Source organism: Hirundo rustica, chromosome 3, assembly GCF_015227805.2.
Source record: "Hirundo rustica isolate bHirRus1 chromosome 3, bHirRus1.pri.v3, whole genome shotgun sequence".
Taxonomy (NCBI): domain Eukaryota; kingdom Metazoa; phylum Chordata; class Aves; order Passeriformes; family Hirundinidae; genus Hirundo; species Hirundo rustica.
In genome coordinates, this window is record NC_053452.1 from 11,415,167 (window position 1) to 11,557,045 (window position 141,879).

At 41.5% G+C, this 141,879-nt stretch overlaps 5 protein-coding genes across 25 annotated transcripts; 2 read left to right on the top strand and 3 right to left on the bottom strand.

Moving 5' to 3' along the window:
* Positions 1-3,617: 3,617 nt before the first annotated feature.
* On the bottom strand, positions 3,618-13,728 carry CFAP36 (cilia and flagella associated protein 36). Its single transcript, XM_040057503.2, has 10 exons — positions 13,584-13,728; positions 10,022-10,086; positions 9,038-9,139; positions 8,523-8,637; positions 7,514-7,601; positions 6,832-6,883; positions 5,835-5,961; positions 5,428-5,597; positions 4,856-5,011; positions 3,618-4,142 (listed from the first exon to the last, which is right to left on the bottom strand). The coding sequence occupies exons 1-10, from the start codon at positions 13,696-13,698 to the stop codon at positions 4,056-4,058; spliced, it is 1,077 nt and encodes a 358-aa protein (XP_039913437.1). The 5' UTR covers positions 13,699-13,728; the 3' UTR covers positions 3,618-4,055.
* Positions 13,729-31,726: 17,998 nt separating this feature from the next.
* CCDC88A (coiled-coil domain containing 88A) lies at positions 31,727-98,641 on the top strand. Of its 19 annotated transcripts, none has more exons than XM_040057675.2 (36): positions 31,727-31,783; positions 32,354-32,735; positions 32,857-32,957; positions 47,277-47,385; positions 50,944-51,013; positions 54,579-54,637; positions 55,241-55,324; positions 55,887-56,027; positions 57,153-57,322; positions 60,150-60,231; positions 60,808-60,966; positions 62,333-62,479; positions 63,013-63,157; positions 63,771-63,955; positions 65,290-65,427; positions 67,531-68,601; positions 69,042-69,169; positions 72,009-72,150; positions 72,720-72,896; positions 73,410-73,571; positions 76,419-76,696; positions 76,893-77,036; positions 77,551-77,737; positions 78,101-78,246; positions 78,892-78,984; positions 79,180-79,394; positions 84,095-84,178; positions 85,220-85,423; positions 85,698-85,769; positions 86,326-86,412; positions 86,543-86,599; positions 86,744-86,824; positions 88,198-88,463; positions 89,670-90,159; positions 93,887-93,986; positions 94,526-98,641. In XM_040057675.2, the coding sequence occupies exons 2-35, from the start codon at positions 32,673-32,675 to the stop codon at positions 93,949-93,951; spliced, it is 5,802 nt and encodes a 1,933-aa protein (XP_039913609.1). In that variant the 5' UTR covers positions 31,727-31,783; positions 32,354-32,672; the 3' UTR covers positions 93,952-93,986; positions 94,526-98,641. The 19 variants fall into 19 exon arrangements, with proteins under 19 accessions (XP_039913609.1, XP_039913610.1, XP_039913594.2 ...); XM_040057676.1 differs by having other exon boundaries at positions 97,662-98,641; XM_040057660.2 differs by having other exon boundaries at positions 88,201-88,463.
* On the bottom strand, positions 98,579-99,795 carry LOC120749834 (prolyl-tRNA synthetase associated domain-containing protein 1-like). The gene is made up of 2 exons (XM_040057682.1): positions 99,698-99,795; positions 98,579-99,116 (listed from the first exon to the last, which is right to left on the bottom strand). Exons 1-2 carry the CDS (start codon positions 99,776-99,778, stop codon positions 98,679-98,681), a joined length of 519 nt encoding a protein of 172 aa, XP_039913616.1. The 5' UTR covers positions 99,779-99,795; the 3' UTR covers positions 98,579-98,678.
* Positions 99,796-101,977: 2,182 nt separating this feature from the next.
* Positions 101,978-112,050, top strand: MTIF2 (mitochondrial translational initiation factor 2). 3 transcript variants are annotated; one of them, XM_040059172.1, is made up of 15 exons: positions 101,978-102,172; positions 102,470-102,594; positions 103,428-103,659; positions 104,136-104,241; positions 105,134-105,305; positions 105,443-105,603; positions 106,028-106,204; positions 106,607-106,746; positions 107,139-107,263; positions 107,996-108,200; positions 108,784-109,036; positions 109,731-109,871; positions 110,565-110,729; positions 110,885-111,025; positions 111,404-112,050. In XM_040059172.1, the coding sequence occupies exons 3-15, from the start codon at positions 103,435-103,437 to the stop codon at positions 111,571-111,573; spliced, it is 2,181 nt and encodes a 726-aa protein (XP_039915106.1). In that variant the 5' UTR covers positions 101,978-102,172; positions 102,470-102,594; positions 103,428-103,434; the 3' UTR covers positions 111,574-112,050. The 3 variants fall into 3 exon arrangements, with proteins under 3 accessions (XP_039915106.1, XP_058275818.1, XP_039915107.1); XM_058419835.1 differs by lacking the exon at positions 102,470-102,594 and having other exon boundaries at positions 101,984-102,022; XM_040059173.2 differs by lacking the exon at positions 102,470-102,594 and having other exon boundaries at positions 101,994-102,172.
* Positions 112,051-112,241: 191 nt separating this feature from the next.
* On the bottom strand, positions 112,242-113,946 carry RPS27A (ribosomal protein S27a). Its single transcript, XM_040059175.2, has 5 exons — positions 113,814-113,946; positions 113,487-113,541; positions 113,205-113,290; positions 112,770-112,901; positions 112,242-112,424 (listed from the first exon to the last, which is right to left on the bottom strand). Exons 1-5 carry the CDS (start codon positions 113,859-113,861, stop codon positions 112,275-112,277), a joined length of 471 nt encoding a protein of 156 aa, XP_039915109.1. The 5' UTR covers positions 113,862-113,946; the 3' UTR covers positions 112,242-112,274.
* Between the last annotated feature and the right edge of the window lie 27,933 nt (positions 113,947-141,879).

A 141,879-nucleotide genomic window follows, 5' to 3' on the forward strand; every position in this document is an offset into this window, starting at 1 on the left:
GATAATCTTGAACTGTTGGCTGGTTCCTCCTGAAAGATCTTGTAATCCTGTCATTATTAGATTAATCTGTCCTAATCAGGCAGTGGGGAAAATGGAATTTCTTTCACTCCTGTAGCTGAAGCAGCTGTTATTGCCTGAGCATTGCACTCCCAGTTTCAGTGCTGCTGTTCCTCAGAAGCATGAAATTCCAGGGAGTTTCTGTGCTGGAGTAACAACCTGAGAAGCGAACAAGGGACATGGACTGCAAGGAAGACATTATAAAGTCCTGTTGATGTTCAGTGATTAGATCAGCCCTAATCCTATTATTCTGTTCCAAACATGTCTGGTTGTGTCACTCTCTCAGGCTGAGAAGTTGTTCTTTGCTCACAGAAAATCATATCCATAAGGAAGTTATTAATTCCTGTTGCATGTAAATGAGATACCAAGTTTTGTACAAAGTCACATGTCCAATTGGTCCTTTGGTACAAAATGAGTAAATTGTGGATAAAAGGTACAGATCAGTGTCTCCCATATTCTGGCAAATAGCATGAGGTGAGTGTTTCCTGCCTAAATTAGGGCTGTTAAATCCACAGATAGTCTTGTGTCCTTTCCAAACGAGGGAAAGAGTGAGGAAAAGATATTGCTGGTTTCTGCTGTTTTTCTGTAACCTTATTACAGAATGCTTCTTATAATCTTTGTTATTAAATGTTCCCAAAAATTTTAACTCCATTTCTTTGCAGCTTTGTTTTACTTGATAATAAACACTAAACTTGACTTTAAAACCAAATCTCTTCTTTATTAGGGAATGGATCATCTGCAGGTTAGATCTGCTGTCACAATTATTCTGTCAAGGCTAGAAGACTTTGGTCCATTCATGGTCCAAGAACTTGTAATGCAAGAGGCCTAGCAGAGTGACCATGTGAGTAAAAGTGGTTTGGAGTTTGTTGAATATAACAGTCTTAGGGCAACCAGGAAACAAACCAGCCAAATAAAATTTCCATTTCCTATTTAATTTTCATTTTTAAAAAGTTACAGAAACTTAGGGAATTAGTATTCTTGTAATTAATTGTGTTTTCCTTGGGTTGTTTTTTTTTTTGGTTTTTTTTTTTTTTGCAGGATGCCTCTCTCACCACTGAGCTGATGCTGCCATCCTGATTCTGAATTTGGAGGAGCTGATCAGTTAATGGACGTACTCTGCTCGATCCAGGGAATGTGCTGGCCACAGCTGAAGTAGGAAAACACAAAAGCCTACATACTTTGTAGGCTGTTTCTTCTATTACTCCTCCTATTAATTAAAAGGTGTATGTGAATGCCTGTTGCTGTGTATAATTTTGTGTTTTAATACCCTATGGTTTATACCTTTCCCCGCCCTGGGGTGGTAGTTTAGCCTGTGTTGTCTGTCTTCTCTGATACCTACCCCTATTCCCGAATGTTCCCTGTCAATCCTTCCTGATGCCAGCCCCTGTCTGGACTGCCCCTTGGGGAATCCCCTATTCCTCGAGGCTCCGTCTCCGTCTGCTTACATAAATCTCATCACATTAGCCTTCCCATTGGGTTTATGTTTTGTAAACTTTTCCTTGTGTCCCTCCCTGGTCTTCTCCCTATTGGCCCCTTGACCGCCAAACTCCATCCTGCTTCTGTCCCTTAAAATCCATGGTCCAGGTTTGTCCCCTGTCTTTACCTCTGCACTGTATTCGAGTTACGTGACATTAATAAAGGAGTCTCAGACTGCGTGTGAAGCCCACTTCACTCCTTTTTACACTGACCAGCGGCGACCGCTTAGGACTCTAGGACCCCGGGGGTTGTGTCTTTGTTGCCTCCGCAAAGTGCTTTATCACCAGGCACGAGACAACAAATGCCAGTGTTGAATGATGGTTTTGGTCTCAGGATTCAAAAATATTTTCATACCTGGATTTCTTCTACATTTGCTGTTTTCCTGTTTTCACTGCACCACTTCAGGCCAGTGCCCCAGAAGACATGTGTGAAATAGGTAAGGATGCTTTTTTTATCTTTTTCCCCTTTCAGGCCTGTGGTGTTTGGCAGAGACTTGGCAGTGCTGCTCCTGAGGATCTGCCTGTGATGCCAGCTGGGAATGTGCTTGTGGAAAAGTGCTATTGAAAGGCTGAGAAGAGGCTGAGTGTCCTGGTCTTGATGAATTCAAAACACACCTTTCTGGCCTTGTGTGAGTATGGAGTTGTGATTTCCTTCTTCCAGGCATGGTGGGCATTGTGTGGAAGGTGTTCCAGTGTACTCTTGAATCTGGAATTCGTGTTAATGAATGTGGATGAGATTGTAATGCTCTGGTGTTTGGGGGCATCTTCTTGTGTGTGACAGGAGGAGTTTCAGTTCTTTCCATGAGAGTCAGATTAGAGCCCTGGCTCCTGTTCTAGAATTTATTCTTCATAGAGTGTTCTTCACTTTATGAGGAAGATAACTGGCCTGAAAGATGAAGTTCATAACCATTACACCATCCAGGGAAACCTCTTTGAGCCAGTTATCAGTGCTCTGTCGGATAATGGAACCGGGTACAACCTGTTCAAGTCTGCTGTGTGAGTTCAGTGGTGAGTTCAGCTCCAGCTCTGACACATCCATGACACCTCAGGTCCAAAGGCAAAATGCAGCTCTCCAAGCTTGCAAAATCCTGGTTACTGAATTGTCACAAACAGCACTGGACGCTGCTGAGTCCAATGTCTGTTTCTGTAGGAAGCTTAATAATTTCTAGATTTCAGCTCTTTTATTAAGGATAAATCTGATTGCTTCATATTTGTTCTTTACAACAGGGTTTTGGCTCTGGATATAGAATCAGTTATTTTTCCAAACTAAACTCAAAAGCTTTCTGAACTTCTGCCTGTGCCTGTTTGAGGCTGAAACCCTGTTTTGTTCTTTTACAGGAAGATCTTAAGACCCTCATTGCACATATAGTTGAAAACTTCTATAATGCACTTGAATCTGTTGATAATGTTCAGACATTCAAGGGACTGAAGACAAAATATGAACAGAGAAGGAATTGACAAGGCCAGAAGCTGAACAGGTAGGCCCCAGTTCCTGTTCTCTGAGCTTGGCAGGGGCTGCTGCTTTGCAAGGCTGCTCCTTGCTTTTCTCTTTCTCAGAGGACAGCAGGATTCTAGTTTCCCCTGTACTAGTTTTAGACTGTAAAGATGTTTTAAGTATTTACGTATCAATGCTGAGCTGTAAAACTCAGCTATGAAATGACTCTGTAATTGTAGTAAGGTGTATTGTTTATAATTTTTAATAAAAATTCCATGAAACTCCAAGGGGTGGGTTTGTCTCTTTTCCTGGGAGTTGCTGTGGCATGTCATGGGAAAGGGTGACCTCGCAATGAGGCCATGCCATGGTCAAAGGGTGACCTCTCCTGGTTTCATCCTGAGTCTGTGAAAACCAAACCAGAAAAGGACTTGAAAAGATTTCTGCTACTCTGGAAATGAATTGCTGGGAACAGCCTCAGCTTTGCACTAAAGCAACTCCTTTTATTTCAAGTTGCATTTGTTGCAAACTGGGGCCTGGGAAATTGCCCCAAAAGCCTGTAAACCACTGTAACCTGGAGTTAATTTGTGAATGTCTTGACTCCCAAGGTCCACTGGCTTTCTCACAAATGAGGTGGTCGAAGGTGCACTTCCTTGTGAAACCAGACTTTATTACACTGCACAGCTGAAAAAGAGCCATTTGTTTATAATGGGCTAATAACAGGAAGCAAGTTTTGCACTGTTGAAATGAAAAAGTTAAAATGTTGAGCTTGGAGCTGTTGCCACAGGAATTCCTTTCTCAGCGCTCCATCGCTGCCTCTGCTCTCCGGGCTCAGGGCTGGAGCAGGGCTGTGCTCTGCAGTGATGGCACGGCCTCGCAGCAGGACAAAGTCAGGGAGTTTCCAGCACTCTGGAAAACGAGTGTTCATGGTGTGTTTCAGTGGCATTTGCAATAGGGAGTTAGCAGGTACTGAGCTGCTTGTCTGAAAGTTCTATAAATCCCAGTGTAAGATTGGAAATCCCTCCAATTACTGGTAATTTAGTCTAAAACACATCCTTCTGTTCTTCGGGTCAGCAATGAGTCTCTTAAAACTACCGCTTACTAATTACTTCTTCTTTTAGCTTTTCTGCAAGCATCTTCCTCTTCTGGAGCAGCCTTTGCTTCTCTTCTGACATTTCCTAAAAACAACAGTGAGTTGTGGAGTGAAAACCACACTGCAATAAGCAATGAGCAACCACCAGCCCCATCATGGACCCGAGGGGTAGATGGGGCTCCTGCCCCCACCCTGCCCTCTCCCACTGCCCTGATCCATATTTTGGGATGGATTCGTCCTGCTGAGCAATTGTCCTGAAGGTCACCAAGATTAGGGGCACCTTCTGAGCATAATAAAATGCACAGCAACTCTGAAAATTATTTGAGGCAAAAGAATGTCTTTGGATTTAAGTTCATGCCCTTAAGTACTTGCTCCGTAAAGGAGAGTACTGATTTTTGGGGTTGAAACAGAATAGTTATTACATTGTTTTGCAATGCAAGAGGGTTTTAAGGTCTTCTAGTATTTTCCTCATTTTTGAGAGCCTTTTCAAGCATTTGCAAAAAAAAAAAAAAAAAAAAAAAAAAAAATCCCTGAGACTTGAGAAACTCAAACAGGAAGTCACAGACTAGGAGCAAACAAGCATTTTATCTATTCATAAACTGAAGTTATTCAGGAGGGTTTGATGGTGCTGAAGCCAACCAATGCCAGCTTCATCACTGAAACTTCCCAAAACTTCCGCAAAACCAGTAACTTGGAAATATTTCCCCTCTCGTTCTTTTTAACCCATTCCCACTCTTCACCAGCAGCCATGGACACCTGCACTGAAAGCACCCATGGGTTTATATAAAAGTGCTTCACCTCTTTGGGAGGGGATTCCTCCCCTTTCTGGTCAATGTTTGGTGGTGGTGGTACATTATTTTTTGACTCTTTCTTCGTAGCCAGCAGCAGGTCTCGTTTTTTCTTTAGGTAATCCTCACGTTGCTTCAGCTGCTGCTTTTCGGTTTCTGATAAATCCTGGGGGGAAAAAATTGAAATTTTGAAATTAATTCTTTTCTATCAATGTCCTGTGCAAGAAGAGCACATTTACATCCCATTTGCTTCCAAAATTACCAGGCGAAAACAAATCCAAGTTGAGGCTTCAAGTCAGAGCTGTCTCCTAAGAAATTACCAAAGGACTGAATGCTGAATTCTACTCTGAAACCAGAAATCATGAACTGAACTTTGTGCTAATTAAACTGTGAAAAACATGAAAGACTGTTTACATGTTTGTTTCTAAAATAACCCAAAATAATCCAAACCCACCTGGTTATAGTAACAGAAATTCTGTATTTAAATATAATACTATTTAAAATATATACTGTACATGTAACCCTCTCTCTTTGCATTCTAGTTCTATGTTTGACTTTTTTTCTTATTTGTTTTTAACTTACAGGTCCTTTCACTCCAGCTTTTTGCACTGTGTTCTCTGAACCTTTCCCAGCAGACCTTTTCTTAGTGTCTTCTTTCCCCTTGGTACAAGAGGGCTGGAGTAAGTTTTCAGTTCCTTTTTGTACTGGGCAAACTGGTTTGGGGTCTTCTTTTGTAGATTTATGAGATCCCTCTAAGTAATTTTACATAGAAGACAATTAGAAAGAATAGAAATACATCAGATAAAAATGAACAGAACATCATGGAATAGTAAAACATCCGATGTTGGAAGGTATTCCTCCAGGGTAAATACACTTTTCTCACAGCCTTATCCAACCAAGTTCCTAAAATCCTGATACAAGTGGACTCTTGTATCATTTAAAACCATAATTGTGTTGCCCACTCAACACTGCACTCCCCCTAAAATTACCTAATGGGCATTTTGGAGTTTCTCGAGAGTCCTCAGCTCCTTCAGTGGATTCCTTAACTTTAACAGCTTCTCTTGAATCTCCTGGAAAATTGTGGGTAACATCTGGAGCTTTGAGTTTAGCACATGCCTTGAATTAGAAAACAAATAAACCCAGCTGTTACATTTCCTGGCACTGTACCTCAAGTACTGAACTGTCCACACAAAGGAATCTCCCAGAATTTCCAATTAAAACTGCATTATTTACCCTACAGACAATCCAACCCTTCTCTCAGAATTTCTCTCTAGAAATTGTCTATGCTGTTATCAACCACGTAATTCATGTCAGAACCCCACACCATTCATTAAAAATTGAAATAATTTTGTGTTAAATCATTCTTTTAACAAAAAATGTATCACTGAACACTATCACCTTCTCTGGCAGGTGAACTTCACTGGGGGCTCTGCTATCTGGCTTGTTTATCAAGAATATTGATATTCTTGTGGGTCTGTAGAGACTTGGTTAAAACCTGCCTGTTTTTCCAGTCAAGGGGAGGTTTATTGCCATGATTTCACAATTTGGCCAGTCCCCATTTACATTTGGTTTCCTTTGTCTGTGGTTTATTCTGATGGAAACCAAGGAATGGTTTCTTGGAGAGGATTTCTGGGCCCTGGTGATCAGTTCTGTCTCGTGAACACTAACTGAATAACTATACTGTCTACCAAGTGATCCTGAAGGTAATTACTGTGGGATTATGAGTGCTGTCATCTCCAAGCAGCTTACACTTTGAAGGCTCTTTGATCCTGACAATACCAGCAATTCAGCTCCTCTCTGGATCCGAAAGGTTGACACCCGTTAGCAGGATTTCAGGATTCAGGTGCTGAGTAGGGAGTGTGCTTTGTGTGGGGCACTGCATTGATGGAACACACGGCCTGTAAGGGATCCGGGCAGAGCCAGGACAGAATATCAGGGGATTTCTTAATCATCCCCAAAACTCACATACAAAGGTAAGATACTCACTTCTTCAGTCCTCTTTCTCTCTTGCTCTATTTCATACTCTTCCTTAGATTTTCTGTAACAATAAACATGAGTAAACATTCAAAACTCTAGTGGTAGTGATTTGCGGGGAACTTTAACACTGCTTAAATATTTGAGGACTATCAAAGCAATTACAAGGTAATGTGAATTTGTGAGCATCCAAAGTATTTCCATGACTTAAGTCTTAATAGAAATAAATAATTGGGATAAACACACAAGAGCCCACTGTTCTCAACTATCTTTGTGTTAAAATAATTGTGTAAGAATTTCCAGGACTTATCTATCCCTTGATTTAATTTGCTAATTTAAAGACAGGAAGGGAGGTATTTCCAGAATCCATAAGGAAAATAGCATTATTTCACATAACTTGGATGGACTCATCTGCTATTATCTGTTTATGTGTCCGTGAACTGGGAGCGGGGGAGAACCTGCAGAAGTTGTACTGGTCTCACACAGATCATAGCAACAGTTCTCACTCACTATTTGGATGTTCCTGAGCACACCCACTGCCCAGCACCAACCATTTTTTTTCAGGTGGGATGTTGACAAGAATTACCTGTTATCTGTAAGATGAAGGCAGTTCCCTGGAAAAGGCTGGAAGAGTTAGGTCCTGCAGACCTATATTTTAAAATAACATACAAAGCAGGACTGACTGATTTCTTACCTTAGAACCTCCCTGAGTACTTTCATTTCTTCCTGTTCGATTTCACTGAATACATCAGAACCCTCTGTCAAACACTCAGGCACTACACCTGGAAAAGAAAAACAAGATTTATGCATTATTCTAAGGAAAAATATTTTGTGCTCCAATTGGCAGAGAAGAAAATAATTTTTTTAAAAAAACCCCAAACACGAGAAAATCACATTCACAGAACCAAAGCCATGTAATTCTTCCTCTGAATCTGTTTCTACAGAGCTCCTAGATCCTAGAGGGAAAGGTCCTAAATCCTGGTAGGAATTCATTTCTGGCAATGAAAGTTTTGACATCAAAGGTTAAGCCAAACTCTGCATTGACCATTATGTGTCATTTCCTGTAGGCTGCAATTCAACCATGGCCACCTGAACCACTCCCAAATGTAGCTGTTATATGAAAGGTGAAATTTAAAAATTATTCCCTGAAAAACACGCATACAGTAAAGAGTAAGTAAAACTAAAGACATGGAAGGAAGGAGTGGGATTAAAATCCTTTCAGAAGCATCACCAGAGCAGCAAAGTTGGGTGTTCTTTCTCATACATGTATAAGCATGATGAAGGCCTTAACTTGTGCTTTCTGAATGGATTTTTCAGTGTGAATTGCAGAGTAAGCACAGCAGACACTACACCATCCTCGCCATGCAAAGAGCAGAATTCCAGCTATTGATATTGCTCTGTTTGAGGAACTGCTCTAAGTGCTTTAACTCAGAATTGTCACCAAAATTCTACAACAGAAAACTCAGTCAAGCACAGAGAAATTGAGACAAACAGACTGGAATTTTGTTAACTTTAAAATTGCACTGAGAGTGCAAGCCAAGGACTAAGTAATGAAATCGCTGTCTCAGTATCATCAACTGGATGTTTTCCCGTAACTTGAATTGGAGCAGAACTAGCATTCCACACTCATTTATGAATGGCTTAAAGAGTCATCAAAAGAACTCTAAACACCTGCAGTGAACCCCCCATTCATAATTTCTTACCATTTCTTTCTTTGATGATTCGAATTGCTTGCAGTTGCATTTCAATATTTTTCTGTACCATCATTTTTTTAAATAGTCTAAAATCTTCTGCTGCCAACACTGTTTGCAGAATGGCCTGTGGAAGGAAAGATATGCACAAAATTAAACCCCCACAGAAATCCTAACCATCTCAGTCTGTTGAAAATTAGCTTTTTTCAATTCTGGGAAGCATGTTTTTAATAATTATACTTCATTCTCCTATCTGTCTATTTTTCCAGATATACAAGAAGAGCTCATGGCCAGGAAAATAACGTGGTGGGTTATGCCTTCAGATCAATATGTCTGCAGTAACATTATGACAATATTATAATATTATGACAAAATTGGGTTTCCCAGGGTAAGTTTATACCTGCATTTCAGTTGAAAATTACAGTTTCACCATGAACACTTTTCCAAGTTTCATCTCCTGCCAGCTATGTTAGGGAAAACATCAAGCTAACAATGAAATCCATACATTGCTTAATGAAGGCAAATACCTGTGAGGTGTGGGTCTTTGCAAGAGGAGAAGAAAAAGCTTCTTGAAATTTCTCCTCATTAATTCCAACTTCTTTAAGGTAGTCCTCTAGTAATCTCTCCACCTGTAAGAAAGTATAAGCCTTACCTTCTAAGGTTTCTCCCTAAGAATCATAGGAATTTTTGTCATGACTGTCTATTCTTTTCTGCTCATGTTGTGCTTTATAAACTCAAAGAAAAATCATTACAATAGCATATCTGACTTTTCTGGTATTTGCTTTCATGAACTGTTCAAAATGAGCATTTTTATTGCTAAATTTGATTACTCCTTAATGTATCTTCTCCAATTTCCAGGACTCTCACTCATGTACCTTTTCCCTGGACTTTTGGCTAGTATTCCACATGGTTTTTTTGATGTAAGTAAAAGTCTTTTTGCCAGTCTGTGCCTGAAAACCTTTCGGTCAGAGCAGAAATCAATCTTGGTTTGTATTTATTCAATCAAAGCTTTTTAATATCATGTATTCCACAGGCTCATTAGAAAAAGAGTGTGTTAGAAATCTGCATGTACTGTTTTATAGGTATTTCAGCTCCAAGAATCTCCTGTAGTTTTTTTCTGATGACTGAAAGATAATTCAAAAGATTTCCCAGACTCGTTAGTGAACAAAATACAAATTGTGAGTGCTCTCAGACATCCTGCTGGTTGTCATTTTAACTTGACAGAAAATAACATTATCAAGCTTATAAATACAATCTTGAAGGCAGTGGATATATTAATTTTAATGAAAAATATGTAAAACAGCCTAAGAGCTATGACTGTCACAGTTTCTTTTCTATGTACCTGATCTTTAGGCATAAAAATGCATATGACAACTACAATTCACAGGATTTCTAAGTAACATGTGGAAAAATTCTAAATAACAATCATAACCCAATTAGAAGTTCATCTAAATATTCATTTAATAATTGTTTTGCTTAGAAATTTACCACAAACAGTGAATAATGCTCACCAGAGCTTGGTACTCCTGATAAATTTCTGTGTAAGATAACTTGCTTTCTTCTTCATCATCAAAAACTGAGAAGGGGTAAGAAGAAACATTTTACAGTCAGTGTACAAACCACCACAAATTAACTTGCGCCCTAAATAGCAGGATTAACCTTTCCAGGGTAATATATTTAATCAATGAAAATATAGGCCATGATTTATAACAGTCCTGTCTTTTTCTACACACTCAGGCTAAGCACGTGCTTTTGATAATTGAAAGTAACTAAGCAGCATAATTTAATATTGGGAAAATATATCTTCATAATAGACTTGTAAGCAAGTTGAGGATTCAGCAGATACATTCACTATAAAATAAATTTTAATATAAGAACTGCCCCATGAACCTGTGTAAGGTTGTTCTGTCGTGCCAGGTGATACATCAAGCAGGAAATTTCTCACTCTCCATGTATTTACATGGAAGATGTATTTCTTAAGTACTTAAAGCACTTTTTTAAAATGTCATTCATTTAGTGAGAAGCCAAGGTGATGCAGGAAAATAAGTCCCTACCTGCAAAAACAGATAAACCCAAAGAGGAAATGTTAAGTTATATTTTAATTATATCTATCCCGATTTAGGAAAAATGGACATTCCACCAGCCATATTAATCATGTTCATGTAAATTCATATTAAAATCCCTGACTGGAACTACTCAAGCTCATGATCTCTATGCTGCAGAATATGTGGAAGAAGCAGAAAATAAGAGGAACTGAAAACTAAGGTTTGGGAGGGGGGGTTAATTTAAATTTTTTTCATGCCAACAACGAAGAGAGGTAATGTAAAACCTGGCACTTAAAAAGGCAGAGGCTTAGAAATAAGTCTGCCTCAATCCCTTTCAAGATTAGCCACTTGGACAAGTAATTTCTCAAGAACATCCTTTGAAGTCATTTGAATAATGGGAATTCTGCTTAAATTGGTAAACCAGTGAGATTTCTTTTTCATGTACATGTGACATCTCTGATGGTGGTGATGCCTGTGGAACCAGTGCAACCTTCACGCAAATTTAGAGTGACTTCTTGAAGGCATCCAACATTTTTCCCAGCCGCGACAGCGCTGAGGCCACGTCACACCAAACCTGGACACAGTGTGAGCTGAGGTGACACTCCCTAAAGCAGCATCACTTTTCTAACACAGAAGCGCAACGACACAAATCCAATCACATAGTTCAGGTCCCCCAAAAGCAGAGGAGAATCTGCTTTTTAATCGTACTTTGGAAAACCAACACTGCTTGTGGGTTTTGCACAAGGCAATTTTTTAAATGAAGAAATTAAAATAAAAGGTTTACAAATATCTAGGATTAAATTCAAATGGTAGGGAAGGTATTATAGATATCAGTTCTGTGGCAACCACTATATTACCAAACTCAGGAGGGCGAAAACACTTGACAGCCTCTGCTGTTCCCTGGCTGGGGATCCCTCCCAGCTCTTGCAGACCCCAGCTTTCACCTTGTCTTCTCTGTCCCCGTTCTCCCCACCCTTCCTGCCCTGGGGATCCCAAGCAGGGGTGACACAGGGACATCACCCCTCAGTGACAGCCGGCCTGGCACTGACGAGGGGATGTGCCTCCTGCAGAGCAGAGGGGGAAGCTGGCACACACCGTGCTCTGTCCCCAGGCTCAGGACACAGTGGGATGAGGTTCAGTGCCAAGTAAAGCAAGCTGCAGTCAGCATCTCCTCACAGCTAAGTGGCTCTAAGGAGTACTTGGAACAGAGACCTTGGATTTTCTTGAGTCAGGGCTCCTGAATCACGTAGTCATTATTCCTTAAGGTTTTGGCACAGTCTTTGGTTGCCCAACAGGAATAAAGATCTGAAGAACCACAGTATGAAGATAAGCCAGGGAACACAGATGTCCTGGGAGACATTCATTATCTTCATGTTAATTTCATGTTAAAACTGAAAATCTTGGCTAGGACCCATCGAATGGGATGATACATACCCATCTATTTAATTTCAGTTCGATGTGAAAGGAAGTTAATCAGGTTATAAAAAACTAATCAAGTTCCCAGAAAGAGGGAGAGAGAGAAAGCAAACACACACTAACAGATAAAAAAACAGTACAATAAGTTTACAAATTGAAGAGCAAGGACTTGGCCTAAGTAACTACAGTTTTAAAATAAATTCTTCACATACCGATTACCAAAACCCAAACTGTATTTTCGAGGAATCACAAATTATTGTCAGTTAATCAGACTGTTACTAATATGCTTGTCCAGCCCAAAGATTAAATGTTTTGGGAATGCAAAGGACTCTGTCCTGACAAAGTATGTCAGTACAAAACCAGCAATGGAATCAGCACAGCAGGACGTGGCCACCACGAGCTTGCCTCACTCTAGGTGGAAATTTACAGCGGTTCAACAAATCTTCTTACTGTCAGTAAATTCCCCTCAACCTTCTAAGGAGAAGGGATCATTGCTCCTGAGAGGGATAAATCAATTCCCCCCGATAGCTAAACCCAGACCTTTTGCATGATAACCAGATGGGTTTGGCCCACCCCAGGTTTAGGCAGACTTCCCAGGAGAAAACTTCCAAACTAGGTTTCTCTAACTCCTTCTAGCTGTGAAGGCTCCAGGAGCTTTACATTCCTCTTTTTCCAGTTTTAAGAGAGAAAGGTGTACGGACTCACGACAATCGTGCCTCAAGCAAAGTTTGAGCCGGTAGAAATGATTGGGGGAGAAACTGAGAAGCATTTTTTTTCCCAAGAATCACAAACAAAAGCTGCCTTTTTTTTTTTCCAAAGGTCTTTGGCACTGCTTTCAGACTTGCCCAAATTGTTATTACTTTGGTAATGTAATGATCCAGGTGGTTTTTGGCAGCAGAAATTGTTCTGTAAGCAGCAGAAGTATTTAGCCAAATCTCTACATCAGAAAGTCTATCTCCTCCTTCCCTTACTGCAGATACAAACCTGCTTTACTCATTTTACCCAAGCTGCTGCCCAATCCGTGCCTTGATTGTCTCAGCAAGATGGAGAAAGAAATGGCCGTTTAACTGGAGTTACTTCGCAGCTAAACTCACACACAGGGTCACCTACAAAACATCCTCGGTAACCACTGATAATGCTGACTATAATTTTTGCGAGGTACTAGAACTCAGGTGTTTTCACCTCTTAACTGACAACATTCACACATTTGCAGGAATTTAACTTCGGGCCTTCTCCTCCTGTGTCCCACTGACCAAACGGCGCTTTCGGCTGTCCAGACCAGCTCCCTAAGGAAAACTCCTGGCCCTGCGAGAGCTTTGGAGGCCGTGCCGGAGTCCGAGGCGCCGCAGGGTGCAGCGCTCGCTCCGTGTCGGCCGTAAGCTCATGCCATAATCCCAGGACGAGCTAATGGATGCAAATGGCACCTCCCGACACACGGCTCCCCCGGGGAACACCGCGGGCCCCGGGGAGCGCCCGGCGGGGAGCGCGGTCGGAGGGGCCGAGTGCGCGCTCCTGCACAACGCCGGGAGCCGCAGGGACACCGCGCACCGGGGACAGGCCCCGGCGGCGGCCTCGGGGAACTCGCCCTGCCCTGCCCGGCGGCCCCGCTCACCCTCGCAGTTGTGCTCCATGAACTCCAGGATGGGGATGGACCAGGCGGGTCCCCGCAGGAAGCCGGCGATGGTGTCCACCACCCACTCCACGTCGTCCTCCTCCTCGGCCGCCATGGCCGGCGGCGCGGGCGCTATGGCAACCGGCGTCACGGGGCGGGACCCGCGGGCCGGGAGCCGCCCCCACGGCATTCCCGGGAGTCGCGGCGCGGCGGGAAGCGGGGCTGGGGAGCGCGGCCAGCGAGGGCGCCTGGCGCGGGAGCAGGGGGACGACGCTTGGCAGCAGCCCGCAGCATCTCCGGCCGCCTGACGTGCGGGTCCTGCGCAGCAACGAAAAGAGAAGAAAGTAGTACCTTCCGTGATTGTTAGTCAGCGGTCTTGGGGGAAATGGAGCACGGGAACAGGCTGCTCAGCCAGGCTTCCCCGTGCTTGGGGACAGCCGGGATGGACATGAGGGACGCTGCTCTGAGAAGCCGCCTTGCACTGGCCCTGTGCCCTCCGGAGATCCGCAGTTGTCCTAATGCCTCTCTCACCCACACTTTCACAGTACAGGCCAGGTTGGGCTTATATATTTAAATTTTATAAAAAATTATCCCAGATGATGGAAAATCGCTGTTATCCCCTATTTTATCATGTGCAGAATGCAGTGGCATTGTGGAGCAAACAATAACGTGTTCCTTGTTAGTTGTTGAAGCCGGTGCTCTTAATTCTAATGTTAATACCTCATCAGGCCTTCGTAAGAACACGGATAATTTGTAACTTAGTAACACTGCAAAAACCCTACCGTGCTAGAATTAGGAAATCGTTTACATGGCAATGGGTAAGAAGGTTTACATTAACACTTAATCATTTGGGTATTTCTTAGGGGTGGTGGTTGTGGCACATTCCTTTTCTCTCACTGTCCTCATCCCTTACGCTGCTGACAAACTGAGAAGTTTTCCCCAATGTTTAAATTTATGTTCTTCCTAATACTGGGTGATTGCTTGCCTTACTGGTAACACGTCGCTGGTAAGTAAACAAACAAAACAACCAAAACAAAACAAAAAAACAAACCACACCACCCTTTTTGAAAGATTTTAATGGCCACAAACAGTTGCAGTTCCACTTCATTACATCAGGTTCGGGCTTGGTCTTGGTAATCATCTCTCATTAATGAGATTTTACCTGCCCAAAGTTTCTGTGCTTGGTGAAAGCTAATTTATTTTCTCACTATTTTTTCTCAAAGGTAACAATTCAATGCTCTCAGAACTGCAGAGAAGTACCTGATCATGATTTAAATAAGTATCTGCACTGGAAAAACTTCAAATTTTCCTTTTGCAGGTCACTTTTTTTCACCATCAGCGCTTCCATTTCTACGGCCAGTTTTGTAGCCTGAGAGCATCAGTAGTATGACAGGATATTAATTTCCTATTTGTTGCATTAAAAGTTAAAGCATTTCATCACAGTTACAAGAAAAATTGCTGCAGTGATGAGTATGAGGAAATTCTGTCCTCCATAATCAAATCCGTTTTATCACCTCGCAGAAAACTGCCTGATGTAATCATGTTCTGTCCATAGATGTCAGGGGAAACACTGGAGTTGGTGGTTTAGTTGTTAATAGTACAAAAGATGGAGCCGGAAATGCTCCTTTGTCTGACTCACAAAAAGCATTTATTGCTTGATTTTCTGTCTTCTCCGAGCAAATTGCTACTTCAGACATTTTAACGTGTGTGTATATATATATATATATGTGTGTGTATATATATATATGTATGTGTGTATGTATGTATGTATACTCACACACTGAGAGGCAGATTTTGTCAAGCCTTTCCAGTCTCTGTGTTCCACTGAATTCTTTATGTCACTACCCAACTCTCTTCACATCCAGTGGGTTTGACTCACATGCACAATAATTAAGTTTGAAGTTCCAGAATCTTGAGAATATCTGACTTCTTTTTGCTGAATGCCATTTTAGATCTGTTGCTGAATTTATAAATTTATGTATCTATTTATAAATAAAGAGGCAAGAAGTGAGGCAGAGGAGCTTCTTAGCTATTGGCAGAGGTGGTTTTTATATCATTTCTCACTTCTTCAATGTGGATAATTTTGTAGCTTTTGAGCAATTTAAAGGGTACTGGCAAAAGTGCAATTATCAGATTATCAGTTAAACAGTATTAATTTTAATTACTCTTTTGTTTAGGCTTTAATTCTCCTATCCACCTAGTTTGTAATACTCTTACTACTGCAACAGTTATAAATATTTCTACCTTAGTAAACTTAATGCAACTTTTCCAGATTGTTTTTATAAATTTTCATTTGGGAGGGATGTTTTTTTAGAACACTGAGCTCAAGCTTCTGAAAACTTGAGGTGCAAAGGTGTTTTGTTTCAGTCCAGTAGACAGAATTAAATGTGACTTCTGTGTAAAATGTTGAAAATTAAAATCCTAATTCGTTTGGATTTATTTGAAACAGTTTATTGGGGAGATTTTCTGATTAAATATGTTCTGCTTTAGGGGCTTTACTGTACTCTAGTCAAAGCTAAACTAGGAGAGAAATTGGTTCTGAGCAATGCAGGCACATTGAAGAAGTGCTTAAAGTCAAGAAAGGAATTGTGAGTTATCTTCATTTTCCTCCCCTTTGAGATACTGAGCTCCTGCAGGAACTTCTAAAGAGCTTACTATTTAGGTACTTTTCTTTCATTTTATAAAGCTTTTCTTTTCTCTTGTGACTTGAAGGTTTTATACAAATGTACGGCTGTTTCACAGAATCCATTCTGCCCGAGAGGCCATTCCTAATATAATTATCTAATAATAAGCATATGCCACTGCTTTTCCTATAATAATGCTTCTTAGCTAAATTATCTAATCTTAAAAGCATCTCAAGTGTCCAGCATCTAATGCTTTCTCTTTACAGCTTGTGGATATAAGAGATATTAGAACGGAAAGAATAGTATTTCTTCTCTTTTTTAGAGTTTTTTTCATTTATATACTTGCCACAAACCATGCACATTTTACCTACACCTTTATCTAAAAGTCTGTCCATAAGACTGATTTCATATCTTTTCCTGAAGCAAATTTTGTTCTTTATTTAGCAACAATAGGATTTATTCCCATATATACTTTTCATGGAGATTTTCTCCACACGGATTGACCCAGTGTTTTAGTAATTGCTGCAGCGCTTTTATCATTGTTTTTACTGTGGTGTCTGCACCTCTTGAATTCTAAAAATTCTTGTAACGATTTCATTTTTTTCTGTTGAATTTCAGCTGATTGTTATTGATGGAAGATGAACTACAGCAAGGTGAAGTGTGTGGTTTGATCTGAAGCCTGTGAACTTTGCTATTGTAGTCTCTTCTGGCATGGAGTTCTGCAGCCATGAGCAGGTTAAAAAGGGAATAAGAAAAAGCCCTGTGACCTTTCTTCAGAAGCAAGTTTCACTGAACCAGGAAGGACAGCATCTGCAGAGTATGAAATGGTATCAATAAGAGTATGAGATGGTTAGAAATAGTAAAATAGTAAATTTCCAGATGCATGGGCATTTTATTCATTGCAGAATAAGAGTGGGAGAAAGCCAGGGAACATGGTTGCCACAAGTCCATGATAATAATAGTTAAAAAAGAAAATGATACAACCCTCAGTTGTGCATGGATTTTGGGGAAAGATCTTTATTTCTGAGTTGAGAAGACTTTCTACACAAGTCCAGCTTCTAACACCTTCAGCCAAGAGTCACTAAAGCTAAGCAGAAAGACTTCTACACAGTGAAACTTGTTTCACTTTCTCTTCAGTTTTTACCACTGTGAGAATTACACATTTTTAATTTTTTTGTAGAACTTCCCTGTCCTGGTTTAGGGAAAAACTTGGGAGAAAACCCCTGAATAAGATCCCTCCAGGAAGCAAACCCAAATGGCCCCTTCCTCCAACCGGCCTGGCAAAAAACTTATTTCAAGAATAGTGGAAAAAACTATTTTATTTAACAAACAAAGTGCATACAAGTATAAAGAATGAATAATATGAAACAATAAAAGCTCTCGTTCTGGAGTGAGATGGCAAATTGAGAAAGTCCTTGCCATGGGTGTAGCTCGGCTCTCTCTCTCAGCGTCTCCTCAGTCCCAGTCTCTCCGGCGCTGCTGGAAAATGCCGAGGTCCAGGCCCCGGTGGGCCGCAGGTGCAGCCCCCAGTGCTCCCCTGGGTTTTCAGTCCAGAGCAGGTTTAAACAGTCCCAAGAGAAAGGAAAATAAACAGTCCCAGGAACTTCTCTGCCCTAGCTAGCTGAAACTAACTAAAAGGGAAAAAAAACCTCTCTGTCCTGCAGTCTCTCCAAGCTTCTGCTGAACATCCCATCTGGAGAAGAATGTGTAGGAGTCAGGCAGTTTTCTCAAAACAAACTCCGCGCTTCTCCTTGCTCTTTGAACCAGTCTTAAAGGCACAGAACTCAATATACAGCGCAAACAGAACAGACAAATTGGGATACAAGCATCATAAAGTCACCCTAGGACATTCCCTTGAGAAGGACTCCTCAATATTAGGATTACTGAAGTGTTACCTGGGGCTATGTGGGAAGTGGGACTAGAAGAGATCTGAAAGCTGCCCAGCCTTGGAGTTTCCTCGACTGCATGGTACAAGAGACAATTTATTTGAGACATGAGTTTGGTTTGAGCCATTTAGTGTTACCGCAGGGCTTGGCTTTCAAGAAGGCATTTACAGGAAAAGTGCTGGTTCTGGGAGCTCTGGGGAAGAACTGGAGTTTGCATTTCTGAGTTTTATGACCCACATGTTTCAGTTGCCCCCAAGAACTTTGGCTAATTGCATTGTATTGTTGATTATAAAAGTCAAAGAAAAATCCCGAGGAAGACAATGCACTGGAGTGCCTCACAGAAACTATGCTTTCTACTGCTGAAACAGAAAAATCAATTGGATGTACAAGAAAGAAATACTTCCATAGAGATACAGATGGAAGTGCTTTGTACAGAACCTCATCTGTCCTGTTTCATGGATTTCAGATGTATAGGACTTATAGCAAGTCAGATATTGGAAGAATTACACAAATTAGGTTAGCAGAGTGCATCTGCTGGAGAGCAGCATTTTGTCCCATTTTCCAGGGTGTGTTAGTTGGCTCCCAGGTGCAGAAGGGACCCCACGCTCACAGCCCATGCTCTCGCTGTGCCAGCTCACTGATGTGATGGAGCCCTGTGTTCAGGGTGACACAGGACTGTCAGGGTGACTTGTTCTGAGATCTGAGCAGAGCCCAGGAATTCCAGACCCCTCACACAACCCCATTAACTCTCCTCACTGCTGCAACCGGCCCTCCAGCAACTTGCAGATTTGAGGGGTACTGCTCAAAAAGGGATTTTATCACCATGGCCAGCACCAGGGAGAACAGAGGTGCTGCTTCCCTCTTGCTGTACTATTTTCTTTTTATTTTCTAAGGTGCCATCTACTCAGGCTCATAGCAGAGGCTCTGTTTGGAACAGAGGAAGAGCTGGGGCATGTTGGACGTGGCCAGGAGCTGCTGAGCCGTATCACCCTGAGCATCTGGATACAGCTGCCACACTGTAGGCATGACCTCAGGAAGGCATAAAAACCAGAGCTGTGAGATGAAGAATGGAGCTTTTCACAGCCTCATGAACAGGTTAAATGATAGCAGCATAAGCAGGGCTGCTCCTATTCTTACTTGGAGGACACACTGTAGGATTCCTGTGTGTGCATGGTTTTCATTAAGCTCTGTAACTTTTAATAGTTGATTTTTATGAAAGCACCATGAGTTTTTTATTAAGTAGTTTGTATTTGTGGTCTGTAGGATTTTTAACTTGTGCTTTAATGTTATGATTAAAAAAAACCCAAAACAATTTGGCCACTATTCTTTTATAGAATTTTAATTATTAAATGACGCTGTGTGTAACTGTGAGTTATTTTGTGACTGAATCATGGATTACCTCACAGTAGAGCTCAGAGCTGGGGGCTATGCTGTCATTGCAGAGGACTTATTTCATGCCCTGCCTGTCTTGCTCATGCTTTTTAACATTGAAAAACTTGCCAAATATACCAAGTGTATGAAACTTGTCACTAGTCTTTACAAAGGTGTGAACAAGCAGGCTAGTTAGATTTTGTAGGAAACAAAGACAGGGAATGAGGTGAAATGAGTAGTACAAAAAACTGTGATTTCAAATTACTTTGACAGTGGAAGGTGGACAGCGGGAAGTTACCACTGCACAAAGCTTTTTGCCCTGGCTTTTTCTGTCCAGTCCTAGTTCTACTCTCTGGAGAGGAGTGAAAGCCACCCGTGCTTTCAGCTTAAGGGGTTAGAAGTCAGCCATGAACTTTTATTTTCAATAGCCTGCAGGGAGAAAGGCTGACTGGACAGCCTTGGGGATAAACCACTGTCCCCAAAATGAGCTTCGGGGATCTTGGTAGACCAGGATTATCACTCCTTGTTTGTTGGTGGTTAGGGCTCTTGGGGTTTTATTGTCTTGGGGCTGGGGTTTTTGGGGGTGGGGTAGTGATTGTGATGTTTTCTTAGCCAGTTCTTGGTACTGGTTCCTCAGAGCTCAGTGTGTGTTCAGAAGTGTTTGCCCTGATGTTTCTCTGCGAGGTTTTAAGGAGTTCTGCTGGTTTGCATATGCCCACGGTGGGCTGGCAAACAGGGCTCTGAGGCTCACAGGGTGAAGCTAATCCATGCTTCTGCACTCTTGGCAGAAATCCTGGCAGGACGTTAGGCCATGAGGGGAGTTGGATGGAGGACAAGGGTCGGGGGGAGGTTGGAAATTGCATTTAAGACTCTGCTGGGAGTCTTAATACTGGTAATGTGCTCACTGTGATAAAGTAGGAAAAGTGCTTGTTGGAAAAGCTGACAAGAGACCAGCCAGATCCATTTTGAAGCTAGGGATCAGAAGGCTCCTTCCTGACACTTTGCTTGGCTGGACAGGCTTAGTTCACTATTTTAGAGTAAACAACAAAGCAGCTCTGCATTGTGGTGCCAGAGTAGTAATAGAGCACTTCCTGTACTTGAAATTCAATTTTACATTCCCTGCAGAAATACACATGGTTTTCACTGAAATAAATAGGGTTTAGTATGTTTGGTATTAATATTACTGGCTTCTTGCTGTTTGTATGCATTTTTGTGCCAGAATACTTTTATATGAGAAAAATATGCCCTGAAAGCTTTTGTAGGGATGAAACACCATACTTTTTACTTGGAAAATGCCTCCAGAAGGTCTCATGTGGTGTTATGTATTAATCTGTAATAGGATGGAGTGATTCAAACTGACCTTCACAAAGTGTTTAGCTGAGTGAACACTTTCTGTGGTAGGGTTTTCATTTGTAAATCCAGGATGCCAGAGGGAATAATGGATGGGGAAAAGAAGTATTTCCAGAGTAGCAAACTCTGAAGCATCATGAAGGAATGAGATAATGGAGTTGTTGAGCAAAAGTTACAAGTGAATTAAGTGGGGTTTTCTGCCAGGCCTTCACTGTTCACAACAAAATACACAAGTGAGAAGGTCTGACACTAAGAAGTCAGAACAGGGAGCTTGGAAAGAGAAGGTGACAGTTTGTGACAGGCTGAGCGGCATTTGGTTTGGTTAGGAGCAGGTGACTGGAGATACACAGGGCAAGGGTTACTTTTTTTCAGGTGCATATCGAGTGAAGTGTAAAGCTGATGGCATACAGCCACAAAATAATCACCAACATCTCAGTTGCAGGTCTGCATCTTTGGGTGTGCACAGGAGTCAAGAGCTGGCAGATAAAAGGGCTGAGAGATTTGTTATCAGGGCCCACCTGGAGCACTTGCTGCTCCTCGGGGCTCAGCCAGTCCCTTGCATAAGGCTTTATGAGTCTAATGCCAGTTCTGTAAGAACAAAGGACATCGGGGCTCTAAGGGCGACAGCAGATCCCAGAGCAAGCTACCTGGGCTGCTGAGGAGGCAGGCTGGTGGTAAAGCGCAAGGAGGAGTGCAAACTAAAGTACAGCTCTGAGCATTGATACCAAAGGCAGTACCAGCTCGCTGCGCCTGCAAATCCCCACTTTGTACAGAAGCAGCTGTGTGATATCATGCCAGTCACTGACTGCATCCTATGGATTCAGATCGTTTCAATCAGCAGTAACTGAGCTCAGTACAATTAATTTGTTCCATTCCCCTATGTGGGCACACTCTGGAACAGAAGCAACTCTTTGATTTTCAAATCAGCAGTTCTTTTATGGGAGTTTATACACAATACTTCCAAAATTTTTCATATGCTGTTCCTCTTATGCTTTTTCCATGTCAGGAAACTTTTGTTTTAACATGCTTTCACCTTTTCTGCTCATAATGTGGCATACCATAATAAGTCGTGTTTATTTCTGAAATCTTTCTTACTTGCCATTATTTTTGAGGATTTTTTTCTCCCATTTTAATCCTTTGAATCAAAGCATTTTCATGTTGGTCTTTACTGCAAACCAACACTGTTATTTTTGTTAAGATTTGTGGACTTTTTAATTGCTTTGTGGAGGTGTAGTCTTAGGTTTAGCCAAAATTACAGAGAGATTTGGAAGCAACAAGGCCTGTTTGGGTCCACATCAGCCTAATAAAATACAGTGTCCATCTATCTTTCTGGGCCTTATTTGTAGGAAAAAGAACAAAGTTTAATTTCCCTTGTAGCTGAACCGTCTCCCTCAAGCTGTCTACTCCTACGCGCATATATATATATATATATATATGTGTGTGTGTGTGTGTGTGTGTGTGTGTGTGTGTGTGTATATATATATATATATATATATATATATATATATATATATAAAAAAAATCCTCACGGGGGCACTCTTGGTTTAAGCACAATGTAGAGGAGATGCAGTTTCATCTTGATTTTCCTTTGTAGTAGACTGACAAAAAAAGCTTAAGGAGCTCCTAGAATAACTTTCAAGTCACAGTTAAAAATAAGCTAAAATAAGTGTTACATAAGGCAAAGGAGCTTCAATTCTGTAATTCTGGTATAAAGCAAATCTAGTTATATAATCTCCACTGCCAGAATTTTGACTTTCACTTAAAACAGGGTCATAGTAGGAATAAAGGTAACAAAGTAGGTTATTATTTAGAAATTTGGGGATTAGTTGACTTATCTGTCTCATTGTTTTTCTTATTTCTTTTGCAGCCATTACTTTTTTGTGTGTGTAAAACGAGGGGAGAAATAAACTGTCACTGTGATGTTGTGGCTTTCCTGCTGTTACAGGTTATGATGTATAACCCACAGTGACGGGGAAATCTGAGATAGCTATGGGAAGAATTTTTTTGGTAATTTGGAGGAAGCTTCCTGCATGTGTTCATTTCCCAAGCCCATGATAATTGAACTGAAATTATTTCTAAATTTATATACTGTTAAGTTTCTTGACCAGTTGGGGTTCTCTTTGTTATCATTATTAAAAAGCACAATTATTAGTTGTTCAAAAAGCAGACGTAACAATATATTATCTATCATAACACTGCCGTCACAAAACAGCCCAAGAAAAATTAGTGGAAAGGGAAGAAAATTACATTGAACACTTATTTTTGCTGTTTTTGTCTTGCCACAAGAATGTTTAGTAGGTAAAACTGGACTGTTTCATGGGCTCTTGAGTGAGGAATTCCTTGGAAGAAATAAGCCTTGTATTCTTCTCAAGAAGGATTAGCAGTTCCTAAATGCCTGACTAATTTCTTCAACACAGTCCATGTCGCTGGTACAAAGGGAACTGCAGAACTCCCAATACTTCACTGTTCTCTGCTTCCACTTAACTGCATCAGGACAGAAGCAGTAAAAGAAAGAACCAGACAGGGCAGGAGATCTGAGCTCAGAGCAGTTACGGAGTCAAGTCAATCTGAATCATTTGCAACGTGTATTTCCACTCAGTGTAGAAGGATCAGCTCTGAAATGTTAAAAAAGAGCATCACAAGCTGGAAGCATGTCAGTCATCTTTTTAATGGAAGTGTGGACGAACTGGATGAAGCCTCCAGGGAGCAGAGGGGGATAATTTGAGTCAGAGGTTACTCGTGGGCTGTTTCCACTATTAGAACACCAGCCCTGCCAGCCGCTCTGTGTTCTCTGTGCTCCACCGGCACCCAGGCTGGGAGCTGCAGCTCCAGCAGGGATCTCATCAGAGGAGGAGACCTCTTCCTGCTTTGGGATAATGATTATTATTACTGCCAACACCCCTTTTGGGCGACTGTCAGCCTCAGCTATCGCACAAAATTGGCTGTCCTCGTTTGTTAATTAATTTTGTTTGTAAAATACTCCTCTGAGCGAGAGGGAATAAATGTTACCATTAAGGACTTAAATAGGCTTTCAGATGAAATACCATAACCAGCTGCAGGTCAGCAACAAACCATTCTTTGTTAAGGTGTTTTCCTTTTGCAGAGATACAGCCTGAATTAGCTGAATAATCTCATCTTTTTAAGGCAGACTGTTAAGGTGGACTAATTCTATGATCAAAAACATCCTATAGATCATAATAGCAGGAAGAAATACATTTTAAACTATTCATTGTTTTAGTAGAGCATTTTCTGTGTGAAAAGGGCTACGGTCTTCTACTTTGCATATTAAATACATCTATTATATTTTATTATTTTTTATATTTTTGACCCATTACTATTATTTAAAAGTAATAACCTTAAGAAAAATTAAACCTTCTTTGGCCCACACAAGAATTATCAAGTGCTGAAATCAAGATCGATATACATAGAAATCAGAATTCTAATCTTACCCAGGTAATTAAAGAAAACTCAAACAAATCAGACTCTTTTAGATTGGAAAAGATGTTTGAGTCCAACCATTCCCCCAGCCCTGCCAAGGCCACCAGTAAACCACTCCTCAAGTGCCACAGCTGCATGGCTTAAATCCCTCCAGGGATGGGGGCTCCACCACTCCCCTGGGCACCCTGTTTCAGCAGTAATTTCAGGTAATTGCTTATTAATTTTAGCATTAAAAATTAAGAGTGTGTTAAATTGCTTCTTAATAGATTTAGAAAAAACGCAGACAATTGACATCTCAGTATAAGCCTGAAATTAGAAGGAAATTTAGCATTTTGCTGAACCATCCTTTGAACTTTCAGCCACTGCACACTGTACCCTTAATTCAGAAATTTTTTACAGAATGGAATGTAAAAATCATAAAGAACTTCAATATTGTATGACCACCTTAGGAAAAAAAAAGAGCATTTTGTAGGTACATAAAGCTGGCAAGAAGAATCCACCGAGGGAGACATTTAGGCCCTGGAAAGGGATGGGCAGGAAATAGCTATTGATGACAGTGGTTTGTAAAAGCCTAAATAAAATGACCAAATGTATCATTATAGGTTTTAGCAGAAGAAAAATTACCTGTTGTAGAAAAATTCTTCAATAAGAAATATTAAAAGGCGGTAGATTTGGATTTTAAAAGTGGCATATGAGATGAACATAGGTTCAATACCAATTTTGTGTTCATCTCCAAATAAATTTACAATTCAACTGGTGTCACAGTGAACTGAACCCTCTGGACTTAATGCAAACAAAGGGGTCAAACAGTTAACAGTGGTGTCTGAAAGAGGTATGAGTGAGTAGGTTGTTCCCAGTTTTAGGTGACTCAGGAATCTGCTGTCTTCCAAGAAGCTTCATCAGGAATGCTATCTAATATGTATAATTACCATTTTTCTAATCCAACATTAATTACTTTTTCATGACCTATGGTTTTTTACTATTAATTAGTTCATATATTTTAATATCAGTCTTTTTAGTGCAATGTTGTAAATAACTTGTTTTCTTGTTCTATACGCTTGTCAAATGATTTTCCCAAAGGCAAAATAGGGATATCTTAGAAGCTTTTAATTGTTTCACCAGTATTTCATGGAGAGAAAAGCTGTTTTCAGACATAAATAATTTGACAAATAACCAGGGGTAAAATCAGACATGAAAATGAATAGGATAATCCCAAGGGAGGGAGCTCAGAAGAGCAGAACAGAAACTATTCTACTATAGCTGCATCCTTAGTGCTGTATATTTTTTCATAACTAAGTCCATGTACACAAATGGAAATCTCAAGGACAGAAATATTCTCCACCCAGTTCATTATTTCCTGACCTTGGGGAGATCCACCCCCAGCTGGTGAGGAATGGCTCTCTAATGAGACATGCTAACATCAAAGGTGATGCAGGGCTCTGGAACTTAATAACCTCTCCTAAGCTCAGAAATCTGGGTCTCACAGCGGCACTGCCCAAGCTGCTGGGGTCAAGTGACATCAAGACTGCAAAACGTGGGTGAAAGTAGGGAGGCGCCAGCAAGAGGCCATGGCAAAGGCCAGGGAGCCAATTACCAGGAACATGGTGTTGTGTGAAGGAAAGCAAACTTAATGTCATAATAAAGCAAAATTGAGGCAAGTAGAGTTTTCAGAGGTACAAAAGTCTTTCCCAGGGATATAAAACCTCTTCATGTTTTGTGAATGGGGAGAGTGATCTATGCTGCAGGAAAACAGCAGAGAAGAAAACCGGCTCAGTGTTTCCGTACGTCAGGGATCTGAGATGACCTAGTGCTGTTGATGCAATTCCAGGGTCTTGCTTTCCTAAGACATGGATCTGCAGATCCACGGGCAGCTGTGACTGCTAACAATGAGCAGCCTGGGCTGCACTTTGCTCCTCATCAGAGGAAATGCAGAGCGTGCTCTGTAATTCATCTTTCTGACCCAGTTCATAAGAAACACTGCTCATACTGGCAGGATCTCATCTGACAGAAGGCATGTCAGCAAGAGCTTTTGTTCAGTCTCACTCCACTGGCCACAACAGAAGTGAGTACCAAAGCTATTGTCCTGGTAACTGCTGTTCTTGCTGTAATACTCAATTCTTGCTTCTAGGAAAATAACAATCTATTTCCTTTATATGCAGCAAATAACAAAGGGAAATTCACAAACAGTGTTATTAGACAGTCTTGAAGTTCACAGATGAAAGTCAGAAACAGATAAATGTTTCATTGGCTAAACAGGAAAAAGAACTGAATCATAATACTAAGTTCAAATTGATCTTCTTTGAAAGGGAGTATTTCACTGACATCATTTTAAGAGTCTAAACCTTAAAATGGAAATCTTAGGAATGGCTATTAAATTTAAAAATGAAGATAAAAACTTCTTTTATTTCTAATTACATCACTTGGCCTGCCACAGTAACATTCTTACTGCCTGTCCAACTGATTGAAGAGTAACAAAAAGCTGTAGGCTCCTCCGTCCTCAGATGAATCCCAGTATTAAATGTGACACTTTTACCAAATGTTTCACTTTTTAAGTACTGTCCATTGAATCCTTGAAGGAAAGTGTGGGTATGTTAGGTAGGTATGGCTAGAAATTGTCAGTAGCTGTTCTTGCAATGAACATTGTGCCCGACAGGAAATTCTGATGCATTTGACAATGGTACCCATACATGGTATTCTTTGCTGTTTCTGTACTAATTTCTTGCTATTTGCTACAATTGGACACAAACTGTAAAAGGTCTGGGATCTGCAAAAATCTTAAATGAACAACACCAACTTTCCCCAGGCCCCTACTTGTTTTCTTCCTAATTTTTCACTCAAAATACCCTCATTTTGAGGTTACTTACATTTTTCTCAGGAAGTTCCCTTAAAGTTGATGGGGAATTTTGGTCATGTCAGAACAGATGCTGTAGCAGGGAAGAAGTCTTCAAGAATTGTTGTGAAATTTTCAGTTCTTTATTAATGTTACAGAGGGATTTCCCCTTCTTTCCACTCCTGTGGAACAAAAAGTAACTTTTAGTCCACTGTCTTTGCCCCACCTTTAGGAATTCATAGCCATACTTAAAAAGGCTCAACCCCACAGTGCTCTTACTCTTTATTGCTCCCTCTATTCCTATAGTTTTGGGTTGATAGGGAAATGGGATTCTCTGGGAGCAAACAGGACAAGGAAGGTGGCTGTCCTTGTCATCGACTTGCAGTTTTCACTAGACACTGTCCTTTCAAGCCAGCCCATATTCAGAACATTCCAATTTAGGCTGTGGTTTCACAACCCCACTGTGGATCCCAAGCATCCACACTTGGTCCCTGTTTTTCCTGTGTTCTGAAGTCCCTTCAGGCAAAGGCCGTTAACCCGGCAGTGCTGACTGGGAGGCAGAGCCAACGGAAAGAGCAGCGTCACCTCTTTCCCTAGCTCGTGTGCGAGAGGAAGAGAAAACCACTGTGTCTTGCATCAGCTAAAAAGGGCAGGTTGGTTGTCATCTACTCCCCAAAGTGTCCCCTCCCTTTGCTCACTGCGGGCAGGGCTGACCAGAAATGTTTTGACAAACCCTGACGAGGTAAGTGCGGCTGTACTTGGTCACACTTGTCTGCTGTCTGCAGATTCAGGGCATCAGGTTTTTTCTAGATATTCTTTTTCAATTTTTATTTTGCAATAGCAGGTACAGGAAGTGACACCACAAGCAAAAAAAGTTAAGTGAGAAGATGAAGTAACTCTGTAATTTGCAGGTCTGGGATCAAGGCACAGATCATTTATAATTTCCATGTCTTCTGTGTAGAGTCTTTGTGGTATATGGGACATGCAAAAGAAAGGAGATGGAGGTGCTTTACCTGTACAAGAACAACACTGCTCTTCAAACAACAAGGTAATCTCTAAATCTGTTTTTTCAGAAGCAGTAGGCCATACTCTGTATTAAATACTCACGGCGCTTTTCCAGAAAATGAGATGTGAAAGAACAAGATTGTTCTCTATGCATTTTTCAAATTATAAAAAGGATATTTTTTTTAGTTCCAAAATATTCCTCAGTGTACATTCTTAGAATAGTTAAAACTATTAAAACTTCAGTTTTATAATAATGTTTCTTCTCAGATTCTGGGTCAGCTAACTGCAGTTGTCAGCTTCCTCAGCTCCTGGCATTTACCACTGTAAGTACAGTCACCAAACTTTCTTTTAGGAGCCTTCCCAGGTAAAAAGTGCTAAAACAATGCAGTCAAATATATCACAAGCTACAGCATACAGTAATGTAGCCCTGTAGATTTGTGACTTCTGAGTATTTCCTAGAAAAATACTCCTGGGACTCCAGACAGCTACACTGAAAACGAATGCCTTCCATAGTCAGTTCAGGATCAGAGAAATAACTTGAAAGGTAAATATTTTAATTCATTTTAAGGGTTGTCTGTCAAACAAGGGCTCAGCAATCAAAGGCTGACAGCTTCCTGTCCTGGGGCAAGTTGTCTCACCTCGCTGAGGTGGCTGCAGTCCAGGTTCTTCTGGCTCTGACTCCACTGCAAACATCTGCCCTGGCAGCAGTTCACGCTGGTTATTGTCTGTGTGTACCTGAAAAGGAGGTAAATATCCTCACACATGGTGGGAGCTATTTAGAAGAAACTTAAGAGCTTCTTCACAGGTTTTCAGAGCTCTTAGTCTTGGGAAAAATAAAAAAGAAAACAAAAACCAACCCAAACCAAAACTGAAAACAAAACTCTGACTGCATCTGGATACCTTTTCTGGAGTTCTATTTTGTACTAATCTCCAGTTGAAATAAGAAACTGTAAATCATCTGAGGTAAAACAGCTGACAATGCATTTCATATCTAAAATGAAGCAGTCCTTCTGCAGGAACAGCGATCAACAGCCATGCTGAGCACACAGCCCAACTGCATGATGTGCATGGAAGCAAAAACATCTAAAACCATTTAATTCAATTTTTAATGCTAGGGAATCTCATTATGAAAAGGTTTGTGTGAGCCAGCTGCTGTTACTACTACATGGGCTATCAACTTCTACAGGCTGGGCTCTAATTCCTAGAAATTGCTTTATGCCAAAGTCATTACCGCCTAATTAGGGCCCGAAAGAAACAAGGGAATGAGCCAGGGAAGTTCCATGGCATTGTGGGCACAATTGCATGTTTACAGACTCCTGCCAGACACAGGGAGAGGAGTGGTTGGTTGGTCAGACTTGTACAAAAATGCTTTTGTGGCTGCCTTTAGGGGCTGGGAATTTATTGGCAGTTATTTCACCCATGGATCACCAGGTTCTTACTAAGAACCAAGACTGCAGAGTTTTCCTTTGCCCTTGCTTATTTCTTTTGTTTCACAGGAGGGCTGAGTTCACTCTAGAGATCTGGTTCGGCAGAGAAATACCTGATTTTTGCTGAAAAAATTAAACTGTGAGAATCAAAGTCATTTAACTATGCAGCATCATCTAAATAATAATAATAAAAAAATCCTTAGAATGCAAAAGACTGACTAATATTACAAGGTCCATAATTTATTTTCCTAATCTGTTACTTAGGCATTCTTCATGGGAAACAAGTCACAATTGGAATTGTTTTTTTTCCCCAATCTTGGACATTAATAAAAATGTATATCTGGTATTTGGGTTAAGAAAAACCTTACCTGTTTAGCTGTGACTTGATTTTTTTTCAAAAGCACCTAATTTCAGTCACTTCTATTGCAATGTTTTGTGGGATTTGTTTGTTTGTTTTTCTTTAAATTGGGTGTGCAAAACTAAAGGTATTTGAATAAATGCTGCTGCAATTTAATTTATACCACACAGAAGACAAGCTGGAATTAATTTGAGATTTTGTAAAATACTTTGTCAATGAACCACATAATGTATTGAGCAGATATATCCATGCATATTAATGCCGGGTTGCATACCGGAACCACAAGAAGCAGGAGAAGGCTCAGAGAAGGGACAATGGATCAGGCCAACACACTGCTTGTCTTCCTCCGATTCCCCAACAAAACCTTTCCAGAAAGTTGGATTTTACCTTAACATGGGTGTGTCTGGATTCCACCTTCTGAGGAGAAAACCCGTCCTGCTTCTGGATACCGCTTCCTGAGGGTATGAGTTTTTCCCCTCATAGGCACCTTTATTGTCAAAAACGGAAATGGAAGAACATCTCGGTCCTGCACTGAGTTTTTCTCTCATGGGCACCTTTATTCCCCAAAGGTGAATGAAAGAGCATCTTTTTCTCCCACACTTTGTCCCTCATGGATACCTTTACTCCCTAAAAGGGGAATGGAAAGCCATCTCTCTCCCACACCAAGCTTTTCCCTCATGGGTACCTTTATTCCCCAAGAGGGGAATGGAAGAGCATCTTCTTCCCACCCTTCTCCCCTCACACGCATCTTTAGTCCACATGAGGGGAACAGGAGAGCATCTCCCTCCCACCCACGCCAGGTTTTCTTCTTACAGGCCCCTTTATTCCCCCAAGGGGAATGGAAGAGCCTCTCCCTTACTTTCTCTCTCCCTCCTGGGCTTTTTTCCTCATGGGTGCCTTTATTCTCCTAAAGGAAATGGAGAATATCCCTCCTGCAGTGAGTTTTTTCTTCATGGGCACCTTCATTGCACAAGAGGTGATTGGAAGAGCCTCTTTCTCCGGCTCTTTTTCCTTCCCTCACGGGCACCTTTATTTCCCTAAAGAGGAATGGGAGAGCATCTCCTTCTCTCCCTTCCCTCATGTGTTTTTTATTCTGCTAAGGTAAATGGAGAATATTCCTCCTGAGCTAAGTTTTCCCCTCAGGGGCACCTTTATTGTCTAGGGGGGGGAATGGAAGAGCATCTGCCTCCCTCACACATTTTTACCCTCACGGGTACCTTTATTCCCCACGGGGAAAGGAAGAGCCTCTCGTTCCCGCCCTTTTTCCCTCACGGGCACCTTCGTTGCACAAGAAGCGATTGGAAGAGCCTCTCCCTCTCTCACGTGCTTTTCCCCTTACGGGCCCATTTATTCTTCAGGGCTGTTTGCCCCTCGCGGGCACCTTTATTCCTCAAAGGAGAATGAAAGAGTATCTTTCCCTCCCCCATTTTCCCCCTGACGGGCACCTTTATTTTCCTAAGGGAAATAGAGAATATCCCTCCCGCGCTGAGTTTTTCCCTTACGGGCATCTTTATTACACAAAAGAGGAATGGAAGAACATCTCCCTCACGGGCACGTCTATTCCCGCAAAAGGGTGATTGGAAGAGCCTTATCAGCCCTCAGGGGCACCTTTATTCCCGGAGCGGGGAAGGGAGTAGATTCTCTCCCCCTCACACCGAAGGCTGAGCGACGCCCGCAGCCGCATCGCGCGCGCGCGCGCCGGGCGCGAGTCCTGCAGCGGTTTCGCCGCGGCCCCGCCCCTTTCTAATCGCGCCGCCATCCCCGAGCGACGGCGGAGGGATACCCGGCTCGGGGCGGAGGGATCCGCACGCTGGGGCCGGCCGTGGGGAAGGGAGAGCGTAGGGAGGCAGGGAGGGAAGGAGGACGAGGAGGGGGCGAGCGATGCGGCACGGCCGCGCTGGCTGAGGCGAGGTGGCTCCGCAGATCGGGAGGACGGTCGTGGGGAGCGGAGCTGGTGCCGCGGAAGCGGTGGCGGAGCGGCAGGAGAGCAGCTGAGGAGGGGTCGGGGGGCGCTGCGGGGAGCGGCGAGGGGAGAGCGGAGCTTGAGGGGAGCGGCCAGCGCGGGGGAAGGGCGAGGCTGTGGGGCCGGCTGGCGTGTGCCGTCCTGCCGCTCTCTGGCGTCGTAGTTTAGTGGAAAAGGGAAGGGATAGAAAAGAGAACTGATTTAAAATAGCCCTGATCCCTCCGGGGGTCGGTTCCCTGTCGGTGCCAGTGCGGGGGGGGCAGCGGAGCTTTGGTGCAGTCGCAGCCCGGGGGGCTTGGCTGCGAGAGGGGCGGGGGTCGCTGCCCTCGCTGCTCCCCTCGCCCGGGCTTGGGGCTTTTTTTGTGGGGAATGGGCAGGATGAGCTTGAGGAGTTTCGCTGGAATTTCTCCTTCCTTTCTGAGACGCTGCCGCTGCTGAAGCAGATTTTTCCTTCCTCTCTCTCTCTCTCTCTTTTTTTTTTTTTTTTTTTTTTTTTTTTTTTTTTTTGTCTGATGCAGAATCCCAGTAGCTAGGCAGCCTCCCTCTTTTCTTTCCTTCCTTCCTTCCACCCCATCGCTATGTAGGAAGGGTGAGGCATCAATGGAAAGGCTGAAATACGCGTAGATGGACTTTCGGGTGCATTTTTTCTTGAAAGAGGAAGATAAATTCCGCTTGCCAATGCACTGACTTTTGTTGCTGTTGCATCGCTTGGTAAAAATGGGGTTCACTCACTCCAGCTGAATCCTTGGAGCATTCCAGAGAGTTGCTGCAGTGAGGGACTTATCTTTATTTTTTGCATCAGAGGAGCTGCATTGATGTTAACCATTTTTTTGTAAAATGGAGAACGAGATCTTTACACCCCTTCTGGAGCAGTTCATGTCGAGCCCTCTTGTCACCTGGGTAAGCATTCATTTTCCCCTCACACGTTCCCGGTTTTATTTGCTCATTGTTTGAGAAGAGCCTTGCGGCGGGGGAGCGAGGTGGAGTTGGTGTCACTGTGCTGCTGCTGGTTCTGTTCCAGGTGAAGACATTCGGACCGCTGGCTGGAGGAAATGGGACCAACCTGGAGGAATATGTGGCATTGGTGGATGGAGTGTATCTGAACGAAGTCATGCTGCAAATGTGAGTGTGGGCAAGCGCTGCCTTGCTGTAATTTTTTTTGGTTTGTTTCTCTTGTATTTTTTTTTTGCTGCCTTACAAAAAATCCTTTTCCCCCTCTCCCCATATTGACCTTGGTAAATTACTTTCATTCGTGCGTGACATGGTCATGTGGTGAGTTAAGAGGAGACTCGGGATCATGGCAGATCCCGACTCTGCACAGTTGAATATCCAAGCAATGTATTTGCAGGATGTATAGTGTGATACAGGCTGAATCATCATTGTAGAACTTACTGGAAAATGGGATGACTGCAAATAGTTTCCCAGATTTCCACTGAGAGGCATAAAAAAGGTTCATCCTGCTGTAAGTCGTGCTCATAGAGAAAATTTTGAATAAATGTGCTTGTCTAATAAGGTTCTAATCCATACCTTGGTGCACGTGACATGCAACTTAAGGATGGCGTGCAGCTCACACCGGGGTGTGCAATGAGTAAAAGGACTGCCCCTTAAACTCCTTCCTCTTCATTTTCCGTGCTTCCAAATTAGAGTAGACAGCAGCTGAACAGTAAAGCTGATGCTTTAAGTGTGAGTGTAGAGTGTTTTCTGGCTATAGCCGACAGAAGAAACGTTTTTGCATGGGTTTATAAACTGTTTATTGAAAACTCTGGTTGTCAGAAATAAATCCTTTACAGTGGCTCTCTGTTAATCATAGTTTTGACTGGAATGTTGCCCACTACTGTCATGCTGGGGAGTAACACTTGTCAGGTGTCTAGTGATATAATCATAAAAGTGTTACTACTGCAAAAATTTCTACATACCTTTTTTTTCTTTTTTTTTAAATATGTTTTGAGTTTCTGCAGAGAAATGCATCTATTTGCAGTATAGGTATGAAAAGCTGTGGACTTACAGCTGGCTGGGTACATCCATCAGTGCGTGAGCAGCTTGTGTTGGCAGCTGCTCCTCAGGAACACTGCTCAGAGATGGGCATCCTCTTACTCTGTTTACAGCTTTTATTCGTATTTAGTGCTTTAAAAGTTTTTACCCTTGGTGTTCAACTCGTATAACTAATATGTGTCAAAAGAGCAACAGTTTACCACATTCAAGTGTGAATTCACAGCCTTTTGAAACCAGTATTTTCTTTGTCACCTTCCTTTGTACAACTAAGACTCACTTCTAATAGTCACTCTAATGTTGAAAAACATGGAAAACTTGGTGGAATAGAACTTTTTTAACAAAAAAAAAAATTCTGAGTGGGTTCTGGCACACTTTAATAAGAATTTTAAGTGATGCATTTCACTGAAGAATACTGTTTTTATTTTATGACTCCTTTTTTTTCTTGGACTACATAAAGTAAGTAGATTTTCAGCTGTGGCCATGCATTTGATATGTAGAGCTTCTATGGGATAAAAAAGTTTGACAGCTAGAAGGCAGATTAAGCACTGGAATAAAGTGATTTTGAAGAATATAGTCTTAAATTTTTTCCAGTCAGTTTTTAATACCGAGTATAAATTGATACCTGATGCATGTGTGTAAAATGGAAAACTGTGGAGAAGGAACATTCCTATGCCTAAGGCACTGTGTGTTGAATTTGGCTGTGGTTTTGTGCATCCCTGACCCCATACCATGATTACGGTACTTAGGAGGCATTAGGTGTGTATGTGCAAAAATATACGTTGGAGATGTAAATTATAAAAAAAATAGCTTGGTATTCAGGACAGTGAAAACTCCCTCAAAACTGGAGGTGTGCCTAAAAGCATTGGCATACAAATAAAATATATTTGAGAAATGTGTCACTACACTGGAAGATCTTTCGGGAACTGAGATGTAAGCTGGTTACTGCTTAGAATTGCCTCTTAGAACTCTGTTCATATTTTGAGAAAGTTCAGTTTGTTTTGGGTTTTGTGCCAGGATTGAAATAGGGGAAAAATTGTTTCATGTTTTGCCGTGTGATCCTGTCTGCGGTGAAGTCACTGTGGAAACCAGTGTTACCTTTTAGTCCTGTTCACTTTGAATATCCACCTATTAAGCGAGTGTCTTCATTTGCAAAAATATTTCAATGATCTGGTTCTAACTAATCATCAATACAGATTATTTCCAATGTTTTCCATTTTTATTTCTCTTTTATTTTCCTTTCATTCTTTACTACCATATATTGAGGAAATGTGGCAGAAAGTTTTGTGTTGTGTGACTTCAAAACAAAAGTGTTTTTCTTCAGAATGCTGGGGTTGGGGAATTTTTTTTTGGTTGTTTTGTTTTGTTTTGGTTTTTTTTTTTAAAAGCTCAGTGACTTCACATGGGAACTCGAGGTCTGTGGTTGGGAGCTATGGCAGTGGGGGCTGTTAGAGATGCTGTGGTCCTGCTGCACATATACTTTAATATTTACTTTATTCTTGCCAAATGTTGGAAAAACAAATTCTGTGACCATAAAAGTGAGTGTTAATATTGGATTAGGCATGGTTTGTAAACAGTTACACAGTCAAAAAAGAAAGTGGCTTTGTTAGTTAGAGAAGTTTTTTTGTTCAGTTAGAAAGGAGTTAATCCCGCCCTCCATCATCTACAAGTGAGAGTTTGTCAGTCTAGCATTTGTTCCTCCTTGTACTTGTCTGGATCAGCTTTATTTTCAGCAATTGCAATGACTCAGGGGAAAGAGGTATCATCACTGGAATAGTTGCAGGGTGCTGATGGTGCTGAGATTGTGGGGTTTATCAGTATTGAGTTTATTGGTAACTCATCCATGAGAGAATTCATCACATTCTTTGTATGTTTTTTACCTTTGGATGTTTTAGGACCTGTGAAAATTGCACAGATTCTGTTCAGTGTTCAGTTACATCTGAAGGGCTCTTCCTTGCTGGAGGTGCTACAGGCCAATTAATATTATTTTTTAAATTTTATTTTTAATTAAGGAGACTCCCAATGTTTATAATATTAGCTCCTAACTTGCAAAAATGTCTCTAATTTCCTGTTTAAATTTAGGTCCCATTCTTCAGAAGTATCTGGTTACTTACCTTCTGCCGGGATCAGTCAGTATCTGATACTTGTGGATAGAAACCCATCTGTCTTTCTAAATCTGAGCCTTTATCTTTGTGCTCTTTGATACAAAAAAGGGGTCATGCTTCTTGGAAATAAATCAGAGCACGAGAGATCACTGCAGTGCTGTTCTGCCATGGCAGGGAGGTGGAGGAACGTGCCAGGAATGCTTCATACCTTCACTGCACCTCTGTATCATAATGCTTCTAACATTATATTTATAAAGTGCTCATAGGCTTGAGTGAAATCTGTTGTGCATGGTACTGAAATCAGTGAACCACTATAATTCAATGGATTAGTCACCTGTTGCACACCCAAGTACAACTGCAGTAAAATAATACTCAGTTGTCCTGGAGATATCTTTCCAGAACCTGATTAACATCACCTCAGGTTTTTTTAATAAGTCTTAGCACTGTACTGTTTATAAACTCCTCTGATCCAAAAAAATGCAGTATTTTCACAGAAATTGTCATTTTCTGAGAGGTATTCATTTCCACTTTTGATAGGTCTTGTTCTCTGGTATTTGTTAACTGAATTCCAATGGGGTTGGGTAAGAAATGATGAAAGTCTTTTAGTATGAGTTGTGGTTCCCAAACTGACAAGAGTCTTGCTAGTTCCTTTGAATAAAGAGACAGCTGCAAGTAGTTACAAGATTGGGGGCTTTCATTACATTTACCACCACCATTAATATTTGGTCAAGCAACAAAGACTTGAAAAAGTATTTTAGCTTTGATTGTTTTATTTTACTGTGCTTTGTATTTGTGGAAATAAATCTAGTTTAAAGGAACTATTGGACCCAGACGGTATTGCAGATTTGGTAATGTACAGAACCAAACTCTGGAACTTAGTTAATTTAATCCACTGTCTGGAAAACCTGGCTGCTTTCATCCCAGTGTGCCTTACTTGGTCTTAATTACATAAATTAAGTGATACTTTCCATATCAATCTTTGCATCCAGACATGTTGAGAACTGGTTCAAAGATGAGGTCTTATATTCTTCTCCTGGGTTTTTCCCCTTTTACCATTCTCCCAGAGTTTTTTGCTGACTGGATCCACTTCAGGCCTTTCACACCATGAAATTTTCCAGGTGGACTGGCTGCCTCTTTCCTCCCACCACGCTGGTGGTGTGTGCCTAGAATGTGGACAGCTTCCTTGGCTCCTGTTCTGAGCTCTCAGCCTTCAGTTGTGTGCTTTTTTCCAAGCAGTTAAGCTTGCCAGCCCATACTTCTGGCTTGCCTATATCTTCCCCTGAAAGCTGGACTCGGTCTCTGGTGCTGCAGCCAGCTGCCTGGCTGTGTGAAAGAGTGCAGCAACAGCCACTCAGCCCAATTAACTCCTTCTTGGGAAGGCCAAGGAGGGAGAGGTGGCTTCAGCTAGGCTCTGGCTGGGTGGGGAAATGGAAAAGGGTTTTGAGGAAATCAGCGAATTTGGCAGCAGAAGTAGGAACATGTATTTTAGAAAAAGGTCAGATATTAAGTCCACATCTTTATCACTTCATGGCATGGATTCACACTTCCCAGATGTGCTCTGTCAGCTTTTTCACAGGTGCAAGGTGTCGCTTGGACTTCGTGAGAGTTGTTGCTCCCAAGAGTAGTTCCACAGCAGAAGGGCTGAGATTTTTCTTCAGGAAAGCTGAATTTGTAACAGTCACTTTTTTTTTTGTAAAGAAGCAAATTCTGTTATAAGTGGTCCAGCACAATGTGCACCAGGATGTTGGAATTAAATGATTTTGATTAGAGAAGAGGAAAACGTAGTTCTTAGTGTAATGATGAATACTTTTAGACGGGACCATCAGCCTGCAGTGAGCTCTGAATTGAGCAGGTGAGGCGGACACAGGCTGATACCTGCACTTTTGAGGTATTTGATAGATAAAGGGGAAAAATGCATGGGTTGAACATGGAATGCTTGAAGTACTTGACCTTGGCTTGCTTCTGGTTTTGTTACGCTGTTGTACTCTTTTGCAAAGCTGATGTCCACCTTCCTTCATCCTGGCTACCCTTTTATTTATTTCTGAGCAGGAAACTACTCTGTAGTTCATTCTTGTTTCTTGTAAAATTTTGAAGATTAGTAATTAAATCATCTTCCTTTAAATGTACGCATCCACTTCTTTTCTCTTTCCTTCATGTGCCATCTTTGTTATTTTTCTTTGGCTCTTGTCTCCTTATGTCTTTTGGTAGACTGCTACAGACCCCATCCTTACTCTAGGCTAGTTCCTTGAGCCAGGGAATAAAAACTGAGTTAAAAACTATTTCTTAATACATGCAGAGATTTCTGTTAAGCCTGTCAACCTGTTCCATAAATAATTATCTTAAATCTAATACCAAAATAACTTGTCTCAGTTTTGAAAGCATTCTGGCAAGGAAGGAACATACATTCACTATGGCTTTGCAGTTTCTTTGTCAGAGAATTTTGCATTCTACATGCTGTTTCAAAGCACTCCATAAGAATAACAGCAGCAGTAAAATCCAGAGTTTTAAGTTGACCACAGACAACTGGCTGATCAGCTTGTACCCTTCAGTGGTAAGGCTGCACTGCTTCGGATTTCATGGTTGGTCTGGGGATCTCCCCACCATAAACCTTTGCGAAGTACTGCTGTGCCCTGATCTTTCTTTTAAAAACTAACCTAGTTAACAGATTTTGGGTGCTAAATCAAGCTCATCTTATCCAATGCCAAATTTGAGATGTACTTCTGGATCTCCCTTATTTGTTTCTTCTGTTAAGGAGGGACTTTGAAGATTTGTGTTTGTTCATACGTCCCTCTTATTTTTGTTTCCTCCTCTTTTTTCTCTAAGTTAAATAGCAATTTGTTGCCTTTGATGTCTTTCATAATGCACCACTTTTCCCTAGGTAGTGATTATTTAGGGATCAAGACATTTTTCCGAAATCTTGCTTTGTTAGAGCACATGACTTCAGTGGTCAAAGATTATTTGGGAATAAATGTATGTGAGTCTCTGTGTTTGTTTGCTTTGTTTTAGAGTCCAGTCTTTGTCCTAAAGGTGCTCCAGAGGCAGTTGTTGAGCACTGTTTGCAAAATGCATCCCTTTCGTTTGATGAAATTAATTGATGCCAAAGCTTTGAATTGAAACAAGGATAATGCTTGACCCAAGCAAGCAAAAATTGTCTGATACTGTATTTTTGGATGTGAAATTGTAAGGGATGAACTCATAAGTGGTGTCTGTTGTATTCCTGGCCATTGAGTGAATCTTTGTGTTGCACGTTTGGAGACACTCCAATAATTTTTTCCTTTCCTATAGCGAGAGAAGACAGTCCACTTAGGTTTATTACAGAATTTTATCTTGGTTTAAGCTTCAGGGAAATATTTGCTCTAGTTTTTCTCTGTGTGGTGTCTTTGTTTTTCTTAAATAAACCCCTGAGCAAAAAGTGTCTGCTGGAATTTCCTTGCAGCTTGGGAATACACTTGCTTTATATTGGGAGTATTGTGTGTGCTGGGCAAAACCAGAATACAGATACCAAGAGATGTGTGAGATAATGCAGACAAATGTCACATTGCCACTAGTCTAAAAATGGGTGTAGAGAAAGATGAAAATATGCATTTTATGAATAGTTTACTTATAGAAGGTTTGTTTCCCTTTATAACAAAGGAAATTATCTACAGTCATGGTGTTCCAACCAAAGGTATTTCATGGAGATCTGTGTGGTGCAATTTTTACAACTGAAGATCTTTCTAGTCACTAAAACTGTGATATTTGTGTAGCTTTGGTACAATCTCACTTGGCTGATCACACATCAGTATTTCCTGTAGTTCTTAATGCCGAGTACCGAGGTGTTTGCCTCTGGTCAGGCTATTGTGACTCTGAAATAAGAACTATTTTTTTTTTGAGAATTTGTAGCTTCAGCCAAGTTTAAAGTCAAGAGTAAAATGAGTGAATGCTTTTCTAAGTCTTTCAAAGTAGAAATCATTTTTGGTAGTGCTATGATTATCAGAAAAAGCAAAGTATATGTTGCTGTGGTGCCGTTAGTTAGGATAGAAGAAAAAAACTTAGAGACTCCTCTTAAAAGTTTGGGGTTTTTTTAAGCTTAAGTAAAGAAGACTGCATAAATGTATATTGCTTTTAAACGCTACATAGTATTTTTCCTTTATATTAATATTTTAAAGGTCTTAGCGTGTTAGCTCTACAAATGTCATTTGCTCGAGGCAGTAAGTGTTTATTGTCTTCTCTTCCGTACTGCTTGCTGCTTCCTGGCAGTGATGACGACTTGCTGGTCCTATTCTGCTTCTTTTATAACTTGATGTTTCTTCCAAACGAATACCTGCATGTTAGCAGAGTGATCCTCCCGAGGTGCGCAGTGAAAACGTTTCCTGACTGCAGTGCCCTGGGATGTTTGGTGCCAAGTCATGCTGCATCTTGTGATGCAGATCTGGCAATGCTTGTGTGTAAAGCTGATCTTACTCTTGTCACAGGATCACTGGGGGTGGCAGTGTTTGCAGCGTTCTCATGGTCAGTTGCTTTGAGGTGTTAATCGCAAAGTCAAGTAGTTCTCAACTGCTTTGTTAATTGGTACTAAACTGAATAGGTCTTGAAAATTTGGACTCATTTCAGAAGTAAAAAATGTTGGCTCTGAGAGGGAAAATAACATGCTGTGCTTGAAGTAAAAGTCAAAACTTCAGACTTCATGATCCCTCAATATTTTGCTTCTGTGGTATGTCCATCTTCTTGCTTTCCTGACCTTTGGCCTGTACACTCTTGCATCCTTGGACACTTTATGGGTTTGGTTTAGTTTCGAAAACTGCGTGGTGCGAGTACTACAGCAGTTTCATTCTCCCTTTTCAGATGATGTTTCCTGCTAAACCTTATGTAGTTAAAAAAATCCTCTAAAACCAACCAAGCAAACCAATAAGATGTCCCTTGGAAGAGATTTAGATTTGTTGGAGTAGAATGTGTTTGTGAGACTTTCTGGTTCTCATATGTTTTTCCTCAATAGAAAGTTTTGTTTGATGTTTATTCTATGAGTTCTCAAAGTTTTAATACCTAGGTGTGTTTATTTTGTGTGTTAAGTGTTCTGTGCTGCTCTGAATCCTATGGATTTTCATTTTGTGGGTGGCGATTGTTGATTTGGTGGCAGCCAGATTACCTTTTGCCAGCTGTGGAGCAGAGGCTGCTCCACATTCATTGATTTGTTGTGGGGAGCTCACCCAGGCGACTTGGTGAAGTCAGCAGTGGCTCACCAGGTTCAATTTTTGGCAGGAAGCTTTATTTTTTATGCATACTACCTTTTAGTGTGATAGGAAAAGAAAAGTCAAGGTCGAGGTGAAACAATAGTAATAAAGTTATTTCATACTATTTGATGATGAAGACAGTGCTTGCTCTATAAACTTGGAACTTCGGGATTTGGGGGTGTTTTTGGTCTTTCCCACAAGAGAGTGCTTAGTCAATGACGTGAACTTTTACTGCCTTCCTTGTTTTCTCATACGTTTTGCTCACCTGCGTACATCTTCCTTACTGCAGTTAGGGAAAAGAGAACAAAAATAAATCTGGGCTGTTCTGGACTTTGTTTTGGTTTTTTTATACCCTGGGCGTAAGAAATTAAAGATCAGTCAGCAGAGCTGTTGAATGTAGTATGATTTTGCCTGGCTGTTGGCACATTGCCACGTAAACCTGGGAGTGTGGGCATGTGAGGGGGGAGGTCTCTTCACGCTGAGGTGGGACCACACAGAGGTTGTGATGTGCAGCGGGTCCCCATCCCTGGAGCAGGGAGACACAGGGTTACTGGGCAGGGCACAGCTGCAGCTCTTCCAGCGCCCTGCAGCCGTGAGGAACCCAGCAGATCCTCTGCTGGGAGTGCCAGCCAGGCTGCCGGAGCACCAGGGGGCTGCCCTGGGAGCAGTTAAGCCGTGCAGATGCTGACCTGAGGCTGGCAGAGGGAAGCCGTCTGCATATGCTCAGTATCCACGGAAATGTTCTTGGCAGTGCTCCCTGTGATCCCACCAGCCACTCTGTTTGGGTTAGACCAGTTGGTCTTGGTTTGGTTTGGTTGTTTTTCATTTTTAAGTAGGGCCTCAGCCTCCTAACAGTTTATGATGTTGGACATAATCCTAGGAAGTGGGGTTTTGTGCAAGGGCCAAATGACTTTTGATGTTTAGGCCTGCTTTCTAAAGCTCACATGATCACGAGGCAGCAAACGTTGGATACAGCTGTTGAACTTCTGGCACATACACAGTCAGTCCTTGCTAAGTGCAGTTAGCAGAGTGTCCTTAAGTTGATGTATTAATGCTGATCTTGTGGCAAAGGGTATCTCAGTGTTTGGGATATCTTCAGATGTTCGAGCAGATGTCTGCAGAGCTACACAACTGTTTCAGCTGTACGTTGGTTGTTGCGCTGTCTTGAGGGTAGAAATACAGGTGTTGTACAACCTAAGGGTAGATTGTCAAATGTTTAAGCAGTTTGAAGATTATCAATTTTTCTCCAGTTTTGTTTTGACTCTTTATTGTTTTGTCAGTAAAAAGACATTGTTTTATTAAATCACCTTGTAAAACACATTTTGAGCGTGCCTACTATTTTCTTGCCAGTAGTAGATAATGAAGATGCTGCTTTATTAGTTGAAGTCTATCCCCAAATTCTGTTATCAGTAATTACTGAAATATTTGGCAGATACCAAGAGTGAACCTCAGCATTCCAGTTAAAAGGACTTTGCAGAAAAGAAACTTTATTAGGCGTGCAGCATTTATTTGTACAAGTACATGCTGTCCTGCTGTAAGCTAAACCACAGGGTAACATTTCACTGAACTCACCAAATACATTCAAACAACGGTATATTTCAAATTAGGGTGCGTTATGATACCAGACTTAATCATTAAGTACCATCAAGGAACAGATGGCAAGGGAGGCAGGGAGGACACAACTGGTTTGCAGTCTGCATAGATTTAAGCATGAGGCCATTAAGCTATCACATTCCCATTTCTGATAGATTTTTGGTCAATGAAAAATTAAAGACACATAATCCCTGATTATATGAAGTCTCAATCTGTGATTCATGACACTGGTAGTATTTCAAAATCACTGAAGTTCTCTATGTAATCAGGAGTTTTAAACTAATGCATTATTGGGATAGATGCTCCTGTCTGGTTTATTGCTATTGAAATTAATGTATCTTGTCATAAGTAGGTTGCTCTTAAATGTAAAATTGCTTAAGGGTATCTTTTACTGCTCTGCTTCCTATCGACTTCTAGACAGATTTGCCCTATTTTGCTGGGCTGTTTGCCACTGAAGCAGCTCAGTGTCCCCACCTCATAAAAGGAGCAGTTCAGATCATGGATGGCCTTTAAAATGTTTATAGTAGCCACCAGAATCACCAGGTTTTAAAAAGCTGCTTTTTAAAGCTGTGTCTTAAACTGGTTCTAAAATAGCCCTTTTAATCGTCAAAATTATTTAATTTGCATCCCGTATTTCCACCAGTTTATTTCAGTGTCATTGGACCTAATGTATTCTAATAAACATAATTGTTTTGTGTTAATAAAAATACAATCATTATAAACATTTTACTGGTCATAAAAATTGAACAGTTTCAACATGTGGGTACAAGTACTTCATTAAAATCTTGAGTAAAATAGTTTTCAAGGACTGTAAATGAGTTTAAAGAGGCTCTTAGAAGGTTTTGGCAGTTCATGTTTAAAATTTATCCATCTGTTTGAGAAATAGTTGCACATAAGACTTCATGCTTAGTAGAAAATACTAGTATGCCATGACTTGGACCAGCCTGGAAAATATAGTTCTACAAACAACATAAAATGAAAATGTCTAGCCAGCATCTTGCTATATTATTTCTTCTTCAAGAAGTAACAAAATATGACTTCAGTACTTCAGATGATGAACTATGTTGACTAAATAAATACTATTTAAAATGCTGTTTAGCTGGTTAAGAGGACTGCTGAGCATTCAGGTTGGAGTCTTTGAGAAGATGACAGCTGGTTATCAATATCGGAAGTGAAGGTGGATTTAGTTGGTTTTTTAAAATAAAGAATGTCCTATTCAAGGACCAAATTGTGGTCCTTTCATAACGGTGGTGTGAGGAGGGGTTTGTCAGGTCTGTGCTTGGCTGTTCCATACACAAACCTGACAGTTCTAACACAGTCTGAAAGGTAGAAGTAAATCAGTGACTGAAGGGTAGGGAACTCTGCTAAACACCAGCATAGAGGCCACTTGGTGGGAGAATCCCTCCATTTTCAACGTTTACTTTTCAAAAGCACAGGGGTCATTTTAGTAGGTAGCCTGTAAACAGTCTATGTTTATAATCATTTAATGGCATAATGTGGTTAGAAAATCTCAATTGCTGTAACACAGAGGTGAAGTCCTGTTTGCACTGGAAGGTGCTGAGAGCAGGATTTCACTCTGGGAAGCACTGGAAACAATTTTCTGTCCAAGTCATTCATCCTAGTCATGGCTAACATGTATTAATTGAGAGTGTCAAAGACAACTGACCTCCCATGGTTGAAGAATAATGAGCCAAGAGGATACCCATTACCAAAAAAACAGAAAAAAGAATCTACTCCAAGTAGTGAGTTATTGAGGGTACATGTTAAATTAAATTTAAAATGATTGGTAGAGATTAGTAGTGTTATTACTGATATGTTGCTACCTTGCTTTTATTAAACCTTAAAAAAAGCAGTGGGTTGAACTTCTTGTTACTACTACCTACTTTTAACTGCTGCTGAAAGGTGTTAAGGGAACTTGGGGAGTTTGGCGTTTGTCTTGGACCCTTTGCCATAATCTTTTGGAAGATTTAAAATTACTGAAATAAAATTTTCTGTGCACCAGGTTGTCCCAAGACCGGCATTCTCATTTTAATTGTGGATCATCTGCACTAGCAGAACATCTTGAAACTGGACAGTGGAGTTTTTCCAAGTGGTAAAAATTTGAGTTCCAGAGCACATCTGTGGCCCAAGTTTTCCCAGCAAAAATTCCCAATCTCAGTAAACTGCTTCCTGCAATTTAAGCCAACAACAAAAAGCCAAACCAAAACAAAAAAAACCCCCCCAAGTTTCTGTTTAAGCTACAGGAATTAACCATTTTGGCACTTAGCAGGTCAGCTTGTCATAGAGGGAGGTGAGGTGGTTTGTTGAAGCAGCCCAAACCTTTCCTGCTGGCTGGGCTGATCCACTGGTGTCATGAAGATCCAGTGTTATGCAAATATTAAAGTTTTTGCTCATTCAGGGTCAATCTCAATATCCTAATACAGCTTTGGAGATGAGAAAATGGAAAGCCTGAGCTTTTATGACGTTTATGTTTTGAGTTCTTGTGGTTGCATACTAATTTTGGTGTTGATGCTAAAATAAGAGCTGGCACAATATCCAGGAAACCCCTGTGCCCTGTTTTGAGTGCTCTAAAGGGAGAGACATCTGAAATGTGTGGCTGTAGAAATGCTGCTGAAGATGATGTAAAAGCCCAGAGATAATCCCATGGTCATTAAGATTAAAGATGAAGATTAGGGCCCAAATCGGCCTTTTGGAGATATGCATATAGAAATAGGAGACTTCAGCTGATCTCTGTAGGTCAGCAGGATTTATTGTGGATTTTCTTTTCTGATTTTAACAAATTTGAATGAATTCATTGTGGAAAGGAGTCCAGTTCTGTGCATCTGCAAAGCATGATTATTTTTAGCCAGTTGAGTTGCTTTTACAGCTACAGGTTGGCTGAACTAATAAACACAAGGTCACATCTTAGTCACATGGTTTGGCTAATATGTTCAAAAATGTATTTTAATAGTTTATAATATTTTTAGGAACATGATGATGAGCAATTAGGAACAAGGCAATTACCCCTGTCCTAATTTTCCTAGATTTGTAATAATAAATACAGAAAAAAGATACTTTGCCTGCTGCTTTTCTTTTAAAAATGTCCGTGTGTTGGAGGTGCATTTTTTATATGACCTGACTTCCTTTCCCAGCAGTGCTTTTTCTATTACTTCTACTTGTGTTTACCAACGAAGCAATGCTGATAGCAATAAACTCAAGAAAATACATAAGTATATATTTTTAAAAAACCTAATATGCTAAAAGTTAAGCAAGCTGTAAAAGGCAAATAAAGTTTGTGCAGGTAACTTACATATGAACGAAAAACATGTAATTTTTGTACAGAGAGTATGTGACTCTACCAATCAAAGGGATAGATTGCATCAGAGTAAGTCATGATACCACAATATTCAGGTAAATTTTGTTTTATAGCAAATAACTCCTCTCTCTGCATTTGCTTCTGACTCTAATATTTTGCTGGTGAGTTACTGAATTCCATTACTTTTGCACATTACCAGGATCATTCTCCATTGCCATAGTATTTTTTGAAGGTTGTTCTATGTTTTTTTTCTTCTAAAGTTTGCCAGTGGCTGTGCTGGAAAGTGTATTCTGTATTCCATTGTTTAAATAATTAATGACGATGTTGAATAAAACCAGAGTTCGCAGACACATCCCTGCAGGGAGCCCTGGTTTGACAGGGAAAAGTTGGTAGCTTGATTTTGAGTGCAGCTTCCCAGCCGGCTCTCATTTATCTGATAATAATAATATCGTTAAATAATACAATAATACTATTAAATATCAAAAGTTGTATTGTGCAGCTGGGTCAAGAATCTGCAAAAGTGAGAAACTTCACATTGACCATCCCTTAGGAATTCTTTAAACATTTCAGAGTGTTGTGAGGGGGTGCTTTGATTCTGCATGGTTTTCCATGAGAAATCCCAGTGAGTGGTTGTCGTGCTGTCCTGTGTCATGAGGTATTGAAAAAGGGTGACTCATATGCATTTCCTTAGATCCTTTCTGCTTTGTCAAGGAAAAAGTGATTGATTTCCTCCCTGAAGCCAAGATAAACCAGAGAAAAATCTGGTAGTATATGATAGTACATGACAAAAACCCTAATTAATAATCCTGTTGTTGACACATTTCAGCAATCTGTAATATATTTAAAACAGTTTAGTGTGTGTTAGCATGGTGTGTTCCATATTCATCATCATTCTAAAAGTTAAAAATTACATTTTGTTCCTTGTGCCTCATGGTAGTAGAATACCGTTATATAGCCATGAAAGCTTTCCTGTCAGACCTATTCCCTGGGAATTGTGGGTGCTCCCAGTTTCAGGCTGCATTGATGGCAAACAAGAATGTGGGGCTGGCTGGCTGTGTCAGAGACACATTTCAAGCTCTTTCCATCTTCTACAGCTCCAGATTGGTTTGTGGAGGGAAAAACAAGGCATGGTAATCAAGACAAGGAATGGCTGTGCTGGCACATTAACTATAGCATTTGTTTTATAGCGAAAGCTTTAAAGATTAATGTTCAGCATGTTTAAGGTATTTTTTTTCTTTTCTTTTTGCAGCAATCCAAAGTCTGCTAATCAGAGGATAAACAAAAAAGTAAACAATGATGCATCATTAAGGATTCAAAATTTGTCTATTTTGGTGAAACAAATAAAAACTTACTATCAGGTCAGTAATTGTTGTGTTATGTTTTGCCTGGAATTATTTCTAAATTTTCTTCTATAGTTATGACTTTAAGGGTAACAGGAGTAAGATCAACAGGAGATACTTGCATGGATGAGTGTTTAGATATCTGGTCAAATTTTTTATCACTATTAACTGGTGTAAAGGTGGATGCACTTTTGTATGAATGATGATCTGTTTATAGAACAGGTACTCTGTGTGTTCAGTTACTCCTATGGTGCATTAAGTATTGTTGGTTGGTATTTTCTGAGTTGAAGCAAGTTTTGTGCCAGTGAGAGAGGTTATTACACGTACATTTAGTCTTGTAAATGGAATTTTTGTTAGAAAAACGTGATGAAATTTACTGGGCTTAGAATTAATTTGGGAATTTGTAGTAAATGCAGTGAGGATCTAAGTCAGAGCTGTAAAAGAGCCAGTGAAGTTTGATGCAGTAGTAGGAGCTGGTCCTGTGCCTGATGGATGCTGAGCTGGATATAGGGTGTTGTACGCATAGACACGCCTCAGCTGGGCACTGCAGCTGTCACCAGTGTCCCTTCAGTGTGGCTCTTGGTGCCTTCCCACACTGCCCTGCTCCTTCCTGCCAGGAGAACCCTGGCCTGGTAGAAAGCCTCTCCCCACACCTCCTGGCCAACCTGTGCTGAAGTCTGCTGCTCCTCCTGCATCCACTGGGAGCTTCCCAAAACTCCCAGTGCAGTGCGAATTCCCGGCCGTCGCTACCCTGACCAACCACTGAAGGTCTCCCCTGCCCTTCCCTCCCATCTCCCCTTGGCAGCCCCTGCACATGGGTATATGTGCTGCCTGCTAAAGCCATATGCTTGTCCTTTTCCTAATGGAAGTCATTTTCCACCAGGCATTAGTTTTCCACAACTGGTGCAACAGAAGGCACGAACACTGACAGGCTTGATCTTTATTGGAACACAAAGCATTCCCCATCCTCCAGGTACCTCTGGATGATTCAGGATTGTGGATCTTGCTCCAAACCTTTGTCATAGAAATAAGTTTATTAGAGCTTTTTTTAAATAAAAAGTACTCTTGTTTAAGAAATGGTAAAACGAGTCACCATACCTTTAATGGTCCAAGCTATGTTAAACTGCCCTCATAACTGTTTCATACACTTTTCCCCCCTTTCCCTCCCCAGTCTTTCAGGGTTTTGGTCAGCATGCAAACATTGAAGGGCTGGTGTTTCTAGCAGGAGTAGAGGCATTTACTCTCCAAACTGGAGAGCTCCTTTGAATGTAGAATTACTTTTTGCATGTGTAGATATTCACTCCCGACAGTGCCTGCAGGGAGATTTCTGCTTTGTGGTAGTTGAAGTTTTAAAGGATGGGCTGTTTCACGGAAGGGTCAGTTGAGTTCCTGTCACCTGTGAAATTCCCCAAGGCAGGAAAGCTGGGGCTTGATGGATGCCTTGGAATCAAACTGAGAGGCCTCCCTTAGCCTGTGGGGAGGCAGGAGCCTGATGCTGGAGTGCTCCTGAAAGCTGAGTCTGCTTGGGGGTGTTCCCTGAAGGATGCCTTGGGATCCCAGGGGAGGGGACAGGAGAGAGCTCACTGGACTGAGCGAGGATTTTACTGAGTGTTGGAATCAGACACTGATGAATGTGGGAATCTGGAATTTTTAGCATTGTGTTAACCTAACTCTTAACACTTCTCATTGTGAGCTTGTCCGTGCTGGTTTGTTCCATGTGGTTTTATAACATTTATGGAAAACCTTCTCTCAGTTTAATGAAAAATCATACCAGTGCTGTGGATGTACTTGTCAAAAAACCCGCACTAGTAGAGTATAACATTCAAAATGAAGGTGTTATGTTAGATTAGTAATTTTTTTTTTTGTTCCTGCATCATGTTTGTTATTATTTGGAATTACAATTCTGGTCCTGAACCAGTAATTTCTTGGCAGTGTAAGAGCGTGGAATTGTTCTCAGCAGGTAATTCAAAATTTCTGGTGGGCTCGAGAGGTTTAATCCAGTGAGTGTCCATGACTCTCAGTGGATTTGACTAAGGATGTGAAAATCCTTTAAAAAAAATCAGTAAAATAAATGCTAATGAACTCTAAAGGTTTGTGCAAGCAAAGCCAGTGCTGAGGTTAACACCAAGTGACAGAAGAGGTGTCAGACATCTCTGGGGGATGGCAGAGGTGTTATAAGGAAACAGGTGATCGTGTCTATTCAGAACACATATTTTGGTTGCTGCTGCTCGGACTCTGTTTTGATACATGATCAGCTTTATGATAGCATCATGTAATTATTTGAGATACTACCAAAAGATCAGCCCCAAAAAACAACAAAAATCACATAAAAATAAGTGATTTTCTTTCACAGTAGCTGACGATAGTCATTGAATTAATTATATTTTATCTGTTGTATATTGATTTAAAACATCTGGTGGTGCACCTCATGTCCTGTTTTTATTTGAAAATCATCTTAATCAAAGTCTGAGAAGTACAGGTGTCACAGTTGGTTGAATTTCATGATATTTGAGGATGTCAAAGCTGTTTTCTCCTTCCTTATAATTTGTCTTAGATGTATCCAGATGTATATTTTGCGTTCTACTATTAATCAATTCAGATATAATTTTGATTTATGTATTAATTGGTGGGAACTTTCAAGTATAGTTGTAGCAAATAATTTCTACAGGTGTTTTTCAGGAAATATTGGGGTTTTTTTTCAATTGGATGAAAAGCAAGTTGTGTTAAGTTGTTGCTTACAATGTGACACCTGACGTGTGCCTTGGGCTCTTCTGGAATATGTTGCTTTTGAGTAGGAGCATTTTATATAGTAATGAATCTGTCACTGTGGAAAAACAGCCTGACTGTAGGATGGCATCTGCTAGGAAAAAACATCTGGGAACAGGAGAAAGACTACTCTGCTTCAGGAGAATTAGGCTCTGTCTAGACTGCGGATTTGACCCGATTACAGCCATTACAGGAGCTCCGTTGATGGAATCCATGGAACAGGCAGATTTGCTGCCTGGTGTGTGACACTTCCAAGCTAAAATTCCATGTGATTGTGCAGACAGGGGTTTGTACCTTTATATTCACAGCTGGCCCAGTGTCACTGCAGCAGAAACCTCTGGAATTTTCACATCCGCGTTCTGGGTGAGGCCAGGGAAAGCATGACATAAAGGAAACTGATTTTTTGCAGTAGAAATGCACCTTAGGGCCAATAAAACAAATATGTATCAATAAGTTGGTCAGGGAAACATGAACATAATAAATATAAAGGGTTTTGCTGCCTTCTGAGACTCAGTATCTCGTTGGCTTAACATCCCTAAGCCAGCTCATTGCCACAAGAGGATTTTGCTGTGTGAGATGATTGTGCAAACCAATGAAACAAAGCTTCTGTAGAAGTAACTCATATTTGTAAATTGGTTTTTTTTAATTAGAATGCAAATAAGTAAGTGTTGCACGAATTGTATGCATGAAGTCCTGAAATATATAAAGCTGTTTAATAAATATTGATTTCTCTTTAATGGCTGTTGCTATTTGATGTTTGCTTTCATTCAGTATATATGATGTAAATAATGTTTTAATTAACTTTTATAGGAGACTTTGCAACAGTTGATTATGATGTCTTTGCCAAATGTGCTAATAATTGGCAAAAATCCTTTTTCTGGTAAGTTTATTTTTGACTAAGATAAAAATGTATACTGATGTGATAATTTATATTCTTTCACTGGAAATAAAGTTCCTGTAGGGTTCAGCCTTTCAACAGAGGATTGTGTAAATGCGTTATCAAATAAGTAGTTTAATAATGATGAGTAATGATTTAATAATGATTTTCTTTATCCACACAAAGGATCCACACTTTCAAAAATGTGTTCTGTCCCAGCCTCAGCCCTGGCTCTCACTAGGATTTATACTGAGCCTGAGTGCATTTCCCAGCAAGCAGTGAACCACTGACAGCACAAAGTTAAGGTTTCATGTACTCCCAGCTACTGCACTTCCACCTCTCTTTACCTGTGTCACCGCTGAGGGAATTGGCAGTTCAGTGCATCTCACTTGATCCAGCTCCTAATCCTTGTTTCTCCTTCCCCCAAACTCTCCTGCTTCTCTTACATTCTTAACCTGAAAAATACTGCAGTTACCTTCTTGTTTTCTCCCCTGAACTGACACTGTCTTTTCCATGCTCCCACCTTCTCTGCTTCCAGCTCTGAGAGTTGCAATTTTCAGACCAAGAAAATTAGCCTGTGTGGAGCCAGCTGACTATCCACAGCCACTTGGGAATCTCTGCACCATGCTCTCAATTCCAGAAGCACGGAGCAGACACACCTGGCCTGCATGGAGCCACTATGGATTGGGCAGAATTTATTTACTTGGGTCTAATGTGCCCCAGGTGTTCTCCTGATGTTCTGACACCTCAGCAGAGAGGTCAGGAACTGCTCTAACAGGCTGTGTAGCTTCCCCTGGCTGTTTTTATTTCTTTGGGATGTCTTCACTGCCACACTTCCGTGTCTGTGGGACAGGGGGATTCCTCATGAGCCAGAAGAACCATCTGTGTTTTCTCACTTCCCAATCCCAGGGCTCATAACGTTGATATTTTCCGTATCCCATCTGCACATATCCCATCTCTGTAGGTATCCTGCTTTAATTCTTTTGGGTTTTGCTTTCTGCTTTTGAATATTGCTGCTTTTGCTTCCAAGGTCACAGCTTTTTCAGTTTTTATATGTGCACCTGCTGTCATATGCACCCAGAAGTGTGAATGTGGTCTCTTTCTTTCCAAAAGAACAGAATGCATTGTGCTTTTGTATTTTTGATTCCAGACTTTCTTAAGGTTTTCGAAAGACTCCATGGATTTGCCTAGAAACCAGATACTGGAAAAACAGATTTTAAAAACCCCAGGTCATAGTATTGTTTTGTAGTGACTTTTTTTTGCTGTTCAAGATACTGAGGGAGAATATCTAAACAATATTGCGTAATATAAGACAACATTTTATTGAAAATGCACTAGCAAACCCCACAGAGATAATACTGCATTCAGTTGCATACATGCAGTTTTATGGTTTGGTCATTTTTAAAGAGGTGTCTTTGTGTTTTGGGATCTGTGGTTTGGCAGCTCTGCTGGTGTGTGCTTTGCTCTTGTGTGAAGATTTTGTTGGATTTGTGAGAAAATTTGGACTGTCCTGTAGTATAGCCCTCACATTAAAAAAAAAAAAAAAAAAAAAAAAATCATTTTGCTTGGGCAACGTTCTTGAAGGTGTTTCAGCTGCCTGCTGGAGTTCAGTCGCAGAGTTTGGTCTGAACTAGAATACAGACCTGTTCTTTTGAGTTCTGTCCAGAGCCTTTCCCCTTTAAGAGTTAGCACTGCTCTTCCTGTGTCAGCTTGGAACAGGATCTCATCCCTACATGGATTTTTTATGCTTTTTTTGGGCAGATACAGGGAAATGAAACCTCAATGACCTTTGCAGACATTTGCTATATAAATCTGGTTGCATCAAGGCAAGCCATGGAGTAAAAGTCAATTCCCTGATAAAGACTTGGATTTGGTCCACTTAGGCGGGAGGTGTGATTTTCACAGGGATGTCTCCCAGTTTTTCCCCTTTGCACTTAAGGAATGATTAGTAGAGAAATCCCAGAAGACGCCAAATTGCAGATGGCAGGAGCAGATAAACCAGAGGCAGTTGGCTTATGGAGGAAAATCAATTGCAGGGGGAAGGCTGGAGTTGAGGTTTGGTAAAACAGGTCAGCAGGGATTTTATCAGGAAATATTTCCTGAGGTGATTGGCAGGATGGCAGTTGGAGGAGAGCTACAGCCTGTGACTGTAAATGTTAAATTAAATTACAAAGGGATAATGATGAGGCGAAGGGGAAGGAGAAAGATGGGTGCAAGTTCATGTTCCTGAGGGAGCAAGGCAGGGGAGGATGGAAGCCTGCAGAGGGTGTGGAAGTCAGGGATAACGGTGAACACAGGCAAGATCAGTGGCACAGGGTAGGGACAAAGTTGCACCAGGTTAAGGGTGTAGAAGAGAATCGTCTGCTTCTGTGTTTCTGATGGAGGAAAAGGAGGAGAAACAGAAAATGAGGGAAGCTGAGATGGTTCAGTATTTTGCCTTGTTCCTTCAGGAAATGTGGGGGAGAGACAAGGAATCAATATTCAGGCAGGCATTTGAAAGGCAGTCAGGAGATGAAGAGTAAAGAGAAGCTCAGGGATTGCTTAAAAATTAAAAAAGTGTGATCAGTTTGTTGGGAGAAGTGAATGTAGGCTATGAGCTGTTGGCATGGATTCCTCCTGTTGCAGTATTCGTATTAACCTTTATTGATAAGACAGCCAGGTGGAATTCCCCTTCTTCAGCTGAAGCAGCTTCTGGTGAAACACATTCCTTGATGGTTTTTCTGTTTCTCCATAAAAGACTTCACAGCTCAAGCCTTTGGGATACAAGAAATCTGAATGAATGGTTAAAAATCTGCCGTTTGAGTCCACGTTTTTTGTAATGTATTTATCTACTTGAGGAACCTCTTGCAAAATTGCAATATTCCATGTTCATTGAGATTATACACATTATCTAGCTCCCTCCAAAAGCAGCAGCTTGAGTCAATGCCTAAACTGTTTTGTCATCCTTGAAGCATTTGCTTCATGGCATTTATGTTCTAGATATAGAATATATTTCTATATTTAGTAGCAAGATGAGGACATTGTGAACGTAAAAAGTAAGAAACATTTTTATTAATTTGTAAAGAGTTACTTAACTTAAGCTTCTTTAGGAGATTAAGACGCTTAAGGCCAGATTTGGAAATACATGTTGATTTTTTAGATGTGCAGATGAATATCTAATACAGCTTTGTAAGGAATTTAAGTGAACTTGTCACCTAAACTCTTCCAACTTGGGAGTGGCAGATAATTTAAGCACTTTTGTAATTGAGATACCTGAGATTACCATGGAAAACTTGATTGCAGGTCTCCAAAGCAATTCTAAAATTGTCACTCTGAAGTTTTGCTTTTTGAAGGGCTGACTATTTTTTTTGCATTTGAAATTGTTACGGCTGTTGAGGTGTTTGGTAACTCTAAGTCAGCAGTTAAATGGCAGAAAGGACTGAGCTGATAGCTCATCCGGTTGTTTTCGAAACGAGGTTTACATAAATGATTCGGAAATAATGAGAAAACCTCGTGCTTCCTCAGGTACAGGGGAAGAAGCTCTAATTAAAGTTTTACAGTTACCGTTTTTTTCATGTTTTCTTCTTAGAGCCAGGTACTGAAGAAGTGAAAAAGCTCCTCCTGCTTTTGCTTGGTTGTGCAGTTCAGGTGAGTTTTAATTATGTTTGTCTCTACGAAACTTCTGGGTTACTGATGTATTTTCTTACTTTTTTAGTACTTGGGGTGGTATAAAACGTTTCTTCCTTTGGTGGTACAATTGCATTCCTTGAAAAATTTGAATATTCTGATTTTTAATGAAATGGCTACAACCCTACACCTATTATTGCACAAATACTTCCAATACCTCCATAACCTTCTAATGGGTTACTAATTTCAACAGTGTTAATTTACCTGATATTGTAAAGAAAGGAAGGAAATGGTAAAGCACTGAAAATTGGCTCACTGCACTATTTCATGCATTTAATAAACTATAAAAAATTTGAATAAGCAGCAAATTTAAGAAACCTCTTCCTTGTCCCATTTCAAGTTGTTTTTCCTTGTATCATTTCATTAGTGTTGAAAATTATATAATTACTGTAACATGGCATAAACCACAGATTTATTGGTCAACAGAATTATTGGATAATAATTTAGCCATGAGACCATTGCGGTGTCAGCTTTATATGTTCTAGCTCTTAGAAATACAAGAGGAATGAAAATAGTTGTGATCATACATATAAATGTGTATAAAATGGATGTCTCTATTTTTAGTGTCAGAAAAAAGAAGAATTTATTGAAAGAATCCAAAGTCTGGATTTTGATACCAGAGCAGCTGTTGCAGCCCATATTCAGGAGGTATTTTGGATGGGGGGGTTGCTTTTAATTTTGGGGATTTTTTGAGGTGGAATATTGTATTGCAGGAAAGGGAGTTGCACGTGTTCAATGGCAAGTAAATCACATATGTGATTTGCATATTGAGTGGTTGTAGTAAGCAAAAAAGGCTTTCTTTTTTTCACTTGATTCACAAAAAGATTTCATGATTGGGCATTTTTGGGTTATATTTTTAGAGCAATACCAGAAAGCAAGTTTGTTGCTTCAAGGATTTCTCTATTATGTACAGCAAATTTAGTTGAGTGAAATCTTTATATGCAAATTTCTCCATAAAATAAAATTCCAATCAAACGTATGTGGTAGGTAGTTTATAATGTGATTGTCACCTTGCCAGAAGGACAAGGTGCTGCTTCCAGGTAGACAAAAAACTATTCCTTTACATACAATTAAATATATTTTAAATGTTTTTTCATACCTTGGCCAGAGAATTTAACGTGTAGAGTTGTAGCTTTATTTTCTTCATGCTTCCTTTCTACACTTAAAATTTCAAGAGGATGTTTCTTCTCTTTCGCTTCACTCCGTATAGGTAACTCATAATCAGGAGAATGTGTTCGACCTGCAGTGGATGGATGTCATTGTGCTGACACAAGAGTATGTTGAGCCTCTCCTGAAAAATATGGCATTGCATTTAAAAAGACTTATAGATGAAAGAGATGAGCACTCAGAGGTATGGATGTGGGTTGGTGCTTAAGAGAAATACAAGAAATCTTTTTTTTTTTTTTTTTTTTTAGATAATGGAGATCAGGATTTTTGTAACTAAGTTTAGTTTTCTGCTGACATGTTAAAGCAAGGATACCTGACTGCGAGAACGTTGTTGTAGGGAGTTCCTTTGTGCATATTTGTTAAATAATGTAGGGAAGATAAAGTAGGAATGAAGTAGGAAAGATAATAGGTGATCTTTTCCGTGTAGCCAGTGGGAAACTTCAACATTCATCGGTAGCTAAAAACAGAGAATCCAAAGCTGTATCAGCTGCATTTACCAGGAATCAATAACCCATCAATTTACAATCACTGAAAGCTGCCTGTTCTATTCCCATGTCCTATTGTCCAGATTTGAGGGGGATAAAGCAGAATCCATACCAGGAGAGGAGGTTTTGCAGGCACAGTTGTTGTACCATGTTAGAATCAAGGAACTGAACTGTATTAATAAAAATTATGAGTTATGAACCATCTCGGTGGTCCCAGATTTGCCCCTCAGTGGAGTGGATGTCTCAGTGTTGCAATTATTCCAGATATTCCTTTGACAGTTTTTCCGGATCACAGCCTTGATAGGAATAAAACAGAGGGTAGAGGATGGGGGTGATGCCTTCTTGCAAAGCAGAGGAAAAATACTTTAAAGTATGGGATATGTTCATATTTGGCTAACACCTTCATTTATAGGAGGAAATAGGAATATTCCTGTAGCTCTGATACTTTATTCAGTTGTCAAGGATGCTGCTGCTCACTGAGGAACAAGACTTTGTTTAGAGATACATATTTATCTTTATTTTCAAGAGGTGGTGGTTTTCAAGGAATTCACACCTTTCATTACCCAGTCCGTTATGAGCGCTGGTCATTTTGTGGGCTTAAAAGTCTGAAGTGAGAAATGAAATTTAAAATAGTGGAAGGTCCTGTCCAAGAGCTGTAGCTCTTTGCTTTAGACCTTAGAGGTGCAGGTAGAGCTTTTGACTTCTACAATGGCCAAAACCTTTCCATCGTTCTTGTGCCATTGCAGTGTTTGATAGGAATGACACACCCAGAGGTGGCTCTGTGAGTGCCACTCTGGACTTTTGCCTGTGCTCTGACTCCCCAGACCATCATCGAGCTGTCGGAGGAGCGGGACTGTCTCCGTTTCCTGCCGCACGCGTCGGCAGCGCAGTCCCCGTGCGGCTCCCCCGGCATGAAGCGCACCGAGAGCCGGCAGCACCTGAGCGTGGAGCTCGCCGACGCCAAGGCCAAGATCAGGAGGCTTAGGCAGGAGCTGTGAGTACAAATTCACACTCAGATCCTTTCCAAAGTGCTGCCTTGGCACACTTAGAGTCCTCTTCAGACCAGTTCTTCGTCCTTTCAAATGCTTTTTTTTTTTAGTTTTTGCTCTCCAGAGGGGTATTTTTATAATACAAGATGATTTGTGGACCCATGGGACAAATACAACTTTTCATCTCTGTTTGTATTCGTAATGATGTTTTGACCTAAATTTTACACTCTGATGTCCCTGAAATTATGGATTAAAGGTGGAAGTCTTGCAAATCTCAGCATTTTGTTCTCAAACCAGGTGATGATTAAAAGGAGATGGTGCAGGAGGGCTTCTTTCTCAACAGCATGATTAGGTGACCTGTTTCCAACAAGAAATACTCACCTATGAGTATTTCTTAATTAATAATCAAAATTAATTAATAACATCTATGAGTAAACCTTAATTAGTGGTTTAAATTCACTGCAGATAGGACAAAAATTTCCATTAGAATGCTTTCCTGTCCCCCACCTCTTGGTTCCTGCGTAAAAGATTTCTTGTTTGCACAACATTTACTTGCTCCTGAAAACTGCTCCTGCTTCTCTAGGTTTCTGTGGGCACTTTGGTGTCACAGTCAAGGAGCAAATCTGAGCAGAGGAGTTTATATTTAAAGAGAAGCTCAATAGCAGACCTGTGGAGAATCTGCTTCTCCCTGTAGCAATGTGTCAGTTGTTTGAGGAGAGTGAAGTGTGTGTGTGTGTTCTGAATAGAAATGCTCATTCTGAAGAGATTCAGTATGTGTAGAAACAGCATAAATAAAGATTTAAGTTTTTTTTGTTAAATTCAGCAACAGACAGGTAAATTAAATCACAAGCTGAAGGTAGTGTAGGTCACAATTCCCAGAGTTTGTTGATCAGATCGTTTCTAGCTGGCTGGATTAAGGATCTTGTTGATACACTCTGAGGATCCCCTTCCCCCACTACAGCGTGGTCTTCATGAGGAACGGAGGACAAAAGATGGGGCTCTTTTTTCCTGATGTCTGTATTATTATGTGTCTCCTGCAATGAGCCCGCCCAGGATATTCTATAAACAGCTGCACCAAGAAAATTAGTGAAAAAATTGCTGTTATTAGTTTGATTGACAGTTAATAGATAGCCTAAACAGTGAACACTGGTATGTTCTGTATAATTTAGTCCAATCCTCTCCAGTCTGTATCTGAAGCGTGCAATTAGGGCAACACTGATGGCTCAGAACAGTCCACATTTTGCACTCTTATTTGAATTCAGTTGGTAAATAATTTCCTTTTACGTGTAGGAGTATCTTAAAATACCAGACTTGGATGAATTAACTTCTGTCTGCAGCATTTAGTGTTAAATGCTGCATCTATTTGATAAATTTGAAATTACATTAATTCCGGACTTGAAAATACTCAGCGTAAAAATTATTTATAATCTGGTTTTGGCAGTGAACCTTCATACCTGGTTTAATATGCAGTGTAGCTGAGATAATTTCATATAAAAGGTCTGTAAAGATTATTTTTCAGTTGGATGCAAACCAGGGAATACAAAAACTCCAAAGCTGGAAATTGCGCACCTCATTTTTTGAGTGTCGAGTTCTGTGCGTTCCTATGTAGAACAATAACAGGAATATGGATGCTGATGGAAAAGTTACAGAAATCAGGAGTAAATCTATGTTTGTTCCTGATTTCTGAGCACCTCTGGAGGGGCAAAGCTGTGACAGGGACGTTGCACTGAGCTGTGCAGAGCTGAGCCTCCTGTGCTTGTAGGCTCAGTGACCTTTTCCAAACAGTCCTTTTCCAAAAAGATCATTCATGGTGAAATTGGCTCATTTTTAAAAACAACTGCTCTAGTATTGTTTAAAACAGACCTATTTTATGTTGGTATGATTGGTTTGAGATAGCATTATATATTTTAGGCTTATTAAATTTTCTTATTTCTTCATTTTCTACTTTTGTTTCTTACTTATATTCCAGAATGTGGAATAATAAAGTAACAGATCTGAATATGCAATATATCTTTTAAGAATATTCAAGATTGGCAGGTTTTCAACAGCAAATACTGTTTGTTCTGAGGTGCAGTTGAATTTTGAACATCAGGTGTTCTTTGTCTGTGAGAGAATTAAATATTTCCTTTGCACTTTCTCATGGTTTAACAAACTGATCTTTAAGGATTGGGAAATGAGTTGGAAGTTAAGAATGAGTCCCGTAAGAATTGTAGCATTCTATGTCAAATTGTTTTTATCACAGGTTTCTGAGTAGACTAAAACAGACACTGTATTGTTTCCATAAAATTAAAATTCAGTGTGTGTTTCATGAAATTACTGAGCTTATTAAGCAGTATCCTCTTCAGTTGAGTGAGGGCACCTAAACCCCTTCATTCTTCTCTGCAAGAAAAGGAAAAATAACAGAACTATAAAAGTGCTTTTAAAATTGGCTTTACTTGATTTTGACAAGGGGTCAGTGTCTGGTTCTCCTCAAAGGAATTTGGACCCTTGAGTGTAATTTGAAAATATTCTGAGTTAACTTTTGGATATGGATCTCCTGGTACACATTCGTGGGTATTGTCTGTGATTTTTTACACAAAATCCCCTACTGCAAAAATTTCCTTATTGCACCCTGTGTTCTGCCCTGTGTGAGTAGGAAACAACAATTTAAAGCACTAAAGACTGAAACCAGAAGAATAAGTCATAATGGCAGCCCTAAATTTTACACTCTGATTTCCCTGAAATTGTGGGTTAAAGGTGGAAGCCTCACAAATCTCAGCGTTTTGTTCTCAAACCTGGTGATCATTAGCAGGTTTCATGACCATGTTTAACTGGTTTATTTTCTTCTTCAAGTGAGGAAAAGACTGAGCAGCTGCTTGACTGTAAACAAGAACTGGAACAGATGGAAGCTGAACTGAAGAGACTTCAGCAAGAGGTGGGGGTTTAATAATTTTACTATTTTAAGAAAAGTTGCCATCACCAGAACAATTTACCACTCTTTCTCAGATATTAAATATGTTTTTGTGTTTATTTTTTTATTTTACACTCTGAACCTGATGTTGTGTAATTCATTCCTTTATTTGTTATATTATGATGGAAAAAATGCCCTGACTTAGATTAGTATTTCTTCTCTGGTTTTTTTTTTTTATTTCTTCATTCAAGCAATTTGCCACCAGTGCATCCTCTGAAAGGATCTTCTTAAAATCAAAGTGCTCCAATTTTGTCTGGTTTTTCTTTATACTTTGTACGGTGATAATGAGGGGAAGGACCCTAAATACATACGTAACCATACACTATATATAATTATAGTGAGCTCTTGAAAAAGGCCGGTGCAGTTTCCTTGAGAATACATCATCTATAATCCTCTACAATAGATACGATTTCTTTTTGTCTTTCTTAGAATTAACGATACCTCTCTGCATTCCCTTAATTGAAACAGTGAAGGAGCTGTGTTATCCTTCACCGTGTTCTGTCCAGTCCTACCTGTATTCCTGTGTGTCCCTTGTCCCAGAACATGAACCTGCTGTCGGATGCCCGCTCTGCCAGGGTGTACAGGGACGAGCTGGACGCGCTCCGGGAGAAGGCGATCCGTGTGGATAAGCTGGAGAGTGAAGTCAGCCGCTACAAAGAGAGGCTCCACGACATCGAGTTCTACAAAGCCAGGGTGGAGGTGAATAAATTTGGGGGGAAATCACCCAGAGCCACCAATCTTCTCTTGGCTGGGGCTTTTTTCAGAGTGTATTTGGAGAAAAGCATTGGGACGTGTGAAATGGTTGCAGCTTCTGGGTTATGGCAGTTAGACTTTTGTGACAAATTCCAGTTTTAGGGAATTGTCTCCATGTCTAATGGCATGGAAGTCAGCAGTGGTCACCGGAACTCTAAGCTAGCAAAGTCATTGGAAGCCTCTGTGAAGGATGGATTCATAAACCTACAGAGGAGTTAATTCAAAACATGCATTAAATATAACTGTTCCTGTAGGTCTCCTGAGGGAGAGCAATTTTCTAAGTCAGGTGTTGAGGAAATGAAGGCTGGTCACAGTACAGGACAGTGTACATACAGAGTACAGGACAGTGACATAAAATACACTAAAAAAAAAAAGATGTACCAACACCAGGCAAGGAGAACTTAGAGTTCTGGCATGAATTAGTAATTTAGGAGACAAATCAACATGAAGGAATTTATCAGCATTCTGTCTGTAAATGCCAAATTTGATGGGCAAGTGCCATATGGTATAAAAATCAGTAAAAGACAGATTAGTGTACAGGATTTGACCGTGAAAGTTTCATTTTCATAGGATGTTTAAACTATTAAACCCCCTTAAACATAAAATTGTTTGTGCTTTCATAGCTTGTAAACGATCAGATATTTCAAGCATGCTTCAGTACAGACAGATGTTAATTAGTTATTTATAACTCATAATAAATTATGAGTTAACTTAGTGTAGGGAGGAGTATGAAGGATATTTGTGATTTTTTTTTCAGATTTTGCAGCTGACTGTGCTAAAGTTTGAAAAGTTTTGTCTTTGTATCGTGAGGAAAATTGCTAATTATGTATTTTACACATTACATTCATCAGATACTATTAAAGAATCATTTATGGACCAAAATTAAAGCTGCTCAGACCCTTTGAGAGCTGGTTGTATTTTAAGATTGTGGTTGCATTTTCAGCATCGTGGCCTGACTTTGGGCCCAGTGGAGTATAAACCTAGTTTTGGGCTGTACATGCAGTACCTCTTTCCAGATCACAGCCCAAATCAGAGACATTCTGATGGTTTGATTATAATTATCAACATCAAATTTGTTCTTAATGGCTTAGGGAGTATTTCATTTATGTCAAATTTTATTTTCACAGAAATTCATAAGTTGCATTTCTGTGGAATTGCTGTAAATGTGCTTTTTATAAAAAGTCTGTTACGGCTCCCAGTTCTAGTTTGGGTTTCTGAAAATGGTTGTGATGTGTATCAAAGTTTGTATGAGCAGGGGAATACAATACTTCTGTTTTGGGATTTATTTGTTGTTGTTTCCCCATTTTTGCAGGAGTTAAAGGAAGACAATCAAGTGTTGCTAGAAACCAAGACAATGTTGGAAGATCAATTAGAGGGGACCCGAGCCCGTTCAGATAAACTGCACGAGTTAGAAAAAGAGAATTTACAACTAAAAGCTAAATTGCATGATATGGAGATGGTGAGTGTCAGGGGAGGGTGGCAAAGGCAACTGATACACACTGAATTTAATTTCCATTTTTAATAAGAACCTTCAAAATAGTGGATGGAGAAGGAATGGGATGACAAATGCAGAGATTCGAGAGCAATAGGATGGATTTTTGTTTTTTGATGTGGATATAATCAGTTGTCACTTAAATATTGTGTTTACCCCATGCACTTTGTTTCCTAATGTTCTGAGAGTAGGGAGTAATTGCTTTAGTTTATGAGAAGTTCTTCTTTGTAATCTTTTTTGGTTTTTTTGTTCCCTTTTGTTCCCCAAAAAAATTTATTGGTTTTTACTGTTCCCTTCCAAGTTATCACAACTTTTCCCAGTTCCTTCCCATCTCACTGTCCAGGCAGATCAGAAAAAATACTTTGCCCTTCCCTGTGACAACATAGTAAAGAAAATGCAATATTAATAGAATATATTAAGAAGATATTAATATAATATAGATAATAAAATACTTTGCACATATTGAGGCTTTTCTTTTAACATGTGAAATAATTTTCAAGGAGCGTGATATGGACAGAAAGAAGATTGAGGAGCTCATGGAGGAAAATATGACCCTAGAAATGGCTCAGAAGCAAAGTATGGATGAATCTTTGCATCTTGGCTGGGAGCTAGAGCAGATAAACAGGACGACTGAACTTTCTGAAGGTAAACATAGTTAATACTTGCAAAGCTATTGAAGTGGAAATCTCAGAGGCTGGATAGCATTAGGAAATTAAATGTCCTTATTTCTGAAGTACAGAGCGTGTTGTCCTCTGGAGAAATGCTGATTCCTGTGTATCCATGGAGATAGAGCCTACATGAGGGGTCTGTCCTTGCAGTTCTTGTTCAGTTAAACAGTGATGTAAAGCCCATAAATAACTTGAAATTGCATTGTTTTGCCATTCAGACTTCTGTACTCTGCACACAGATCATGAGTCTTGTTGCTTTGCTGATCTCAAAGTTAAGGAGAAGAGCTGTGGTAAAAATTTTGATTCTTCCAGTATAAGATGCTTGGATATAAACTGGATTCTGTGCAAAGCACTTGTGGAATTTAGAGCTACATCCTGAGTTGTGGGAAATGAATCTGTGCTGTGATTAGGAACATTAGGAGAGTAGAACATATCTAATATTTCTGATCCTAATCATCTCTGGTCACCAAGAAGGCATTGGAAGGACCTTCAAAGGCTGTTAAATCATCTAAGTTTTAAAATGCAAAATCCCAAGAACTCTGGCTAGTAAGTCACCTTTTGTTTTAAATAATGGTGGTTTTCTCCTGCAGTGCCCCAGAAATCACTGGGCCATGAGGTGAATGAGCTGACATCCAGCAGGTTACTGAAGCTGGAAATGGAAAACCAAAGTTTGCTGAAGACGGTGGAAGAGCTGCAAAGTGCAGTGGGCTCTGTGGAAGGCAGCAGCTCAAGGATTCTGAAAATGGAAAAAGAAAACCAAAGACTTAGCAAGAAGGTAAAGGTCAGGTTGTGCTTGGATCGTGTAAGAGCTGCCTAATGTTCTTCGCTATTTTCTTCCTAAAGGGTAATTGTATGAATTTCTGTTACTTTGGGTAAGGCATTAGAAGGGTCTAAGTGCAGTTATAGTGTTCATAAGTTTATGAGAAAATATAAAACCACCTCCAAGAGGTTTTTCTGGTTTTATTATGTGGGAATGTGACCAGTTTATTCAGAAAGGTCTTAAACCAGTGAGGGGAAAACATAATAATATATTGGGGATATGATGAGTAATGAAAGTGGTTTAGAATACTGGAGAGCATTATTTTTGGTAATTATGAAGCAGAAGAAAGTTTGTGTGGAGAGTGAGTGATGAGTCTCAGCTGAAAACTTGGTCCTGTGTCCTCATTTTAGCTGAGGAAGGGAGAAGGTGGGTCAAGGAATTGATAAACACATCAAGAGGGGAGTTTGCCAGGTTTAACTGTGCTGAACTACAATACTTTACTCCTCAAATTATGTGTATCAAATAGAATAATTTATTCAGTGGTATTTATAGAGAATAATAATGGGGGGGGGAAAGCTGAGACTTATTACAGGGGAGTGAAAATGGCTAAAGTTCCTGAAATAGCTTTGACTTCAGCAGTTATTTCAGGTGAAAGACTATTCTTAGAGTGGGTAAGAGATAATTTAGAAAAAGAAAATTAAAGAAATCCCTACTGTATTCCTTGCTTCCATAGTTTTTCCAATTCCTAAGAAGCTGGTTTTTTGGAGCAGCCTCTCTGCTGTGCCCAAAAGGCATCTGGGAGGTACAAAAGAAAGGAATAGGTGTAAAAAACGCACAAACGTTGTTCAGGCCAACTTACTGCCACTTAAATGTGACAGAAAAATCATGCTTGGGTGTTTTAAATTTTAAATGGCTTTGCTCTCTGCAAGTTGGAACCATTTGACAAAACAAACCCATATATTTAATTCCCAGGGAATCATCTTAATTATCTCTTGAAATAGTTAAGTAAGATCAAACAACATTCAACCTTCGTAAGTTAAAAGGGTCTTGGAGAAGCAATATAAATCTCACTAAAATGGAATTTTGAGAGGAAAAAAGGTTGCTTGAGGAAATATCCAGACCCTGAGAAAATCTGACCCTTTTTTTACACTAAAGTACTTTATAGATACAGTGTTCTGAGCCAGGGAGAAAATGTATTCCCAGAAGAAGTTAATGTTTCAGTTAAAGATTAGAGAGCTCTGTTTTATTCTTTCCCTTAAGCTTCTTTATTCATTTCTATAAGGGAGCCTTTAACCTAGCTAAGACTGTCATTTTTAAGTACATTTTAAAACTTTTGTTTCTCTTCCCAGCTTGAAGAGCTGGAGAATGAAATTAGCCAAGAGAAACAAAGTCTTCAGAACAGTCAAAATCAGAGTAAAGATTTGATGAAAGAAAAAGCACAGCTTGAAAAGACGCTTGAAGCACTTCGAGAGAACTCCGAGCGACAAGTGAGTAGGAGAACCAAAAGTTTTAATGTTGCTTTGTGCTCCGCTGGTCTCCTTTTGTAGGATTTTACAGACATAAAGGGATTGTAAATGTAGTGGATTTGCCAAAAGGGGGTTCCTGCAGGAAAACAGCTTTGCTGAGAGCTGCAGCCAGTGAGAGACGTGACTCATTTGTGGCTGGGGCTTTCCTGGTGGGTTTAGAGCTTTGTGGCGCTTGTAATGCTCCTGCGGCTTCTGTGGGCATCTGCTGGAGTTGCTTGGAAGGTGTAGCTCAGCCAGGAGAGAGAATTGGGAACTTTGGAGGAAGGCCAGACACCTCCCAGAGGAGAACAGGTCCCAGGCAGCTGGCAGTGCATGGACTAATGTTGGAATATTGATGGGAATTCCAGCAGCCTCGGGTCCGGCTCCATAATTCTGCCCTGAACTGGGATGGGTTCCTGCTGTGACCACCTGGATTTATTTGTGACTGCCAAAATCTGGCACCTGAATCTTTGTAAAAGATGTATCTGTGCCTGGTGGACACTGGCACCTTCTGTGGTGTCTGCAGAGCAACCACTCAAAAAAAAAAAATTCTGGAAGTCTCAGATTTAGGAATTTAGTCCTTCAGAATTAGAACTGCCAGTTCTGATTCTGGCAGCTGGCTTTTATAAACTCTCTTTATGCCTCCTGATGACATGGCCATTTAGCTTAATTTAAAGTACAGTATTTTGAAATGCAGAATATTATATTTCAAAAAACGTTGAATATTTTTAAAGGCCCTGTTTAATCAGTAAATGAAATTCCAGAAGGAAGAAAAAAAAGGAGTGGGGGGGGAAAAAAAGTGTGGCCTGGAAGGTTTATTTTCATTTAAATATATATATATCTTGTTTTAAGACTGATATTTCAGTGGGACTATTTCTGCTTAAAAATAATACACTTAAGGGCTGATGGGTCTACAGCATCTTCCATCTCTTCCAAAATCCTGTGCTGATACTTACTGGAGTTGACTGTAGGAGGTTCATTTGATCTCATCCAAAATCATGGAGGCATTTGTCAGGATTTTTTGTAGGGTTGGGGTTACAGACAGCAAATTCATAGACAGTAATTCAGTGCCCTGCCAGGTGCTCCAGAGTTGTGTTTTTAAGCACCCGTTAATGAGTTTCTGGTGAATATTCCAGAGCAGTTTCCCATTGCTGGGAGCAGAGCTGTGGATCTGTAATTAATAGTTCCGTTCAGATTTCAGTGTGGAAGAACAGCCTATAATTTTCTCAGTCTGTTTTTCATTGCAAGCAGCACTGTTGCTTTTCTCCCAAACAGTTTATTGTTGAAACATCTCTTACACTGGGTTATTAGTGTACACTTAAATACTGATCCAGACAGTTTTGCTGGATTTTGCTGTCTGGTGTTACACGGCCAAACAATTCCAAATGATTTGGCCAACCTAACAAGTCAAGAAGTACTAAAAGTTAAGGTGTAAGTTCTGCCTTTATGCTTGAGGCAGATCTGGGAAAATGCTTCCCAGGAAAATAATTCCAACGTGATTTACTTACTCTGAAGCTGGTTTGGAACAGAATATCCAAAAGTTCTTTTTAACTCAAAAATCAGTGTAACTTTGGTGTGTTTCTTCTCAAGTTGTTGTTGACTGTAGTCAGGATTCCCTCATCTCCCAGCCATCACCTCTGCTTTTTCCAAATGAAATGAAGACATTTTTGTGGCTCCCACACCTCCCTCCATATCGGGTTTGGCTTAGAACTTGCTGCAGTCCTGTTCTTCTTGGACACACAGCTCTGGAAATCACAGAATCTAAGAATAAACAATCTAAACAAGGGTAAACACAAATGAAAATTAAATTTGGTAGGAAGTAGGTAAAGGTTTACTTTGATTTGTGCTTTATTAATTATAGGTTTATCTATTAATATTCAAAAGGAAGAGATTTGAGGGTTTACTTTGTTGTCAGGGTTGAAATAATGTTTGTAATTCTTCACATAAATATTAGCAGAGTAAGAGGTTTTTGTAACTTAAAATAAAAGGTAAATGTGATGTGATGAGTATCTTTTAGTTAATATATGAAAGGAATTTCTTGTTGACACATAGTTTATCACTTTACCATTTTTCTTCCCAAATTAGATTAAACTCTTAGAACAAGAAAATGAGCACTTGAATCAAACTGTGGCTTCTCTTAGGCAGCGCTCACAAATCAGTGCTGAGGCGAGAATGAAAGAAATTGAAAAGGAAAATAAAATCCTCCATGAGTCTATCAAAGAGACCAGCAGTAAGTTAAATAAGATCGAATTTGAAAAAAAACAAGTCAGGAAAGAGCTGGAACACTACAAAGAGAAAGGGGAGAGGGCAGAAGAATTAGAGAATGAGCTGCATCGTCTGGAGAAGGAAAATGAGTTACTACAGAAGAAAATCACCAACCTAAAAATCACTTGTGAGAAGATCGAGGCCTTAGAACAAGAGAACTCTGACCTGGAGACGGAGAACAGAAAGCTGAAAAAAACCTTGGATAGCCTGAAAAACCTCACTTTTCAATTAGAATCCTTAGAAAAGGAGAATTCCCAGCTTGACGAAGAAAATTTAGAGTTACGGAGGACAATTGAATCCTTGAAGTGTACAAGCATTAAAGTGGCACAGTTACAGTTAGAAAATAAGGAGCTGGAGAGTGAAAAGGAGCAGCTCAAAAAAAGCCTTGAACTGATGAAAGCCTCTTTCAAGAAGACTGAACGCTTGGAAGTCAGTTACCAAGGCCTGGACACGGAAAACCAAAGGCTACAGAAAGCTCTGGAAAACAGCAATAAGAAGATTCAGCAATTAGAAAGTGAATTACAGGATTTAGAGACTGAAAATCAGACCCTGCAAAAGAACTTGGAAGAGTTAAAAATCTCCAGTAAGCGCCTGGAGCAGTTGGAAAAGGAGAATAAGTTGTTAGAGCAAGAGACTTCTCAACTGGAAAAGGATAAGAAACAGCTGGAAAAGGAAAACAAAAGGCTTCGACAGCAAGCAGAAATTAAAGATAGTACCTTAGAAGAAAATAATGTCAAAATCGGTAATCTGGAAAGAGAAAATAAATCTCTCTTTAAAGAAATCGTTGTATATAAAGAGTCTTGTCTGCGCCTGAAAGAACTGGAGAAGGAAAACAAGGAGCTGGTGAAAAGAGCTACCATTGATAAGAAAACCCTGGTCACTTTGAGAGAGGTAAACAACAGAGGAGTTTCCACTCCCATCATGATACGTTTATAATGTACAGAAATTACAGCTGGGTTTCTGATTTGGGGTTTTATTCTGCTTTATTCTGTCTGCTATTAACACCTTTATGCGTTAGATAATCAAAATTTCTATGATCGTAGTCAAGAGAAGGAAGAATATCATATTGCTGGACTGTTCCCCCTTCACTGTCATGTTTCAGACCAAATTTAGGGGGAAATTCTGAAGGGAAAGGGAGAGAGCACAGAGAGATCCTATTTTAGTTGCAGTGTAAGGTCTGATACAGCTGAAAGCTGACAACTGGCAGAAGAGTTAAAGTTGAATTATGCCAGTCATGTAGTCATAAAACACCTTTGTCTCAGCACTCCTAGAACTAAGATTACATTATTTTATTTTGCTGAAAACGCTGACTGTAGTTTTTTCTGTGCAAGGACTTGGTGAATGAGAAATTGAAGACACAGCAGATGAACAATGATCTAGAGAAACTGGCCCACGAGCTTGAAAAAATTGGCTTGAACAAGGAGCGTCTCCTGCACGATGAGCAGAGCAGTGATGACAGGTGAGAAGGGCAGGGCCTCCATGACAAAGAGGACAAAGCAGGATCTTTTTTATTCAGTGGTTTTGCAGGCTGGTTCTGTGCATACTCTTAGATTTTTAAGGCACATTCATAGACCCAAAAAAGGAACTTAATATTTTTGGAAATTAATTAGCTGATGTGCTTTCACATTCAGCTGACTGTGACAGTGAGTTGCCACTTTTTGTTGCTAAGAGACTCAGTGAAGTATGTCAGGAGATACAGTTAATTATAATTAAAATGTTTTATGCTCTAGTCAGCAGCAGCAACAGTAGCAGTAAAAGATAATTAGCTTAAAGTAGTTTTTTCTTCCTTTTTGTCTGCCTGTCTGACACAAATGGTTTTTATCACATAGTGATTACCTTAAACTGTCTCTTTCTTTGCTTGCAACCGTTTCCTTCTAATTCTTCCACCTAAAGGAAGGTACATTCCCACTTCCCCTGGCTGGGGAGTATCCAGTGCTTGAGTGTCTCCAGAACTTGGTGGTGGCTCCATCACTCCTCCACACCTGCCACTGAAAAGCAGCTGCTGCCCTGACATCTGTTTCCTCTGCTGCATTTTCCTTCTCTGCCTTATCCTGCAGGAATTTAGGGAAAACTGGTGACAGGGGCAAAGCACACAGTGTGGGCTTCTGGCCAAGCTTTGCTTCCAGTGCAGTTCTGTCATGATCTGTTATTACAACGGGTTGTCGTGAGCCTGGAGATGGATCTGGGGCCTTCTGTGTCCGAAGGAACCCAAGTAATGCTTGGGCTTTGAATCCAGCTTTCCTTTCCCAGTGCTCTGTCACAGGGGTGGTGCCTGGTGGAGTCCTGTGGGTGAATGTGTTACCCCCTCTTGGTTTTTGCTGGTGGCTTTCACCTGCATTTCTCAGCTCCCAGAAGAGTTCAGGAGAAGTTCTCATAACTTGGACTGGTTGGATTTCTTCTGATTTAAGCTTTTCTGTGCCATATACAGCACTTGATAAGCATTTGGTCTGTCCTTAGATAAAGAGACCCAACAAAAAACCACCAGTCCTTGATCCAAGGTGAAGCTTAAACTTAAATGAAACCCAGATTGAGAAACATTTAATCAAATCCTAGGTTAGAGGAGGTTGGGCTCTGCTCCTAGCTTAAGCTTCTTCCATGTAGAGCTGGAGGATCATGAAAGAGCGATATTTGTTTTCAAAGTGAAAACTAGGATTGGTTTGAAATTTTACTTTGCCAATAAATAGCCTGCTTTTCCATTGTTCTCAACTTCTTCATTCATCCCAAAGATACCTGGATTGCTTTCCTTACATAACAATATATAGGTGAGTCATTACCAGCTCTTTCTTCAGGGCCATGAAGAGCTGGGTTGATTACAGATAAAATTACTTCTCAGTGTAGTTTTTCATCCACCTCTGTCATTCTGATGATGGAAGTTAAAAATGTACCATTTTCCTTCTCCTGATTGGAAAGAGCTGCTTATGGTTTTTGAGAAATTGTCTTGGTAGCACCTCAGTGTCTTTCTGCTGAGGTCTAAACTGGACACTTTTTATGAGTTAACTTTGAAGTGTTTTCCATTCACTCTTGCCTGCTGTCCTTGCACAAACAGATTTATGGATTTTGACTCTGAATCCAAAATAACCCATAACTTGCAGTTATATTAAAAAATTTGTACCATCTTTCATTGTTCAAAGTGTAAGTGGGTATTGGTTCTCTGCTATTATTATTTTTCCTCCTTTGTTTTCTATAGAATTGTGTCATTTTTTGGTAGCAGGAGTTACTTGTAGCCAAATCTGTGCTTCTGCTCAAGAAGGTGAAATACTGTATATCCTAATAGTCACAGGCCACCTACTATTTAGTAAATCCTTGGGAATTCGTTGTCATATCTGAAAATCTCAGATTCTTCTCCTGCTGTATGATGCTACTGGACAGCTTTCTGCTTATTAATTCTCTTCCCATTGGTCTTCTGCTCCAGTTCCTGACTGGATCTGATGCCTTTGTCCATTCAGGAGTCCCCTGCAGTTTATTTCCCTCACTAAACTGATGGGTCCTTCAGCAGCCAGGATTTGAAAGGGGGGTTCAGTGGTTGGGTTTATTTTATCCCCCTGTGGGGAGGAATAGGGTGTTCTCCGGATTCTGAGCCACACGCAGGGACTGAACTGCTTAGAAGTGATTAATGAGTGTGGGTGTCGGTATTTCCCATAAAAGATGTGCACGTCTAAAACAATACAGTTTGATCTGACCACTTTTCTCTCAATTTTACGTTTTGGGGGGTTTTAGGTGCCCTACAATATTACGAATATGGTTAAAAATGGAAGCTTTGCACATCAAGGGTGGCAACAGTCTTAAAATATCCGCAGCTGGGCTGAGTGAGCAATTTGCACATTGATGCACCATATGAGTGTGCACCTGCACAGTCCTGTGCTCCATCTCCTTCCCTGTCTTTTTCTTTGGAGCTGGCAGGAAATAGGAACTGATGAAAATCTTGCTCTCCAAATACTTCACATTCTAATTGAGTTCAGATCCCCGCTGGATTTGCTGGAGTTGAGCCAGAAGGAGTGCAGGCTGCACTCACTAATGATGCAGAGAAACCCAGCATCCCCCTGGTGTGCCTGAACAGGTCTTTTTGTGGGTCTAACATGTTTCAAGAGAAAGGAGGAATCAAAAATGGTTTTGGCAACCATCTTCTGGTTATTTTTAGTATAGGACTTGCTGTGGATGCTGAGGTGCCTTCATATTTTCGACCACAGCACTCGGGAACTTTTGAATGTGGCTGTGAGTCTGGTGTAGAACATTTTAGAACTGAAATACCTCAATACCTCAAATATTTGAAATACAAACTCTTTTTTGTTGTTGGCCAGTAGGTACAAGCTTTTGGAGTCCAAATTGGAATCCACGCTCAAGAAGTCTCTGGAAATAAAAGAAGAAAAAATTGCTGCTTTGGAGGCTCGTTTGGAAGAATCAACAAATCTAAACCAGCAACTGCGTCAGGAGCTGAAAACAGTAAGGAAAAGGGCATTTTCCTATAGTATTAAGTGAGCTGCTGTTATTTCTACACTTTTGGGGTAAGACAGCAAAAATTGGGCATCAAGCAGGACTAAGGTGTGAATACTTTTAAGACTGTGTTGAAATCACATGAAAAGTTGTTGAATTTATTCACAGGCCATGAAAACATCAGCTGGATAAATAATAACCTGGAGTTGATTTGATTTGGGATGTCATTTCCAGTTACGTTTTCTGGCCTACCTTGAGCACCCTGAGTAGATTGGATAAAAAAGGAAATTCTGTCATCTTGGTTGTAGAATTTTAGTATGAAAATTGGGGAATACAGTTAAAAGTGTTGAAATAAAATAAAAAATGTAGGTGTGCTGTTTGTTTGGGTTAAACTGTCCATATCCATAAATAATTTGTATCATTTCCCCAAACATTTACAAAAAAACCAATTTTAGAAACACAGTAATGGCACTTTCTGTTCTTTGAGAAGGGGCATGGTCAGATAATAAAGGAATGGATTTGGACATACAAAATGGAAAATTCTAAACCCTAACCTAAGTTGTCCTAAATAATTCCAGGTGAAGAAGAACTATGAAGCTCTGAAGCAAAGACAAGAGGAGGAAAGGATGGTTCAGAATTCTCCTCCAAGAAGTGGAGAAGAAAATCAGTCTGTCAATAAGTGGGAGAAGGAAAATCAGGAGACTACTAGAGAATTACTGAAAGTTAAAGATAGGTTAATCGAGGTGGAGAGGAATGTAAGATGTGTTTTAAATATGATTCTGGTGGTAATTATTTGTGGTGAGCTGTTCCAGTAATGCAAATGAGGGTGCTGTTAAGACACTTTAATTTATCACCTTGTTTCCGACCCAGGCAGATTCTGAGTTAAATACAGTGTGTGTAGCAGCTGGATTCTGCTCTGTGGGATGCCATGCAGCACTTGACAGGCATTTAAAAAGGAAATGCGAAAACCTGAATTTGCCCTTTTGAATCCACTTTTGATTTGAGCTCTCTCTCAAATCCCTGTTATATAATTCCTATTTACACCAGTCCTGGAGGTTCCTGTCCTCTTTCTCCGTAGGTGCAACATCCATTACCTGTTTTTCCAGTGATAAATCCCTCCAAAGTGTGCTTCTTCTGCAGTTTCATCCCACCTTTTAAATCTCTGCACAGTCCTGCTGCTTTCTATGGTCTAGAAAACACTTCTGTTTTATCTTGGAGTTTCTGGAGCAGCTGTGAACTGAGGTGTCTTGTGTGGTTTTAACCCCCAGAACGCAACGCTGCAGGCCGAGAAGCAGGCACTGAAAACGCAGCTCAAGCAGCTCGAGACACAGAACAACAACCTGCAGGCCCAGATCCTGGCCCTGCAGAGACAGACTGTGTCCCTGCAGGAGCAAAACACAACTCTGCAAACACAGAATGCCAAGCTGCAGGTAATGCTGCCTTAGTTTGCTTTTCAAAAACTTCAGCAGTTAAAGCTGGTTTTTTTCTGAAGGAAAGCTTAAAATACATGGTTATCGTTAGCTGTAAAATCACATTTGGCTTCCCAGAGAGTCCTGGGAAAGCAGGCGATGTGAAAATAATCTGCACTCAACAGTCAAGGAATAATTTGTTTGCTGATGAATAATTACATTTTCTGAAACTGGTTTTAATCCTTTGTCCAATGTAAAATCTTGACTTTATACTTAGAAGTATAGAAGTAGATTATTTTATCTTACCCAGTCTTCCAAGATTCCCTGGGGGGGGGGTTTTGTTGTATTTATATATTTATACATCTAAATTAGGTCAGGGAAGTAGTGTGTCCAACCATATTCTAATAAATCTTTTCCATTTTTATAAATATTTAAAAAAAAAAAAAAAAAGCCATACCTAAGAGGAAAATCAAGATACTTAAATACAGAAGATTTAAAAAAAAAAAAAAGAAAAAAAAAGAAAATGGAAAGCGGCATAAATAATGTGAAGACCTGAATTTAGATCTTGAATTTAGATGATTGAGAGGCAGTAAAAAAGGTAATGTGTGACCATGGAAATCATAAAAATGGTTGTCTCCAGAGTCTTGCAGCTCTTCTGGCCAAAATTCAGATGTTGCTCTTACAGTTTAATAGTGTTTTTGAATCTGTATCTTTTTTCTTGAAACGTATTCTTGTTAATGAATTTAATGCTCCTTGGAGTTCTGAGAATCAAAACTCCTTCAAGAGGGGATAAAAACCCACAATGCAGCAGAAATGGTAAAGAGTGTCAGAAAGGATGGAGGGCTGATGGGAATCAAGATGTCAAGGACTGTTTAAATGGAACAAATAATGCATTTGGTGGATGCCTGGAGTCTCCTCCTGGCTCTTCCTGGAAAGCAGAATGTTTTTGTGCCATGGATGCACTTTCTGCTGCCACATTAAAATGTCATTAGTGCACAGGCACTCCAGTCAAACAGGACATTGGTGCACACCCTGTGCCTCCTCTGGTTGCTAAAAACTAGTGGATATGACATGGAAACATCTCATTTAACCAGCTGAGAGGTATTTGCTGGGATTCAGAGCTCTCTGAGTACTTTGTAATTCCCTTCCTCAAAAAACCCCAGGCATATCTATGCAGTTCCTTTTTTGCCTCATGCCTGGCAGCGCAGGCTTTTCCTCTCTGGCAAGACAATTCTCCATGAGCTGCAAATCCAAGTGGAAGTTGAAATATGTTCAGGAAAATCAAAGTGATGAACTGTTGGCTAAATCCGAAGTGCAGACTGAGCTGCTCTACCTGGACTGTGTCAAAACTGTTCCTGGGCAGCTCATTCTTCTCTTCCTCCTGGTACCGATAAGGAGCAGCCTGGGAAGGGATGTCTGAAAGGGTAACTGGGAATTCTGACCTAACCAAACTCGGGATTCAGCCTGGGAAGTTTCCCAGCACACCCATGCCACCAGACATGACTTCATCTCCAGTAAAGGGTTCAGCTTTCTCATCTGTAACAAAGAACACTGCCGTTCCAGCAGAAAGGGATTTGTTCCCTTGTAGCGGCGGGAACTGGAGTGAGAAATGTATTTTTTTTTTCCTTACTAGATAACCCGAGGGTATTAGAAGGCTCAGTAGTTTGTGGTTTCCATCTCTTTAACGGGAAAGAGAAGGAAGCTGGTACAGGTCAAGTGACAAGCACCAATTGCTTAAGATATCTGAGGATTTCTCCAGAGGCACAAAAAGTGAAGTTGTTGGTTGGTTGGGGCTTTTTTAAACTGTCTAATGTTGAAGGCTTTAGTGTATTAGTACACATTAATACTGTTCTGGGACAGCTGTTGGAGAACTGGTGCTGTTCCACAAAAGAGCACAGAACAGAACATGGGTAGTGCTATTATTTATCTCCCTCTCTCTGTTAAGTGGATGCTCCTGTTGGAACTCTCATTGTGAAGGAATGTGTGGGTACCATGAAGATTTTGTGGTGACAGTTCACAATTTAAAAAAAAAAATACATCTCCATGCCAATGTGAAAGTTCCTTTTATTTTAGTCACGCCATAGATTTGGCTTTTATTAGGATCCCTGGTGATCCATTTCTCCAAGGTGTCTTGGTGCTAGAGGAAAATGGCCCTGTCAGTAAGATAACGTTTTAACACATGTTGAAAGGTAAATAATAGTTTAATCCATCCCTGTCAATTTAATTACATGCTTCAATGCTTTCTGCTAAAAAATATTCTCGGAACATTTTGAATTGGAGCTGTATCCTGGGGTATGAGAAAAGGTTGTCAGTGGAAGAACCAGAAGGTCGCGAAGGGTTAAACCCAAGAAATCTGTAAGTGGGAGGTAAAATAACCCAGACTTCGAAACATACAGGAACTCTGCACTCTAAAAGATTAAGCTTGTAATTATTTTTTCTTTTCTCAGCTGTAAATACCAGACTTCGAGATTTTTTTGTTTTGTTTTACTGTCTCTGTCCCAACAGCCAGTGGGGTTCAGACATCATTTCTTAGGAGTTTGTCCTTGTTCTTTCCAGAGAACTGAAAGCACAGCATCGCTCAATATTTGTGGCCTTCTTAAGAATACAAGGAATTTGTGTTTATTCATATGTAGGTAGATCAGATGCAGCTTCCAGGTGTAAACCAAGAGAGATAACTGGGAAAATTTGATCAGTGCTTCTGGTGGAAATAACCTGGTGCCGACCTAGGCAGAAAACAGATTTCTTCTCTTTCCTGTGGCCAGCAGCGGCCTGTTAGACGACAAGTCACCTTGGGAGAGTCTCTTTATATCATGTTTTTCAGTCCTAAGCTATCTGCATGTGTGCAATGGTGTTCCTTCCTGGCTGCAGGTGGAGAATTCCACGCTGAACTCCCAGAGCACGTCGCTGATGAACCAGAACGCGCAGCTGCTGATCCAGCAGTCGGCCCTGGAGAACGAGAACGAGGCGGTGCTGAAGGAGTGCGAGGACCTGAAGGGGCTCTACGAGGCCCTGCTCAAGGACCACGAGCGCCTGGAGCAGCTGCACGAGCGCCAGGCCGCCGAGTACGAGTCCCTCATCGCCAAGCACGGCAGCCTCAAGGCTGCTCACAAAAACCTGGAGGTGGAGCACAAGGACTTGGAGGATAGGTAAATACTCAGGAAAATAAGTCTGCTATTCAGGAGAAATCGCTCTCTAATAAAACGATAGAACGAATAAAATCACCATCACTTAATCGCTAAGATTCAAAACTTTGACAGAGGCCATTTCGTCACCAAAATTCCTTTTTTTTCTCTTATTTGTCATTTCCACAAAAAGAAGTGTAAATATTGTCTTTGTCTGCAGGTACAATCAACTGCTGAAACAGAAAGTGCAACTGGAAGAATTGGAGAAGGTTCTCAAGACAGAGCAGGACAAAATGCTGCAGCAAAGTGAGAAACATGAAACTGTGGCAGCAGAATATAAAAAACTTCGGGATGAAAGTGAAAGGTAAAGAGAATTTTGGCACCTGAGCACGAGCCAGTGCAGCCTGAAGAAGCGTTCCTTCACATTTCTTAATCCCTGATGCTGCTATTCCAAATATTCATGATCCCACAAAAACAATCATTATATCCTGAGAGGACATGTGGGACAAAGGGACATGGCAGGGCCCAGGAGGGACAAAGGAAGCCTGGAAATGGATATGTGTAATGTCCATGATTGCTAGTTTAGGCCGTTCCTATTTTGTGTTGGCAAGAAATCCTGGCTGTTTTGGAAGATTCTTTTATTCTGAAAAGTGAAATCTCAAAACTAGTTGTGATATAGAGATGCTCTTTGTATTTAAACAGAGAACAGTGCTTGGCCTAAAGGCGGAGCACATTCCTAGGAAAATTAGGCTGGGATAACTTACGTGATAGTAAGATAGTAAGGAATTTGTATGTGTATTTCATGGAGTAGTTGGAAATGTCATATTTCAGAGGGAGTGTGGGTAACGTATTAATTTCCAGCACTCTTTGCATCCCAGGCTCACTCACACGTATAGCCAGCTTGTGAGGGAGAATGAAGTGCTCCAAACTGACCACAAGAACCTGAAGACATCATTGAACAATTCCAAACTGGAACAAACACGGTTGGAAGCCGAGTTTTCCAAACTCAAAGAACAGTACCAGCAATTGGATATTACATCAACAAAGCTAAATAATCAGTGTGAGGTATGTGGGAATTATGTTGTTTGTAATGGCTGGAATCACTGGAATATTTTTATAATTGCATTTATAGGTTCATAAAATCATACGAAGTGCCTGAGTATCAGTCATTTATAGATAATGAAGTGGATACAAAGACTAATTAATTTGCCTGCTCTACAGGCAATACACAATTTCAGGCTCATATTAGGGAAAATTGTTTAAATTATTTAGAGCATCAAAGAGGCTTTTATCAGTTGATTCATGATTCAAGTTAGAGTTTGATTTGACTCTCAGAATCCCTCTGTAGATCTAAATTCTCTTGATAATCTCATTATCTGTGTGTGAAATACACTCACATATAAATGCATGGGCAATTTCATCTAACAGCTGCTCAGCCAACTTAAAGGAAACCTGGAGGAGGAAAACAGACACCTGCTGGATCAAATCCAGACCTTAATGCTGCAGAACAGAACATTACTGGAGCAGAACATGGAAAGCAAGGATCTCTTCCATGTAGAGCAAAGACAGTACATGTGAGTTGTGAAAACAAGGAAATGACTGTCACTAGGGCAATGACACCAATACCTGCATTTAAAAAAAAAATCTGTTATATATAGAATTTAACACATGTGCTGCTTCTGAAAACAGAATTTATCTGTAAAGCAGATAACTCAAAATATGGACATTATATTTGTAGTTCTAAACGATCAGTGCAACTGTGTTCATTACTGATGACGGAAGTGAGGAAAAAAAACAACATTTATTTCTCATTCTACTACTGGCAAAGTTTAGATTTGTCATCACTGTATTTGTAGATTGATACAATCATACATGAGTCTACATACATTGCAGATGAAATTTTAGATTTGTAATCTATATTTCTTTACTGGATTTGAGAGAAGAGAAAATGTGCTTATCTAAGTGGTACAGCACTTTATTTAAAAAGGAGGAATGCGTAAAGAAGGCAAACAGAATTTTATTCCATTTTATATCATGAAGTTAAGCCTAAGGCTGGTTGTTTGCTGTATCTCTTGCTTTTTCAGTAAGAAACAAGTGTTACGTAAGAATTCCTCACAAAAGGTGACAATTTTCAGATACCAGATTCCCAGAGGAACGTGCTGCTCATGCATCCTCTATATGTTTTTGAAGCATAAATTATCATTATTTTCTGTTTGCAGTGACAAACTGAATGAGTTGAGGCGGCAGAAGGAGAAACTGGAGGAGAAGATAATGGATCAGTATAAATTTTATGAGCCATCTCCACCACGAAGGTACTGATGAACATGATGTAAAATAAAGCACAGTTCTAAAGCATGGCAGACCTGTTCTGTTCCCGCTGAAAATTGAGATTCCGTTACGTTCATGGGATCAGAATCACGTCTGTGTCTTGGATAAAAATTAGGAGACTCTGGAGGCCTAAACAATTTGTTACAAATGCAGTGAATGTGCTGTGTTGTTGATGACAGACGGGGCAACTGGATCACCTTGAAGATGAGGAAGCTGATCAAGTCCAAAAAGGACGGGAACCGCGAACGCCTCAAGTCGGTGACGCTGACGCCCACGCGCTCCGAGTCCAGCGAGGGATTCCTGCAGCTGCCCCACCAGGACAGCCAGGACAGCTCCTCCGTGGGCTCCAACTCGCTGGAGGATGGGCAGACCCTGGGCACCAAAAAGAGTAGTAGTGAGTACTGCACGCCACTTCATTCCGTGAATAAACCTGGGCTAAACATTGGAAAAGATTGCGTGCTGCGGAGGATTTGTAAAGATCATTTTTAAGTCTGTAGGAATGAAGCCTGGATTAATTTATTAAGGACAGAACTTCTTGGAAACTCCCCGAACTGTTTGGGCACAACTAGTTTTGAGCATTCCGATATCTCAAAATGCAAGTGTTAAAATACACTCACAGTGCCTGGGTAGGATGAAGCAGGCACTGGTGCTGGGTCAGGTGACCAGGATTTGGGATAGAATGTCAGGTGTCACTACAAGGACCCTTTTTGTTTCTCCCTCTTATCCCAGCATGACTCCTTCCCCTTGTCTTGGAAGTGTTTTCCAAGCTGTGGCTGTGCTAACATCCTTGAGTTGCTAAAAACACCTTCTGTCTGAAGGTGTTCCTCCAGCTTCTCACAAAACCAACAACAAAATTTGCAACAGGAAGTGTTAATGTAGAAACACAACTTCTTAAAAATACGGGAATTGTTGCTGATGCTGAAATTGGAGCGAAGTGGTTGAGAGGGAGAATGAGGACTTACAGAAGTGTGACTAGATAGAATATTCCAGGCACGATTTGCTGACCTTGAAAGATTTGATAGCCATCCCATTAGGGTGCCCATGATATATAAAAGCCCATATTCTGTTTATTGTTACTTATTATCTATGGATTTTGTTCTCCACTCTTGCATAAATCAAAAACTGCCCAGTTTCTCACAACTTGAGAGATAATTACAGCCAAGTTGTCAGGATGTAATGGCTCTATTTAATATCTATGCACCAAAAGCATTTTGGCTGTGCATGTAAAAGCATCAGAATCTATGTGCTTTAACAGTCACTTCCAATCTTTGCACTACTACTTTTAAATTTAACGTATTGGGTTTCAAAAGACAGCAGGTCTGGGGTTTGTGCCAGCTGTGAATTACTACGGCCATTATGATGGGCTTGTTTTTTTTTTCTTCTGTGCTTCTTGCAGAAGCTTAATCAAAGTTAAAAACATTCAAAAAATGCTATTTCAGGAAAAGTTAAATTCAGATTTGTATTGTTTTAATAACTGAAGAAAATAGTTCAAGTTTTAGCACTTTCATTGCTAACTTACCCCTTTGGGGAGCTCAGCCTTTTTCAGTGTAAGCTTCAAAACAGGTACTTTTAAACTTTTTTAAAAAGCAGCTGTTGCTTTTACATCCAAACCGTGAGTGGTGTGGACGTGGGGAGTGACTGAAGCTGTCCTGGGTGTGTGTCAGTGGGAGCTGAGAGTGTGCACGCTGTGGTTCAGCCCATCATGCATCTGTGTCGTGTTCTGGAAGGGCTTTTCTGTGACAGTTTTCTTTGCATGATCCTCGGGACCTTGTAGTGTGCAGTTACCCTCCTGGGGAGCCACGGCTGCAGTTATGGTGGCTGAGCTTCAAAAGAGGTTTGAAGCTGTTCAGACCTCATTAATTTTCTACTCCATGGACCTTGTTCATGTTCCCCTTAATCCCAGTGTATTTATCCACAAACTGGAAGGGCTGATCTAATTCCGGATCCTAACCTTCCTCCATTACACATGTCACCATGGAAACCACAGTTTTGGAGAGAATTTGGGTGCATTTTGTGCCAACTCAGCTCTGACGGTCTCTGAAACAGAGATCTGAGACAGTTTGTGCCTCACAAAGCAGAGAGACCTATCTTAGTGCGACGAGTGCTGGTGACGGTGCACATTTTGCAGTCTATTTCTTCTGCTCCTAGAGTGACTGTAAATCCTAAATCCCGAGGTTTGGGGTCCTTTCTTTTCCGTGGGAAGCAGTATGGCAGTAGCAGCTTCTAACTGAAGGAGCTACAGGAGGGAGCAAATGTGTGAGTGCCACCTGTCTGCGCCAGCGCTCGGATGTTGGAGCTCTCTGTGCAGGCAGCTCTGGCTCTGGAGTTCCGTGCCATCCTGACCTCCAGCCTCTGGGGAAGGAGCTGGTTCCAGCAGGAGCTGCCGAGCTGAAATGTGCTGCGTGTCCTTGAGGAGGCAGGAGAAGGCAGCTCACCTTCCCTGGCATAAACCAGCGAGGTGTTCTGAGCTGGAGGACTATCTGGCATAAAGATCTCCTGCATACACGGGGCTCACACCCCCATTCCCTGTCAGAGATACTGATGTCAAAAGTATTTGCTTTGTAACATGGGTAGTTTTTCCTCTTTTGTGATGGAGATTGTGTTTTCCCAACACAGGCTGCTTTCTTATGCAAGTGTTTACAGGAGAGGTGTTATCTCCCTGGGAAAGGTGATCTTGGCACTGAAATGAATTACCCTGTTCTCAGAGAGCACCAATTGAGGTCTCTTCGGAGCCTTTGTCTGATCCCTGTGGGAGGAGCGGGGTGCCTGGAGGGCTTTTGCTGTCCCAGCACAGGTTAATCCTGCAGAAAATTTGTCCTCCTGGCAGCAGGGTTTCACCTTGGCTTTTCATGCCTGCTTGGAAGTACAGCCTCCTCCTTCCCAGTACTGCCCACAAATTATTATTGATCACCCCTAGTGATCAGGTGAGTGCCATGGATCTGACACCTGCTCTGTGCAGAGCTTTTCCTCTGGATGGGGCCATTCTCAGCTTTTCCAGAGAAAACCCAAGGCAGGCAGAGGGGATTTTTGTTTTCTGTGGAGAAATACAGGTATCCTTTGCTGACTTCCACTTAAGCCATTTCAAGGGGTTAGCAAGTTCCCAAGGAATTAGGGCGGTCAGTAAACTGTCATCTCTACTAGGAATGCCCATAGTAGACACGCCATGTCACCGAGGGAATAAAAGAGGTGTTCTTGGCTCCATTTTCTAATACCAAGGCATTTTAAAGGTCTCTGCCTCGTATTTTCTTCTGTGCATGAACAAAACAATGTCAGGATTTTAATATAGAACTCCCCAGAGGATTTCAGGCAAGCAGGAGAGTTACAAAATTGGACGTTTCCTGCTCAGTTGAGGAATTCTGCAATACTCATCATTCATTCTCAGCTCAGAAAGCAAGGTGGTGTTCATGGAATACTGAAAAGAAGAACAGTTGATTACTGCTGTAGCTCTGCCATCCCAGTATTAATTATTATTATTACTATTCCAGGACATTTCCTGAGGTGAATTCTGTGCAGATATTACTGACATGGCTTCCCCTCTGAGCATTTTGCCTTTCTGATTCAGGATTTCCAGGACATCAGTGGTTGCAGGGGAGTTTCCTGGTGGGCATAGTTGCCGAGAGCCATAAATCAGCCCTTTTAGAGGGGATCTGTGATAATGGACAGGAAGGACAGATAACTCAAATGGTTCTTGGGCATCCTCATAAGATGAAAGGAGTTTTTACTGAAGAGGAGTCATGTATTTTCCGTAAAGGATTACAGGGGGATGAGTTATTTTTTTGTAAAGGATATAGAAGCTGCAGACAATTATTTTTTTTCTGTGTAGTCTTGATGACAAAAAGTAGAAATAGGACAGAATGACCTCTGTGGTTAGATTGTTTTGTGAACCTGTTCCTGTGGGTGCAGACACGGGAAGAGCTGATGGAGAGGGAGGAATAGGGAGTATTTCACTGCCAGGGTAGCTCATGTGCACTTGTAAATGGTATATTGATATATATGCACTGCTCTGTACACAGAACTGCTGTGTGCCAGGCTGGGGGAGCAGGGCACGCTCCCAAAAGGGGCTGCAGAGACAAACCAGACCTCTGCAGAAGCCAGAGCTGGTGCCGTCTCTGCAGAAATCACCACTTTGGGGAATTCATCCCGTGGCCCCTTCTGGATCTTTCTGTGGTGGCTCCTGTGCCTGGCATCAGCTCCCAGACTTACCCAAGGCAGGTCAGCAGTTCCTAATGCAGAGTTCCTGACTCCAAGGACAAGATTAACTCGTGACTTCCCCCTCCTCTCCCTCTTTTAATACTATTTGTAATTTTAACTCTGTAATTCTCCTGGTAGACTTTAACTCGGTTTTCCTTGGGCCCTCCCAAAACATTACAGCAACACTCACATTTGGATTTTCTTTTGCTGTTTTGTTGGTTTTTTTTCCTTTGGTGTTTTTTCAGCTAAAATATGTGCACATTTGAAGCAGATTGATTTTAATATTTTACCAAAATGCTGCCCACAAATTACATTGGTCAGAAGGCTTTTGCAGGTTTTCTATGAGACAGTAGATGACCAAAGTTATTACTAAGCACAAAATGGAAGACTGATAATAGACTGTGTCCTCTTAGATGTGCAGCAAAGCTTTACAGAAGTTATTAAGCCCCCAAAATAATGATGAGAACGTATTTTAACGTAGAAATTGTACTTAGAGTTGCTTTCATTTTCAGCTTTTTTTCCTTCACATTTTTCTTTATGTTCAAAAATAATGTTATTTTTCACAGTAAGAATGACAGTGGTCAATTCCTGTAATCACCTGCAAAGAAGTTACATTTATTTTTTCAAGAGCTTCAGACTGTATTACCCTCTGCACTGTAATTTTCAGTGCATTTCTGAGTTATCTATGGAAGTTTTTCTAGTGCGATTTTCCTGTTTCAGTGTACTTTCATATTTCATTATCACCCAGAAGCAGGAGAATGATAGCTTTTAGTATAGTATACCTAGCTTAAACTCAGACATTCATTTCTGTCCTTAGTTTCAACATTTAACTTCCATCTGTTCTTCTCCCTTTTTTTCTTTCATTTCCCTGTTTCCGTTTTTCCTCATGCTATGACATAAAAGTGGGTGCACTGAAAAGACTGCCCTTTTTGAGGAACAGACCGAAGGAAAAAGACAAAATGAAGGCCTTCTACCGTCGCTCCATGTGTAAGACTTTATGACAGTTCAGCTTCTTCTCAATGGCTACACTGGCTTCCGTAACTAATTTTTCACTAACCTCTCCCTGGACTGCGCTCTATTTTTCCTCCTCTTTTGCAATGTGCAAGTCCTGCTACGGTACAAGGAGCTGGAGCTTTTTCTTTTTACTTTCCCCCCCCCCTTTTTTTTTTAAAGAAAAAAAACAACTTTGGCACTGAATACTTTATGTCTGTGCAGCTGTGCACACACACGTAGCCACACGGTCCCATGCACGTGCATATAATCTATTCAGTGCCTTGTGACTGCATATATTTGTATACATAGCTCTGTATATACACATGGCCCCATGTGTATATGAATTTACAGTGCACTGTGTTAACGGAAATAGTTCTAAATGACACATTTCATAAGCCTTTTGTTAAGAAGTCACTGTAATTTTTTTTTTTTTTTTTGTTTAAAGCAAGTGTAGGAGATTGTGCAAGGCTCTCTGGTGGTCTGTCACTCTGCGAGTGTTCATCAGTTCTCGTTGCCAGAACGCTGCATTGATTTCTTTTGTTTTGTTTTATTTTCTAATGAGGGGTGGACAGTTTTCTCGAGTTTGGGGAAGTAAAGGTGAATATCATCAGATGTGGTATTTTTCAGATCCTCTCTCTGTTGCTCTGTAAACCCCAGTGTGCCTGCAGTAACCTGCACTGTACAAGGATCCCGTGTCAGCACTGGCACTCCGTTGTATGAGCACCTGTGCCCGTTTTGTCCCTGCTCATCCCATTCTTTCACGGCAAGCAGCTGGCAGAGCCTCTAACAGCACCTGGCGCATGGCGATCGATCCCTGACAAACCTGTTTTGAGCACCTCCCTGGGCTCAGGAGCCTCAGCCCCCTCCCTCCCTCCCTCCCTCCCAGCTGGTTGCATGCGGTACCGGGGTGTGTTTTGCTCCTGCCTGCTGCGGGCACTTTAATGCTTAGAAAACTGTCCGACCTTTGCAATGCAAATTAACGACCTGAGCAGGTACATTGCCCACGCTGATCATTTGCTTTCATTTGCATCCCAGCCATGAATGACCTGGTGCAGTCCATGGTCCTGGCAGGAGGACAATGGACAGGTAGTTCTGAGCATCTGGAGGGTCCTGATGATATATCCACGGGTAAAAGGAGGAAGGAATTGGGAGCTATGGCCTTCTCTACTACAGCTATCAACTTTGCCACTGTCAACTCCTCCACAGGCTTCAGATCCAAGCAGTTGCTAAATAATAAAGGTATAGGTAGAAGCTTTTTGCACCATGATGTAACTGTGTAAATATTGGCTTAATGTTTAAAGTTTTTCAATCTTAATAATTGAGTTGCAGTGCTAAGATAATGAACTGGTTTAATAACTGCAGTTATAAAATGTTTCAAGGCTTTTCCTACATAATGTTTCCTAAGTAAGAATGGATTGCTCTGAAAAATATTTTCATTTTACCAATGATAAGTATTTTAATACTCTTTCCCCTTTATTTTATTTTACATCTTCCTTTATGTCTCTGTGTGTAGATACTACATCCTTTGAAGATGTAAGTCCACAAGGTATTAGTGATGATTCTAGTACAGGATCAAGAGTTCATGGTAAGATGTGAGCTTTAATTAAATGAATTAAGGATATATGATGTGAATGTTAATGAATCTGTGAAAATAACAGTGAATGGCATCATTGCAATGAGCATGCTTTCTCTGAATTTCATATCTCTCGAATGTACTGTATCATTTCTTCAGATTCTCCTTTCTCTCTTAAACTACTACATCAGACAGATGTTCTGTATCTCTGGTAGAAAGTATTTGTGAAGTGCATCTGAACAGGATCAAAACACTTTCCCTTTCAGTGGGAAAATGTTTTAACTTCTATTTGGAGTTAATAGTAAATAAAGGAAGTTAGCATTTCAGTATCAAAAAATCAAGTCGAAATCTGGCCTGAGTTTTCAGTGCTTATTGGTCAGTGAACCCCAAATTTACCATGTGCTGTAGTTTATAAAATCATTATGTGTTCCTTCAAGCAAAGCTTTGAAGTGAAAAATAGGCTATTAATAGAAGTGAAGTTTTAACTGTACTATAAACATTTATGATGAGTACAAGCAGCAAACATTTTTGAGGCTACTAACAGTGCATTTCCCTTGTATTGGCTTAGGAGTACAGGACTTTATCTGTGCAGATGCTCTTGCTCCTCCTGTCCGTGGCATTCCAGCCCTGTGCAGGGTTCCCTGTCAGATCTGTTGTAAGTGACCTGACCACAGCAGCCCCTGCATGCCCCTGTCTGAGCCCTGCTTCCCCACTGAGCACTCAGTTTCAATTCTAAACTACACTCTTTCTCTTTTCCTCTCCTCTGTACCTCGCTATTCCTGTAGTGCCCTTTTCCAAAGTGTCCTCTTGGACTGCCTGGAAATTCCTTCGCTTTCTGATCTGTAAGAAACCACTTTGTTCCCATGGGCATGTTCAGCCTGGGAGGTCATGCATGATCTTCTGAGCATTCTGTCAGCAGAATGTGAAGGTGCCATGTCCTCTGCTAAAATGTTGTTCATCACAGTGTCTCCTAATTTTCCATTCAGCTTCCAGACCAGCCAGCCTTGATAGTGGCAGGACATCCACTAGCAATAGCAATAACAATGCTTCTCTCCATGAAGTCAAAGGTATGCTGGGGGTGAATTCACATCCGTTCTTCATTTCCATTCTGTTCTCTGTAAGATCATCTGTAGAGGTTCAAAAACGCCCACAACCAAAAAACTCCCACTGCACAGCACAGCATGTGCTTCCTTGACTTTCACAGCCTTCATTCCCCAGATTAGAAACACTGGTATTTTACGGTTTTAATAAATATCAAAAGGGTGGTGTTAGTTTTTAAGCTACCAACTATTTTAAACCGAACCTAACCTGGATAATGTTACAAAATAAGAATTCCCCCCCAAATTACTTTAAAAGCTTTTTAAGCTGAGAAGTTGCTCCTTTTTTTTTTTTCTCCAGGCATCCTTTTGCACTGCACTGCTGCTGTGAGCTGTGTACTGTACAGCTGCACAAAATGGCACATGTGATTTATGCTAGAAACCTTTATATTTTGGTTTTAATAGATTTTTAACATCCCTGGATCTATCAGTATTCTTTAAATTTTATGTATTAAGAACCCTGATATATTTTTTGTATCTCATGGCTTTTTAGCTGGAGACTGTTGTACAGACTAGACTAGAGCGCTGCCAGCTCAAGGCTTCATTTAATATTCATGGCTTGCATCTCTTAAATGGTGTCTGTTTGTTTGGGAAATTTAGGAACAAATGCTAGCTGAATATTTCTAATACTTTTGTTTTATATCTGTTAGATTGCTTCCTTCTGTAAAAGTTCCCTTGAGGTTCTCCTCGCCCCACTGTCGATACAGGATTAGGCATTTCCACCGTAAACAGTTTATCTTGGTTCAGACTTAATTTCATTTCTTAGGAGTGACATGAAGCTGGAAATACTTGATTATCCATCAGTATTTTTAAAGCAATTCATAGTTAATGACAAATAAAATGAACTGTTGTTGTGGAATTTATTTTTCATCTAACACCCATGTGCTTCCTTCAGGTCCCAGTTGTAACAGACTAGGAGTAACAGCAGGAATTGTTGGAGAAGCAGCATTCCTGAGTAGTTCTTATAGGAGAAAATATTTTCTTTCCACTCAATCCTTTTTATTTCTTTTAATTACCCTGTGCCTCTCAGTGATGCTGAACAAAAGTGGGGATGTCTCTTTAGCCTCTTGGAATATAATATTATGTAGGTGAAGGCCCAGATTATAAGTGAAAGGTAGTTTTTATTAAAAAAAAAATAATGCCATGTTTGAAGAGCTGCAAAAGGTAAGTCAGGGGAGTGCAATTTTGCAGAGTAAAACATAACAACTGGACTTTTTTTTAGTCTTTTAAATAGAATTAATGTTAACTGAATCTGGTAACATTCCAGATTTGAATGGGGTTATACAGATGTGCAGCTTTCTGGTGTATTTCTAATGGAAATACTTACTGCCTTCCCCCCCAAGCAGGTGCAGTGAACAGCCAGAGCAGGCCCCAGAGCCACAGCAGTGGGGAGTTCAGCCTGCTCCACGAGCACGAGGCCTGGTCCAGCAGCAGCAGCAGCCCCATCCAGTACCTGAGGGGCCACACTAGGTCCAGCCCTGTGCTCCAGCACAGGACGCCCGAGACGCCGGAGAGTCGTGGCAAACACACCAAAACGGGCTCCCCTGGCAGTGAAGTTGTCACCCTGCAGCAGTTCCTGGAAGAAAGCAACAAGAGCAACTCCAGTGAGGTCAGTTTAAGAGCATTTAACTGCGCAGTGTCCCATCTGTGGGCTCAATTAACACAATTCCTTAAAGATTCCTTGGAGGCGTCGGTGACACCTGCATCAAGAAGTCACAGGCACTGTCTCCCTCTTGCACGGTCTGGTTCCACCAGCAGGAAATCTGGGGAGTTTTGCAGCTTGACCCTCTGTGTTCCCTGGGTTGGGTAGGGAAATTGACCTGTGCTGACAAAGCTGTACAGTGTGTAGGACACCAGGGCTCAGAGTAGGTTCACTCTTCTTCCAGTCCAGCAGGAGCTGCTGTCACATCTGTCCTGCATCAACAGCAAGGAAGATGTTTGATTTCATTCCCTGAGGAGACTCTTGTCCGCTTCGGTTTCATCTTCTTAACAATACTGGGAAAATAAAAGTGACCTTGGAGCTTATTGAAATCTGAGAGGAAGTAAGATGGAAGGGAGTGTTTCTCTAAATCAGTGACAGTTTCTTAGAAGCCCCAAATCACCTCATCTCTGCTGCTATTCCAGGTTCTGCGTCCCTTGTTCTTGAGCAGATCTGCCCAAACTCCTGTAGGGATATCCCGCTGTAGGATAAAATCAGCCAGTCACTGTGACTGGGGCCCCTCAGGAGTGAGGATCCAGGGTTGTCTGGGGCAGGTGAGACCTATCTGGAGAAGAATCTGCATTTTTTTGTTAGATACTTAAAATAGGTCTCAGCCGTGGTCTCCCTGAGAAGGATTTTTGGGGTTTAAGCACTAGAAAATACTCTTCTGGCAGTATGAAGTACAAAAACCCCACCTAAGTCATCAAGCCAGATCCACCGCTGTTCACAAATCCCAGAATCCCTTTCATAGCCTCACAGACCCATTCTGGGTGGATGGATATTCAGGGGGTTTCTTTCCAGTCTTCTGTCAGAGAATTTCCCTAATGCCTTTAGCTTAATTCTTTCCAGTTGTCTCTGGTACCATTTTGAAAACAACTGCAGTCTTTCTTCACTGAGTCCACATATAGTTCACCTAAATTCTTTTTTGTAAACTGTACCAAAAACTCCTAAGTATGCATCATAAATGTTTAATACTGTTTTGAGAGCTGAGAAATCAAAAAAAAACCCAAAAAACCCCAAATCTTTGTATAATTATTTTTCATTTATGTCCATCAAAATTGCTTAAGAAAAGGTAGAGAATTGCAACTTAGAAGCTTATGTTTTTTGATTTTACAGATGAAATCTGCAAGCGAAGAGAACCTTTTAGATGAAGTGATGAGAAGCTTGTCTGAGTCTGTGGAGCTGGCAGGGCGGGAGAAGCTCCGAAAGCAGCCGGCGGCTGGCTGTGGGATCGTGAGATCCCTGAGTGTTAGAAACACAGTTGATTTCTCAGATGGACGATCCCTTAAACCAGAGCAGCTGGTAAGGCCCAGCCTCCGGAAGACTGAAGATCTCTACTTCAGTAGCTCTCCAATCAAATTCACCCCCGGCGCCCAGGGGAAGGCCCGGTCCGTGAAAGAAAAGATCCAAGCAACTGTGACCCAGCGACAATCCAGGGACTGCAACCCCTACGCCACCTTACCTCGTGCCAGCAGCGTGATTTCCACAGCAGAAGGAACCACCCGAAGGACAAGCATCCATGATTTTTTGTCTAAGGACAGTAGGCCGCCCGTGTCCGTGGATGCAGCCCCGGCTCCGGCTGACAGGAGTGCTCCGCCCAGCTCCAGTGAGTACTCGGCACTGCGGGTGTCCTCTCCTTGTGTTCACTGTGCGCCTGGCAGGGGGGAGCGCGGCCCGCAGGGTGAGGCAGCTCCCTCGCTCGCACCACACCATTTAGGAGGTAACTCCGAGCTTCCCAAGCCTTCCAGGATGGAGAGGCCAGGTTGTCGTGAGAGGACTTTGCCGAGCGCGGGTGTGTTCTGGGATAAAGCCAGCGGATCTGGGAATGGCAGCGCAGGCTCCTTTGCTGCGCCCCAGCCGTTTTTATCCCTCAACACCGAGTTAGTCAGCAATATCAGTGGATTGCCCCCGAGATCCACCTCCAAAGCAGCTGATCAGGCAAACGTCTCGGCATTTAGGTCAGTGCTGAGGAGCCAGGAACAGCCTTGTGCTGCTCCAAGGGCTCAGGGTGACCCGCGGGCAGCTCTGACTAAGGACCCTGTCCCTGCCTCCGGCGCTGGCGAGGCCCAGTCCCCGCTGCTGGTCTCAGAAGACAACCAGACCCTATGGTATGAGTATGGCTGTGTATGAAAGGAAGTTATGTTATTAAATATATGCCTAACATGCCATAGAGGTGTTCTCCATGTCCACTGGATGACGGAGAAAACTTCCCTCCAATGAAGGAATCATTCCTGGTTTATCCGCAGGGTGGTTGTTCCCTGCGAACGGCGGCTGTGGACTGTGGCATGTTTGAATGTGGAATTGTAACCCCACCGATGTCTGCATGAAACATTAATTGCACTGTGTATATTTTGCATGCCTTTATAATACAAGCTCTATTTTTATTTGTCATGCATTGCAAATACTTTGGTGTTTTCCTGCTGGTTACTGCTGCATGTTAAACCAAGCACATGCCCGGAACGGCACGGGGAACAGCATTCCTGGGACAAGGACAGCACTGGTGGTGGCACTCCAGCTCTCAGGGCTATCAGGAACACACCGATCACCTGCTTAGAGGGGAAAACCTTTTTTTTCCCTCTTCTTTCAAAAATGAGAAAGAAGCATTTGGTGCCTTTTTACCCTTTTCATTTATGCCGTGTCATGGCATAAATGCACGAGGAACAAGTGCCCAATAATCCAAATAATTCAATACCTCTGGTTTGCACAGTAAATATTAATTACTGTCCATACTGACTAATAAACATGCAGCCCATTCATAATCCTAAACCAAAATTATAATTATCATCACAAAGAGATGATAAATAGTGACATGATACACAGCACTTGTCATGAAAAAATGACCTTTTCCACCTTTTCCCTTTGGTCTGCTTTGTCTTTCCAGTTGTGGGTGCAACTGTGGTGAAGTGTTTGGTTTTATCAGGGATCCAATAACAGGCTCCTTGTGATATGTAGGAATAAAAAACTGTCTGGTGTATGGAGTATGGTGGAAATTCATTTTTTCTTGTCAATGGAAGTACCACTGATATAACAGAAAACACATGGTGTAACAAAATAATAGAAAATGTTAAATTAACACAGTTAAATAAAAGAAGACAATAACAAAAGTTGCTTGCGAGATTATTGGAGGATATGAATTCTTCAGCAAATAACTCCTGAAATTCCAGATGAGCCGCTAAAGAGAAATGTTGAAAAGTAATTACTTAATGTGCCACTGTTTCTGCACATGCTTGAAACTTCTCAATGGTAAATTTAAACAGTTTAAAATTGTATCAGAGTTAAGCTGTAATTACACAAGGCTTTAGACATGAGCACTTCTTTGCAAGAGGACATTGGTTATGCCAGTTGTGGGAGCTAAAATACATTATAAAAATTTTGAATGACAGTATAGCTAGAGGGGAAATAGTAAAAATTGAAAATACATATTGAAAACAACAAATGTTACATTCTATTTGGTATAATTGCATTTATTCTGCCAGCAGTTTTGTGGCAGTCACAGAACCACTGTGTGGGCTAAACTTTTAATTCCTTAGTGCTTAATTAGGGAGGTGCAGTGAATCCACAGCTCGCCAAGGAAGAACAGCAGATACCCCATGTGGCAGTCTGGAAGGGCTCTGTTGTATATGGGATGGGAAGCCCTGCGTTTCAGGAGCGATGGGAGGATATTGAATGTCCGTGGAGATTAAAATGGCTGTTTCAGGATGTGACACAGGCCTGCCCCAGCTCTGTACCAGTCATCGTTACTGGGCTGATAAATCTCTACTTCTCCCAGTGCTGGACAAAATGAGCGGTCAGTTATTGCTGTGTCCCCTCTGGAACTATCTCAGCAGCAAAAGAATGAGAAATCTGAGATATATAATCTTAATTTCACACACATTTACTCTCACAGAGCGAGACCAGTGTTCTGGTCTTGGGTCATGCCATTTGACGTCACCCCAGTTCATCTGTAGTTCTGTTGGAGGTGAAGAGCGCCAGTATCCCAAAACAATGTGTGCACAAGGCATTTTGCAAGTTATTTAAGGAACTACAATTTGAACTCTGAGAGCCTTTAATACAAACTCATCCTGTGCTGCCAGGGTCTGGCTTTTCTTCCCTGTGCCCTGCAGAGACACTGGTCAGAACAAGGTGTGTAACTGCTTTAGATCCACTCTGGCTGCAGAAGTCTTGTGTGCTGTTGTCTCCTCCTCTTGCTTAGGTCCTTAGACAGTCACACCTACAAAAACTTCCAATATTGTCCCCAGCTTCCCTCTTAAACGCCAAGGGCTTTGGAATTGCCAGGCATGAGTGTCCTGGAGCACTGGTGTCTCCAGTCTGCTGTAGTTGGAGGCTAACCGTGTCCAGCTCAAGCCACTCTGCAGTGGTTTATAAATTTGCAATGAAATGCATTTTAGTTCTGAGGAGAATAACTTGTTTTGTTCCACTGAGTTCGGCAGCAGCAGAAGTGCTCTGCAAGAGAGTGTTTAATGGCTCTGAATAATGACTTATCAACATTAGTTTATTACATATGAAAGAAAGAAAATGTTGTCATGGACGGAAGGATGGTTTTTTTCCTCCACTCTATGGTCTTTAGCAAGAAGTTTGTGGATGTCTATCTATGTTCAAACAGTGGAAGGTTCCATGGAATTCTTTCCATTCCCAATCCCTGCTGCTCCTCAGCCATGTGCATTGCAGGCTATGAAACACACGGAGCCCTTGCTCATTCCTTGGTTCCTGCTGCCTTGGACAGTGCTAAGTTAGGACTTTGCATGATACTGATAAACACTAAATATGTGGCTGCTGCCCAGAAAGGTTTTTTTGTTCAGACTTAGCTGTTCGCTCACAATTGAGGTTTGCCTGGTTCAGGGTTTGCTTGATGTTTTGCTTTCAGTGGCTGGTGAATTCAGATGCTGCATTTTGCATGTTCAAGCTGTTGCATGCAAAGACAGTTTTGTGGAACTGAATGTGAACGTTTCTGTCAGTGTGCAGCAGGTCAAAATACAGTGAAGGAAATTCTCTGCTAGGGTCAGTCAGCTGTGATTGCACCTCATTATTCCTTTTTCTTTCCATTCATGCAGAAGAGTAGGATTGGTGTAGCTAAAGGTGACATACCTGACTGTGGCTTTAGGAATAACACCTGGCTATTGTAAATGCTGAGATGAATGTCAGTTAGTGTAGCTGAGCAGGTACTTGCAGTGAGTTTCTTCTGTCCCTCTCCTCTGTACTTTCCTCTTAAAAACAACCCAAGTGTTAATGTATCCTTTTGCTCTCCTGTTGAGTAGAAAGTGTTTTAATGCATGAAGGGTTTTTTTCATGTCCTGATAAACACAATGAATAACCTGAAATGCTTTTCTCTGCAGATGTGGAAGCTATCCCAGAAAGCAGAAATTCAAAAAGCAGGTCTAGGGAGCAGCAAAGCTCCTAATTCTATTACCCACTACCTGAGCTGTGGGCCAAGTGGTGAGTTTCCTGCCCAACCTGTAAATGAGATGAATTTCATTTACAACAAACTAACAGCATTCCATCTCAGCCCCAGAGCACACTGCATTAACCAGATGTAAATCCTGCTTGCTTACCTGGCTTCTCCCGCGCTCGTTCGTTAAGCCAGGGCCGGTGGCTCTCCAGAGCTTCTTCCAGAGGCAGGGAACCTCATCCTGCTTAGCCTTTTGCCTGTAAAAATGATTTATTTTTATTTTTCCAATCTCCTGAAGAAGAAAGTACAAAGAAATCCCATTTAGAAATAACACTGATGTCAGTTTTTAGATAGGGACAGGTAAATTTGAAAGAATAGTTGAACAAAACTCAAGAGTATTCAGTACCCCACAGAATCTGCCTTTTTATAAAGCTTGGTTTTGGTGTTCTGTCCTCTTCTCGACTTCCCTGAGCCCCTTTGGTGCATGCTGTTAGTGCTGTTAGTGACTGAACTCTGTGTGTTTTGCCTCTACACCTGAAGCTTTTTCTTACAGTCTTTTCTCTTTCTGCCTTTTGACTGAACACAGAGAGAAAAGTGTCCTTCAGTATCTCAGTGTGAAGCCTTTATATCTGAAGTAACAAGACAGCGGCTGTAGGAATCATTAATAAAAATTGAGGGAATTTTTTACATTCTTCGTGACTAGAGCAGGCAAGAAATAAAAACCTACCTACCTTCCTTCCTTCCTTGAATCAAGGAGCTCTACTGGAGTCTACTGCCGAAAATGTGTAGATGGTCTTAGGAATTATTGCACATTGCACTGTTAAGATCTACTGAATAAAGGACAGTTCTCACCTCCCTAAGGACCAAGGATTTTAAGGTCTCAAGAATTACTCCAGGGAAAAAAAAACAAAACAAAACTTTCATCTTCTGTTTTTGAAATTAGCCACTGATTTGCTTAAGCTTCTGCTAATGATTAGCCAAAAACCCCCAAAACTAGCAGTTTCTATTTACGTCTGTAAATCTAAAGGAAATGCTGTAGAGTTTTGTTGAAATGGACTGTATATACAGATACAAAAACCTCACAGCTACTGGCACTTCACTGCCTTATTTGGTTAGCATAATCTGCATGAAATTGCTCTTAAGAAAGTTTATGCTGGTTTTTGTTGCATACTGCAAGAGAAAATTTTGTTTACATCCATGGAAAAGCTCGGTAACTAACAGAAGTGGGAGTCATGGGATAATGGTATTATAGAGACACTGTTTGTCCTTTGTGTTTTTCACATTCCCGAGTTACTCTGCATATGTATGTTCAGACGTTTCTGACAGGAAATTGTCGGGTATGGTTTTCCTATAACTTTTATTTTAATATAAGGCTGTTTTCCACAAATGCCATTTCCAGGATAAGACTGTCTTAAGATGTTTGTGTATTGACTAATTTTTTTTTTTTTTTTACTGTTTGTCTTTTGACATGAGCTGGTTGTGGCTCAGGAGGTTTCTTGATGGCAAAAAGAAATGTAAATAATATCATATGCATTTTAGTTCCCTCTAAGGTTATCTTTTACTAGATACATTTTGTTCATTATTGATTTATATTAAAGTCAGCAAATGTTATTGGTACATTTGGTGGTCGCATATATTTGTCTGGAAAGATTTGTAGCAAGCTCAGAGGAAGTGGACAGGAACTGAGACCCAAAATGAGAGTTTTCTATTTTATTAAAGCCAGTAAGCACATTCCTGTTCTGAGTGTCACATCCAAGTGTCCAACAGGCAGGTCATAATGTCACCTGCAGCTTCCTCAGAAGGTGAGACCCACTGCTCAAGACAGTTCCACACATTCAAAAGTTTGAAATCTTGTCAAAAAGGGGAAAAAAGAGGCATGCACAATAAGCTTCAGAAGGGGAAAAATTCTGTTTGTTTTCTTTAAAATTTGTTTCTTGTAAAAATTTTTTTTGTGATAAAATGAGCTAAAAGATCTATAAGGGCGTAGCGGGTATGACAGTTTAAACACCATAAAGATTCGGAAAATCTGTCTTAACTCTTGACAGCATGTTCAAGCTCATTTCAGGGCTTGTGCCTGGGTTCTCCTCACTCTCTGCTGACAGAGGACTGATGCGGCTCAAACTCCCTAACCAGAACCATTTGTCACATTACCATTACAGAAAAATACATGGCTTGAACCAAGAGATTGAAACTGCAGTGCCAAATGCTGCCCGCGCTGCCAGGATCCGAGTGGGTGGCTGTGTCTGGGGACACTGTCACTGTCGCGACTGGCACACGCTCCCGTATGTGGAGAGCTGCTGGGACATGTGACTGCCCTCACCACACCTGGATGTGTCCTTTCCATCACACAGGGATCCCCTCTGGTTCCACTGACGAGCTCAGCTCTTCTCAAGCTGTCCGCTTTGCTTTGCAGAGAAGTTCCATGGCACTCAAGGAGTCACATGGCTCTCTCTGCTCTGCTGATTCCCCTCTTCTTCCTTTCTTAATCTTCCCAGTCTGTGTCCTTAAAGGGAAATAAAAAAGCAAATTTAACTTGGGAGCAGCTTCACAGTTCCTGGTACTCCCAATGCCAGCAGCTGTGGGACTGTGTACACGGGAGCACACACGCACCCCCTTTGTACCCCAGAAATCCCAAACTCAGCACTGCCAGTTCCAGGTTACAAAGGAGGTTCTCATGCCATACAATGTATATGTTTTATTTACTTTTCTGATAGTCCCTGAGGATTTAGTAACATTCCCAACACCTATTATTATTATTATTTCTAAATTTTGTCCAGGACATGATGCAACCTAACAAAGGAGCTCATGTGTGATTTTTTAGGGGTAGCTGATGATGTATATGTAAATAATGCTTTGATATTAATAAAACTGCCTTAAAGGAATGTACTGAGGTATGAAACAGAACTTTAAAAGCTCTTATTTAAAACTGTAATTTCCTTTACATATTAATTTTTTTAATGTTTGCCATTGTATACATTTATTAATGATGTTATTAAAATGCCAAACCAAATAATTTTTATTCTTACTTTGTGTGTGTATATTTATACACACTTTTTCTGGAAACTGATGTTACTGGAAGGGTATTGGTGTTGTGGTGATGTGTGCAGTGAGTATTTCTTCTGGAAGGAAACTGATAAAACTGTAGCAGAATTTTTCTGGACCATGTGTAGTTTGTTCTGTGTGATTTGTGTAGAGCTGGGTAGCTTCTAACTGTACGCTATTTTGATACTATTAAAAAAAAAAAAAAAAGGACACTGATTTCATAAGTAAATACAAAAAGAAATCATTCTAAATTTACCAAATATAGTATTTGAAGCCTGGTAGTTATTTTTGCTGAGACGAGTCTCTGGATGCCTTCTGAGGATGAAGTTAGTCACACTTCAGGCAGTGCAGATTCCAGGATTGTGCACGTCTTTCAAACAACTTGTCACATTTAAAGCATTCCAGATTTAAAAACCTTGGCAAGTCAAATCTAATACTCTTTTTTTGAATTGATAAGGGATTTTGGGGTACCAGAAAGAAAAACTTTAAGGGGATGGGAGAATGAATGGCAGAGAGAGTAAGGTAAATACTTCTTCTAAAGACACATCTTAATGTATCAATGTGGAGCTAATATAGTGGCACATTTGTCAATCCAGAGCTCATTAATCAACCCAGTATTCCTAAATACCAGATGTTCCCTTCAGCCTATAAAATCACATGTATTTGGACTCTTCCTACAGCTGCAGCATTTTTTGGTCACTTCTTTCCCACTGGCCATGACTCCCAGCATAGATGGAGTTGGTTTGTGTCTGTCAGAGGTGGAGAACCAAAACTGCTGGATGGTGAAAGGTTCTGTCACTAAGAGCTCTGAGAACAGGTGCCAGATCCTTCCAGATGAAGGAAACCATGGTAAGGCTGTGAGTGAAGGAACTTGCCTTACTGCAGATGGTGATTTTTCATAATCAGTTAATAGTAATTGTTCATTCACCCAAGATCACAAATCCTTTTACGTGTTTTTAATTCATGCTCCTGTAGTTTTGATTTCAATTCATCCCCAGCCTGTGCTGATGCTCTTGCCCTGGAGGCATTGTTTGTACTGCCATTTTCCTTGAGCTGCATCCAAAACCCTTTACCTCCATCACCTTAAATTCCATCCCTCGCTCACTGCTCCCCTGGCTTTGGGTTTTGGGGGGTGCCCGTTGCCATGGGATGTTTACTGGACTTGAGGGAGTTTCTGCTGCTTCTGTCTTCAGCACACTATGATTGAAAAATGACAATCAAATGCATTTCCTGTACTGTAGGTGAGTTGTTTTTTTAGGTAAAAAGAATAAAAAGAAAGCAATGTGTAGTGTGTAGGGCATCAGTGGGTGCAGGGACACTCACTCTGTCCTAGGGGTATTGACAGGTGTTCTGCAACTTGGAATTTGTTCTTTCCTAGTGATTGTGAAGTTTAAACCTTCAAGGCCAGTCCCATGCCTGGGAAATTCTAGTTTTATCCTTTTACTGATAAAGACTATAATAGTATTTAAATAATGCCTTTTCTACTTACTAGCTATTTAGTGGTAGATTGCAAAATGTCTTTTTCAGAACATTTTTAAACTTCTAATAACTGAAAGGCAGTATTTTTTCTCACCAGATTATACAATACAAACTTACATAATTGAAACAAAAGGAATAAGCCATTTTTTTATTTGTAATGAAATTTTTCTCTAGTTTGGCTCTACAAAGTCTATGAGTAGTAGAAAAATAAACTTCCTCTATTTGATGTCTTCATCAAAGTGCACGATGATGGGATCGTGGCCTGTTGATCTCACAAACTTCAGGAAGTCATCGGGGCTTAAGCCCATGGTTGCAGAATTTGTCATTGGATGAAAATACACCTTTTCATGTCCCCCTTCAATCAAGGCAGCGTCCAGCACCAGCCTCACATCTCCCTGGTCACAGAAGAGGGCGAGCGGTGTGGCACAGCCCTGGCCCACTTTGAGCTTTTCCAGCATGGCATTTTCATCAGCAAATCTTAGGTTTCCACTTCCAACGCCCAGTTTTTTACCAAGTTCGTTTAAATTGACCTGCCTGTTGTGCAGGACGGTCACCAGCCAGAACCCTTTCTTCTTTTTGTCTTTAAGAAACAGGTTTTTACTGTGACCTCCTTTCATGTGTTGGACGTGCGGCATCATTTCTTCAACAGTGAACACCTGGAAAACAGCACCAGTGCAGTGTCAGACTCTATATCCCGTTAGACTCCCAGCCGTGTGCTGGCAGTATCTTTTGTTAAATATTTAGAAAATACTGAATGTTCTACTCGGCCTAAAAGCTGTACCCTTTTATGAAGGAATTTTAACAGAACACGAATAAAATGTGATGAACTGTTCCGGCACACTTTCAGAATCATTTGTCTCGTGTGTGCAACAATGTCTCGCTTTAAAGCCAGCGCTGGGAGCGCTCCCGTTTGCGACTCCGCACACTTGGAATGACGTGGCTTGTAACTGGCAGCGAGTAAAAGTTTGGAAAGCATGTTGGCTGCCGCCGACTTTAAGGAAAAGAAGTGGATGATCCGCTTCTCAGACTACGGGGGAAAAGGGGGTGGATCTGGAGGCAGAGGCAGAGTCAAAGCGACCAAAAAAATGCCCTCAAATATTCTGCCAGGCCCTGCGAGAACTTCCACATTGATACTTCTGCTAAAACCCCACGCGCAGGACTTTATCCCGCCCTGATCCCGCTAGGCCCCGTTGGCAAGGCAGGGGTTCATTCCCGCATCTTCAGGAGGCCGCCGTACCTGGGGGTGCTCGGCGGTGACGGTGGCGATGCCCAGGTCCCGGAGCCGCCGGTCCAGCGCCTCCCGCAGCTCCGCCGCCATCGCGTCCCGTCCCGCTCCGCCCCTGCCGCCGCGCCGGGCCCGCCCACGAGCAGCGTCCTGCTCCAAGGAACGGGTCAACCCATTAAACTTGCGCTCATTTTTGCTAAGGAACACCTCCCCACGGTTCAGACCGTGGATATGAAATGTCTCCATCCCACATGGGCCTCCCCTCCCTAACAGTTCAATACATTTCATGTTCCTTAAAGCAATTTTCTTCTCAGATAGTGGCATTAACGCATTCCTTCGACGGACATTCCATGTGAACTATTATTTGGTTCAGATATTGGTTTCAAACAGGTATTTGTCTCCATTTAACCTATTAATTTTTTTGTACATGTCCTTATTCTAATTCCAGGTTCTGGTGTGCTCCTTATGTACAGTTTTGCTGAAAACACTGCTCGATAAGAAAGTTACAAAAACTTCAAAACTAAAAAGAAAACCAAAATACATGATACACCCTAAAAACAAAAACTGCATCATTTGTATTTTATTTAAAAGGCAACCAATAATAATCAGGAATTGCAGCTAAGGGACAAAGCCAAACATTAATGGCCACACAACTGGAAAATATTTCTACAACCCAAACCATCGTCCTGATGTATGACATCAGCAATTATTTGTTTTCAGTTTGCCCTTCAGAAAAACGGGCAATCTGTAACGAGCTTTAAATTATAACAGTATGTCTCTGTGGTTAAGAGACATGTGGATAAAATATGATCCCATGCTAATTCCCAGAGTCTTACAGCAGCACACAAGAAGATTTCCAGGCAGCATCCAGTGGAAGATCAACTCAAAAAGCAGATTTGCACTAAACTCTGATGACTGTTTTGCTAAACCTAGCTTTCCAATAAAATGGCTTTTAGGTCAGTCCCAGGCAGTCCCAGGATGTGTTGCCCTTGCAAGTGTCCCTGTAGCAGCCTTTCCTGTGCTAGAACACTCACTGCTTTTTTTTTTTTTTTTTTAACTGTGATCTATTTTTGGGATGATTTTTCCCATTTTTCCCATGGAGAAACACTCAAGGCCCCTGTGCATTTCAAGGTGTCAGTCCCCCACCTTTGAAATGCAGAATGCTTATTTTTTTTAACACTCAGAATCATAAATGAGCAAATACTTGTAGGAAAGATACTGAGGGCAGCAAAACTTGTAGTTATGGCTCTTGCAAATGTGTGGAAAACAATGTGTGTGAACTATCATGGGTCCCCACATTATGGACAAAGAGCATGAAATACACAGCTCAAATATAAGTAAAGGAAATTATGGCCATTACTCTTCACGCACAATTTGCAGTGTCCAGACAGGGATCGCCGCAGCATCAGCACTGTCCCTGGCAGACCCTTGGGATTACCTTTGGGTTTTACAACCAGAATTAACCAGGTAACATTGAGGATTTTTCGTTTGTAGAGCTTCCTCTTAGATTTTTGTTTTCTCTACTCCATTAAGTGCTGCTATTTTAGAGACGCCAAATTAGAGAGGACTTTAAAATCAGACACGTTTAAAGCTTTAGGTTGGACATGGGTGGGCAGGCTTTGCAAAGCACCTTGCTGTCTCCTTGCAGGAAGGAGTAAAACAAATTTAAGTGTGTAGATATATAAATGGGGGGGGGAGGGGGGGGGAAGGAAAAAAAAAAAAAAGAAAAAAGGAAAAAAAAAGTTTCAAAACCCCTAGAATGAGCATAAACTCAGAAAATCTCTGTCCCCTGACGGGGTCCTTGTGCCCCCTCCCCTGAAATGATTTCCCGCCTCCGGTGAGGGCATCCATGTCCCCCCTCGCCTGAGGGCATTTCCCGCCTCCCGTGAGGGGATCCATGTCCCCCCTCGCCTGAGGGCATTTCCTGCCTCCCGTGAGGGGATCCATGTCCCCCCTCCCCTGAGGGCATTTCCCGCCTCCCGTGGGGGGATCCATGTCCCCCCTCCCCTGAGGGCATTTCCTGCCTCCCGTGAGGGGCATCCATGTCCCCCCTCGCCTGAGGGCATTTCCTGCCTCCCGTGAGGGGCATCCATGTCCCCCCTCGCCTGAGGGCATTTCCTGCCTCCCGTGAGGGGCATCCATGTCCCCCCTCCCCTGAGGGCATTTCCCGCCTCCCGTGGGGGGATCCATGTCCCCCCTCCCCTGAGGGCATTTCCCGCCTCGCGTGAGGCAAGGCCCCGCCCCCGCCCGGGCAGCCCGAGGGTCGGAGCTGCGCCTGCGCGGTGCCCTCGCACCCCCTCGCGGCGCGTGCGCAGAGAGCGGCACTCCCGGCGTGAGGCAGGGAGGGGACGTGGGGTCTTTTTCTTTCCTTTCCTTTTCTCTTTTCCTTCTTCAGTCCTTCCTTCATTCCTCGGGCTGTCAAGGCCGGGATCCGGGGGCTCGGAGAAAGGCGCTGCCCCCGCGGCGGGGGTGGGCTGCAGCTGACAGGTATTAATCAGCCAGAATGATGGGCGGGAGAGCAGCAGGAGCGGGAGTGTTGCTCCTCCGCTTTGGGAGCCGGGAAGGGTTTTCCGCAGTCAGAGCCTGGCGTGGGTTTCGCCGCTGTGAGCTGGGCCAGCGTCGCCTTGACCTTGTGTTGCTTATGTGCGTGCAGCGTCTTGTGGCAGCTCCGTGGCTCCCTCGGTTTTACCGATTCAGCCCCTTTAATGTTCTCTTGAGGGTTAAAAAACTCACCAGAATAGCTGGGTTTGGTTGGTTAGTTTGTCATGTGTTCACTTCCGGCAGGTGTTCGGGTGCAAGGGAGGTTTTAAGTGGCACACAGCCATTCTGAGAGGAAGCCAGAGCATTCCCTGCCTTTTGCAGCTGCAGGGAGGGTGACACAAGGACACCTGTGAGAGGAGACATGGAAGGTACAGACTCCATTCCTGAGCAGGACAGAATCACAGAATGGTTTGGGTTGGAAGGGACCTTAAAGACCATCCTGCTCCACCCCGTGCCGTGGGCAGGGGCACCACACCTTCCACTATTCCCGGGGAGCCCCGTCCAACCTGGCCTGGGACACTTCCAGGCTTGTGGCAGCCGCAGCTTCTCGGGGCAGCCTGTGCCAGTGTGGAACAGGCAGCGCTAAGTAGGAGGAGAAGCTCAGGGAGGAGACTGTTGTACAGGATAATTGGCAAAACGACTCAAACCGAAGTTAAGGTGGTTAAAACAAGATGTGGGTGATCTGACAGAGGCTTAGTTGCCGAGCCAGGGCTTAGCCTCACAGGAAGGAGGTCTCTGAGCAGAGGACGGCACTGGTGTCACTGCCATGCTGTGGTCCTTCAGTGGTGCTTTTGTCTTGAAATGCTCAGATAAAGGGCATTTTGCTGGCTTAGAGAGGTAGTTGACACTTGGGTAATTCTGTCAGTATAGCATGAGGAGTGCAAATGTGGGGGGTTTTGTAGGAGATGTCAAAGAATCTGCAATGGAGGAATTAGTAGTTTATATCAGAGATCAGAGGAGAAATATGAAAGTTCTGTAAACTCTTAGTAAATCTGCGTGTCTGCAGTGGAGTAATGGAGAAAGGTAAAGTGCAGAAGGAAATGGAAAAACTGGAACAGTTCCTAAATTGTTTTAAATTTTTTTTGTCTTAAAAAGCCTGTTTGGAAACATAATGTCTGTGCTTTGTTCCAGTCCATTTTGTCCTGAGAAGGAGGATCTTTGAGCCTCAAGCCTGATCTCAACGTGTGCTTTGTGTTTTTAGTGGGAAAATGAACCGAGGGTTGCTGCTGAGGTTTGAAAATCTGGTGCAGCTCCGTGGTGCCTGCCGGCAGCTGCGTGCCCTGTCCTCCAGGGAAGTTTGTGGTGCACAATGGAAGCCTGTGCAGTTGCCTGCACGTCCCGTGGGGTCCCTTCTTCTGCATCCACAGCTCTGCCCAAAACACAGATTAATCAGTGCTGCCTTATCACCGTGCAGACATCTGGCCACAAAGGAGGTAATTACGGGCATCCAGTAATCCCTGGGTTTGTGTAGAAAGTATGAGAGCTCGGGTTAAACATTTTAATTAAAAAAGAAAAAAAAGCGCTTTATTCATGGGTGTAGAAGTTGTTATGAATCTATGAGCCAAAATGTACTTAATGTATAATTTTTTGCCATTCCCTCTCAAATACTTAGACCAATAGCATAATGAATTTTTGCTGATACTGGAGGAAATTATTACAAACAAAAATGGAAATGGTTTTATTGATTTTTTTGTCCTTGTTCTGAAAAATTAAAAATGCAAAAAGATTAAGTGTGCTATACATTTGAAGTGTTCATTTTGACGTGTTGACTCATTCATTAATTGTAATTAATTGGTATTACAGTAAAGAAGATGAGTTTACCTCATATGGCTTGAGACCACTGTCTTTTTAATATTGTTTTTGTTATTTCTTAGTTTATATTCATGCGTATATGTCTAATTCCATGTAGGAGACAAAAAAGAAGAGAAAGAAGATTCCCCTGGCAAAAGGTGAAGTGGAGATAAGGCAGAAGATGACTGTGGAGGAACTGGCACAAGCTATGGGCAAAGACATAGGTGAGAGCCTGCTCTGGAATCTGAAACAGCAACATCTGTCACACACCTTCCACCAGTGGGAAAGGCAAAGATATGTTCAGTGGCCTTAGTTAGTGGTTGTGGATCCTTCTCTTGGGAAGGGAGGTCATGCCAATCCCAAAGGAAATGGTGGGAGACACGGTGCAGTTTAAAGAGAAAAGAAGTTGGGCCGTCCAGATTACCAGGCCAGACATTTAAATGTGAAGAAGCCAGGTCTGTCTGCCCTCTCCAGCAGAAAGGCCTCAGAACAATGCAGGCTGCTCCTTGTGGCTGTGGTTCTCAGGGCCTAAACCCTGGTTTGTCAGAGCTGGACCCGTGTGAGTTAAGAGCTCGTGGCTAAAGAGCGCCAGCCCAAATTCCAGAGTAGGAGTAGGAATCTTGAGTTCAGGAGCAATTTGTGTTTCATTAGAACAGTCATTTGATTAACTGGGAGTGGCAAGACTTGTCTGGAATTGCTCCCTGTAATCATTTTGGACTACTGAAGTATGTTCTGTGTTTCTAGAACCAAAGAAAGGAGCATGTGATCAGATTTATCAAATTTCCTTCCTCCTTGAATCACTGTTTTGCTCTTTGCTTTAGATGAGTTTCAGTTGTTTTCTCTTTTGGAGTTAGTGGAAAAGTAAGCTATGAATATCTGAGTGGAAAATAAGATTGTAGCAGCTAACAGTAATTTTCAGTAAATCTGCAAAAAGTTCTCTGAAAGTACATAGATTAATGGCAACTTCTAGATAAATCTAACTAAAGGAAAACTGCTTGGTGAATAATACTTATTAGCACAAAGAAAATAATGAGAAGTCTGATGAAGCAGGTTGGGTTTTATTGTCCCACATGTTTTTGTGGATGTAATTGTTAAGTGTGTTTATGTTTGCTGCAGATCATATTTATGAAGCGCTGCTGTACACAGATATTAACCTTGATTCAGTAGAACCAGATTCTGTCTTACGTGAAGACCACATCAAGATGATTGTTCAAAAATCAGGAATGAAGTATAAGTCGGCAAAACTGAAAGAGGAAAAGGAAAGAAAAAACACAGATGCTGTGAAGAGGTACGCTGTGAACTGTTCTTTTTGGGGTGTTTGGGGAGGTGGCGGCCTCGACTGTGTGGCAGCGAGTGCTGTGGTGGACACGGCCCGGTGAATTCCTTTTTAGGCATTTACAACTCCTATTTTTGCTGCAATTACAGACCTCCTGCAGACCCAGCAGTACTGACCCCACGGCCCCCCGTCGTCACCATCCTGGGACACGTGGATCATGGGAAAACAACCTTACTGGACAGCCTGCGGAAAACCCAGGTGGCATTGATGGAAGCAGGAGGCATCACACAACACATTGGGGCTTTTATTGGTATGATCCAAGTCCATGTGCTCAGGTGTAACACAATTTCCTCTCCATCTCACACAGCCAGCTGATTTGCTGCCGTTTCATTGGGGAAAAAAAGTTGCCACATAAACGGTGAGAAAGGAAACCGTGACATGAAACGTCTGTTGCTGATACCTGTCATAACTGTGTACAGAGAACTTTGAAATGAGTTGAGTTGTCTGCACAAGTTGACGTTAGGCTATTTTGGATTATGGAAGGTCCCAGGACACTTTCTCTTTCCTGAGGATTTAACAGCACCTTTGACCTTCATGCCAACAATTACCTGACTCTCTAAAACATGTCGTTATTATTAAAATGACATGACTCTCAAAGGAGCGATGCTTGATCTACAACACATCAAATAAAGCTGGGTGAAAGGCTGATGTTAAGCTGTGTTGTTTGTTCACAGTGCACATGCCTTCTGGGGAAAAGATTACCTTCCTTGACACTCCTGGCCACGCAGCCTTTTCAGCCATGCGGGCGAGAGGCACCAACGTCACCGACATCGTCATTCTGGTGGTGGCAGCAGAGGATGGAGTGATGCAGCAAACCATAGAGTCCATCCAGCACGCCAAAAATGCAGGAGGTACGGAGTGGGGGGGCTTTGGGAACCTTGCTTTTACCTTTCAAAAAAACCTCCTTGGACTGGAATCCACAGAACCTGGGAAGTAACTGTCCTAGTCCCATTCATCATCCCCTGCTATGTTTGAAAATGTACTGAATGTTGCAGTATTACAGAAAGAGCCTAAAATACGAATATTTAGCAAGACGGGTTCATTGTTTGGGGTTTTATATCTTCTCTACGTGGCTAACTCCTCCAGCTTCCTCCTGGTAGCTGAGATCTCGGTGGCTGCTCAGGGAGGAGGCACCAAGTGAGATGATCGGTTCTAAGCGGTCATAACTCGCTCTAACCTTTTCTAGCAGCTGTGGTGGTAGCAGCAGGTTTTGATTAGGTTGGTTTGGCTGAGTTTGTGTGTTCTCTTTTTAGTTCCTCTTATCCTGGCCATTAATAAATGTGACAAACCTGAAGCTGATCCTGAAAGAGTAAAGAAGGAATTGCTGGCTCACGATGTGGTCTGTGAAGAGTTTGGAGGTGATGTTCAGGCTGTAAATATTTCTGCACTCAAGGTAAGATTGTGGTAGAAAAAAAATGATGGTGTTCACGTGTTTCTAATATGTGCAGGGAGACGCATTTTTATTTGGCAGCTGAAAAATAAAATGCCTCTCTTCCTGGTATCTGATATCTTTCCATGAGCTCAGTGCTACTGGCTCTTGCCAGAATTATTTGATACACAGTGAAGTGTATTTTGAGGCTCAGACTTGCAGCAAGCAATAATATCTCATTTTTCTACTGGTAATTCAGTCCAACAGTTTTGTGTCTGATGTCCTGAAGTCTTGCCTGGGTGTTAAATGTCATCACATTTCAGTGGGGGGGAATTTGGCATTAAAGATTGAACTTCTGATCTCACTTTGCATGGGCAATTAATTTATTCTGTGTGCTTTTGTGTGGTTTTATGCAGGGGGAAAACCTGATGGTTTTGGCAGAGGCAACTGTTGCTCTGGCAGAGATGTTGGAACTGAAGGCTGATGCCACGGGACTGGTGGAGGGCACGATCATTGAGTCTCGGAAAGACAAAGGGAAAGGGTGAGTCAAGTGCCACCTCTGCAGCTTCAGTGGAGCACTTGGTGACAACACAGACACTCCAGAGAGGGGACTTGTGCCTCAGTAAATAAAGCTGGAAAGCCTTCTTTGCAGTGTTCCTAGCCAAAGTCTTGAAATACTACTCTGCAACACAAGAGGTTATAAACTGATGGGGCAAAATTAATCATATCCCTGAAATGAAAATCCTGTGATGAGAAGCAGTTTAAAATGATAAAACTTATGTAATTTTTAAAATGTCATTTAAAAAGCAGGAATGATGAAATTAACAGTCAATACATACAAAATTCTTGACAAATTTTGTGTAACATGACATTCTGCCCTTAAGTGTCTTAGTTCAATTTCAGGTTCTGTGAACAAGGTGTGTTCTGGCCTCTTTAAAAAAGAACTGAATCCTACAAAGTTGCTGGGATTTGGTGTTTGGGGTTGGGTTTCTTTTGGTGGTGGTTCACTTAATGTGTGAAATCACCCTATTGCTGGGTTCACAAATGTCAGATTTGGGATTGATCTGGAGAAATGAAGAGTACAATACAGATTTTGGAGCTTTTTAACTAAATGAAAAATTTGGTGAGTGCTTTAGTAAATCATCACAGGAATATTCTGCTTGTAATGGATCACAAATCCATTCTGGTTGTGTTGTGCCTACACTGACCATGAAGACAGGGAGAAACATCACTTGAATTTTGTCTGTTATTTTTCTCCTCTGCTCTTCACTAGTCCACTCACCACAGCCATCATCCAGAGAGGAACTCTGAGGAAAGGATGTGTTCTGGTTGCAGGGAAGACCTGGGCAAAAGTGCGTTTCCTGTTCGATGAGAATGGCAAAGCTGTGGATGCAGCCTCACCAGGCATCCCTGTGGAAATCATGGGCTGGAAGGAATCCCCTTCAGCAGGAGATGAAATCCTTGAAGTAGAGTCTGAGGTACAGAAAGAACTCTTCAGTGCAAAGCTCAGACTGCTGCAAGGATGGGAAGGAGCTGAGTAAAAAAATAAGTGAGAGCTTTTAATCACCTGGATAATCCCATGAAAGGTCGAGAGTGGGGGTTAAGGGACCTGAGCTAGATGCTCTGGAAGAGGAATGAGGATTTGCATTTTGGCTCTTTCTTCTCCACCTTTCCTCTGCTGGACTGTCCTCATCCCCACAGAAACAATCCAATACTTGAGGAGATCAGTGTTTTAATTTGAGTAAGACATAACTCTTGTCTGACAAAAAGAAAATGCATAAAATACAGCTTGAAATAGGTGTTGTGTGAGCTGGAAAAATACCACATGAAAGTATGAACAATAATTCTCTTCTGCAGTGCAGAGATACTATAAAAATAGGCCTTGAGTCATGTGGTAGCTCAGGGAGGAAAAGCTCATCTCATTCTCTGCCATGTGTGCTGCAAAACCTATAGTTAAAAGTGAAGGAAAATAAGCGAGCCTGTAGAGAAGATGCAAAAGGATGAAATTGCAGGGTGTTTGATGCAGTACTTTAAAGGTAATGTTTCTGTCTTCCTGCCCAGCAAAGGGCACAGGAAGTTGTGGCTTGGAGGACCTATGTTGAACAACAGGAGAGGATGAAGAAGGATCTGGAAGTTATTGAAGCAAAGCAAAAGGAACACAGGTTGGAATATGAGAAGCAGCAGCAGAAGCTGGCCCACCTGACTTGGAGACAGAGGAAGGCAGTGCTGTACAAGGCCAATAAGCATCTGATGTTCTCAAGGCCTAAGGAGAGAACAGAGGTGGATGAAAACACGCTGTCATTAATAGTTAAAGGTGCTGTCCCTGTCTGCGTGCTGCTCCTGTGGTTCTGTGCTTCTCAAATCCTCAGTCTGAATCAGAGCTCTAAGCTAAACACAGTTTCTGTTACCAAAAGTTTGATCAAAACTTTGTTACCAAAAGTTTAAAACCATTATTGAACTCTCTTAAGAGCAGGGGCATCAGAAAACATCCAGAGGTCAGGAGGATGTGCTGTTAGCAGGGCCACCAGAGCAACAGGAAAACTTAACGTGCCCAAAACACCCAGGAGCTCCTGGATGAAGCCCATACATATAAACCCCTATTATGTATATACACACATACATAAAACCCTATATATGTAAAAAAACCCCAAGCTATAAGCATTTTGCATCAGCAAAATAGAGGAAAATAACAATTATGTATTTAAGTGGGATAGGAGGAACTTGGTTTAACCTCATTTAGTGATACTCAAGCACTGACTGTAGTTTGAAAACCTGCAAACTTGACCTGACAGTGACAGCAGATGTAGAGCTGCTGTCCCTTCTGTATTTATCCAGTCTATTTCTGGAATTGACAGACTTTTTGTTTGGCTTTTAACGTATTACGCAAAATATAGCAAGAGTTACAGTTGTCAGAAGACTTTCTGTTGCGCAGTGTGGAGTTGACATTAGTTGTATTTCTGTGTTTTTGACTTACACAAAGCCAGCAGTACTTCCATTTGTCCATGCAGGTGATGTGGATGGATCTGTTGAAGCTATTCTGAACATTCTGGACAGCTACGATTGTGAGGATGAATGCAAACTGGATATTGTCTACTTTGGAATGGGAGATATCAGTGAAAACGATATCAATCTTGCTGAAGCATTTAATGGTGTGTGTTTAAAAATCGTGTTACAGACTTACTAAAATGGGTGGGCCTCAGTCAGGTTTTGTTTTCTCATTAATTAGCAAGGCAAATTGCAGGAGGGGAGGCTGAAAGTCTAATGGAAATGGAAGGACTCTGGAAAAGCTCTTGCCAGAAATTCAGTTGTTAAAGGTTAAATTCTGGCTTTTCACCCTGGCTGCTTTATGAAGCTCATGCAGGGCAAAGCTAGAAAAGCAGGTTAGAAAATCGTTTCCTTTTGCTCAGGGAGGCAACTGGATGTAGGGCTGAGTCAGTTGTTGCTGTTCATACCCCATAATTCTCACCTGCTACAGAGAGTGAGGTCACTGCTCCTGCTATAGCTCACAGGCGGGCAAGAATCATTCAGAACTCACTTCCAGCTTTATTTGGACAAGTAAGTTGGTTTTCCAGCCCAAAATGACAGGTCTGTGTCCTTTGCATGAGCTGTGTGTATTTTCTGCTTTGATATCTCCAGCTCTATCATCAGGGACCTTCTATGGGGTTTTTTGGGCCATTTATTTTGGTAGGTTTGTAGCAGTCCATGTGCCAGTGGGAGAAGTAAATGGTCCCCCCTTAAAAGAGAAGCAAGAATAAAATGTACCCTGTGCTGCAGAATTTCACTTTAGCTGTTCAAAGACTCATCCCTTGTAGTCATCACTTGACAGTTGTTTCATTTAACAGGTGTAATACTTGGATTCAGTGTGAAAGCCAATGAAAGTATCAAAAAGCTGGCTGATAAAAAGGGAATAAAAATTAAACTTCACAACATTATCTACAAACTTATAGAAGACTTGAAGGATGAGCTGAACAGCAGGCTGCCCCCAACTGTGGTGGAGACTACAATAGGTGAGTTTTCATTGATGCATTTTTGCCTCAAAATTCTATGCTCTTCTGTAACCGCTTTTTTATCTTAAAGCAGGACAAGTAGAAAAATGGAGCCTGCTTCTGCCTCGTGCCAGTTGGTTATTTCTGTGGACTTCAGTTTTACTTTTTTCTTTTAGGGGAAGCTTCTGTTCTTGACACCTTCTCTGTCACAGTAGGAAAAAACAAAATTCCAGTGGCTGGATGCAGAGTGCACAAGGGGCTCCTGGACAGAAAAATGAAGTTTAAGCTAATCCGCAACAGCGATGTTATTTGGAAAGGTGAGTGGAATTGCCACAACACGGGGATTGTGTTCAGTATTTTTAGATATTCCTAGTTTCCTGGGAAGCCTGTGCAAAGGATCCTAGAGAAATCCTAAATTCTGTCCAGGATGGAGACGAAAGCCACCAAATGCCAGTGTATCGTTTCCAGACTTTTTTCCAACCACTATCTTTGGTAGGCTGGTAGGAGCATCACAGGATCTACCTGCCAAAAGGAGCTGGTGTCTGACTTCCATTAACCACAAGCACCCCCAATCCCTGTTTTCCTGCTTTCCTTGTGGAGCTACAAAGTGAAACATTAATCCTGCAGGAAGGGTAAACCAAACCACTGCTCTGCTCTGCAGCTGGTGGCGTGTCTCATGCATTTTCTCTTTGTAGGATGTTTATCATCACTGAAGCACCATAAAGACGATGTCCAGGTAATAAAAACAGGAATGGATTGTGGATTGAGTTTGGACAAAAATCTGGAGTTCAGTATTGGAGATGAAATTATCTGTTATGAAGAAAAAGAAGTTCAACAGACAACTTCCTGGGATCCAGGATTTTAAAGACATTTTCATGTGAACACTAAAGGATATGTATTATGTTCCTGGCTGACCTTTAACTCTTAACATTAAATGAACTTTCAGAGATGCACAGGAGCTGTTCTTTACATCAGAGAACTTCAGATACATTTTACATCTGCAATGTTCTGCTTTTCGATCATGTAAAGTCTGCCCTCACTGGAACATGAGATAAACGACCAGGGTAACGACAAGCACTTCAAGTGTGCAAAACCATCATGGTAAAATATTTCTGATAACAAATATCAGTTATCAGTTATTTGGTTCCAAAATAACTGAGCCACTTCCTTCCTCCCAGTGCTGCTGTGCAGTGTTTCAGTGTGTTGGCTGCATTTTGTCACCAGGCCTCCCATACCCAATTCTCTAGCACTGACCCACTTGCAAACATGATTCTAGACTTCTGAATTAACTATTTTTCCATATCAGAACTGTCTCACATTAAAGAAACCACTTCTAAGGTTATCTTGGGTGTTGTTTTTTTGGGTTTTTTTTGTTGTTGTTTTTCCCCTTTTACAGCCTGTACCCAGTATTCTTTAAATCAAATTGGTGCTCCAGTTTTACACTACGTATTTCACCCTAGCTGGCAGGCAGCACCCAAAGGTCCACAGATTTTTCTTACTCATCAGCAGAGAGGAAACACAGCATCACAGAAATAAAGAAGTTCAGATTTTTATTGTCTGGTACATTTACTTGTCTTCTGGCTTATTGAAGCAGTATGTCAGACAGCACTTGCCACAGTAGTGTCTGTCGAAGTGACTGGCCATGAAGACTCCAGCCCCACACTCCTCCGAGGGGCACTCCCGGCGCAGGCGGCTGATCTTGCCGTTCTCATCCACCTGGGAAGGACAAACAGGCAATGGTTCACGTACACTCTCCACCTTTTAGCAACAATAATCATTTTGAGTATTTGCCATTGGCGTAACAGTTTCTGAAACAGCAACTCAGCAACTACAACAAGCTCCTTGAAGTACGTGTCAGAAGTGCCCAATTGCAACAGATTGTATTGTCAGAAGTGCCCAATTGCAACAGATTGTATTTTATTTAACATGTGGGATATCTGCAAATAGGAGGAGTTAAAATAGTAAATACACCAGAATCTGTGCAGACCAGTGACAGGCTCCATATCCTCCCTGGTGAGAGCTGAGTTTCCACCAACTTTCTCCCTCAGTTATTCTACCTACCTTGTAGTACTTGAGCACTGCAAGCTTCACCTTCTTTCTCTTATGCTTGTTCTTCTTGGGAGTTGTGTAAGACTTCTTCTTCCTTTTCTTAGCACCACCACGAAGTCTCAGCACCAGGTGAAGGGTTGATTCCTGTTTGTAAAGCACAAGAAATAGACTCTAAATGCTTTCTCATGGCAGGGGCAGCATTTAAACAGCCCTCTTCCTTCTGCCTAGAGAAAATACATCTCAAGTGACAGACATGTACTAAAGCTGTAAAAGGATTATTTGCTGTTAAGGTGGCATCCCAAGCTCTCTGCATTAACACTACTCCAAATCCCTTGATTTCACTGAATTTATTAAAAACCTTTCTCAGACTCAGCAGCAAAGGTCCGTCAGCTCTGCCTGTGCCAATTCCTGGGTACTGCACTGCTGTGTCCTGCCTTTCCTACTCACTTTTTGAATGTTGTAGTCGGACAGTGTGCGTCCATCCTCCAGCTGCTTCCCAGCAAAGATCAGCCGCTGCTGATCTGGAGGAATGCCTAATAGTGACACAAATCAAGAATAAATGAGGGACGTGAGCTACAACATGCTGTAATAAAATCACGATCGCTGCAGAAAATTACATCTGTATAAGACACGCCAATCCACAAGAGTGGAGGACAGAATAATACATACACCGTATATTGACTGATTGATATAAATATATAATAGTCAATAAATGCCTTTAGAGCTTACCCTCCTTATCCTGGATCTTCGCTTTTACATTTTCTATAGTATCAGAAGGTTCAACCTATTATGAAACAGAAGAACAGAATCAAAACGTGTGACACATTTTAATTAGCACAAAAAGGTCGAAATACCACGAGGAGCTCCCGGCACAGGCCCAGTGCTGCCACGGCCATTCCGGCTCCTACCGCGTGGTCGGAACCGCCCCGGCAGCGCAGGGCCGCGTCTCCCCGCGCATGCCGGGCTCTCCCGGCGCATTCCGCTGCCTGCCGGCACATCCCCGCGTTTCGAAGCACCGGCAGGCACGGGCGGCGCGGCCCGGCGGCGGCGGCTCACCTCGAGGGTGATGGTTTTCCCCGTGAGGGTCTTCACGAAGATCTGCATGGCGAGGCGGGCAGGGGCGGCGCGGCAGGGCCGGAGCGCGGACTGCCCGCGCTGCTCGCGGAATGGCGGCGGCGGCCCGAGAGAGCGCCGCGCCCGCACGCACGGGGTTTCCGTGCGCGTCGCAGGGGGGGGCGTGCGGCTCGCCGGGACTTCGACTCCCGGCATGCCCCGCCGGCGGCAGCCGCGTTTGCGCCTGCTGGGAGGTGTAGTCCCGTCACGGGAGGCGGGGGCGGGAACGGCGGCTCCCGCGGTGCATCGCGGTCATCGACGTAAGGGGAGGAGGAGGTGCCATGGCGGGTGAGGCGGGGCCGCTGTGAGGCGAGGAGGAGGTGCCATGGCGGGTGAGGCGGGGCCGCTGTGAGGCGAGGAGGAGGTGCCATGGCGGGTGAGGCGGGGCCGCTGTGAGGCGAGGAGGAGGTGCCATGGCGGGTGAGGCGGGGCCGCTGTGAGGCGAGGAGGCGGGGTCGCGGCGAAGGCGGGGTTCTTCAGCCGCGTGCGTTGGGTTGCTGTGTGTTACAGTGGCCGTCGGTGGGGTTGTTAATTTTAGGGATAGCGGGTGTTTGACGTAGCTGCGTGTCCGTGAAGGCCAGTTGGATGCGACTTGGAACTACCTGGTCGAGTCTGGAGCTGCCTAGTGGGAGGTATCCCTGCCCATAGTGAAGGACGGAACTGGATGAGATTTAAGGTCTTTTCCCACCCAAACCATTCTGGGATTCTGTGATTCTCCACAGCATGAAATCTCAGAACTCGATGGCCTGGTTTCTGAGGAGGCAGTTTAAACATGCCTCACAGGGATTTTGCCACCTGCAGGTTCCTCGAGATCAATCACAAGTTTATATTTGGGCAACAATTTTTAAAACTAGAAAGGCTGTAGGCAACTTGGGAATAAAGGATCCCTGAGTCACGGTTTGGAGATTACTTGTTAGGTGGTTTTATGCTTACGGGTCAAATATGGGAAAGGTTAAAGCAGAATCGAGACCTGTTTTAATAAATCAGCTGGGGCCATTTTAACAATTTCAACCCTTCTGTGTTTTGATGAGAAACTGAAAAAGTAGGTTGTGCTGGGTAAGGGCTGTCTGAGAAGTGTTACATTATATATAGTAATGCATTTCATAAGATGACAAAAAAAAAAAAAAAAAAAAGAGCACTTAGCAGTATGTAAAAAGTGGTTTGCTGGGTTTTTTGTCTCCAGTCGGTATAAGCAGACTGGTTGTGATCTCTGTGTTGTTATAAAAATCAAGGATTGATACATTTTCAGCTGTTTTTTGTGCCCCTGTAAATGCTGCAGTAGAGTTAGGGTAACTACAATGAATTCATAATCCCAAGAATAACAGTAGGGCTCATGCTTGAAAACCACTTTTCTTAACTTTATAGGAGTTTTGAAAATATAAAGCTGTCCTAAACCAGGAGAAAACCAACAAAATTAAAAAAACCTGTGACATTTATCTCACATGCCCTCTCTTAGCATTACCAGCCCTTCTGTGCAAAGGTTCTTGCTGAATTTCCTGAGGGATTCTTGCCTGTCTGCCTTTTTCAGACTCTGAGATGAAAAAGGCCTAGAATAAATCAAGATTCATAGTTTTTGAGATGGGTAGGAATAAGGAATACCGGCTCTGCTTTTAAATGTTGAGTTGGATCAGTATTTTAAGATACTAAAATGCACAGCCCCTGCTCCCTTGGTTTTCCATAACTGTAAGTGCAAAGGACATTTAGTGTCCACCTAGAGAAAATATATGTTATTACATGGTGTTGCAGCTGTCCAAATAAGTGCTGGTTACCTTAGTTTTAAACAATATTGGTGAATATTTAATCTTAGGTGAATTTAGAGACTGCCTTATAATGAAAGTTTTTCTACATTTTCATCATCTTGAACAGTGTTACTTTACTTTTGGGTTTTTTGTTGTTGTTGTTGATGTTGTCATCTTAGAGCGGCACCATGAAGTTTACTCTATAATTTTCTCTATTAATTTTATTTTCATTCTGCCCTGCTTATTAGAATGTTCTAGAAAGTTGTTTTCCTGTTCATTTCCCCTCTATGAATGCCGTCTCCAAAAATACATCCATAGATAATGCAGTAGGTTGCTGTATGCAAGGATAGCCTCACTTCAGCCAAATGGGAATGTGTTTATTGCCAGAATCAAGAATGGTTAAAGGAATGCAGTTTTTTCTTCAGAGGAGATTAAAAGCTCTGAAATCTGAGCCCACAGCTCTGTTATACTATAGGAAAAGAGCAATGGAGCTTGAGGTAATTTAACAACGTTTAAAATATGTGCAAAATGTGTTGCTTTAATTAAGACATTAGTAATTTAGTTGTCTCTGGCTTCTTTAATTTATATTCTTGTTTTATTTTCATATGGCAGCTGCTAATGATGGTGTAAAACCTTGCTAACATGAAAACCTGAATTAACTGATGCTGCTAAAGGTGTTTCATAAAAGATCATCTGTCTGAGGGAATTTTTTCAGTACTTAAAAAAATACCCTTGGTTTAAAAAAAAAAATTTCTTAAAAATATATTACTTTATAAAGTTTGTGGGGGTTTAGTTGTTGTTGTTGTTTCTATTTTTTAAAGGCTTTAATAGTTTTGACTCTGAATTTGACTCTGACATCTGAATTGATGAGGTACTACCGGGGTTATCCTGCCCTGCCATGTTTTGTATTTCATGATGTCCCTGGTAAAACAGCTGAAGAGTCACTTGGATATTTGGAAAGGAAAGAAGAAAAGTTTGTGTGCTGTGCTGTAGCAATTAGAAATATCACAGGTCACCCATCACACTGAATGCAGCCCTCACAGGATGTGTTCTTTTGGTGACCCTTTTGCTGTTTTTAAAAGTGCTGCTGTGACATCCCTGGCTCATGGAGTCCATTTTTACCCATTTTCAGAGGTTCTTCCTTGGCCCTTTCTCTAAAGGAACTGAAATTGCAGAGCTCAGCTTTTCTGTGTGTTGTGAAAACTGACAAACTAATCTGAAATCTGTTTTCTTGTGTACAGATGAAAATGTACAACTTGAGGCTTTTCCAAAAGAATCCAGAGTCCTGGAAGCAGTTGGGCATTAGATACTGCTGAAAGCCCAATAATACAACAGTCTATTTCTGAGTGCAGAGATTCCACTGCTAATGGAATCCCTGGATATCAAACGCACAAGTTAGTTCATTAACTCATCCCTTATCGCCCGCCGAGTAACTGCTACTCAGAATAGCTCTCTCCTGTTTCTGGCCATTGATTAATTAGATTAATTCTTCCCAAATCACAGATGTTATATTTTCTGTAATTTCAGTTGAAAAGCAGTATATTCTAAGAACTTCCAGCCCCTTGAGATTTATCTGTCAGTGGTCAAATGCATCTTTTTCTTTCTTCTATGTGTTCTCTTCCTTAGACTGTTGTTGCTTAGTTATGACACCAGTTGTAATTCTTATTTTATTTCCTGGCTGTATTTCAGACCATTCTATAGGAAGATTTTCAGGTTACCATCTCTTCTGTGTTTCTTGATATTGTCATTCTGGGACATTTCTATTTACAGGAAAAAAATGTTCTTTGTATCTATGTTTTCAGTTAAAAAGGTTAGATTTTAATATCACCTCCAGCCTTTCCCCAGTGTTCAGGGAAATCAGTCAAGATCAGTGTGGTGCTTTATGTTAGGGAAGGGGAGCTACCCTTTCCCCTGTAACCATACACAAATACAGAATAATCCTGCTCGTTGATTTTTCAGGTGATTGCTTCTTTCTGTTGGAAAGCCGTCCTAACACTGCATTAATTCACTGTCTCAGTGAACAGTGGATTAGAAAACTACAATTTTCATTTATGGTTTTTACCTCAGCCCGTCACAAAAAGGATGAGTTTGGGCTGTTGGAAGAAATGAGCAAAAAAAGAAAACACAGCAAAATTTTAATAACAAACTTTAAAACTTGAAATTTTAACTTAGCTCCGATTGCAGCTTACAAATTACTTTGGATTCAGTGCTCCTTTGGGAAACTTTTCATGGAGAGAACTCTGCAGGCACTTGGCTTTTAGTGGAGCCTCTATGAGCTAACTCTTGGGCAAGCTGCAACCTCAGCACTTAGTGCTTAGGACACACAAAAATAAACAGAGTCCTGCTTGGTTCCAAGGTCTGGAAGTTTTCAGAGAGGCTTTTTCTTGCACTGCCAGACCCAGGGGCAGAAGCTCTCCAGGCAGCAGGAACTCAAGCCAAGGGCAGACAGCTGCAGCAAATCACATGGGCAGTAAGTGCCAGGAAACCACTCTGCAGACAAACCAACACATATCTGCCTGGGCTGAGCTAAGAGAAGGGCTTGAAATTAAAGACAAAATTTCTGAAAATTAGGTTTTCTGCATCCACACATAGTTATTTGCATCTAATGTGCTTTTTGTGTCTTGCTCCAATGAACTGCCCTTGACTTCTGTGCCTGTGGCTCCTCTGTCATTCTGTTGCTGTTAGGGGTTTTAGAAATGATTTTGAGTGCAAGCAGAGATTTTGGGCTTTAAACCTTTTAAATGAAAATACACACTATTTCTCTTATGTGTCATTAATTTCATCACCCTTACTTTTTTCAACTCAGTCTTTGGATTTCTAATCCACATTGAGTTCTGCAGTATGCTTAATATGAATAGTAAAAAGCTTTTTAGGGCAAATTCAGGATATTTAATGTGGGGTTTACTTTTTCTTAGATGAATTGGTATTCTAAATTATACCGCCGGTACTTTGTAAGTCTGGGCCAAGACAGAGGTTGCTTGGAGAGAAAATAAGCATGAAAAGTTACCACCTCAAAGGGCAGAATACTTGAAGATGGGAAAGATGCCAGGCTGATGGAACAAGTTTGCTGGCAGCTCCTCTGCACAACAACAGAGGGAGCGCTTACAGCAGGCAAGTGAAGAATCCTCCTCGCTCCGGATGAGCCGTAGGAAACGCTGAGCATCACAAAGAATGCTGAGAATGCTTCTACCGACAAGTATCAATCATTTATCCATGTAATGTGTCCGTGTGAGAATGTTGCATGCTTGTATTTTAACTGGAAGTGTTATTCTCCGCAGAGGAGAAAGCTCTGGAATGGTATGGAAATAGTTTGTGCATCTCTATTGCCGGCTTCAGTACATCAGGTGTGGCCTTGCTGTAGTCTGCACAAGGGTTTAAAGTCAGTGGGAGTGAACTGCTCTGAGTGGGGCCTCCTTAGGAAGCTGGACTAAAGGGATGCAGTATAGGCATGTCCCACTGCTTGCTCTTTTGGTTTGTTCCCTGCTAGGTCATTGCTAGAGTCGTCATACAAATTAGATTATCAAGATAATCTAACAAATCCGGTCAAAACAACAAATACCTCCCTAGAACAAATGTAGGCTTTGGTCACGTGCATCCACCTGCTCCTTGGGCTGCTGTGGGAACTGTCTGGGTTGTGGTCCATATTAAAGTGTAAGAGCCCGTATGAGAACTTGGCCCAAGCTGATCCTTAAGAAATGGATAATTCAGCCTTAAGGAAGGGAGGATGCCTAACTGCAGATTCCCTGGGTATCTGGTGGCAGAGCCTCTTTTTAGCTCTCAGCCCACAGCCAGCATCAACAGGAAGAAAACTGAATGTCATTTGCCGTTGTAACTGTGCTACATGTTCCCAAATAACCATTATCTCAGTAATTATGCTACACGTGGCTACTGCTGGTTTGTTTCAGTTTTAATGCATTTTGGCACTCTTTAAAGGCGTATTTATTATATGGATAAATGTGCAGAGTTAGGATTCACAAGAGAACTGTAGTTAAAAGAAGAATTACCAGTGTACAGATATTGGAAGTATTGTGTGGATGAGGAATGGAGAAGGGTGTGGAAGTTTGCTTTTCAACATATGCCCTTAAGTATCTAACCCTTAAGAATGTAACAATATAGATCATATTTTGACCAAAAGAGTGAAAACAGTGAACAAAAAGGTCACTCACTGACTTTGTTACTGCACGGAAGCTGACCATGCAAGAAAGCAGTGCAGATGTAACTGCCGTACTCCCCAGAGTGATGTCATGGTTCTTGTTTAATGTTTGCAGTAGCTGGGAAATGAAAGTGCTTGTTAAGTGAAACAAGACAGTGAAGGACCAAACCACAAAGTTTTATTCTTTTTTTTTTTCTTTTTTTTTTTTTTTTCCCATTTGTTGCCATTTGCACTGTGCAGCAGGGATTTGTAGCAGGAATTTCCAGCAGGGGTTCATGACTGAATGGCAGGCCTGAGTTAAGTGCTTCTGTTGTTGACATATTTACTTGTTAGTTGTTTTTTATTTAGCATCCTCTTGAAGGAAATCAAGCTCAATAAGAAAGTGCAGGTGCAGTGTCAAATGAGTACTATCCAAAGCAAACCAGGAAGGATTGTACTGGTGTGGCCTTGTGTGCCTCTTTTTCCTTCAGAAGAGCTTGGAGTCCCCCAATCCAATCAGTTGCTAACCATCCACTGAGATTTAATCCAATATAGATGCATGCTTTATTCAGTAACATCAAGAATTTTCAGTCACTTCATCTTGAAAAAGAAAAAAAAAGCTCTCTAAAAAATTCTCTAGCAAGGTGTCAATGTACTTTTACCCAGACTGTCCATTAAAGCCAAGTAGTATTTTAGCAATATTCAAACACCAAAAGTTAAGTATAAAGAAGAAATGGAATTTCATAAAAGCTAGAGATATCTGTAAATGTCCAAACAAGTTTAAGGATCCATGCCTTGCAAAACTTCGCCTCCAATCTCAGATATTATTTTGAAGGAAAGGTTGGTGGTTTCATAACAGGAGAAGCATGAGAGCTGTCTTGTCACCTCACTGGTAGGAGAGATTCTGAAATATTTTGGATACTGGCAGTACTCAGACTTCTTTTTTCTTTTTTGTTGGTCAAACTTCGAATGTATCATTTTCTCAATGCCTGACTGACTTGGATGAAACTGTCTGGTCAAAATATGATAAGTAGTTGTGAGTTTCTAAAATACTTGAAGAATGAACACAATGTGCAGGTGCACAGCATCATGGTCCTGTGCAATTTGTTACTGCCAACCTGTAAGAAGCTGAATTGCTTCCTGTCTGTACTTGACTGGTGTGCTGCAGTCACTCCCAAAGGGCAGCATTATACCTTGATTTATGCAGAAATTAGGCTGTTAACTAACAAGATCTTACTGAATGGGAGATTATAGCTATGGGAATGAGAGGAAATGGGAGGTTACTTCCATAACCTAATGGCCAGGACACTTACTGAATGAGGAAGTCATAAGCTCTTTTTCCTGCTTCATGGAAATCTTCTGATTTAAAATTAATTCATTGTTCATCTTTTGTCTTTAATTCATTAAACACTGGAAAAACTACAAAGCCTGTCCAAGATCCACTTCCAGCTGAGCGCCCTTGCCACATAGAAGATGGTTTTGCTCCACCCCCTCACTAAGAAATTGCATTAGAGCTTGAGGAAGTGATAATATTGTTTTTATTCAGGTCTTGTCTTTGTGAGTTTTTGTTTTGTTGTTCTGGTTTTTTTTAGTATTACTCTGACAAGTTTTATGGAGTGGAGATGGGTATAACTAGTCTTTTTGCGTGCTTTAATCACAAATCTCTTATGTGATGCGAGAGTTATCCAAAACCAAATAAAATTTTGTGCTTTTACCAAATGAAAATCATGGGTAGAAGGTTATCTGTATAAAAGAACTTGTGATGACAGATGAGTGATAAATGTATTGATGATGGTTTATATTGATGAGAGTCTATAAGTGATATTCATTAGGACATTTTAAGGGAAATCAGGATATTCAAATTTTTTTTAATGTTGTTTCTACAAGCTCTTACCATTCTTCCACTTTTTTTCTTCTACCTTCCTTGTATCCCCATGGGCAAATTATCCTTATACTTGAAATCTCAGCATGGGCGGAGCAATCTTTCCCTGACAGAAGATTAATGATATTAGCATGGTGACCTAATAGGGTAAATGTGGTCTGTTTCTATCCCTCTGTAATCCCATCGAAATCCATGAGTCACACTAAGGGTGTTTGGCCTTGGTCCCTTTCCTTCTCTGAACTCCATGAGTTTTCTGCTCTCAGAGCTGGATACAACCACCTGATTTGTTGAAGCCATTGGTCAGAGCCATGGAAAAGGCACCTCTGGCCAATGATCCAGGCTCTCCCAAGCACAATTTCTCCCAAGCCTAGAGACAGTAACACTTTTGACAGATTGTTTTGAAACTTCCAGATGCGCTGAGAAATCCTGGTAGTTTTATTCCAAATTAATTTGTGGAATCTGCTGTCTAGTCACGGCACTAGAGACTTCATTAATTAAAGCTTCTTCCTGAATTTAGTAAGCCATAAATTCTGGACTGTGTTTTGCTCCGATGGTATTCAGTCTGGCTATTCTGCTGGATAGCTGAAAATGGAATTAGGTTATCTCTGAAGAAAGCAGAGCAAAAAATGAAGGATTATCTTCTGAGTTTTTTGTGGTTGGGCCTGTCAGGCTTGAACTCCACTTGTTCTCTATTTTATGCTCTGCAAAAATAAACATAGTCTAAAAAAGGTTTTTTAAAAGTTCTATAAATACAATGCAGGGGACAGAATTAGCAAGCGTGAAGCTGCTGGAGGCATTCGGATAAGATGGAGTAAGTGAGTTTTGAATGAAACTCACATTAATATGAAATTTTAAAGGTCAGATAATTTCCTAGTAACTCACCATTAGTACCTGATGCAACTGGAACATCTAACTAACTGTGCTTCTACTTCAGGAGTGAAAATTGAACTATAGTAAAAAGAGAGTGAAGTGTCATTTAAGGTATGTCAGCACAGACTAGTCCATGCTTGATGTTGCAAGTGATAGTTGCTCAAAAGCAGGAAAACTTGCACAACCCTCCCTCCTGGAATCACCAGAGCAGCAAATAGCCAATTACAAGCATTTTGATCATAAACCATCAAGGGAGGGAGAGCAGCCCATGGAGTTTCATAAACTGCAGGAATACAAAACTATGTAAGAAGAATGCTATTAAAAAAAAAAATAATCTTCCAATAAAACAATATTAGAAAAGAAATCTCCGCTGGATATCTTGTAGAGATTATTATTTCTTGCAGAGCTATAGCACTGAGACTACATTCTCATTTCACCAGATATTGCTCAAGTACCAAGAGACAGACAGCAAAAATGAAAAGAAAGCACACTACAAATATTGAAGTAGACCTGGAAAGGTCATTGATGGACACTTTTGTTCTGGTTGCTTTTCTGAATTCTAAAATACACAATGAAAAGAGCAGAGGGGGAGAGAGACACTGCATAATAATTTGAATTTTTTAGATCAGATTCTGATTCTAGAGATTAAGTGCTGGTTAATTTGTATATCTGAGTTCTACTAGGACCAAAATTAAGGAGTAACAAATGTGGTTGCATTATGAATATAATCTAGGTGTGTAGATAAGCTACACAACTACTTGCTTGACAGCCTTGAGCATTAGGTTATTTTATTCATACTTGCACAAAAATATGCGGTGGTTGCTAAATGCCCAGCCCCTAATAAGGAGTTTGCACCTCACACGGCTGAGCTGCTCATTTCCTGAGGCTGCTGCTGTGGGGTCAGAGCTGCTGCCTGAGCACACAACTGGGCCAGGCCCCTCTTCTCCCTGCTCCCCTCCTCAGCTGCCGTTGCTCAGGCAACAGGATCATTCAGCGGCAGAGGAACAACAGAAGGAAGCTGTAAGGAGTGGGAGGAGAGAGATTTCTCCAGGGCTGTAGAAAGGGTGGAGGAAAGAGAAGGAGAATATTAGTACATGTTTCAGAGAAGATATTTACCCTTGTACAGAACGGTGCCAGAGGCTCCTTCAAAGCACTGCAGTTATGCTGCTTTTCCCATTTGGAGCAGCTTCTTTCCCTCTTTTGGCTTTTGCAAGCGGTGAGCAGATGGAATGGGGTGCCAGGTGCTGGAGAGTGTTGATATTCTCCTGGAAGGCCGTGCTTGTGGGTTCATGCAAGTGATTTACCTGGTAAACTCGGGATGAAGCATCTCACCTGCTCTGTGTTGGGCCAGTAGCAAAGCTCTCTGGCACACAGAGCACTCAGGGCTCCTCCTTCCCTTGGCTCTCAGGAGACCATGCTCTGTGCCTTGGGGGCTTTTGCCTCAAGAATCAGAATCAGAAGGCTTCTGGTGACTGGTTTGCCAAGCAGAGAAGATGGTGTCTATGATCATCCTCTTACAGGAGTGAGAAAATACTAAAAGGAAAAAAAGCACAACCCCACACACCTCCCCACATTTCTACAACTGCATTTGTGGTATTGATCCCTTTATCAAAGCTGGTCAAAGTAAGAACTTGTTGCTGAAATTTCTTTAAACATAATGCTGATGAAAAATAATTATTCCTTAGTTCTTAACATTACCTCTTCATTATAATTTGATTTAATAGCTATTACTTTTATTTCATCAGTATCAGAACATGAACACTCTGTAGGCTTAATGCAGTCTGTCCTTGCAATTATGATTTCCAGTTAATTAAAACTGATTGGCTGATCTGACATTTATATTTATCACATCTTACGAACATTTTACTGCTGTTCTCTGTTAGTTGTTTTGTGCAAAAAGGCTCTTCATTATGTCAGATACAGTTTAAAAAGCATCTTAATCTTTAGAACTTGCATTGCAGTCAAAGTTACTATCAACAACAAGATTTTTCCCCTTAATTGCAAAGAATTACCTTGTTTGGATCAAACTGCTTGTTTTCACAGTCATTTTTTGAAAGTTCTGAAATTAATTCCTACAGCGATACTGACAAAAATCTTGGTCACGATTGCATGATTAGCACTTCTCATGTTGGCCAATACTATTATCTGATAACTTCCCTTGTAGAAAATTTACATGTGTTGTGTCTCATCTCTGACAGTAATTCCTTGGAGCCCTGATTGTCTTTTGTTCTATATATATAGTTGTCCTGCAAATGAAGTCTTGTTCATGAGCAGGGCTCCCGTGCAGCTTGGGAATAGAAATCAGGACTTCCTCCTGGATATTTTTCCATTAAAATGGGCAGTGAAGGCAGCAGCAGAACAATGATGTTGACAGACTTGTTCATGCTGTTTGGGCTGGAGAGTGCTCCTAAAGGCTGCAGGGGGCTGGTGGAAGTGGTTTTGCCACTGCTGCAGAACAAACATTTGTTCAAGTTTTTACACTTTGCCTCCAAGTTTGAAGTTCATCTCTTGAGAACAGTTGGCTATGTTTGTATCAGTCCCCACAGAGGGAATTCTTTGGAATCACATGTAGAATTTAGAGCCAATAAGAATTTAGAGCCAATAGAATTTATTAGATTAGGGTAGGGAGTGGTAAGGTAAGTGGAAAGGTGTGTGCAAGGGAAGAAAAGTTAGTTAGGAGTCATATCCAAAGTAATGAGTGCAATGGAAAGTACAGGAGATAAGAGCTGGTAAAAGGGATGGTGATTCTCTGCTGGAATCTGAGGCACTTAACTGGTATTTAATGTTTTGAGGCACAGCATCCAGGATCTCACATTTGATGGGAAGCTGTGACTTTGTACTGTGAATGTGTGATATTATTCCGTAAAAAATGTATGTATCACATCATCAGGTACATAAATAGTTGGTTTGGCTTTGTTACCCTTTTCATCTGTGAAAGGATTGATGGCTCAAGAACAGGAAGAGCAGAGAGGAACAGTGTAGTGCTGCACAGAAAGGAAAGCTGAAAGAGGAGACCTGGATGGCAAGTGAAGAAGGAGGAGAGGAGAGTTTAATATTATTTATGAACTCTGAGCTGGGAGAAAAACAGAACAGGAGAGAACTGTAGGAGAGGATTCAGAAATTTAAGGGAGCATAGGAACTCCTTGAGCTGTGAAAATCAAATAATGCAAATGTTTCTGGGTGAACCCCAGGGAATACTCAATAAAGCAACCATGAATTCATAAAAAAGATTGAAGGAATGTCAGAAGACAGGTATAGATTTATTTTTCAGGTAGAAAAGACTGTCATACAGTGGCCTTTCAGCTGGTGGCTCTATAGCTTGTATGCCTTTCCTTTTTAATTCCTCTAGGGGAGTCTGCTTTGGTTTTTTGGATTTTTTTTTTTTTTTTTTTTTTTTTTTTTTTTTTAGTACACCAAAACCTCCTTTTCAGTGAGCTCTTCAGTAGAAGGAGTCATAGAAGGCCAAAAAATGAATGGAATTGTTTACAGTCATATCAGTATTGAACTGAGAACTCTGGAAAGTGAAATTATTCTGGTTAGGAGGGAGTATTCCTTTACAGTGTGGGTATTATGGGAGTATTGTTCAGGGGAGATTATAGTTTTCTCCTTTGAGATATTTGCAGCTGGATTGGAGAGCAGAGCAGAGAGGTGAGTGATGGATTACTGAACGTTGGCTGTGAACTCAGCAGCAGTGCAGGATCGGTGCCATGTGCAGCTGAACCAGCACTGCTTTGCCTTTGCAGCAGGTCTGTAGCTTTAATTACACTCCCAGACAAATAATGCTGCATGAGTTTGCATCCCAACAGTTGCATTCCAGACTGGAATTTGAAGTGCAAACAGGATCTGACAGCTGCTCATGGAATATTTAAATACAAGGTCATATTCAGGATTTTCCTTCAGCACCGAGTATGGGTATAAATATTCTTATGCATCAGGATTAATACATCCCTCATTAGTTGCACATGTCTAAATCCTATTTGCACTGAGATACTTACAGGGTGGGTTTAGTTATTCTTAGGGTTGATCCTTCAGCAAAAAAATGTATGACAGGGTTTAATAGTTGTACACTTGCTTCTGCTAAGCCCTGCTATTAAATATACTTCTAATTTTCATTTGGTGAGTATATGCAATTTGTATTCATAGCTGTGGTTGTACAAACAGGTTTGTATTTTTTTTTAGCTAGTATTTCCAAACTGAGATTGGTGTCATCAGAAGAGAATTTTAAAGCTGAATTTCTTCCTCATTCTATAGCCTGCATGTGGCAGGGGTGTGGGGGTTTTTGGGTTGGTTTTTTTGGGGTGTTTTTTTCGTGTGTGTATGGGTTTTTTTGTTTTGTTTTTGGTGGTTTTTTTGTGGTGTGTTTTTTGGGGGGGGTTGGTTTTTTTGGTTTTTTTTTGTTTGTTTGTTTGTTTTTTTAAGGAACAGCTCAAATGGTCCTCTCATTCTAAAATATTTCTGGAAATTCCCTGTTTGATTCATACACTTGTAAATTTAGATTCTGTTTGTCATGCACAAATAATGTCGAATTCTCTACTGCTTCATGGGAGTATCTGACTCTTAGAGGTGTGTATTCCGCTGTTTGGAATGACAGAGATCCGTGCAAACAAGTTTGTTCTTCCTAGAACAGTGTGTGATGCCTTTGTCTGCAGAGAGAGGGTAAGTCTCTCTCTAGGAACAGGCCTGAACTGGAGTCTTACATCCATGTGTTTGTGAGCTGCAGGGAAGTGGGGATTCATGGTCTTAAGGAATTCAGGGGTTTGAGCCCAGATTTTGGCACAAAACATGCTTTTATCTCTTAGCAAGAGGTGAATCGGCCTCACCGCTGGTCAGAATGACCACGAGGCTTAGAGTCGTGTAGTCGAGACCTACATTTTGGGGCTTGGGATCAACTGTTGAGACGCGATGGGGTACCAGCAGCAGCATAAAGAGAACGGGCTATGGTTTACGAGCTTCGCTGGACGGTGCGGGTTGCGCCCCCTCCTCCGGAAGGGAAAATTCCTGTTGGAAGCGTAGAGGCGGCCGCGATCAATAAATTGCCGGCAGGTGGCGCCCGAGAACACCGAGTGCCGCGCCCGGTCTTGGCCGGGGTGAAGCTGGTGCAGCTCCCAAGGACGTCCATGCGGTATGTCTCCTGGAATTACTACAGCGGCCAGTAATGCACCGAAGCGACACCCACCCATTGCTCCGTGTAAGAACCGAAGCTGTGTGGAGGCTGCTTGCAGTGCTAGTGACAGGGACAGACAAGCACTGCAGGATTCAGAGGGTAATGCCCGTGGCAGGAGGAAAAAACTCTCAGATGTGGCTTTATTAAGTAGTGACTTGTCTGAAACAAATTCATATGGCAGATAAACCCCTTGCAGAAGGCCAGGCCTTTGCAAATAAATAATTGCTTGAGTGGGTGTAATAGGGATGGCATGTCAGGAATGATTTTTTAATTTTTTTTTTTCCTTAGTCATGCTTTGCAACACGTGTTCAAGTATTTCTTTGCTCTCATAAATAGTGGAGAGAATAAGATGGGAGCCTAGATGGTGGAGCGTTCTTCTCTTGCTCTCAGCACTCAGGTGAAAACACAGAGGGATTAACGATGGATTAGATAAGCATTCTTGAGGGAGTAGAGAATGCTGGGAACAGTGCTCTGGCCTATTAATTGTGAAGGATGCAAAAAACTGCCTGGCCCTTTTCTGGTTGGAAAGGCACAATATTTATATTGGGTTTTATCTCATGTGCAGCTTGGTTTGGTTTTGTTGGATTGAATGATTATTTTTCCCCCACATATCTTTCTTTTCAGGGTACCCAATGTGTCTGCACAGTTCTGTTCAGGAGCCCTTTCCCTGGTGTGTCCCATATGCCTTAAAATGTTGGCAGGACTGAAAATAAAACCCATAAATGTGACCCATAAATGAATACTAAAACAGTCATGTAATGCCAACTTGTCAAGATACAAAAATTTACTTTTAGGCAATTTATTCTCTACAGAGTTCTCTGCCTGATTATTTTGGAACTTTATTGTTGACTTCAATGGGAAGGAAGTGAGGCCATGCCATGAATATACTTTGTGTGCCGATTTTGATTTAATCTTGTATATTTGCTAGATGATGGGTGTGGAGGAGAGTCAGAGCATGTAATTATTATGTGTTAATTAGTGCCCTAAAGCTATATTTAATTAAAACTTTAATAGCAACAGATTACAGATATTCCTGGGAAATAAATTCCTCTTTGTGAAGCAGAGCCATTGTAGCGCAGCCTAAGTACAAACACACAGACTGACAGCTTGCACCATCCAACACTGATTTTTCTGTGGGGAAAGATAACACACGCAACGAAGGGCAAAGTGTCAGTGTCACCATTTTAGCAGCTGAATCTATTCTGTCTCCTGCCAAACAGCCTATTAAACCTTTTAGCATGATGCTGTCTGTGACAGTAGGAGCTGGTGCCATTTATACTAATAGCTTTACTGAGAGAGTAGCAGGAATACCCTTCAATAGTCCTACATAATATAGATAAAAATCCACAGAGTACATGGAACAGGGATTGCTTAAAATATGTTGTTTTCAGTGTATTGTAGCGTGTTACCTACCTAAGGATGTTTAACACATAGCCTAGATGGCATCTCACTGAAGTTCTACATAGGATTGAAAGCATGAGGCTGTGTCTATAATTTCTGCTTATTCTATGGCTTCTGTTGAACTATTTGACCCTTTACAAGCCCTTTTGTCTCTTTTCTTCCATGTGTCCTCTTTAATTCGCAGTATAGTTCAGGATGGCACGAAGAAAATGTGCCAAGCTGAGCAGAAGTCCATTCCTAAGACCTGTCAAAAACATTTTCTCAGCCTTGCTGCACTTCAAAGCAACAATGTTATCCTTTCCTAAGGTTCACTTCCTTGCTTAGCAGCAGTTCAGAAATTCAATATGCCATTTGCTTGTGCACAGCGGTTTGTTTCACAGAAAAAGCTACTGTTTCGCAGTGATGCTAGTTAAGAACCCAAATTTGGTTTGGTTTCCCAAAGTACAAATATTGTTAGATGTTTCTGAGATATAGTACTGCTTAGAAACAGATCTCAACGACTTTCATTCCACTCAGCTGGAACTCTGAGTTCTGTGGAATTGCAATGTGCAAGGTACTGAAGGAATGGGCAGAGACTGAACTCTTGTTCATGGTGAGATATCACACTGTGCTGATCCAAAAACCTAATCAAACAAAAAGAAGGCAAAGGTAGATACGTAACCAGTGAATATTTAATCAGAATTAAAAATGAAACTGTGGCAGTAAAACTCCTCAGATCCTATGGAAAGTGCTGCTGCTCACTGAGCACACTTGGAAGAAAAAGCTTCTAAACTTTTGGAGTCACTGGCAGAGGCTTCCTGCTGGAGACTCTTTGAGCATATTATTCCATGAACAAAGACAACCCTCAGCCTCAGCAAGGCAGACCTGTGTTCTAGATTAACAGAACAATCAAATAAAAAATTAATAATTGGCAGCGAGGTGAGCAGAGAGGAAAAACTGCCCCGATTTTCCTATGCAAATGCAGTACCTCCCTACTGTGTACGTGTACTGTGGGAAACAGCTCAGCAAACCCACACTGGGATTTCTCCTGTCCACACTTGTGCTGCCACGCTATGCAAATGTTTATATTCCCACATGTTTACTCTGTGCATTTCCCTTCTCTTTAGCTCCCTCCACAAATTATTAAATAATTAAACAGCTTATTTCCTGCAAAGATCTGTTGGCCAGTAAGTTTATTTCCAACTTTGCTATTGACCAGGGCTGTAATTGCTGCAAATAGTGGTGTAAAGCAGTGTTTCTATTTCATGGTCTGGTTTGGTTTTCTTATTCAGTGTTTACAAGGGTACTGCTGGTGTGCTGTGAATACCCATTTTTTGATATATTTTTGGTTAAATGAAGTTTTCCTCTGTCAGGCTTTCAAGTCACCAGATGCTAGTGAGGCAGACTGAGAGGTCTAAGCTGATAGAAGATTTTGTCCCCAAAGCTGCAGTCTGGGGAAACCTCCAGTAAATTCCTGGTCCCCATATGCTGCTGTATGGAACAACATGTGGTGTCCTGCTGTCCTTTCAGGGAAGCAGTGTTTGGGAGGGTGAGCTCTGTCTGCCACTAAGATGGATGAATTCATTTTTGCGAGGTTTTGTACACAGCTATTGGTATCACTTCCAGGCTCTGGTTTCTGTGTAGAATGAACTGATCCTGAGACTTCCAAGGGGAAAAAAGCATCAGAAGAGAGAAAATCAGTGTTTCTTCCACTAGATACTCTTTAAGGAAAGAAGATACGCAATTCCTTTGGATTTCTTTGTAGCAGACTGCAGTTACAGCACACAGCACTGCTGCTGGCTGTGTCCCCACTCAGCCCTTTGCTCCTTGATGGGCACTGCAGTAAAACCTCAGAATATTTACAGTGCTACCATAGTGTCTGTGTCTCATACATGCAGCAGATTTGGCTTTCGTTTTCAGAATTTTCTTATGCCATGAAGATTTCTTCATTTGGGTTTACTGAGCAGAGATTTCCCAGCTCCTTCTTAAAGCCTTCCTGCTGAGGCCCCACCGTTTTCTGTTAGGTAATTGAGGTTATTGTAACACATTACTTGAGGGGCATACAAGAGAACAGACTTCATCTGATATTCCAAAATAAATGCTGACACAGTTTTTCGGTTAAAAAAAGTTTGTCAGAATATTTTAGAAACTAACAATTAGATGCTAATATTTCTAGACTAACAGGAATAGAAATCAGAATTAATGAGTTCTCTGCAGGTACATCTGTCACATATTTAATGATATGAGGCATATTTCATGCTCACAGTACTCTGCCAACATTATGCAACTCTTGTAATAGCTCTCTGCAGTAAATACCAATCTTGCTTTGCTGCTAGGGAAAATGAAACTTAGTTCCAGGCATGACACCCTGAGCCTTTAAGAGTGTCTCCCCTTAAAGTTAGTGGATATAGGCATTACTTGGGCTGTCTGTGGGCTTGAGGGGATTATTCATAACTGCAAATGTCCTTGTCTAAGCCCTCTGCACAGCGTGGAAGCTCTGGCTGCCATCACTCTGCATGGTCTGGTTGAGTGCATCAGTTGCTGAAGCCCCAGATACAGAGAAGCAGCAATTTCCAAACATACCTGTTGAACTGCTTGTGGCTCCTGGGGTAGAGATAAATGCGAAATAAATACATTTGCTTGCAGAACAAAGTTTAACCTGAAACAACACTGTCAAGTTTTCAGTGGGTGGTAATTAAGGGACCTGATTTGTCTCTGTTACCATTCTGCCCTGTGTAAAATTAGGAGAATAATTGCACCTATCTTAGAAGAAACTGGAAGAATAAATATTTCCCTAGTGCGGAGACAGTGTTAATCTAATAGAAATATGTCTTAATCTTTCTTACGATAGAATAAGAGCTAATGTGCCAGGCACTGCTGTCCTTGATAGCGTACATTCACTGACAGAGGCATCCTCTTCTTTTGGCAAACTCTGTCCATTCCAAATAAACTGAAAGACACTGGGTTCTTCCAGTCTTTCCATAATTTACAATATGGCCATAAACAAATGGCATCTGTGGTTTGTTGAACCTGAAGTTTCTAAAAGGGTTTACTCATAATTGGAAATTTGTTTCAAATTTGCTGCTTTTTACTCATGTGGCTCACTCTCATTTTTAGTCTGTCATGGGTTAGTACAGTTTAGTTTTTTAGTCATAGAGGAATGTGGAATGATTTTCCGGGTCAGGACCTGGAAATTGCTTTAGAAAAGACAGGGACCTATCAGAGGGTTAGTTGGAATATTGGCATCTGTTTTAACCACTGAAAATTGTCGGCTACGACTTTGGGAAGTACCATATTAAACCCCTTGATTTCCTGCAGGAGGGCCTTTTCCTTTTTTCCTCTGGACACGGAGGGACAGGTAACATGGAGCTGGGCCTGCTGCTCCCCCCTTTTGGGGGGAGCTGGCCTGAGACCTGGCCGGATTCCATCCGCTCCCGGGTGGGGGGCGGTGCGCAGGGGAAGGAGAAGCTGCTGCTTTACAACAGCTGCTTTCTCCAAACTTCCCTGGAGCAGGGAGAGATCTCTGCTGGCTCCTGATAAGAGCTGTGGGCACCATTTAGGCTGAGGCCGCCCCGATTTACACCGAGGGGTGGGCTGAGAAGGCATTTATGATCCTGCCTGGGTTTTTGTGATTCCAGACCGCCCGGGTGCTCTGATCTCTGGTGTCTCTGAGTGAGTTCTTCCTCCCTCACCAGCGTGGCCTTGAACATCTAATACCAGAAGAGACTCTGGGCAGATTTAACCCTTTCCTGGCAACATGAAGCTGCCAGAGCTTAGCCCTTCTCTGAGAGAGAAAAGAAAGGAACAGAGTGAACATAAAGAAGAAACAGCATGAAGTCAGTGGAGTGAGAGTGAAAAAGACTGTTGGGACAGAGGGTTGAAGAGTTGGTTGTTCCATTCTTATTGAGTCACGGAAATGAACTCTATATTTAGATGATCCCTTTAAATCATGGGAAAGATATGCATTTGGGGAGATGATTGTTTAGGTTTGTGTGTGGATTTGAGCAAAGGTGTTTGTGATGGACTAAGTGATATTAATCTCATAAGATGCTTGAACAGAGATAGAGATGAGAAGCCCTCTGCACCAGTGAAGAGGTGAGAAGATATCTCTGTTGCTTGAGATGAAGAATCCTTTGGTTTTGGAGTTACTCATTAAACAGTGACACCCCAGTATGCAAAAGTGTAAGACCCATGACCCATGAGCAGCTTGGGAAACTGCTCCTGGGAGGGTCACAAAGGCAGGTTTCCCCGGCAGCTGTTTTTGTGACAGTTAAACCCACAAGAGAACTGTTCTTAGTTATCAGTGGGATCCATGACTCTAAGAGAGACTCTTCTCCTAAAGAACTGATGAAAGACTGTTTTCAAATGGTGAAACTGACTGAAAATTACAAGTTTTGTCTCTTCATGTTGTTTTGTAAGAAAGTTACCAGTTTGTAAGGGGAGAGAAGAGTGGTTTTGGAGTTTCATTCTGTTTTATTTTAGTTTTTCCCCAACTTTCTTTTTCCATTCTTTTAGTGTGTGTTAATAAAACTATTTGTTCATTTTTAAGCTTGAGCCTGCTTTGCTTTTCTCATTCTCTCTCTCCCACAGAAAAAGAGTGAGCACTAAGACCAGAGTTTGGTGAACATCAAACCACTACTTTAATTGGTGTTTCCACCCCGTTTTCAAAATTAAAACCATTTCATAGTCACAAATAGTATAACAGCTATGGCTATTAGCAGTTTGAAGTAAAAGCTGAATATAAGGAACACTGGCATGATAGTTTCAACAGCTGCTACAGTTCTACCTGGAGCATTAGTGTTGGCAGGCATTGAATTGACTTCCCCAAACCAGAAAAGCTACTCCCAATTGCTTTGAGAATGGTCCTGGGAGATGTTCATGTGGGTTTTTTTGAACTACCACTTTTCAGGACAGGATAATTCCATGTATGACAGACATTTTCAGGCACAGAGGGGGACCTAAAAGAGAAGCTTTAATTTGTATCCTAACTTCTCTCGTATCTAGGGGTGGTTTGAAGGTTTATGGGAATCCCACTAAATGCTTAATTTCTAAAGTTCAGTTCTAATTCTGAATTTTCCCTGGGCTAGAAATAAAGAGGGTTTTTTTCCACTTGGATTTCTGGTATATATTGTCTTTGATATCATTCTTGGTGGCATTGACAGAACAGACAAACTTTCATTTTGTCCATTAAGGAAATCTCCATTTACCCTGTGTGATAAAAACTTTTCTCATGAACACAGACTGTGCCTTATAATTTTGTTCTTGAACTGTAAGGGAGAAATTATTCCTTGTCCTGAGAAATGGAGACTGCACTACATGGAAGTATTTTGGTTTCCAGAAATATCTCCTGCTGCACACAAGTTATGAGGCTTCCCTGTCTCAGTGCTAACACACCTGGCAAGCTCTGTGGTAAGGCTGTTTTTCCCTTCCTTCCTGGTGCATCAGAATATTTGTTTTGTGCCTGTGCTTTAAGATTGGTCTCTTCCTGCAGATGAGCATCCAGCCAAAAGGACCTCTTTGCACATAGATCGTCTTGACTACTGCTTAGGAGCTTCTCAAGCATATATTAGTGACCAAAATTACCCAGCAGCACTCATTATTAGTTCCCTCACAAGGGCTTTTCAAGAATATCTTCTTTTTTAAGGATGTAGAAATAAGAGTTGTCGATGAGAACTGTTGATGCCCCACCACTGTTAGTAAAGAAAACAGTGTATTTCTGTTGCTGTTATTTTCCTTTATTATTGAGCTGTAGCATCTGGAAGAACTGTTTTTAAAAAGGAAAGGTAAATCCAGGGTGATATAATCCCAACAGGACAGTCCTGATAACTGCAGGCTGAATGCATGGGTTTTGACAAGTGCTGGCTTTTCCCCTCAGGCCTTGTCTGCACTGGAAACTGCAATGTGGCTTCCAGGCATCCAACCTGACCCTGAACTACACTGTCCAGCAACAGGGAAAATTAGCCCATAGCAGACTCTCCTCAGGATTACTGCAGCCAGGGAATTTCCATTCCAGGGCTTAGCCAAACAAGCTGGGCTTGTTTAAAACTAGTTTTGGTTTCTATGAATTGTATCTCAGGCTTCAGTAAGGATCCATCTAGTTCTGGTTTTCCTACTTCAATCTAGGGCAAATACTCTGTGTGTTATAGGAAAAGCTTTATCAGTTGTGAATAACAAATGCTAGGTGGGGCCAGTAATTTTTGTGGAATGTTTTTAAGTGCTGCACAAGCATGGGCAACTAGGCAGGAAAAGATGCTGATATGGAAGGGGATCATGACTTGGGCCCATACTCCATCCAAAAGGGATGTTGAAACTGCATGTAACTCTGCTTTGACACTACTAAAATAAATTCCTGAGAATGATGTATGAGAAAAAAGGATGGATTTAATTCTTTTGGTGTTGTTGGGAAAGATGAAATAGGAAAGTCTTATAAATATGATTGCCTGGCAAAAGATTTAGAAAATACAGAAACTATAAGCGAGATTGAGATGAGAGCAAGCTTTGAGATACCAAACCTTAGTTACTGAAAACAATAGTACAGCCAGTTGAAGGCAATCCCCCCTTCTGATTAAACAATGCCCTTTACCTACAGATAGGTCCAAAGGTCAGATGGAATGTTCTGTCTCACCCCCCAATGTATGGTTCATCCCACACCTGTAACCCTCCCCTGAAGTATCAGGTATCTGTAACCCCATTGGCACAAGGCTTGTTCCAGCCCACCTTGAAGCCCCCTGATAAGGTGTGCCCGAGGGACCGGACGGTCTGTTGGAACTTCCTCCCTTGGACTTTATTCTTGGAACCCTCTCCTAGCACCCTCTGCCCGTTGCCTCTGTCTCTACCTCTCCCTGCCCCCACTCCCTGGGGCCTGCCAAGAGTTGCACCTGGCAACTCCAAGCAAGGCCCCACACCCTATTTTATAATAAACCGCATCTTCTAAGACCTGACTTCAGAGATCTCTCGTCTCCATCCATCCAAACCGTCCTGGACTCCAGCGCTCTCTACATGGTGTAATCTGTGAAGTTTAATTTGGTATCCAGTTTTAAATCCAGTTATGTTTGCATGTGGTTTTAGCACTGCCTCTTAATTCAGCAGGCCATGTGACTATGTTATTTTCTCACAGACTGCCCTGCAAACAGCCTGTAAAGTTGAAACGCCCATCAGAAATATTCATTTGTTTTGTGACCTTCGTTATTTTATTCCTGAACATTTGTTTACTAACAATCTACAAAATGTGAGTCAGCTTCAATTAAAATACCAGAAAAATAGACAAACTTGAGTCAGCCAAACTGACTGTTCCTTCCGTTTTCTCAAAACTGAACCTCAGGGAGGTCTCTAAGAAGGTCTCTCCTGTCTTCTTATTTTACTGAAGAAATGTCACGCCTTGCATATAATTCCAATTTGTAAGGATTTAAATTGTAGATAGAGTAAACTAAACTGTCCAGTGTTCAGCACCCTATGCTGTTCCTGGTCCCAGTTTGTGTCCTTTTCGGCCCCACTAGGCTTGTTTGCATATTGGTCAATTGCCTCAGCTTCTCCTTGAAGTCAAATGTGAATAATGATGAGTTGGGATCCCAGAGCAAGGACCGTGTTTTCCTGCAGTGCAGTTTGTTTTACTCTGAGTCATGATTAAACAGGTTCAGCAGCTGTGCATGTTAGATTGTTCTAAAGGCGTGTTATTTTCATGTAAAGGGAGATGGAAAGGCAGAGTCTGAAATAAATCCAGGTTGATAAATATCAGCTGTGCTAATTTTAGCTAGAATTAAAGGTTTGCATTTGAGCCTGTGGATGGTTTGGGAACACGATGGACAGTTGTTTCTCCAGTTTTGATTCCTGTTGTTTTGTATGCCCAACCTTTGGTTGAAAGGAATCAGTCCCTTCCAAATTGGCAAGAACATGTGAATGTGTGGACCTGGCCATCACTATTTAACTACTTTGGCACAGATGCTTGCGATAGCCCCCAGCTATAACCAAACTTCCACCAACCTTTTCCATTTCACTAGGATTTGATTCTTGGAATCACATCTACGCATCCGTACTACCAACTATCTGTAGCAGCCCTACACAAGCACACATTGCACAAATTAATAGTGCATCATGTGTTCAAGTTCAGCTTTCTCCTCTGAGTTCCTCTGTCTCCTATTGTTAGTTATCTGTATTATATATTTCATAATTGGCCAGCTCATGCATAAAAGATCCTTATTGATCAGCCATGATGTGAAGAAATGCTGTTCAGACTTGGCATGGAGTTAAGCAGAAGTCAAATCAAGGACAGGTCTGGCAAGTGTTCAGGCTCAGGCACCAGAACGCTGAAATCTGCATTTATTCTAATCTGTTCAGATACGATTTCTGCAATGCAGCCAGTGGCTAAGGCTGACCTTAAATCCAAAGAATCCTTGGCTGTTGGTCTGTTTCCAAAGGCTTAATCCCTTTTGGTCTTGAATTTCTTTTGTTCCTTCTTGTGCCTCCACAGAATTTAATAGTATTTCTATGGCTGTGTTAGTTTTCCTGAAGCAGTCCTTCAAATTGCTTATCAATTACTGTTTGGTGGTTTTTTTTGTTTGTTTTGTTTTTTGTTTTTGTGGGTTTTTTTTGTTTGGTTTTTTTTTTTTTTGTTTTTTTTTTTTTTTTTTGGAAGTAATAATTTCCCTTAATCCTACTTCTGCAGCAGTGTTTCAACTGACATGCAAGCACTCTTGGAATTGCATCAGGGCTGCTCTGTGAGTCCAGAGTCAGGACCCAGTGTGGTACAAGGCGCTCCTCCAAAGAGCCTAAGCTGAACACAGCTTCTGCTTTTCTCCCTGTGGTTAAAATCCAGCCCTGTCACACCACAGGTCAGCAGCTCAGTGAGTGTGATTGTGTGTTACAAATGCTATGATGGGAACAAAGAGGGAGTAGTAAGAAACAAGCTGTGGTGCCCCACGTCCTCATCTATGATCTCTCTAGGTAACCTGGCAGTGCTTTATTTTATTTTAATAGGAGAAATCTTTAATAGGTAGGATCAGCTCTCTGTGGCTGTGCAGGCAAGACATTTTACCCCTTTTTGCTCACTTCCTGCATAATGTCCTTGTGTCAGTCTGGAGAGAACAGCTGCCTTCTGCACTGGGGAGAAGGTTACCATGGGCAGGACTGGGGTAACCAGGTTCCTGACCTCATTTTCAGTGCCTTCATCTTCCAGGACCTGGTTTCAGCAATTGCTGATCAAAGTGCTGCAGGTGGGTAGTGCTTGCACTGTCTGAATGCATACAGAGTTGTAAAAGATGTAGGGATCTCTAGAAATTTTGGGCCTTCAAATCCAAGAAACTCTACAAGGTACATCTGACTTAGAATTCTTCTGAGAGAGGTGATTCTCCCACTTTATTCTGTCCTTGTGTCACCCCACCTGGAATATTGTGTACGGTTCTGGTGTCCCCCAACCTGAGAAAAACATGGAACTGCTGGAGGAAGTCCAAAGGAGGCTACGAAGTTGATAAGGGGACTGGAGCACCTCACCTGTGGAGACCTCCCAGCACCTTCCAGGATCTGCAGGAGCCTACAAGGAAGATAGAGTGGGACTCTTCATCAGGATCTGGAATGACAGGAATGGCTTCAAACTGAAAGAGGGGAAATTTAGATATACAGAAGGAATTCTTCTCTGTGAGGGCGGGATGGCGCTGGTACAGGTTGCCCAGAGAAGCTGTGGCTGCCCCATCCTTGGCAGTGTCCACAGCCAGGTTGGCTAGGGCTTGGAGCAGCCTGGGATAGTGGAATGTGTCCCTGCCCAAGGCAGGGGTAGAACAAGATGATTTCTAAGATCCCTTCCAACCCAAGCCATTCTGTGATTCTCTATAATTCTAATATTTATATATTTATTTCAGGAAAAAGGTGCACCTTACCAGTTACATGCTCTTCCATATAAAAAACAAAACAACCCAAAACCCAACCCTCTAAATACTCTAAGAATTCCTTTTATACCATCACCATGACAGTGTATTTTTCCCTTTAACTTATTTCCTGGAAACAGCTGAATCATTTCTTGCTCAAAAGCTTTCCAAAATTTGCAGCCAATTGCATGGAAAAATTTGACACGGAGGTTTGTAAAAAGCTCAAGTCCGATTGTTTTAATGGGGAGTGGCAGGAATGGTCACGGTATGGAAATGTGGGAGCCCAGAGCGTAACCCGCAAATATGTAAACAGAACTGTGATGTTAGATCATCCAGGGGAATACAGAAGGAAAAGCTTTTCTCCTGTTAAAGGAATGCAGACGATTTTAAAGCAATCATTTTTCACTACTAGTGATTGTGTTCCTGTGAGTAAGCAAGGCCAGCACATTAGATTTGCAAGTGTTATGGAAATCTGACCTTTCCTGTAAATCTGAGCAAGATGACTGCCTTTGGCTTCATCCGAAGTGTAGATGTGTATCTTAGCACGGCGGCTGGAGCTTCTCTGGTTGTGGCAGACGCTGTTTAGCCGCAAGCCGAGGTTCCCTATCACACTGCTCGGTGAGATTCCGCAGGACAAAGGCTGTGTAAATTGAATTACACTAACACCACCTATGGATTCGGGGCTAGGTCATTTGCATTACAAACGCCCTTACAGTGTGCATGCCCTACACTCACCAATTAGGCTTTCTTCTCAACCCTCTTGGTCGTTCCTAAAAAGAGGGAAGGTTTTTTCTTTCCTGATGGAGTTGCAAAGAAAAGCTGCTAATGAAGGACTGATGAATGGTCCGATTGTGTTGCTGTTTGTATAGTTTCACCTTCATTTGCATCAGTACCAGGCGCAGATCCCAAGGCTCATTTTTCACTTTTCAGTGCTCCTCGTCTTTGGCCCCTGCCTGCAATAGGACCAACCAAACAATCGCATTTATCTTTGCCTCTTGGAACGCGGACTCGGAATATTTCCCTTCGTACATCCCAGGGGCCTCCACGTGATGGGATGGGACCTCTCCCTCGGCACATCTGGGTTCTATCACAGGTTGATTTGGAAATCTGACACCAGCTGGAGCGACACAAAATGTCCTGGGAGCCGTCTTTGCTTTCCCTCGCGAACATTTAATGCATCATCTCTAAGCGTGTCTCCATTTCCTGCTCCAAGGAATGGATCTCCTATTTAGTATCTTTTTTCCAGCAGTTCCCACAGCGTGTTTGACACTGTAAAATAATTCCCCGCACCTCCAAGACCAGAGAAAGCATACAAACAACGTGTCAAATTGCTTACACAGAACACCCCTGAATGATCTAGTGAAAACCCGGAGTCAATTCCGCAAACAGTGGAACAGCCCCTCTCCGCCTGGAGGAGCAAACGAGTACGCACAAGCCGCGTTTGACAAGTGACTCTTCGGTTCTGGAGTTCTTTGGTTCTTCCCATTTTTCCTGTTATTTTGAAGACATAACAACTGCCAAAAAATAATGATTTTCTTTTTAAGGAGGAAAAAAAAAAAAAAAAAAGAATGAAAGAATGTGGCCCTTTGTTTTCTATATCTGTTCAGGGAACAAGCTTCATTGATTGAATGCCAGGAAGAGGATAATGCAATCTCCCATTAGGCTTGTTTGCATCTTTTTCCAGGATGACAACTTAAGTCTGCTGGCTACAGATGGCCTTTGACAACTGACAACACTCGCTGTTATGCCAGTGCATGACTTCATCTGTGTGACACTGCATGTGACTGCAGCTTTCTTCCTCTTTGCTTGCAGGAACTATTCTCCATTTCAGGAGCACCAGAAGAGCTGAGGTTTCCCTTGCCAGAACCAGAAGCCTAAAACTACCCTGCAGGCACAGGAAAAACAATATTGTTGGGATATTGTTGTTTACTTGGGGCTTTAACCAGCAAGTCTGAAGTTAAGAAGCCGTATTTGGTAAAGCTTCAATACTTTTTTGAATGGACATTTTTCAATACTGGTAAGGCCCACATGGGCGTTTCAGAGTGTGTCGCACTCCAGAGTGCTTCCCAAAGGGACACCAAGCTTTGCAGCTTGTGCTGGAGATGCAAAGCCTGCAGACATGTACTGGAATTTGGAGAGGTTTTTGTCTTCTCCTAATCTTGGCAACCTCAGGGAATGCTGCAAGTTGAATGAATGAAGTCATCCATCATCTAGCAGTAACTGGAGTAGGTTGAATTCGTTCCCATTCTGTCTTTTGCTTCACAAGCAGGAAAAAATTAAGGCTTATATTCTAGACCTTTCTGCTGCTTTTAAGCACAGGTCACAAATTTGATTTATAGTTAGTAGCTATTGTCCTAATTTTTACTATAACTGTTTGATCTAAACTTGATTCTCAGGCCTGTTCAAACACATGTAATTTACTACTGGATTTTTAGGGGAAAAAAAAAAAAGAAAAGAGAAATATATTTCTCTTTTCTTCAACATCTTTTTCTGTTTGTTGCTCTAGGCAAATAGAGCTGAGATAAGAGTGGTATGGTTCACATACAGTATATACAGGTGCTATCATTGTCAAAGTAGTCAATCATAGGCCTGGATTGGGGATGATATTTAGCAATTACTGGGTCTCATGTCAGAATATGACAGCCAAAGAGTTAAACAGAGAGAAAAATACTAGAAGTGGTATTTTTCATCCTTTTTTTTTTAGTTGTAATGGAACTCAGGAAGCCTCCTCTGAACTATATGGCACAAGCATTTCAATGTCTTCGTGTTGGTAATTCAGTTTTAGCAAAACAATGTGTTTTTCAATACCTGGGGAACAATGAAGAGTATATATAATGACCTCTGTTTCTTCAAAGAACACATCTCAAAGATGATCGATCGTATCTTCTCCGTGGAGCCATGTTCCTGTGAAAATGCCACTGCCATGAGGTTGTGAACCATGCTAACAAATAGGGAAGTGAATGTGTTTAGCTGAAAATTTATTTT

Excerpts from the sequence above, each read along its gene's own strand:
- CFAP36 (XM_040057503.2), bottom strand. The coding sequence starts at position 13,698 with ATGGCGGCCGAGGAGGAGGACGACGTGGAGTGGGTGGTGGACACCATC. Across the intron at positions 6,884-7,513 it reads GTACTCAGGGAGGTTCTAAG|AAAATCTAAGGAAGAGTATG; the intron begins GTAAGAAATCAG and ends TTATTGTTACAG. Across the intron at positions 4,143-4,855 it reads AGGAATCCCCTCCCAAAGAG|GAAATGTCAGAAGAGAAGCA; the intron begins GTGAAGCACTTT and ends TGTTGTTTTTAG.
- CCDC88A (XM_040057658.1), top strand. The coding sequence starts at position 32,673 with ATGGAGAACGAGATCTTTACACCCCTTCTGGAGCAGTTCATGTCGAGC. Across the intron at positions 60,232-60,807 it reads TGAAGAGACTTCAGCAAGAG|AACATGAACCTGCTGTCGGA; the intron begins GTGGGGGTTTAA and ends CCCTTGTCCCAG. Across the intron at positions 72,151-72,719 it reads TGCGTCAGGAGCTGAAAACA|GTGAAGAAGAACTATGAAGC; the intron begins GTAAGGAAAAGG and ends AAATAATTCCAG.
- LOC120749834 (XM_040057682.1), bottom strand. The coding sequence starts at position 99,778 with ATGGCGGCGGAGCTGCGGGAGGCGCTGGACCGGCGGCTCCGGGACCTG. Across the intron at positions 99,117-99,697 it reads TCACCGCCGAGCACCCCCAG|GTGTTCACTGTTGAAGAAAT; the intron begins GTACGGCGGCCT and ends GCTGTTTTCCAG.
- MTIF2 (XM_040059172.1), top strand. The coding sequence starts at position 103,435 with ATGAACCGAGGGTTGCTGCTGAGGTTTGAAAATCTGGTGCAGCTCCGT. Across the intron at positions 105,604-106,027 it reads ACACATTGGGGCTTTTATTG|TGCACATGCCTTCTGGGGAA; the intron begins GTATGATCCAAG and ends GTTTGTTCACAG. Across the intron at positions 108,201-108,783 it reads TCCTTGAAGTAGAGTCTGAG|CAAAGGGCACAGGAAGTTGT; the intron begins GTACAGAAAGAA and ends CTTCCTGCCCAG.
- RPS27A (XM_040059175.2), bottom strand. The coding sequence starts at position 113,861 with ATGCAGATCTTCGTGAAGACCCTCACGGGGAAAACCATCACCCTCGAG. Across the intron at positions 113,291-113,486 it reads GAAGATCCAGGATAAGGAGG|GCATTCCTCCAGATCAGCAG; the intron begins GTAAGCTCTAAA and ends TGTCACTATTAG. Across the intron at positions 112,902-113,204 it reads CCGACTACAACATTCAAAAA|GAATCAACCCTTCACCTGGT; the intron begins GTGAGTAGGAAA and ends CTTTACAAACAG.